This window comes from Solanum lycopersicum, chromosome 2, assembly GCF_036512215.1.
Source record: "Solanum lycopersicum chromosome 2, SLM_r2.1".
Taxonomy (NCBI): Eukaryota; Viridiplantae; Streptophyta; class Magnoliopsida; order Solanales; family Solanaceae; genus Solanum; species Solanum lycopersicum.
In genome coordinates, this window is record NC_090801.1 from 41381706 (window position 1) to 41525884 (window position 144179).

Sequence of the window (144179 nt, forward strand, 5' to 3'; positions counted from 1 at the left end):
CTAATCGAATGGGTATGTTCTTTCACACTTAAAAATATGTTCAAATTTACTATTTTTTTTAAAATTGTACATAAACAACTTCCACATATCTTGCAAAGATTTGTTTTGCAAGGTATTTTTCTCTTCTCTTCTCTTCTCCTCTCTTCCAATATGTAGTACACAAGTATTTCATGTCCTATTAAGTTGATAAGTTTTCCAATACCGTATGATATGTGAAAGTTGCATATTCTCATAAACTTAAATACGTTAGCTTGATTATTAGATTTTTATTGAATATATTTCCCCAGTTGTTTCATGGTGGGATTAGAGAAGAGGATATATGTCGTTTTACTTTAAAGAATAAATTAAAAATGTATAATTTTAAACTTTTATTAAATGAATTTAAAAAATTGTCATAAAATGATTATGATGTGACATAAATATATCTAACATGGATATGGCATGTCATTTATGTAAGGGAAAGTGAGCTACACACATTGTTGGAGCCTGAAGGGGTTTAAAAGTTTCATTTTAATTGAGTTTAAGAGTTCAATTGAATAAGTAAAATGATCTAGAATACAAACTCATACAAGTACAAGGGTCTATCAGACCATTTCACCTTTAAAATAACATGCATTGCATAATTTTAAAAAAAATATTTGTTTCAAAAAACGCCTCCAAATATGGTGAAAAGGATGTGGAAAATATTTTTATGGGCTTTTTAAATATACTAATACATACATCAACCCTTTGTATTGCTAATATCATGACATGTATTAGTTATATAGACATGAACATCAAATAGAATGTATAATTTGTTGTAAAATTTAAGAACAAAAGAATTATATAAAGATGAAGACAAGAAAAATATAGGACAAGAGGAATAATATGAGACAATTTTCTTTCTTTCAAGTATTCACCCAATCTTCAAGTATCTACAATATAAAATCTTATGTCTCTGTTTATAGTGTAACATAGAGGCATACAAAAGGTTAGTCATAAAAATGACATTAACATGAATATAATGGGGAGGTTATAAAAGTGAAAGGTTACAAGAGTAATGGTTATAAGTTGGAGGTTATGTTTATCTTCATAATAAAGGAGGTTATGTAGTAACTTCTTGGAGTAGTGGACATCCACATTATATTGTTTTATAACACCCCCTTTAGATGTCCATAGATATATGACTCACCAAAATCTTACTAGGAAAAAATCCAGTGGAAAAAAATCCAGTGAAGGAAAAAGAGTAAACATATCTCTTAATACGCTTTGAATGTTACCTCGTTAAAAATCTACCAGGAAAACCCAATTGGAATAAAACCTTGATTAAGAAAAAGAGTACAACACGTATTTTTATCCCCCTGATAAAAACTTTACTTGATATCTTGGAGATTGTACATTCCAATCTTATATCACAACTTCTGAAATATTGATGTTGTTGGCAATCCTTAGTGAATAAGTTTACAGGATTATCACTTGAATGAGTCTTTGAACATCTAACTCACCATTTTATTGAAATCATGTGCGAAAAATACTTTTGGTGAAATATGTTTTGTCCGACCGAGCTTCTTCGATTGTATCCTCCATTCAATTGAGCTATATAGTTTTTATGTATATGCTGGTTAGAATATCCTTTTCCAAAGGAAAATCACATTTTTCTGAATATGATTCCAACCATACACACTCCTGACTTGCTTCATAGATCAATATTATTTATGTATGATTAGAAGAAGTGGTTATCGGTGTTTGATTCTTTGAATGTTAAGATATTGTTGTGCGTCTATATGTAACCAAATAGCGCATTTGTGATCGAGATTTATGTAGATCAAATACATATTCTGCATCTACATAATCAAATCATTTCTAACTCGGAGATTGATCATTTCAATGTCATTGAAGCTCATTTTTTCTTCTGAAAGAAAATCACACATCTTCTATGTGTTGAGTCACTTGGTTTGCTAATTTCTTGTCATAATGATAATGTGACAAACATTTCACATAACTTTCGTTATGTATATCTAGCATTTGCATAACCAACAATTTGTAAGTGCACCAATTGCACTAATACATGAAATTTATAATCATTTTCACGTGGTTGTAAAGATTATTTATATGTGTTAAGCAATCTCAGAACCATTGAGTATTCAATGAAATTATTTTAAGACCTTTTAAATCTTTCAAAAAATTTCATACAATATTCATCGTCTAGTTAGACTTGATAATTAGTCCTTATACATATTCAAGAATTTCATTTATTGCCAGACTGAACTAAGTCTCATTGCATCCACCATTGGAGAACATATCTTCATTTAATAATGTCAGGATTTCTACCCCGAGGCATGAAGCATACCTTATATCTTACAGTTATATTTTCGCACAATGATTATTTGTACCCACATTGACATATATTTTGATCTATAAACTATATGTTCAAAATTATCACTATTCTAAGTGAAACAAAATATACTTGAATAGTGTCAATCATTTATTTGTCCACACTATATGACAGATACGAGTTTAAGATCCTCATAACCATTTATAGCTTTGAGTGCTACATCATATGAAATATACCGTCGGTGACCATTTTGATATTGATTCTAATACGACATAACTTATCGAGATCCCTTCATTTTTCATCATGTTCAGGTACCTGAACCTTTGCCAAGATTTTATTAAATGTTATGTCACAGTGCTCTTTCAAAGCACTTACCTCATTATCAATGACCATTTTGATAATTTTCTCCTCTCCTTCATCAAGGAGTTTTACATTTGAAATCGATTGGTCTATCACTTTTGGTGTATCATAGACTTTGTTCTTCAAGGACTATTAATTGGAGAATTTGCAGCTTCATTAAAATATTGGGTCAGCATATACATCTAGCAAATTACTTGTAACATTTTGCAAATTAATTATCTCCTGAACTTCAAGTTCACATTTTTTTTAATGAGGATCTAGATATTCACCTTAGACATAATTTTCAGCTGCTACACATATCTCCCCCTAATGTTAGGAAATCTAAAATTCGCCCTCAATCACAATTGGGGATCCATCTTTGTGCATGGTGGAGCAATAAAATTATATGTGCATATGTCAAATTTTTAGATAAAAATTATTTGGTTCCTGACCCTGAACCAATTGTGTTCGGAGAACCTTGTTCGCTTGATGCATACATGTTAAATAAACTCATCTCAAATCAAATTTTATTTGAGTGATTTGTTCTCATAATCAATGGTCTAGCAATAAATTGGAGGTGTACAATTTCTACTAAAACAACAAGCATAATCAACATGATTTTATAGTTTGAAAATTGTGCTCTTTATAATTTAATAATTCGAGCAAACAACCTTACAAAAACTAATTTGTAAGTTGATACAAATGTAGATGTGACCATACCATAGATGCATCTATTAAATCACAATAGTAGACGGTACACATGGCAGGTGAAAGGGCTCATATTCACCTTTTTATATGTTCCAAATAATTTTAGGGGATATAATCCCACCCTTAGTTGGTACAATGATTATTTTATCACGAGAACAAGCTACAAAAGAGAATTCTTGAAGAATCTTTTATTTTTGGTCATAAACCGATGGGACTTGAACCCAACTTCTTATTATCTTGGTGCACCGAGACTTTACTCGATATCTTACCCACTTGATGCGGTGAAACCTGAATTCACCGTCTTACCCTCAACCAATGTCTTATAAACCAAATAAATTATCAAAAATAAATAAATATTATGTTCCAAATAATTTTAGGGGATACAATCCCACTCTTAGCTTGTACGATGATTATTTTATCACGAGAACAAGCTACAAAAGAGAATTCTTGAAAAATCTTTTATTTTGTCAACTTAAAGCCACGTGATTTCTCAATTAATTTTGCATCACATTTGAATTAGAATGATCAACGATTATGCCAACTGATATTTATTCTAGTAAACTTCTAGTTCACTTTTGCATATGATTCCATCATCATGCCCATGTATGTATACAACAAACAAGAAAAATACTGGTAACCTTTTATCTAAATATTCATAACCCGCTTTGATTGTAGTAATATGAAGATATTTAATCTTTCATTAATTTACAGTCTCAATATAATAATTTTCAATTCCTTTGCAACCTAAAAAGTTTCTTTTGAGACTTACTATAATCCCAATATTATGAACAATTTCATTCCGGGTAGTAACAAATTCATTCTTTAGAAACTCTCAATTAATTTTGTGTACTACAATAAATTTCACAACACCATTTTTATGGTGACCATCTCCTTCAAGGAGAGTCATTATTATTGTCATGGTTATAACAAATGCAAGACTTATTTCTTGACAACCAATGACAAACTTGTTTGGTCATAGCCACAATCTTTATAGGAAAGAACTATTTTTTTCTTTTTGTCCTTCAATAGTTCACAATTTAACATATCACAATATTTGTGTAGTACTTAAAGTAAATGACTAAATGACCATTTATGTTAAAATAATTCTTTTCAATATCTCAAACCTCCCGTAAAGGTGAAATGTGACATTTATCCAACAATTCATGGACATGTTCTTATCCATAAGAACACAATTCACATTTTCTTTAAGATTTGGACCATAACCATTTAAACATGCTTCATAAATTTTTATTAGAAACTCATTGTCATATTTTCAGATTTATCAAATTTATGTAACTCACCTCAACATCATTTTAAGAGATATAAAATACCAAATGTACAATCACTTTGTATTCTATTATTTGATGGAGGATTTACAAAAAGTTTCAAGTTTGGGTTGCACCAACAACAATGTGCCCAATAACTTCTCATACCACTTTGATGGATAAAAATTACCTTCACATTTGAAGGACCATCTTAAGAATTCAGAATGTTCTTTTTTTTCATTACCACGATGATGTCCATAAACATTTTACCACTCATATTTACACATTCAACCACTTGTCATTTTTCAGACATAACATGCACTACTACCACATTCACATTCACATAAGAGAATGAGACAAATTAATTGGGTAAATTTCATGATTTTCATTCAAAAGTATACAACTTTGTGTTAGTCATCATTATAGTGCATCAGGACTTAAGCCCAATGTCTAACCCATATAAAGACACATTTGGTCATAAACCAATGGGACTTGAATCCAACTTCTTATTATCTTGGTGCAGCGAGACTTTACTAGATGTCTTACCCACTTGATGCGGTGAAACCTGAATTCACCGTCTTACCCTCAACCAATGTCTTATAAATCAATACATTACAAAAAATAAATAAATATTAAGTATCATAATATAATCTGAATTTAACTTAAAATTGAATAAAAATGAACAAAAATACTAATTAGAACAACATGTTGGAACCATATAGAAATCCCAAGTTAAAATAAATTAAAACATTTTAGCAGTCCCTCTCAATATTGTTATGAAGATTATAATAATTTACTTACCACTTTGAACTAACCACAAAACAAACTTTGATAGTACAAATAATATATAGAACATGAAGTATACCTTGCAGGAAGAATTACTAGGATTATTCATAAAAAATCAAAAAATACCTATCATTGACTCTTGACGGAGAATGAGCAACTCGTGATAACGGGTTGTAAAACTTAAGAACAAAAGAATTATATAAAGAAGAAGACAAGAAGAATATAAGAAAAGAGGAACAATATGAGATAACTTTCTTTCTTTGAAGTATTCACCCAATCTTCAAGTATCTACAATATGAAGTCTTATGTCTCTATTTATAGTGAAACATAGAGGCATACAAAATGTGAGTCATAAAAATGTCATTAACGTGAATATAATGGGGAAGTTATAAAAGTGAAAGGTTACAAGAATAATGGTTATAAAGTTGGAGGTTATGTTTATCTTCATAATAAAGGAGGTTATGTAGTAACTTATTGGAGTAGTGGACATCCACATTATATTGTTTTGTAACATAATTAATTATTGCATTAGTAAAAGAAAAAATTGTATATGATGACAAATTAATAAATCAAATTAAATGATATAACCACACTTTGATTTAATTGTGCCCTATAGAAATCCGTTTGTCAGTCGCCTCTCTCCCTCAACTCTCGCTCGCCACTATCCCTCTCTCGCTCGCTCCCACAAATGTATAAAATGCGTTTGTGGTTATATAAAACGAGAAAAAATGGTATATATACATATATTTTCGTTCCCCTCTCCCACCCCTCGCTCGCCACCCTCGCCTCTCTCGTTTATACAAACTGAAACAAAATGTATGAATTGCATTTCTATTGGTATGAAGCGAGAAAAACTGTATATACACATGAAAATACATATCTTCACCCTATACACTTATAATATTATATAATACAAATGTCTCTGCCCAATTATCTTATCTTTCTCTCTTTCTCGTTTTATACATACACAAATTATACAATTGATCTTTTGTATACAACTGTTTTCTTTTGTACATGTATTGCGAATTATACATCTGTTTTTTTTTTTGTTATACGTATAGTAAAACATATATATTTATGTTTGCTATGGAGCGTAATTATGCAAAGTATAGCTATAATATATAAATATGATTTTTATGTTTGCTATATGTGAAAGTTACTCATAATAATATACAAATCTAATGCATGCGCTATTTTTCCTATTAGACTATCAATCAGCCCCTCTAGTTTGAGTAATATTAATATTATGTTACAAAAGCATATTACATTATATAAAGGAGAGATTGTGATTGAGGAAATGGAAGTCATGGTTATTTATCATCAATTAATAAGATACCTGCATTAAAAAAAAAAAATTACAGAGCCTGATGCAAATAAAAAATTGGATACCTACCTAACAAAATTACAAGATCAGAAGTATCATCAGCTGTTAGTTGAGTGGTATGATATTTTTACTACGACTGATAAAGGAATGTTTACAACATGACCTTTGTTTCCTACAAGTCCTATTCTTCCAAAGCTTGGTGTTGTACTGTTCATGGTAGCATTGAGGAACACATTCAATATCTGCTGCTGTGCACTTGCAACGAAAAATCGCTTTGGGTTAACCTTAACGGAAACCCCATTAGGTGCACTCCAACCGACAATATATGTTTCATTTCCCGCTATGTTGGTCAACATTCTTTGAACTTTTCTTGATTGGTTCAGCTTTGATATTGTGATTGAAGGCATGTTCAGGTCAGCTCCATTCATAGTAGATACTCCACAGCTCTCACCAGTGTAGTTCAGAAGAACAGGAGCTGATCCATTTATGCCACAGAGGAACGCCATGTAATCGTTATAACCTACAAATCACAATATAAGGTCCACATCTAACGGAATGATGTGCCATAATGAATGTATTCTAGCGACCCCAAATCATTAGTCATTGTTTTCTGAACATTTTTAGTGATTAAATACGTTGAACTATTCTCAATTCTCATTTCAGTCAAATCACTCACGTAGTCCTAAAATAAATCAAAAGGTTTATGCTTAGAGAACATCAAATTTGAACTAATGTGGGGTGAGAATCACAGTATGATGAGGAACTATAAATAAAATAAGCAAATTATAGTATGAACTAGAGATGAAAAATTCTCCAAAGAAGGTTGGCCTAACCTAGCTCTCAACGTCACTCCTTCCCAATGTCTGGCCTAGTCTTTGTACCAAGAAACTTTAAACCATGGTAAACGCGTCTACGATTCTTAACACCATATACTTGTATAAAGATCAAAACATTTAATAGACACAGAATAGAAAAAGATATGCTTCCTAGCCTACCGGAAACTTGTTTGAAGCTAATTAGGTAGGTGATCCGGTCAATCGAGTGTTGACACCAGATTAGGTTTGATCTTCCTTCTCAATGTCAGAACATGCATTCTTTTCTCTGCAGTATGGTATGGTAGACTTACAACCAATCAACCAGAAAACATTCTTATAATTACAGTAATGTTATTGATGTGTTTGGGGTATGGAGGAAAACATGTTTTCTTATTTTCTCATGCTAGGTTGGACAAAATTTTGGAAAAATATTTTCTAGGAAAATGTTAGTTTTTAGATAAGGAAAAACATAACAATCTTATCTTCTTTTGTTATTGAACAAGTAGGAACATTAGTTTGATAAACGAATAAGAAAAATTTATGAAAGCAAAACTACTTACTTCATTATAACACAGATATTTATAAGAGTTTACAAGTAAACCAACTCCTAAGGATAAAATTAAAAACTAAGGATAATGATAAGGACAAGATAGAATTTAACCACTAAACAGTAAATAACTACCCTACAATAAACTCAACTTGCTTTAAGAGCTGCAAACTCCAAGTTTTTGCCTGAGAAGTTGAAATTTATTGCCTGATAATGGTCTGGTGAAGATATCAGCCAGTTGCTCTTCAATTTTGCAATAGAGTAGAATCACGTCACCATTATTTTGCACTTCCCTCAAGAAGAAAAGCTTGATGTTGAAGTGTTTTGTTTTTCCCATGAAATACAGGATTATGAGAAATTGCTATTGCAGATTAATTGTCCACAAATACATCAGTTCCCTTTGTCTGATTCATGTGCAGATCACCAAAAATTTTCCTCAACCACGATGCTGATTTACTGTTGTTGTTGCAGCCACGAATTCCGCCACTGCAGTGGATTGAGCCACAATGTCCTGCTTCTTTGAGCACCACAAAAACATTCCTGAGCCAAGACTGAAACAATATCCAGATGTGCTCTTCATGTCATCTGCAGATCCAGCCCAATCACTATCAGAATATCCAAGTAGTTTCAGATCTATTTTTTCTAAAACTTGACACCATAATTGATGGTTCCTTTGATGTATCTAACAACTCGTTTTGCTGCTTTTAGATGCACCTCACTAGCACAATGTTTGAACCTCGATAGAATGCTTACGACATACAAAATATAAGGTCTTGTAGCTGTGAGATACATCAAACAACCGACTAAGCCTCTGAAGTACGTTTCCTCCACTTTCTCTGCTCCGTCATTCTTGCTTAGTTTCTCTTTTTGGTTCATAGGAGTATTCATCTCCTTGTAATCTTCCATGTTGAATTTCTTGAGAATTTCCTTAGCATATTTCTTCTGGCAAATGAATACTTCATCTTGTCCCTGCTTGATTTCCATACCAAGAAAATAAGACATTAGACCAAGATCAGTCAAATCAAAGGCTTGCATCATTTCTTGCTTGAAATCCTCGATATGCCTTGTATTGCATCCTATAATTAGTACATCATCCACATATATAGACACAACAAGAATATCAATGTCATGATGTTTAACATAAAGAGTAGATTTTGATAGACTCTTTTCAAAGCCTAAGCCAAGTAAATGCCCATCTATTCGACTATACCAGGCCCTTAGTGCCTGTTTAAGTCCATAAAGTGCCTTTCTTAACCTATAAACTTTGTCCTCATGTCCTTTCTTCACAAAGCCATTAAGGAATGCTGATTTGACATCCATCCGACACACTTTCCAACCCAACTGTGCAGCAAGAGTAAGAAGTAACCTGATCGTGTCAAGCCTAGCTACTGGTGCAAATGTACCAAAATAATCTACACCAAAAATTTGAGCATACCCCTTAACTACATGTCTTGCTTTATGCTTATTCACTAAACCATCGACATTTAGCTTGGTTCTAAAGACCCATTTCAACCCAATTATCTTTCTGTGTTCAGGTTGATCAACAAGCTCCCAAGTCATGTTTTTCTCAATCATAAACAACTCTTCTTTCATTGTAGCAACCCATTTTTCATCATTTTTGGCTTCATTGTACCCAACAGGTTCACATACTGCTACATTGCATCTCTGATATATATGACTGAGTTGTCGAGTACCTTTGACTGGTAAATGATCCACCATTTCATCCTGTCGTGAGAGTGATAATTTCTTCTCAAAAAACTGGGTATGAGACTTTTTTGCTTTGTCAAAAGTGTTAACGACAAATTTCTTCGAGTCTTCCCTACACCACTCTTCATTTTCTATAAAATTCACATCTCTACTAAAGATTATATTTTCAGTTTGTGCTTGGAAGACTTTATATGCCTTTGAAACTAAACTATATCCAATAAAAATGTCTGGGACAGATTTTTTGTCTAGTTTATCTCGTTTAACCTTAGGAATGTAGGAAAAACAGAGACAACCAAACACTTAAAGAAAATTTAACGATGGTTTAAATCCATACCAAGCTTCAATGTAGTTAGGTCTTTCACTACCTTTGTGGGAAGCCTATTTTGAAGAAAAACTGATGTATTTGTTGTTGCCTCTACCCAAAATTTCTTTGGCAAGTTCTTCTCGTTCAACATGCATCTGGTCATCTCCATAATGTATCTGTTTCTTCTCTCGCTTACTCCATTTTGTTGTGGAGTATAGGGAGTAGTAAGCTGATGATGAATCCCTGCTTCCTCACATAAACATGTCGAACTGGTAAGAAGTGTATTCCTTTCCATTATCTGTTCTTACGAACTGAATTTTCCAGTTGGCTTCATTTTCTACTTTTGTTTTGAACTTCCGAAAAAACATTAGAAGCCTCTAACTTATGCTTGAGAAAGTAAATCCAGCACATGCGGGTTAGATCATCAACAAAAATGATATATTATACACTACCTTTTAATGAAGGAGTCCTTTGAGGTCCTGCTATATCAGTATGAATTAGTTGCAATTTTTTCGAGGCTCTCCAAGTTGTCTTTAGAAATGGAAGTCTGTTTTGTTTTCCATATTGACACACAAGACAATTTGAAGAATGTACTTCTAAAATAGGCAAATCCTTAACTATTTTCATTTTTTGTATTTTAACCAACCCTTCACAGTGATAGTGTCCAAGTCTCTTGTGCCATTGTGCCATACTTCTGCAACACTTTCTTTTGCTCAAAAAACAACATGCTCCTCCTCAAATGGATCTAATGAGAAACTTTTGCCTCTCATTCTTACTTTAAACATAGACTTGATATTAAATATCCTTGATCAAGCAATGATTATCTTCAAAATTTAACTTGAAGCCTTTTTCCATTCATTGACCAACACTAAGCAAGTTTTGATCTATATCAGGTACATAAAGCACATCAGAAATTGTTTTAGTACCTGAATTACTAAGAATAGCAATGGTTCCATTCCCTCTTACGGGAAGATGGTCGCCATTACCTATTCTGACTTTAATAATGGTTGTGGGCTTCAATTCCTTTCAAGAGAGACATGTCATTTGTCATATGATTAGTGCATCCACTATCAATCAACCAACACTCACTAGATGATCTACTTGAAAAACTTGTAGCAACAAAGAGTTGATCTTCCTCCTCACCCTCAACAATTTGAGCATCTGCTTCTTTTTGCTGACCATTGTTCTTGCAAATGACAGCTCCATGCCAAGTTTGATTTCATTTATTACATTTAGCGTCAGGCCTTCTCCAACATTTATATGGTGGATGACTTTTCTTGTTACAATGCTTACAAGGAGGATAACTTTTCTTTGAGTGTCCAGCTTTTCCTTTGGTAGTACTTGTTGAAATGCCTTCACCATTCTTTTTATTCTTCTTCTTTTTGTTTTTGCCTCCATCTTGAGGCTTGGCAAACAATGCTCCCTCTGTATTTCCTTCTTCTCTCATGACTCTTCATTGTTCTTGTGCCTGCAAAGCATTCAATAACTCCGCGAAGGTGATCTTGGACAGATCCTTCGTGTTTTCCGAAGTAGTTATGGTTGCTTCAAATCTTTCTAGCACACTTACCAAAATCTTTTCAACAATACGTGAATCATTAAACACGGAACCAAGCAATCTAACCCTGTTTGCTATGTTAAGGAGCCTTTCAGAGTAATCTTTGATGGTTTCAGTTTCATTCATCTTCTGCATCTCGAAATCTCTTATAAGATTTAGCACTTGCATACCTCTGATCCTTTCATCCCCTTCGTATTCTGCCTTGAGATAATCCCAGATGGCTTTTGCTGACTTTAGAGACATAACTCAAGTGATGATTGAAGAAGATACTGCTGAAAATAAACAGGTTTTTGCCTTTGATTTTTGGTTTTCCTATCTTTATGGTTTTTGATCTGGGCCATAGTAGGATTGTTAGGCAACAGAGGAACTTCATAATCCTCTTCGACTGCCTCCCACATATCCATGGCATCGAAATATGTTTCTATCCTTACCGCTCAAATCTGATAGTTATGACCATTAAAAATAGGTGGTGTCATTACAGAAAAACTTAATTCTGCTTCCATTGATTGATAAACTTGTCTTGTTGATTACAATCAAAACACCCACAGATCCCTCAAGAAAGATAACTCTGATACCAATTGTTAGTTTTTAGAGAAGGAAAAACATAACAATCTTATCTTCTTTTGTTATTGAACAAGTAGGAACATTAGTTTGATAAACGAACAAAGAAATTTTTATGAAAGCAAAACTACTTACTCCATTATAACACAGATACTATAGGAGTTTACAAGTAAACCAACTCCTAAGGATAAGATTAAAAAACTAAGGATAAAGATAATAAGGATAAGATAGAATTTAACTACTAAACAGTAAATAACTATCAGACAATTTGGACTGATGCAGTTCTTATGCATATTTTTAACAGAAAATAAGTTCTTTAAAAATGAGAAAAATGACTCCCTTAATAGAAGTAGGTAAAATAAGTTTTATAAGTGGCACTCTATATTTACTGATGCAGTTCTTATGCATATTTTTAACAGAAAATAAGTTCTTTAAAAATGAGAAAAATGACTCCCTTAATAGAAGTAGGTAAAATAAGTTTTATAAGTGGCACTCTATATTTATTGTATATCCTCCATACCCACTCAACATCACCTAGACCCATTGACCCTCCCACTCCTGAGGCCCTACTCCCCACACCTCTATCCACCCCTAAAGTGTTTTGCTAGATTACATATATTTTGAGATAACATTTTTTGCTTGCTTACTAAAAACTATAAAATTAGTAAGAAACCAGTTTGCTTTCCAAGAAAACATCTAGGAAACATTTTCCATGGAAAATATAATCTATACCAAAAACACATTCTAAACTTCATGGACTAAAAAGGATTCCTAAGTACAAAAAGGATGGAAGTAACTAAGTGATGGCATCCATGACAGCGAACCTTTATTATGAAGCTTTGGAAGCTAAGGAAATCAAAATAAAGTTGGTGAGGCTCAATGAGATATCAAGAATCTGTGTATCGTGGGAGAAGAGTCCAAGAATTATGGGAAGAAGTGGCCAAGCGCTATACATATTTCGTAGTCCAAGTCCAAGAGAAGGAAGATTGGGTCAATATAGAGCCCAAGAGGAGGGGCATACATGAAGCCTAAGACTGGAGCTAAAAATCCCAAGAAAGGGGCTAAAATTTATGCCCAGGAGCTGAGATAATGCCCACTCATGCCCCATAAGGGGCTTCTTAGGCTTGTTTTTGTTTGCCAATCTGTGTTATGAAAATCAGAAATTACTGGTTGTAATAAATCATTCAGAAACACGAAGTAACTGAGATTTTTAGAATCAGTAAGTAAGATGAACAGAAATTTATTTGTAAAAAAATAATTGAATCTGTTAAAACTTACCAGAATCAAGAATACTCTTTTTTTAATTTTTTGGAAGAAAATCAAGTCCACTGAATTCACAGTGTCCCCTTAAGGAAATTATTTCCCTCTATTATCCGAGGTTTGATTTGGAATATAACCTCCCAGGGTAAAATGATCTTAATCAGTAGAGTGTAGATACCAAAAACTCTACTGTCAGCGAATCAATCCACAGCAGGAAAGTACACGAAGAAATATGTGTTTAGAAGAAGAAGGAAGATCAGAAAATTCGTTGGGAAATATTCTGAAGACTGAATGGTATTTATAGACAAGAAGAATATATTCTCTAAGGTTGCAGTTCTTTCAGAATTGACACGACCATTAATGAAAGGTTGCAAACTTTCAAATGGAATAACGGAAATATTAAAATATATATATAACGGAAGTTAAAACGGGTCATGCGCGCGGATCCGAGTTGGGTCGGGTTAACTAAAAAGTTGAAAACATTTCGGTTAACTTTTGTTATCAACTAATTAATTGAAAATAATTTTTTGGCCATTTAATTAATTAATAAAATAATTAAAATAAATTTGTCCAAAAAATAATCTCTCGATCGATCATTTGCCAAAGCCAAAGCGAGCGAGCGACGACGACGGCGCGAGGGGGGTCCCTCTTTCCAACCCTTTTAACGATTAATAGGAGTGTTTATTTATTTAAACTCTCCTATTTTCATTTCCATTACCGATGAGGGACAATTACCTTTTTCATTAAAGCAATAGAGGATTTTTCAAGTTCCCAACCTTTCAAGTTCTAAACTTTTCAAATTCCTCTCCTTCCCTCTATTTCCCATCGATTCTTGCTACATACCCAACAGTTTTAACCCTTAGGTATACGATATGATATAACTTCTGTACACGAGATTGGAGGCACAACACACAGTATTTTAATAAGATGTCTTTTGTGCAACGATACAAATCATCTCCTGTTTAAATTCTCTTATTTCATTCTTCGAAGTATGAGATGTTGATCCTTAATATGAGTAATTTGCCAAGAATCACAGTAGACGTATTTACTTCAGATCAAAGTTGTGGGATAAAGACTAGGCAAACCTTGATTGGAGAACGTTTGCATTTATAATTCAAAGTTTCAAACATAATTCATCTACTTGATTCCTATCATTCCGCAATTCTAGGAACTACTCTCTCCTAAACATCCTAGGCAAAAATATTAAGCAAAGAGTTGCTTACTTGTATCCAATATAAGGCCCGGATCCAGCACTGCAGTAGCATTCACGAATCCGCTTCCCATGTCAAAAGATGTTGCAGGAGACTGGTTCAAATCTGGGTTGGCATATGCACGCTGGGCTAGTATTGGCCCCCCATATTTATTGTGTTGAGAGGCTGTTGTAGAAAGTGCAGATCCAATTGCAGCAGGACTAAAGGTAGGAAATTTTTGCTTGATCAAGGCTGCTAAACCAGCAATATGAGGGGCAGCCATGCTTGTACCGGACATCATTGCAAAGTTTTCACCTAAATAATTGGAAGTACTTGTTTCAGTAAATAATATTTAATGGCATTTATATGGATTTATGAGTACACACCCATACTTCCAGAGATAGTTTTTTTTTTCTTTGATGAAGTACTTCCAGAGATAGTTCTTGAGTAACCTATTAGCCTATTTTAGTACTTTACATGGAACCCTTTTTAAGTTCTTGAGACCATCTACCTTGAAATTCAATCGATTCAGCGCCGCGGGAACTCCAAGCAGCCCATATAGAATTTCCTGGAGCAACTAGGTTGGGTTTCAATATGTCTGCATTATCAACAGAATTGTCTTCTGGATCTGGTCCCCTTGCAGAATAATACATAACCTTCGGAGCAGATAAGCTGAAATTTGGTGTTACTCCCCCCAAAATGCAGGCAACACCCCCAAACTTGACGATTTTTCTTGTAGTTTCATCTTTCTCAAGAGAAGAATTGTAGTACTGAAGTAAAATCTGCCAAATTAATTAAGATCCCCAAATTAAAATCGAAGATGAGAACTGTTGTGCTTACATACCAACACCCACAGAATGAGTAAACGTCCATGTTGATCTGCACAGATACTAAAAGCATTTGTACATCCAAACTCACCTTTGAATCATCTGGAGAAGGAATTATAATTCCAGGCAATCTCATTGGAACCGGATTAAGTTGATAGCTGATAACAAAAGGATCCATGGCAAAGACAACTCCAGCTGCACTAAGGTTCATAGCTGTTTCTGAGGCCTGTTTGATGGTGGAAAGTCCAAGCACAAACCGGATGGAGTAGCTACAAATCAAGAGATTCCCTTGAACGAGCGTATGATTGAACTTACTGGCATCTTGGCATTCACTAACATACATATCTTTAGCAGCTGTGTCATTCAAAGCATGAATTGCAGAAACCAGCATGTACATGTCATCTGTTCCTGCTGTAAACAAAACAAATTTTTTTTTGAGAATGGTAACTTTTCTTCTATTTATCTACAGGTATACTACATCAAAGTAGTCCCCCTTCCAAAAGTATTACAAACTAATAGAACTCCGAATTACAGGGAACTCCAGAAAGGTAGTAAAGAAGTTTAATTGGTTAAGAGTGAAAGACGGCACCAACAACTAAAGTGCCACATCACTGCGCTCAAAGAGAAACTGGAAATAAAGTTGCAGCATTTCAGTGATTGTATCTACTGAATACTAACAGACTTTATGCTCAATAACCACCCAAACCAAACCAAAAAATGATTTTACAATACATAAAATCTAATGGCACTATTGCATAAATTTTCCACAAAGTACATGCCTGATTAGGTATGTGTTGTGAATTGAAATATATAAGTGCTTCTGTGGGGAATTGATCCGTGAAGAGTCTAGTGAAAAGGTCAGATATTGGTATATTGAAGGGCTGGGATTAAATGCAAGCTGATGAGAATCTGTGATTAGGATGATGCCACGTGGAGTTGGTTAGGAAGTTTTAGTTAGAGGAGAGATAAGGAACTAACTTTTGGAAATGCAATTTCTTCCCATTTCTGTTTCTGCTTCTCTTCTTCTTCTTCGATCTTCTGTTTCTCTTCTTCTTCGATCTCCTGTTTCTCTTCTTCTCGATCTCACTCTTTCTTCTTTACTGTAATTCAATAATGTCTGCTCAGTAGTTACTTAACTTTGGTTTATTGTAATCGAGAACTTCTAGAATCAATAAAGTTGCGATTCGATTTATAGATTTTCTTTGAATTGTTGAGACTGAAATTTGTGATCTCAGAGAGATCATAACACTTGGTATCAGAGCCTTCAAACCTGTGCAGTTGAAGGAGCAATGGCTGAAGGAACACGATGGAAGATCACTGAAGATAAGCTAGTTAGACATGATGAAATGCTAGCCGATTTGCTGAATTCTTAGGAAGAGTTACGCCATGCTCAAGCTTTAAATTCAAGGAGCATTGGATTTAATTTAGGAAAGGCTGGGGGAGTATTAGAAAGAGCACCGGCAGTTCCGAATGTGGGAGCAGGTTTGCTGCCCATTCCGAATCCGTACAATTGCAACCGAGCTCAGCCGAATGTTGTTGCGTTACCTAGGTGGGAGTTACCTAGCTTTGCTGGTTTGGCACCTAAGGTGTGGATCCGAAAGTGTGAGTGCTACTTTACACAGTATAGGGTGGGTAATGAACAGAGGATGGAATTGGTTGCGTTATACTTGAATGATGTTGCCGAAGTTTGGTATCAGTCAATGGTATTAAGTGGAGGAATTCCGAATTGGATTGAGTTTAAGGAGGAACTGATAAGTCGATTTGGGGAAATTGAAGTAGGTGATATGGTAGAGGAGTTTAATAAAATACAGCAGAGTGATACTGTGGATGAGTTTTTAGGAAGATTTGAAGATCTTAAGGCTCAAATGCTTATCCGTAATCCTGCTTTGAACGACACTCACTTTCTCTCTAGTTTCATCGGAGCCTTAAAGGAGATCAGATTTGAGGTTAAAATGTTCAAGCCAACTACGTTGAAGCAAGTTGTAGAGAAGGCGAGGATGAAGGAAATGGCTATTGAAGCTGCACACAAGAGAAGTAAAGGAGTTAACCGAATGGTTACTCCAGTTGTGTAGGGGATGGGTAACAAGGGCTCTTCTGCACGGGTAACAGAACTGGTCTTTACCGGCTTACTCCTGAGATTTACGAGTTTAGGAAGTCCAACCATTTGTGTTTTCGTTGTAGGGAGAAAATATAGTCCAGGGCATCTATGTAAAACGAGACAATTGAATTGTCTAACGGGAATCATTGAGAATGAAGATGACAATGAACCTGTGTTGGTAACTGAGGAAAATGAAGAGATAACTATCGAAGGAACAGTAGAACAAGAAGTACAGCAAGTTGTATGTCTAAATGCACTAACGGGACATAATAAAGGAGAGAACACTATCCTTGTTGGAGGGACTGTGAAGAAGCGAGACTTAGCGATATTAATTGATTCAGGAAGCACTCATAGCTTCATCGATAAGCACATTGTTACTGCATCAGGCTATCAACCTCGTCCTTGCTCGCCAGTACGAGTTACAGTAGCGAATGGCAACTACGTTATGTGTAATTCTCACTGTAAAGATTTTTCGTGAAAAATGCAGGAAAGAATTTTCACGGAAGTTTTGCTCATAATTCCTTTGGGTGGTTGTTTGGTGTTGCCGGGAATTGCAGAGGAGGGAAGTTTAAGCATGTTATCTAGTGAAGCCATGAGGAAAATGTTGAAGAAGGGTCAGGCTATGGTTGCTCATCTTTTTATGATGACTATGGTGACATCAAATGAGGAAGAGGAGGTAGATGGCAGGCTTCAAGAGGTGCTGGTTAAGTATTCGAATATTTTTGCAGAACTGAAATCATTACCACCAACCAGAGCCTTCGACCATGCGATACCTCTCAAACCAGGAGCGAAGCCAATTAATCTTAGACCCTATCGGTACAATTTCCATCAAAAGAACGAGTTGGAAAAGCAGGTAAAGGAGATGTTAAGGAGTGGAATAATACAAGCGAGTCAATCTCCTTATTCCTCACCTGCGTTATTAGTAAAGAAAAAAAGATGGGACGTGGAGATTTTGTGTTGACTATCGAGACTTGAACGACTTGACCATCAAAGGCAAATATCCAATTCCTATAGTGGATGATTTGTTGGATGAATTACATGGTGTTGCAATCTTTTCGAAGGTGGATTTGCGGGATGGATATCATCAAATTAGAATGAGAGTGGAGGATGTGCATAAGACAGTTTTTCGGACTCAGATGGGTTATTACGAGTTTCGAGTGATGCCCTTCGAACTCACTAATGCGACAGCAACGTGTCAAGTGTTAACGATCAGGTTTTTCAATCGTTTCTCCGAAAATTTGTTTGTCTTCTTTGATGATATATTGATATATAGCAGAAGCAGAGATGAGCATTTGAGGCATTTACAGATTGTATTTGAGACTTTGAGAGCTAATGTACTTTTCGCTAAAAAGTCAGTGTTCTTTTGGTCAAGCTCACGTGGAGTATTTAGGCCATATTATTACTGATGAAGGGGTGTCTACAGATCCTAACAAGATTAATGCTATGGTGGATTGGGATTAGACCTAAGTCATTACGAGCTTTAAGAGGATTTTTGGGATTAACTAGGTTACTATCGCAAGTATGTGCAGAATTATGGAACTATCAGCAGGCCACTCACAGATTTGTTATAGAAAGAGGTTTTTAAATGGAGTGTGGATGCCGAGACTGCTTTCGAAAACCTTAAAGTACCTATGACGACTACGCCTGTATTGGCTCTTCCTGATTATACACAGGAATTTGTGGTTGAAACTGATGCCAGTCATGGGGGTATTGGAGTTGTACTTATGCAGCAAGGAAGACCGATAGCTTTCTTCAGCAAAGTTTTGGCTACTAAACATCGGGGCAAGTCGATATACGAGAAGGAATATATGGCTTTATTCAATGCAGTAGATAAATGGAGACATTATTTGTAGTTCAAACACTGTGGTTAAGACTGATCACCACAGTTTGAAGTACTTGTTGGAACAACGGGTCACTTCGGCGATTCAACAAAAGGGGTTATAATGAGGATACATACATTCAAGAGTTGATTACACTGTTATCAGTAGATGCACATTGGCCTAATTTATGGCATAACGTTAATGGTGTGTTAAGGAAGTAAGGAAAGGTTTATGTGGGATCTACAGGACCTTTACGACAACTCATATCTACTTTTCATGATACTCCTTTAGGAGGACATTCGGGTCAATTGGGCACCTTCAAAAGGTTGGCTCATTATTTCTATTGGTCTAAGATGAGAGCTATGGTGAATGAATATGTAGCTCATTGTGAGGTTTGCCATCGTAACAAGGACGATAATGCAGCATATCCGGGTCTACTCCAACCATTGCCGATTCCTAATCAAGCTTGGAGTAATATAAGTATGGACTTTATTGAGGGGTTACCAAAGTCGAAAGCTAAGGATGTGATCTTAGTAGTGGTCGATCAGTTTACGAAGTATGCTCATTTTATAGCCTTGGCTCATCTATATACTGCAGTAACCGTGGCTGAATTGTATTGGAGACGGATCCACCGATTACATGGTACTCCTGACTGTATTGTTTCAGATCGAGATAAGGTCTTTTTAAGTCGATTTTGGCAGGAGATGTTCAAACTGTTGGGGACTAAATTGCACTATAGTTCGGCCTATCATCCTCAGAGTGATGATGGTCAAACTGAAAGAGTCAATAGGTGCCTTGAAAATTATCTTCGATGTATGACTGCAAGTCGGCCTACGGAATGAAAACAGTGGTTATCGGCTGCGGAATGGTGGTATAGTACGAATTTTCACACAGGTCTGCAGTGTACTCCATTCAAAGTATTGTATGGTTATACTCCCCCTCAACTTTCCATTGCTCCTTTTTTAGAAACAGTGTGGTACAAGCTGCAGAGGATATCGTGATGCACACACAGCAGTTCCTTCAATTGTTGAAGGACAATTTAACTACTGCCTAAGCTAGAATGAAGTTTTTTGCTGATAGGAACAGAACTGAGTGTGAGTTTTGGTAGGAGATTGGGTATACTTAAAACTGCAACCATATATCGTCAGTCGTCAGACGTCCGTTGCATTGAGAAAGAATTTGAAGCTTACTTCTAAGTATTATGGTCCTTACTTGATAACAGAAAGGATTGGGTTAGTGGCTTATAAATTAGGCCTTCCATCGACTTCAAAGATTCATGTGGTATTTCATGTTTCGTTGTTGAAGAAGAAAGTAGGCAATCATGTGGTAGTTCAATCTGAATTACCTTATACGAACGACGACGGACAATTTTTGGTTAAGCCGGTGACCATTTTGCAGCGCCAAATGGTAAAAAGGAACAATGCAGCTGTGGTGCGAGTTTTGGTTCAGTGGTCTAATTTTCCACTGGAGGATGCTACGTGGGAAAGATTACGATTTTTATCGCGCTAAGTTACCTGATTTCGATTCTCATCCTTGAGGTCAAGGATGTTTTGATGGGGAAGGGAATGTTATGAATCGAAATATAGAAGTGGTTCTGTGGGGAATCGATCCGTGAAGAGTCTAGTGAAAAGATCATAAATTGGTATATTGAAGGGCTGGGATTATATGCAAGTTGATGAGAATCTGTGAGCAGGATGATGCCACGTGAAGTTGGTTAGGAAGTTGTTATAAAATGGTAGTTAGAGGAGAGATAAGGAACTAACTTTTGGAAATGCAATTTCTTCCCATTTCTGTTTCTGCTTCTCTTTTTCTTCTTCGATCTTTTGTTTCTCTTCTTCTTCGATCTCCTGTTTCTCTTCTTCTCAATCTCACTCTTTCTTCTTTACTGTAATTCAATAATGTCTGCTCAGTAGTTACTTAACTTTGGTTTGTTGTAATCGAGAACTTCTAGAATCAATAAAGTTGAGATTCGATTTATAGATTTTCTTTGAATTGTTGAGACTGAAATTTGTGATCTCAGAGAGATCATAACAGTATGCATTATTTATGGGCATACCAGTGAACATCTCAGGCATCTAGCTTAGGTATGCATTTATGGATGTGTCAGGGAAAATCTCAGGCGTCTGTCTAGCTTAGGTATGCATGTATGGATATCTCAGGCATCTAGCTTAGACAAACATTTTTTTTGGAGATATTACAGGATGCTTCTCAGCATCCGTAATCTGAAAAAAATAAAAACAATAGAAAGAATAACAGCATGGAACTTATGTTGTTGAAATTATCAAGCAGACCATCTCCAAGAGTAAATTTCTATCGGCTTCACTTTCAATAACAACTTTCAAGGGCATCGGCTTCCTCAACTTTAAAGGCAACCCTGTAATATCATTTCGCATTCTCCGCTGATTTTGATAATTTTTTGGTACTATCAAAACATGACAAGGGATTAAACGTCATTTGTTTGGAAAAAATAGCTTATTAGCTCTCCTTTTCTTTTTAGGTAGTCCTAAAATGGCATCTGTTTCCCTCAAATGAAAGATTGTTCACCTTTTAATTTCTCTCTGCCTATAGATCTAAAATAAATAAACATGTTCCCTCTCTAACAATTTAAACTTTTAGATGAGACGGTTCACACCATTTAATGTGATATTGGAGCATTTTTGGGTCTATAATCAATATGTATCATCTTTAACAATTAAAATTGTCTTTGAGGTGGTACACTTAATATAACATGGCATTGGATCTTTGTTGAAAAAATAATTCTAGTTCCTGGCGGGGCAATCACTATTCACTATAGCAACGTCTGGGAGAAGATTCATATCAAATTATGTAAACTACCTTATCTAGCTTGAATTATTAGAAATTGCACTTTTCTGTAATTTTCATTTGATCACACTGATGTGTGGGTCTAATTATTTTTTCTTGGGCCAAGTACATGAAAATATTTTGTTGATAGGTGGCGACAAGGCTTGAATACAAAAGTTTTGCATGCTTTGATACAATGTGAGAGAAAGATTAGAAGAAAGCATGAAGAACTTACTGTCATGACCCGCCACTTTGCCATACAAGTTAGACATAAAATTGAAGGGGAAGGAATCTAGAATGTTGGAGAGTTTGGAGAAGGCTCTAGAATACCATAGAAGATTTCTTGGAAGGCTTGAGAATTCTCTAGCCTTGTAGAGAATTTTAGAAGAGGGACCAATTTGTAAATATGTACGGACTTGTATAGCAATTTCTATTTGCACTTTAACCCTAGGTTTGTAGTATTAATAGAGGGGCATTCATTTGTAACTCAACCAAGCTAGTGTAAGCAATCTTCCAAAGCAATACAAAAGCCTACTTTAAAAACTCTCGTCTTTCTTCATTCTCTTAGCGATCTAAGTTTGAGAAGGACATACTTGAGCTTACAAGATCGTGAAATAGTCGTGAGTAAGCTTACTTGAGCTTACAAGATCGTGAAATAGTCGCGAGTAAGCCGTCAAGTGTCACACGGAGCGTTAATTGAAGTCTAAGTCCGTGACATTACGCCTTAATGCTAGTGATACACTTTACCGTGGATATAGTAATTTATCTAATATGGCACATGACCTGAACATATTTTAGTAATGGATCATGTTTAATCCAAAAAGATATCAAGCTTAGTTAGAATCACCTTAATATTCACTTGATAAAAGCCCCAAAGGGTTGACGTTGAGGGACTAGTGACTTACGTCAAAAGTGTGACTCTATGCCAAGTGAACTAAGTCAAACTTACTTAGAAACACCTTAATATGCACTTGAGAAAGCCCCAAGGGGTTGAGGGACTAGGGACTTAGGTCAAAAGTTCAAGCTCTAGTGCACTAAGATATAGGGACAGGTACATCATCTTTGAGTTTCAATAGTTGCAATTTGCCCAAAGGGCTGATTTTTAAGTCACAAAAATATATGTATTCACTTGAAAAATTTGGTGACCTCATCCCTCAAATGCATTCTTTCCCTTATAAGATATCAAAACATATAGAACAACACCAAAAGTGAAAGGACTAGTTTGAATACTCGCAAGGGTCGACATCTACCTTCCTTGTAACACCTCTATCACCTAACTTCTCTGGATCGGTACCAACTTACTTATAACTGATCCTACCATATCCAAGAGTTGTGACACTCCATAGGATGATCTATTACTCATTCTTTTCTAACTCACAAGGAATGGCAATTTCTCTCAACAACTGACCTAGAAGTTTTATAAATTATCATTAGAAGTTCCAACAGAAAATTACTTACCTTAGTGCAGAGCGGAATAGTTAAGCAGTGAAATCTGATCATTGCCCACTTCTCTTCAAAGAATTACATAATTACAGTTCTACTCGTTAACTTCTTCTAACAGACAATTTAAGGCTAAGTGAGAGGGAAGGATTAAAATAATAGATATTTGTGGGAAGAATCACGCTCCATTAATATTCTCAAAAATAGAATTAAATGCAGCAATCACCAAGGAAGACTTACGTGCTAGTCCAACTCCAGATATGGTGATGTTGTTGCCCAGCAATATAGAGTTGCTGTATGCCCTGTCATGGGTTGAAGCACCAACACTGAAGATCCATGGGCTGAAGGAAGCAACACTCTTAGGTGATGGTCCAGTATTGCCAGCTGCTTGTACCACAAAAATGCCAGCTTTTACTGCTGATAACAAGGCCATGTCTATCGGATTAAAGAAAGTCGCCAAACCAGGAGGACGCCTGTTTGGCGTGATTGATAAATTGATTATATCCACGCCATCCTGGGCTGCCTATAATTGTAAACAGACAGGTATCAACACCCAGGAATCAATATTTATTCTTTTTTCTCTTTTGCCTCTGTCAATTAGCAGTAAATGATTCTTAAGCATGAAGGACAAATGAATATGCCCTTCATCTATACAAATTTGGCCTGCTTCGCATTCTATTCTGCACCAAAAAATTAGACCTATTTTGGTATTTAAACTTTCTCTTTTATGTCAAAAAAGATGAACCTTTTTCTTTTACAACTAGCAGATGAAACATTTTTCACCTTCTGACAAAATCAAATCTAAACTAGTATACTGCTATTTTGTGCTACAGAAACTTGATGTGAGATTTCCCTACATCTGCAGTATATCTTTCTCCATTTTCTCTCTTTTTCCAAAAGTCAAAACCAGGACATGCATCCCTTCTCTCTCTTTATTCTTTTCCTTTAAAAGTTCACTCTCTAGCCAAAAATTGAAAACTTACCTGGTCTATGGCAGCAACGACATCAGCAGCAAATCCACCAAAACTCTTGTATAATGCCTTGTAAACTGCAATGCTAGAAATATCGGCATGCAATCAGTATCTTCTCTAATACTACTTTTAGCGAGAAAGATACATGGTAAGGAAATTAATACTTATCTCAATCTCTATATTTTGATAAAAGGAAACACTGGAGGCTTGAGTTATAACCACTTGGGGAAGTTGAGAAGGTCGATCGTTAAAGTAGATTTCTAGTAATTTACCCAAGTGCTCAGAACTCAAGCACTTCTCAGTGCTCCAGGATCCCCCTCCCCTCAACAATGGATTCAGACTTTCATCACTTCACTTATCAGATAACAGGTGTGCTAATTGTAATGTTTGGTTAACTCCTGAAGAGTGATCACAATCATTTTGTTACAAAAGAACCTTTTTGTAAAGTTAAGTCGTCAAAATCTTTTGCATTGAGAAAGCACTTGGTAGAAGTCATTGCAAGATTCACAAGACAAAGGACTTTTATAGAAAAGATGAACAAGAACTAGCACATAAGTTGATTGCAATACACAAAACGACTAGTGATGAAATGATGATAGTTACATCGCTGAAATCTCTTCCTCATGTAGAGTATCACCTTGCAGGTTGATATCAGTAAACCAAATGTGAACAGTAAAATTCAATTTCTTACTGTGTATGAGGAGCCATTCCACTAGCATTTCCAAAGTAATGTCCAGCTACAATAACGGGGACTCCATGGTTTCCTGCCGCAATAGAAGCTGTATGCCTGTTTAATAAGAAATTCAAACCACATGGTTTTAGATGCTATTTTCAGTATCTTAAGTTTGCAGTAAAGATAACAAATTGATGATATCAAGAGGTTCAAATAAAACAAGGTTCATACTATTGTTTTTATTGTTTTTCTCTTTTCTGTGTGGTTTTGGAACCCTTACTTGAGAAGAATGAGAATAGAGTTTCATGTATGGGATTTAGTGTGAAGAGAAAAAAAAATATTGTTGTTAGCTAAGTGCTGAGTAATGAGCGGCCAAAGGAAAATTAGTCGCTCTTATCCAATATTACCATATTTATCCTCTAGTCTACATTACTATCAAATGAAAAAATTCTACCTGATCTTTACTTGAGAACTCCTACATTAGTGGATAGTGACAAAATAAGAAAGCTTTTGGTACTCTTCTATGTGGTGCAAGAATTTATTTAATCATTGTGAGTGCCACTGTTCTTGAACATGCCCATTTGTTCCTCCCTTGTTGGCTTGGTATCTTTTTGTTAGTTTGGGGTAGTCCGTTTGGAGAGGCATTTGGGGATTCAAGCTTGATGGCTTGGTATCTTTTTGTTAATCTGGGGTGGTCAGTTTGGTGAGTCATAATGGGATTCAAGGGACACAAGAATTTCATTTTGTCAACACACGAGTATGAGCAAAAAAAAGGTGTTCAATTTATTTGGTTGATCTAAGTCAATTTTACTGAAAGAGAAAGCTCTTAACTTATTTTATGTCCTTCTGTTACTGTTGTATGGCAGTCTTTTTTGCTTGAGGACAATGATTCAAGTGTATTTATGTCTTTTCTCATGTTTGAAGAGTTTTAAGTAGTATATGATGTAATCCCTCACATATTTGCATTGTTCTGATGAAAGATATGCAATAAAGGAGATAAGCAGGAAATACACAAAGGTCTCCTGTTTTGCATGAACAGCCCTTCATAAGGCATGTTTAACACAAGACAACCTTAGGAAAGGGCATCATTCTCATCAACAGATGTTTTTCGTGTAAAAAAAACAATGGAAGTGTCAACCATCTTTTTTTCCACTGCCCCATTACAATTGGCATATGACATTTCTTCTTCTCGTTGTTAGGCCTCCAATGGGTTATGCCCCTCTCCATCAAAGATACTTATGCTAGCTGGATATGTTGGACAGTTGACAACACTATCAAAAGACATGGAGGATGACCCCAAAAGTAATTTTTTTGAAGCATTTCAAAAGACTGTGACTGCAGCTGCTTTGATGGAATACCAACTCCCTATTGGCACCTTCTCTCCCATGTTAGTATGGATAATCTTTGGTATTATGTTAGCTCCCTAACTCTAGCACAGTAAGGCTTAAAGGGATCTTTTTGGCTGCTTTACAGGTTTTTCCATAGTTAGCTTCATGTTATTTTCATGTTTGAAGCAACTTTATTTAGTTGTAACCAGTGCATCTCCTTCATGATTTTCTAATACAATTTAATTACTTCACCGGAAAAAAAAAGGAAGGAGGAAATACTTAAGACTCAAGCAAAAGAGATGCACAAAATAGCCCGACTGTCACAGTGGTGGAGTTTTTGTCACTGTCACTGCACGACCCTGAGTTCAAATTTCTTTTTAGTCACTAGGGTTGAGATGGAAATAAATAGGGACCTTGAAGAGTACCAAAAAAAGGGCCTTGACACCAAAAGACAGACGCAGTTGTTGGGAGAGAAAAAAAAAGAGAACTTAAGATTTTCAAGGAGGATTCAAGAGATTTAGAGTTTCTTCTAAACCACCTTCTTCTCCTAATCTTTTGTTATGAGCATGATGACTATTAATATTTCAATGATAGTTTTTACTCCATTATGGAGTGACATTCTCATGGTTGAGTTTTGATGAAACCTGTGGTTTATTAATGATTAATTTACCTTTAATTTCATTTGTTCAATTGATTCCTTGAGGAGTTTATTGATATAATAATCACAAGAGATATATCAATTTCTCCATTGCCTTGATTGGGTTTGAAATAGTCTTGTTGAATATCGATTCTATTCGCAAGAAGGGATTAGTATTTTAACCTTACAATTGCAGCATAGATATTTGAAAGAAGACTATATATTTCTATCTATGCAGAGCCTTTCAACACAACTTTCACCATCTTTAGAAAAGATAAAAGGGATTGAATGTATTCGCGAAAAACATGAATACAACAAGGGTTGATGAAAGGTATTATAATTGCTAGTTATTCCATAGGTGGATTCTTGACTCAACTCAATCGAGTTGTGGTTATTTCTCCCATCATTATTAATTTCACAAATCGGATTTCTCAAAAAGTAATCAAGCAATACAGCATATTAGAAACACAATCCTCATGGGATTGACATTATCGATACTATCTTTGACAAGCATGAGCTTTAGGTTTTATACACAGATTTTGCACTCTTCAGATTTTGGGGCCGTTTCCAGGGATTGGGCAACATCTATTTGCTAATTGTTGTTGTTGCAACTTTAAGAGTTGTAAATTATTATTTTTTTTCATGTTTTTGAGATTTCATCCTTAGTACCTGACAAATGGTAGAGATGGAGACTTGAAGAAAATACCCCTGAATTTGAACTCACCCAAGTGCTTTAAAGATTTACAGGAAAATCCAGAAAAAGAACTAAGAGCTGATAGCAGAGCATTTTCAAAGGATCCAATCACCGCATTCATGAAAACCAAGAAGGTAACTTGTGTTTCTATAGTTCATAATCTGAACAATCTTACTATGCTTCTCGTACATACAAGTAGGATGACTCATATGGTTACCATTATGATTCAGAATGGGAATGGATACTCGAATTATGGTTGGAATCTAAGTGAAATGAGGCAACCACCTCAAGAGGAAAACGAAACTTCAGAGATTTAATACTTGGATTAACAAGAAAAACAGAACAAAACTATAAAAGTATAGATGAATCACTGGGTAACATGAATACTCACTTGGAGACGATGATAACCGTTTTGTCAAGTGAAAAATACGATTTTGCTATAGCATCTTCCCTATTGTGCAACTGCACCACATCTATAGAGTTCCATGGAGATGCTCAACTCTTGATAAATCCATGAATGATCCATTACGACCAACAAAATCAGAATCTTACATATTTTAAATGAGGCATCCGAGAGGTCTTGATCAAAAAGTGTTAGTCTGGGGTAGGCCTATGAAGTTTCCTTCTTTTTAAACTGATAAAGTAGGGCAGAGATGAATTTAAATGGAGAAGAGACAACCCGCAACTTGTTTGGAACTCCTTCACTATTTTCAAGTCTTACTCTTACAAAGAATGTTCAATGACCAAAATTCATATATAAAGGAGGTGGATCGCCAAATATTTAACTTCAGAAGAAATAAAAGAAATATATTCATTGTGACCAAGAGTGCTCACATTCAGTGTGCACATTGTGAATACCAAATAAGCATACAAAAGAGATGCAGTGCAAATGTACATGTGATAGAGAACACTTACGTTCCATGACCATCACCATCAAAAGGAGAAGCGAAGTCCTTAGTTGCATTAAATATCCCCCTGGTTATAGCAGATGCTGCAAAATGACGGGCACCAACAAGTTTCCTGTTGCAAGATCCGGATGGAAAATCCAGAGTGACCTCACAAATGCCAGAGAAGTGCTCAGGAACAGGATATGTTTGCTCAGGTGACTTATCATTGAAGCTGGGGTGTGTAGGATCAATTCCAGTGTCAATAAAACCAATTACAATGCCTACCCCAGCAGTTTCATATCCACCTTCTTGAGCCCATGCCCCACGAGGTAGACCTAGAAATTGTGGTGTATGTGTGGTTGCAGTCTTAACTGAGAAATCCAAAACAATATTTGACACCTCTCTCCTCCTTGCAAGCTTGAATGCCTTCAAATTGATCAAATACATGTTCACATAAGATATGACCATGATCAAAAGTCACGAAAGACTATGTAATGACTTAACTATGTATGGCATGTTAAGGAAAATTCTAATTTCTACATACCTGCTGGGGTGTTACAAGCACAGCAAATCCATTGATCAAATAGTGGTAGCTGTATACTTTTAGATACTTTTCTCCTCTTAATACCCTCCTCAATAAGGAATCGTGCATTTGAGAAACATAGGAACCATTCATGTGATCTATATGTGAAAAGTTGCTGATTCAGAAAACAGTTATCAGTAATATGACAGAAGTTAACTTCTCACTTTCAAACAGATACACTTAAAACAAGACAGGGAGTAACAAAAACTCTAATTATCTAATGCAAGAATCTGTTATGACAATGTAATACGAATAGCCCAGAGTGTGCAAAATATAAAACTTTCTTATTGAAGTGAAGTGACTTCTGGATAGTGGTATACACAGCTCTAAGAATCTAGCCACTAAAAGAGTAAAGTCCTCATGTAATTATTTAAGCTTCATTTCATGAGAGTCCTTACATAATAAGGCATTGCTTCTCATTCTCAATCAGTCAAAACACTAAAATACATAAACACAATCAGAAAAATTTCCCTCCTTCTAATATACTACAATCTACAAGTCCAAACACTTAAAAAATTAGAAATGCTAGAAGACAAGTGGAACTTCAAAATCATTAAAAGACTTCAACTTTACACATGCCCAAGTTACAACTAAAATAATACTATAGCAGAAATTAAACAAACAAAAGTGGGCTAACCACAAAAAGAAAAACCATTTACCTAGAGCAACATTAAACTATAGAGGAGGATTATGAATGTATGAATTCTTAACATGACAATATATATCCAGTTAAAAAATAATACCTTGGTTTGTCAAATCTATTAACTCTCTGTGACCCACCATTTCTGGAGTGGTATTGATTCTTCAAGTTGAGTTCTTCATTAAAATGTGCTTTTTTCAGGGTCACAATATACACTGCAGTAGCTGAATCAGCAGCATTCTCTATAGAGCAGCCACAACCCACAAAAATCCCCAAAAAAATTGCCCCCACCAAGAATCTGAAGCTGACAGACCCCTCCATTTTCAGCAGGTGAAAAGTCCACCCATTTGCTTCTTCAAGTACCCCCTAATAAGAAATAAACAAGAATTGTGTAAATCTAAGATAAGGGTACAAAGCAAATGAGAGTTTGTTGGCTTCTTTATGCTGAAGAGAGAGAGAAGTGCATTTAATTATAGCTGAAGAAGCAACTTTCTTGGGTTCTGTGCATATGAAAAAAATAAAATTTTGTTTGTTTTTTCGTTTATATGCTGTTGGATTTATTCACATGTCTTTATTTGTTATAACGGTTATATTTATCAATCAATTATTTCCTGTCTCCTTTCTTATGCTCAACACTATCTTATGAAAGAAGCTTTTGGGGATTTCTTAAAATTAAATGAATAAATTAATTTTAACCACGCGTTTCGATACGTAATTTAAATTACTTAAGTTATGTTTTTTTATATAAATGTAAAACTCTATAAATAATAAAAATTATCATCAAATTAGTAAAATTATATGCGTCTTATGTAGAAAAAAATTAATATCACAAAATTTATAAATTACTTACAAGATTACGTACTAATGGACATTAATGATGTAAAGTAAATGAAAATTATAACATCTTTTCATTTATTCTTCAATCAATAATTTTTAATTTGATTTTATAATTTATCCTTTAACCTACGTCAATGTTTTATTAATTTTTGTCTTCTTTTCCTGATTTACTTCTCACATCAAGGTGCAATAAATTTTTTAAGGTCTTTATGTCCTTACAATGGCATACCAAATTTGAATTTTGTTTTCAAGAGATGGTAGTATAGATCTTTAAGAATTTTTTTTATTATACCTTCAATAATTTCAGTAGAGAAAATTTGTGTGAGTACTCAATTAAAGTGTGTTATTTATCTGTACTGACAAATACTTATAACAATTACTTTGTAAAAACATGAACAACAAAATTTAAAATATGTACTCAAAAATAATAATTAATAACATAAGTATAGATTAATGACCGTAAAAAAACATATATGGATATGTGACAATAGAATAAAACAGAAAGGAAATAATCGAGTTCACTACGTGCACAGTTTTCCCTTAAGGAAACTATTGCTCTCTAGTACCCAAGTTTTCAAGGAATAGACTCTCTCAGGTTAGAACGATTCTATTCACCAGTGTATAAATACAAATAATGGTGTTAGTGAGCTACTCAATATGAGAAAAGTATAAGAATATTAAATTGTGCAGAAGAAGAAGAAGAAGTTCAGAATTTTTAGTTTTTTAAAATGAGAGGAAATTTCTCTATTTATAAACAGCAGAGGGTAGTGTGGAAAAATATTTATTGTTCCTTATCGAAAAGACTACAACTCTTTGAAAAGTTGCAACCCTTCAAAAAGGTCACGACCTTTCATAAAATTCATAATTTTTCATAGAAATTGTAACTTTGCATAAAAGTCACAAGTCTTCATAAAAGTCACAATTTTTCATGAAAGGAAAAGACTAATTTTGAAAATAAATAAATTAAAAGGAAATCTTGATTTGTGATGGCACCACGTAGGCTGACCTAGGGTTCTTTTATATATATACACATGATATATTGATTTTTTCTTGGGAAAATACCCAAGTACCCCCTCACCCTATGCCCGAAATCCCAGAGACACACTTATACTATACTAAGGTCCTATTACCCCCCCTGAACTTATTTTATAAGTAATTTTCTACCCCTTTTTAGCCTACGTGACACTAGTTTGAAAAAAAATTCAATCATCGTTGGACCCACAAAATAGTGCCACGTAAGCTAAAAAGTAGTAAAAAATTATTAATAAAATAAGTTCAGGGGGGTAATAGGACCTTAGTATAGTATAAGTGTGTCTCTGAGATTTCGGGCATAGGTTGAGGGGGTACTTGGACATTATCCCATTTTTTCTTAATACAATCTTACCAAATAGGAAAATTATAGATCCTATGGAATTTCACCTAGAAACTTTTGAACATAAAGAATAATTTTTGGATCTTGAATCTTCATCTTCCTTTCCAACTTTTGAGGGAAAGGTTGAGAAATTTTTAATGTAGACCGAAATAGGTGGAATCTCATCATTCTTTCCACTTTCACCCCTTCAACATTCAAAAGCACCTCTCTATCAATATGATATTAACCAATGTCGATCCATAAATTTTCACTCCATCAAAATCAAAATCCTCAAGTCATCTTTTTTTTTTGTACTTATCTCCTAACCATTTTACCACTCTTTGTATCAATAGTCATGCAATGAAACATTTTTATTTTTCATATTCATCATGTTATCACTCAGAAGAACACTTTTTGTCTTAAATTTAAATAGGCAAAAATATGTTTCATTTTAGACTAAAGTTGTTTAATGAAAATAGAATGGGAAATGGTCATTTGGTTAAAGTGTAACGACCTATTTAGTCGTTTTGAGTAGCAGATTTTATTTCTGGAAAAACAGGCTGAGACGACGGAACCCACGACGGACCGTCATGGGCATGACGGACCGTCGCAGGGTATCGTTTCAAAACACTCAGAAAATCTGAAATTGAGTACTGAAAATCGACTCTCTGAACTTCGTAATGAAATGGCAAGACGGACCGTCACATGTGTGACGGACCGTCACAAACTCTTTGGTGGAAATTGAGTCTCTGAACCTTGCGACGACCTGTAGGACGGACCGTCGCAGGCACGACGGGCCGTCTCAGGTTGCGTAATCCCAGTCTGGGTCGGATTTCTTTATACGTTTTAAGGGACGTTTTTGACTATTCCTGCTTTAATTATAAAGTTAGTGGGTTAATGTTAATAAGTCTAACTACTTGGGGGTTAAAAGAGGTAACCTTAAGTTAATTAGTGAGTTATTATTGCCATCTTTTATTCTTAATTATATGCTAATTAGGGTAAAAGAAAGAGGGTTTGAATAAAGAAAATAGAAAGAACAAGAAGAGAGAGAGAGGGTCGATCAAGAAGGGGAAAACACAAAGCTTTGGAGAAAATTTGCTTGCTTGATCACTAATCTTCGGTGGAGGTAGGTTATGGTTTTTATGTTATTCGTAGTAAACTCTTAATAGCGAATGATATGTATTGGTAATATTGTAAACCCTTCTATATGCTTAATTGTATGCTTGTATGAATGTGATTATGTAATTGTGATATAATAAGCATGATGAAGCTATTGAATCCTAAATCTTGAAAAGAAACCCTAATCTACTTTGTTAATGATGATGCCTTGGTATAAAGGCTTGATGAACGAAGGTAGTGAGATTAGGGGATCGGGTGCCACGTTCCGGTACCAGGATAGTATATGAGGATCGGAGTGTCACGTTCCGACACCAGGATAGTATATGGATCGGGTGCCACGTTCTGGTACCAGGATAGAATATGGATCGGGTGTCACGTTCCGACACCAGGATAGAATGAGGATCGGAGTGTCACGTTCCGACACCAGGATAGAATATGAGGAGCGGAGTGTCACGTACCGACACGAGAGGAATAAAGATAATGAAATCTTGAAAGATGTTAATATACTCAACCTAATGAATCTAATTCCCAAATGAGTATGATGAGGAGACGTGAGTCCTCATTGATGCGCTTGGTGTTATGACCAAGGGTTATGAAATTTGTAAATGCTGCATGCTAAGGATATTAGTTGATTTTATGATGTTATCTGATATATACTGTTTTCTATTTTGAGTTGGCCGATGATATCTACTCAGTACCCGTGTTTTGTACTGACCCCTACTTTTATGTTTTCTTCTTGTTATTTGTGGAGTGCAGCAAACGTGCCGTCGTCTTCAACTCAACCGCAATTCTAGCCAGTCTTCGTCACATCGGATCTTCAGGGTGAGCTAACGCTTCTAGCTTGGACTGGACTTTCTTCCTCCTATCTTGATGCCTTGAACTTCCGGCATGGACTAGCTTTTACTTATTTTAGCTTCTTCGAATACTCTTAGTTTAGTAATTTGATCATAGATGTTCTTGTGGTGATGACTTCCAGATTTTGGGGAATAATAGATGTTGGATTTTAGAAGTTATTGAATTGGTTTTTATTAATGAGTTAAGTCTTCCGCATTACTTTCTGTTGATATTATATTGAAATGTTAAGGTTTAGATTGGTTGGTTCGCTCACATAGGAGGGTAAGTGTGGGTGCCAGTCGTGGCCCGATTTGGGTCGTGACATAAAGAAGAGGACTCACTCTTCATTTCTTTAAGATTTTTGTTTGAACCTTCAACCTTATCAATATTTAAGAAAATATATCTTTTGTTCGATAACTCTTTGGGTCAGCATTGGAATCTTTAGTCTTAGATCAATCACGGAGAGGCACATAATGATTCAGCTGATTCTCTCTATCGATCTAACCATTGTTGCGATCACACCCTTCTTTATCAGGGTCTCTCCAAGTTCCATCTCTTTCTTTGTTTCTCCATTAACTATTTCTATCCTTATTTCAACACTGATTCTCGTCTTGCCTTTGGAGAACTCCATGTATGATTTTCTAAAAACTTCACCTCTTCATTATACTTATTGTCAAAATCATCATTTTCATAGACTCAACTCCCCTTTGTAATTATATCATTAGCACTTTTAGAGGTCGCACCCATGACGTAATAGTCAGGAGTTTCATTTGAGACATTATTTTTGTCATTTTTATATCTCGTTCTTCATCTTTGAACTTTTTTCCTTGGTACTTGGGAGAAGTAGGTAATACCCTTTTTCACCTCAGCCTTCTGAATATGCCAAGCTCGATTTGTTTTGGTCATTTTATAAAGCAAAGCTGTGAAAATCATCAAATTTTGCCTTATGAGAGAATCACTATTATCTATAACTACTTTATTCAATTAGTCAAGAGAACAGTTAACACCAATTCTTTTTTTAATCAAAGCTATGATTTACGAAAAGATTCAGCACACTTTTTGTAGAAGTTAGTGATCTAGTCTTGAAGTTGAAGCATCTGAGAGGGTGGAAGAAACTATCTAAGAAAGCTTTTGTGAACTCGATCCAAGAAGTGATAGATCCTTTTGTTATTTCTCACAACAAAATAGTAGCTTCTCCAAATAAGGGGAAATAAAGGAAACGACCTCATTCAAATAGACTTTTGAGGTATGTCGGTAATACTGAATGGACTACACACATCAATAAAGTTTTTAAGGTGATTGTGTGCATCCTTGTGAGTTTGCCCACGGACAAGGCCCTTCTTTTAAATAAAGTGCAACATGATGCTTGTCAAATAGCACTAGCACTTCCATCCTCACCCACATAATCTCTCTCCATGAACTACCTTTCATATAAGAAGATTTAAAATTTAAAGTTTATAATGAGTTTCTACATAAATTTTAAGATAATTTACACTAATATTATTGAATTAATTTGAATCCACATATATTATGCTAGCTCAGTCGAAAATAGAAAAAACAATAAACATTGTTAGCTTCAATTAGGTTGAATGGCCAAAAGAGCACAATTCATCTAATTGGTTTAAAATTGAAATAAATTAAAAACTCAAGAATTAAGATTAGAATTTTGCCTTTAATATATCAAATATATGATCAAACTCAAAGTCATTAAATTTTATTTAAAGAAAACAAAATATTATGACACTCACAATGAAAATAAAATATTGCACTTGTTATAACATTTTCAAGCACGAAAATAGGAAAAAAAATTATTATGTGTGAGGAACACTAAATCATGCCTGTGTGATGCATTGTTTGATTGACAACATGGATATGAATAAAGCCCATTTGCTAAGTTGATAAATGTAACACCCTAAAATGAACTAAGGTTAACTAGAGCTTCGTGGATGTTTCTTGAGTTAATTTTGTGTTAAATTGAGTTACAATGATGTTCTTGGGCAGTGTGTGAATTTTGGTTAAGTTTGGAGGTCAAACGTCCAAGCACGTCCATGACGTTCGGAAGGTGTGTCTTAGAAGGTACTTGTGTGTCTTGATGTGTTTGGTTGAGTTTTGCTTGTTCATTTTAATCGAAATTGATGTGGGATGTTCCAAAGACCTATACTAATATGTTTAGGAGTTTAACTTCCGGGTACGACCCCACCTAGGACCCACGAGGGGTCCTAGAAGAGGAGCCAAGACTTAGCACCCAAGCTGCCAAAATTGGGCAATCGACGCCCACAGTCTACTGGCCGTAGACTCAATGACGCCCCGTCGGTTGGGGGGCGTAGTCCCACACTTAGTGGGATACTATTCCCAATGAAATAGCCTATGAATCCATCGCCACCCCAGAAGGAAAGGTCGTCGATCAAATGACGCCCAGTAGCTTGGGGTCGTCGATTGGCACCTGCAAAACCTGTTGGACGTTTGCTGCCATGGTTTGGGGTGTTTTGTAAATTCACTCCAAGTCTTTTATTACCCTAAAATGATATTTTTAGGTTCTTTTAAGTTATATTAGATTATTTTTAATTCCTAGACCTAGACAAGACCCCTCACTTCAAAATATGCAAACTCTCTCCCTAAAAACAAACTCTCTCAAGTCACCATTGGAACTAAGACTCAAGGAGAGCTAGGAGGGATATTTTGGACGTGTTTCTTCATAAAAATTAGTGGGTTTCCTTCTCATTGAGATATGATAGTCATCCTTGAACCCTCTTCCATTCAAGGAGTCATTTCTAAAAGATTTTCAAAAAGAATTTTTGAACTCTATCTTCTTTTAGTTTTGATTCTAAGCATGGGTCTTCATGGAAAAGTGTTTTAATGATTCAAATATGTTTCATATAATATTAATTGAAGATTTTAATGTCAAAATCCTAATGAACTCATGTTTATACATATTTCCAACTTTTGCTTAAGAAAAGGGTTAAATGAACATGACTGTGTAGTGTTTGAGCTTTGTTTTCCTTATGATGTTATTATGGTTTATCTACTGCCCTAAGTGTCATATTATGATGAATTATTGAAGAATTGATTATAGGTGGTGAAAGCTTGGTTAATTGGTGAGTTGGTTTCATTGTATAACTCTTATTATGAAATGCTCTTGAGTGGTATGGTCCACCTTCTTGGTGGCAGTGTTTACTTGATATATTTGGATTATTTAATATGTATTTTAAGTGTGTCTTTGAAGGCATAATGTGTGAAATGAAGTGATAATGAATATGGTTATTGTAATGTGTATTATGAAGCTTAAATTGCATGTTTTCTTTGGATTATGCCTAAATGAAGTAATTATATATGTTGAGCATGTTAAAGTGTGTAATGTGATGGATGAAGGGCTATGCATGTATAGAATTTAATGTAAATGAAATGATGTTTATATGCAAGGTGTTTTCACATATACACACACAGACACTTGAATGAATGAATGAAGCTAAGTTAAGTCAAAAGGGGAGTTTTGAGGTGAACACTCTTCGTGAGTTGAGATGAAGTATTTAGTAGCGACCTCACTACATCTTAAGAACTTCCTAAGATAGGTCGGAGGATGAATTCCCTTCGTAAGTTGAGATGTGGTGTTCACTAGTTATCCTTAACCCATAGTTTATAATGTTGAGAATCTGTGGGGGAGTTATGCCTAGCACTGAGAGGATATGAAGAATGAGTGGTTACACTTCGTGAGTTAAGATGTTGTATTCCGATGTACCTCTTGAGATGAGTAATCCTTATTAGTAGAGAATGAGTTACTTAGTCCTAATCTCCTTGTCCCTTAACTATGTGCCCGAATAAGTGTAACTATTGGGAAAACCATGTAAAAGCTGAAAGAAAGACCTCACTCTAGGCAAGCGGGGGGACCCGTATTGAGATTCCATGTCTAGATCTCATGGTATATGTCGTTAAGCTAACCCCCATAAAAGTAATGAAAGTACTAAGTCTTCTAAAAGAGTGTACTACTTAGGGTAGGTAGTTGAATGGAACGTTATCTATCCATTTCACTAGGTAGGCATTCCAAAAGGGGACTCTTGGTAAGTCTTATATGAATTGAAAGTACTAAGTCTTCTAAAAGAGTGTACTACTTAGGGTATGTGGGGCGTCATCTATTCATTGCACTGGGTAGACATTTTGAAAGGGGAGTCTTGGTATGTCTTATATGAATTGAATGAGCTAAGTCTTCTAAAAGAATGTACTACTTAAGGTAGGTGGTGGAATGGGACGCGATCTACTCCTTTCACTAAGTAGGCATTCCGAAAGGGAAATCTTGGTGTGTTATTAGTGTTCTTCTAATGTCTTGTAATTGAGTGGGGACTCGTTCTACAGAGGCGAGTAAGACTAGACGGGGTAGTCGTGGGGATCACCTAGGTGTGTATTGAAGGAGATGTATGGGCATTTCCTTCATGTCTTACATTGGTGAGTCTTAGGTTAACCTTAGCTAGGGAAACTCCTAAAGAAATGAGTTTACTTCCTCTTGGCTTGACTTTGGGAGTTCACTATTTTTGGGTAAAATGATTCACTGTAATATTGAAAAGGGTTCACTGTAACTTTTGGTAGTTCACTGTAAAATGGTCCTTTTTGGTTAAAATTAGGAAAATCTTTCTCTAAGTATTAAATGATGATTCTTATGTTATTTTACTTCTATATTCATGAATGTTTTACTTAATTGGCATGAAAATGTGTTTTTACTAAAATGTCCCTTTTTGCATTGACATACTTAGTACATTATTTTGTTCTAACCTTATACTTTTCTATACTCTATAAGTATAGGTTCGGAAGAAAGGTTGAAGTTAGAAAGCAAGCTTGGGAAAGCCTCTCTCAAGACTAAGTATGTCCTCATATATTCGAGGGCATAGTTCTATTTCCTTAGTTTCTTTATTTAAAGACTTATTATGCATTTCTTTCAATGTAAAGGGCCATGTCCCTAAGATATTATGTCGTGTCTCTACGTTTGGCTTGTGACGATGAGACTCCTGTAGTATTTTATGAAAATGTTTCCTTTATTAAATTATTTGTGAAAAGTTTTAATTTCGCATTACTTTTCATGTCTTATGTAATGAACAATAGATAAAAGGCTTGTAGAAGACCCCAAAAGGTCAAGTACGCCTTATGACGATCGAAGGGTTCTCCCTAACTTCTAGGGGTACTTGCGGGTCGTGACAACAAAGGGACATCTTAATTCACCATTTGTCATTTTTATGTTTCTTTCAATATATTTTGTGTTTCTATTTTTTATAATGTTTTTTCTTCTCTAAGATTTATTAATGTTGATTTAATTAGTTTGTGTTTTTTACGATAAAGGGCAAAATATACTCCTTTACTATATAGGAAATAGTTTAAATATACTCTTGGTTACACTTTCGGGTTGAATATACCCCTCTCGTAATATTTTTGGGCTAAATATACCCCTCCCGTTATACTTTGGGCTAAATATATCTTTATGACTAATAGAGGAAACGTGGAAAATGGAGATTCATTGAACTATTCAATTTAAAATAAATCAAATTAAGATATAACCTACCAGCCCTGCCCCAATAACTGAACCCGACCTAATATATAACACTGACTCATTTGATTTGTCTTTCAAACAAGAAAACCCAATGGACGATTGAGTTCTAGCTCTCCAGCAAGCAACAACCAAAGAAGTCTGCAAACTTGGAATCGTTCCTTTGCAAAGGTTACGTAGATAAGCAAACATACACTAGCAAATTAGCTTAACATACCTATTGTTTAAATTAATTATGGCTCACAACTTAATTTTGCTGTAATTACGATTTACGTTTTCTCTCTCATGTTTTATACACATACAAATACAAATTATATATATAAATATATACATATACAATTTCGAACGATCTGAAATAATTAATTTTATAAAATTCAAAATATCTTTTAAGTTAATTTTAAAGTAATTTTGTCATATTTTTATAAAAACAAAATTTAAGTCATATATAGGTTTTATATAATTTTGCGTATATTAGTATATTTTATAAACATTTTGAAAATTTTAGTTTAGTTTAAATTAAGGTTATATTTTTGAATCACTAGTTTACAATGAAGTTAATTATTTTATTTCATTCAGATTAAAAAGATCATTAATTAATTAATATTAAATTATCTTATTTGAAGGTTTAGAGAATTTGTTAATTTAACCCAATTTGACTATTTCTTAACTTTAATTCATCTTTGATCTCACCTTCAACCCTTCAAAAAACCAATTTTGGGCACATTTGCACAAGCCAAACCCATCAGCCCAATTTTTCCTCTATTCCAAACCCACTCCCAATTCAAAACCCATTCCACCAACATACATGCGACGCCCAAATCAAAACTGACCCACTGATACTATTTTTTTTAGGAAAAATAACTTGTGTGTCTACTTTTTAAAAAATAATTACCATATTTGTCAATATTATTTTTTTAACCATAAATGTCAATTTAATTGAATATTCAACTTCATATTTTTTCTCTCGCCTCAAAATTTTCCCACGCCCGCAATTGCAATTTTTTCTTCTCTCTCGCGACTGCAATTTTTTCTCTCTCTCGTGATTGCAATTTTTTTCCGGCGACTTCAATTTTCTCTCGCCATTGCAATTTAAAGGTTAGTGTTGAGTAAGATCTGTTAGTTTAGGTTACTTGCACTGCATTCTGCGATTTTTGTTGGCCTCCTTTGCACTTAACTGATCCTTTAATGTGAGCTTGCAATTGTGGTCTTGACAGTGCCCAGATCGTTACGCCTTTCTTCTTTTTGTGTGGATTTATGTTGAGATTTCGTTTGATTTATGTTTACGTTACTTGTGTGCCTTTTTGTTTGATGATTTATGTTGAGATTTTGTTTGATTCAAGTTCCTGTGAGTGTCTGATATTCAGTTCTCTTCTCTAATAAGTATCTGTATATTCATGTTTAATTCACTTTTTAGCATTTGTGTAATACAACTTCAATTCAGTTTTATTTTACTTGTTAGCATCTGTGTAATACAACTTTAATTCAGGTTTAATTCACTTTTTAGCATTTGTGTAATACTTCAATTCAGTTTTAATTCACTTGTTAGCATCTGTGTAATACAATTTTAATTCAAGTTTAATTCACTTGTTAACATCTGTGTAATACAGCTTTAATTCATGTTTAATTCACTTGTTAGCATCCGTGTAACTCAACTTTAATTTCGGTTTAATTCACTTGTTAACATCTGTGTAATACAACTTTAATTCAAGTTTAATTCACTTGTTAGCATCTGTGTAATACAACTTCAATTCAGTTTTAGTTCACTTGTTAGCATCTGTGTAATACAACTTTAATTCAGGTTTAATTCACTTGTTAGCATATGTGTAATTCAACTTCAATTCAGTTTTAGTTCACTTGTTAGCATCTGTTTAATACAATTTTAATTCAAGTTTAATTCACTTGTTAGCATTTGTAATACAGCTTTAATTCATGTTTAATTCACTTGTTAGCATTTGTGTAATACAACTTCAATTCAATTTTATTTCACTTGTTAGCATTCGTGTAATACAACTTTAATTCAGGTTTAGTTCACTTGTTAGCATCTGCGTAATACAACTTCAATTCAGTTTTAGTTCACTTGTTAGCATTGTGTAATACAATTTTAGTTCATGTTTAATTCACTTGTTAGCATTTGTGTAATACACATTTAATTCATGTTTAATTCACTTGTTAGCATTTGTATAATACAACTTCAATTCAGTTTTAGTTCACTTGTTAGCATCCGTGTAATACAACTTTAATTCTGATTTAATTCACTTGTTAACATCTGTGTAATACAACTTTAATTCAAGTTTAATTCACTTGTTAGCATATGTGTAATTCAACTTCAATTCAGTTTTAATTCACTTGTTAGCATCTGTGTAATACAACTTTAATTCACGTTTAATTCACTTGTTAGCATATGTGTAATTCAACTTTAATTCAGTTTTAATTCACTTGTTAGCATCTGTGTAATACAACTTCTTTTCATGTTTGATTCACTTGTTAGCATTTGTGTGATAAATTTTTAATTTAGATTTTATTAAGATTTAATTCAGTTGTTAGCAAAGTGATGCTCTTCTAGCAGATTAATCTATATGTCTCTCTCTAGTCTTTTAATAATAGTAATACACTCTTTAATGATGTGCAGAAAAAATATGACTAATATAGCGGTGATGCTTTACTTCAATAGACGATGGGATCCTAGCAACAAATATATTAACTACTTGGCAGATGGTGTGTTGATACACACAGAGTCAACATTTGCCACCCTCGTTTCTGTAATTGCTACTCAATTGTCAATAGACACATCAACAAGTAAAGTTGAAATCAGATATAAATTTGATGAAAGGTCTCCTCCAATTCAAATTCATAATGATATGGGGGTAAAGGTATATCTTGAAACTAAAAAGGAACATCGAGATATGACAAGATACCCTTTATGTGTTACAACAACTGAACCAGTCAACTTGGAGACTAATGCTGCACTCATTCCACTTTTGTGTTCAGACACTTCAGGAGATATGAGGGTTATACACAATTCATACTTCTCTAATACATTTAATGGTATTGATGAAGCAATAGGGTTAATTGGATTCGGATCATGTGAGGAAGTTGATGAGCTAGAAGAATTAGCACCAGGCATCATTATTAATCCCAATCACTCTTTATTTGAAAAAGATCAGGTGTATAAGAATAAATATGTCCTCACTAGTGCACTAAAAAGACATTCCATTCTTAATCATTTTCAATTCAAGACAACAAGATCAAGCGCAATAAGGTAAGACCTAAATTCAAGTCACTTTAAATTATTAATTGTGTATTAATATTTTTTCTACAGCTATTCGATACAGTGCCTAGGAGAAAGCTGCAGTTGGAGTTTACGAGCTTCAAGCTTGAACAAATCTGAAATGTTCAAGATTAGAGAATTTGAAAGCGAACACACTTGTTTGTTGCTACATAATTCATTATCGGAAAGGCTAGCAACTAAGAGTATTGTTGGGAGTATTATTGTGGGTAAATATGCTGAACCAGATGCTAATTACACACCAAAAGACATACAACATGACATGTTAGCTGAATATGGTGTGCGACTCACATATATGCAAGCTTGGAGAGCTAAAGAAGCAGCTCTTGAATTAATCCGGGGTGATCCAATTCAATCATATGCAAAGTTGCCAAGCTACTTTCACATACTAGAGGCGACTTACCCTGGTTCTCATATAAGATTTCACAAATCAGAGGATGACCATTTTTTATATGCATTTTTAGCTTTGTTCACCTCGATAAAAGGATGGGAATATTGTAGACCAATTGTAGTTGTTGATGGAACTTTCTTAAAAGGAGCATACAAAGGGACACTGTTAACCGCTAATACCTTAGATGCAGCAGGTCAGACTTTCGAATATGATACTGTTTTTTATTTGAATTTTTGAACTATGTATTAAAATTGAATTATGATTGCAGTAAAAATGTATTAAACTTGTATTAAAAAAAGTGTACATGGTGCAGGGAGTATATTGCCACTTGCTTATGCTATTGTCGATTCAGAGAATGATTCATTTTGGAGGTGGTTTTTTGAGCAATTCAGAGATGCATTTGGTCAAAGACCAGAGATGTGTATCGTTTTCGATAGGCATGCAAGCATTATTAAGGCAGTTTCAACAGTTTATGATGAAGTACCTCATTTTGCATGTATGTGGCACTTACTGCAAAACATAATGAAAAATTTCAGAAGAAGTCAACAAAGGGTCACTGAGTTGTTCTACTCTATGGCAAAAACATACACCATGACAGAATTTAATCAATGTATGACAATGGTTGAGAAGATATATAAGAGGATCAAAGATTACTTGTTGAACATTGGATACAACAAATGGTCGTGTGTGCATGCTGAAGTAAACAGAACTTGGATGATGACATCAAATATAGCAGAATCAGTCAATTCACGAACAAGACATGCCAAAGTTCTTACAGTCTTGCAACTCTTGGAATTCATGAGACAACTTGTACAGAAATGGAATAACAATAACAGATCAAAAGCGACATTTTTAGGTTGTCACCTTGGAAAAAAGTATGAAAATATATTGCGGCGCAATAAAACTGCATCAGAGAAATTAAAGGTATGCCTAATCTGTTTGCTAGTATTTTTCTTCGGATTCATATCTAACATCTCTCTTGAATATATTTTTTTTTCATAGGTTGTAGAGACAAATAAATATGTGTATACCGTACTTGATGGTATTACACAATTCACAGTATGTCTTCACCAACGTACATGCACATGTGGGAGATTTCAATTGGATGAGTTACCATGTCCACATGCTTTGGCTGTTTTAACAATAAAACACACTGGTTATGAGAAATATTGTTCGGCTTACTATACAAGAAAAAATTTATTGTTGACATATCAATTTCAAATGGATCCCCTGCCAAATGAAAGTACATGGAACACACCAACACATGTTCTTGAAGATATTGTACTTCCACCTCATGGAAAGAGACCTCCGGGAAGGCCAAAAAATAAAAGACATACTCAACTGAGAGAAGATGGATTCAAGAAGGCGAAAATTACATGCAGCAATTGTGGACAACATGATCACAACAGGAAGACTTGCAAAAATGTCAGGCCTTATGATCAAGAATAAAAAAATAATTTGTTTAGTAGTTTGTTTTAGAAGCTCATTGACTCTACGAATTTGGATCATGTTCGGTTATATGGTTTATATATTTAGTTCCGCAATCTCGTGTTATTCAGTTTAATAGAATGCTTTCTTAGTTGTGCAATCTCATGTTATTCAGTTTACTGGAATGTTTCTATGTGTATAGTTACATTTTATATGATATATAGATGAAATGATATAGTTTACTGGAATAACTCAGTTGAGCTTGAGGCTTGGAAATGTCTTGCTGAGTATATTTGTCAGGTTGGGGAATTTGGGTGATGCTTGGTATGTTTTTGGTTTGTTAGTATTTTTGTAATATAGCTTTAATTCAAAGTTTAATTCACTTGTTAGTATTTGTGTAATACAACTTTAGCTTAGGTTTAATTCAGGTTTAATTCAATTGTTACATAGATTTAATTCAAGTTTAATTCAGGTTTAATTCAATTGTTACCATTTGTGTAATATAGATTTAATTCAAGTTTAATTCAGGTTTAATTCACTTGTGGAAATTTTAAGATTAATGTCTTGTTCTAATTCTATAAAGAAAAATAGGATTTCAAAAAAATAAATAGTATCGATTCGTAACACAGAAGTTCATATATTTGCAACCAAAAAAAATACATGATATTTTTTTATAGTTTTCACAACTTATTGAGGTTTCATGTTTACCTCGAAAATTACAAATTTTTACTACTTAAATTACATATTCAAATAAAACTATAACTTTAAATCAACCTAATTACAATTTTTTACTACCATTTCCTGCCAGTTTTACATGAGCATTCATAGTGTCATTCAAACAGAAGTATGAGGAGCATTGACTTCTTTAATCTCAATCATGCATACTTCCAGCAAGCTGGATAGACATGGGCAGCAGCTTGTTGCTCCCAAACAAACTAACATATGTAGCATTCCAACTGCAAAGACAAAATTCCTTAGAGGAAGTACAAACAGAAAGGATCAATAAGGACACAAAGAAGGAACAACTTCAAATAGAAGACTTACATATAAACAACACAGTTAGGTATATAATATCAAGACTTACAAAATAGACCAATACAATTTTTCATAGCCATAGTAACTACAAATTGTTTTACATTATATAGTTTTCATAGTCATACTAACTAATATAACTATATTCCTTTATCTAACTGGTCTTTCGTCTTCACTTTGAAGGTCACTCGCTTGCTTCCTTCTTGCATATTCCCATAATATAGCTCCAAATCTCTTTCGGACAATGTCTGCCTTTACTTGTTGATTTTGAATATGTTGGCCATTACTTATAAACTCCGCAAATGCAGCAACGAAAACTCCACAATCCCTACAAAATTCAATATAAAATTATTATCAAAAAATTAATTTAATAATTAAAAAAAACACATATTTGATAATACTTACAGTGAATCCTCATTTTGTCTGGGAACATCTTTAGTTATGAAATGAAACTCAATTTTCTCGAACTCATTTATCTCACTGTATTTTGGTGTTGACTTCAATTCAGGACGCTTATCATAGAACTTAACCACACTTAGATAATATGGTAAAACAACCGAAAGCATCTCAACAATATTTTTTACCTCTAAATTCACCCCACCCCTAGCCGGAAATGAATCATACACCTCCAATGACCTTTGCCCAATATCAAACACCACAAAAATCCAATGACGATTCTCTTTAATGTTTAGTGGAATAAGAACAAAATCCACTTTATCCCACGAGGTACTTGCCAACAAACGACGTCCACTGATATACCGGGCAATATCATCAGAATCTTAAACTTTAAAATTTTTCTTATCCTCATGAGCATCACAAAGTTTAAAGAAAGAATTGGTAATCTTTGTCTTGAAAACACAATCAGTCGTCGTAAAACGAACATTACTGTTGGTTTCATATTTTCCTTTCTTTCTTAGGTAATTGAAAATGACATCAATATGCTGCAAAAAAAAAAAAACTTATGAAACAGAATAGTGACAGAACAGTGCATAAATTTCAACTCAAAGTTAAGGGAAAACTCTGTTTTCGCCCCAAGTGTGGCTCATTCATCACATATTGGTGAAACACAACAGTGATAGAACTTATGAAGATGTTCAATTTCTACCAGAAAAAAACTTAGAGACAACAGTAACTTACTGAAGCTGACATATTTTATATAATATTCTAGCTCATGTATATGCATATATGTGGATTCTTAATGATATAATGAACCTCAAAAGAAAAGAATTGAAGCTAAAATGACAAGAACATGATTACAAGTTTCATTCTTTTCGCAATATCCTGAGCTTTTGTCCCTCTTGAAAGACAGAGACAAAGGGAACAAGAACAGAAAGAAAAATGACTTGCAAGCTATAGAATTACAATGTCACACAACTAAAGAGCTTCAATAGATGAAAAATACAATCTATCTACACAACTAAACAGAAAGAATTTTAGTTGAGACAAAGGCAAACTCAAGATTAAGAAACAAAACGAATCAAAGAAATATTAACGTCCAACTAAAATTTATATAACAAACCTCATCACACCATTGTTGTCCAGAATGTGCCAATTTGAAAAACCAGAGTCTTTCATCTACCGTATAGACACCCAATTCAAATGTTGGATTGATAACATTAAGAGCATCTGTATAAGGTTTCTTTCCCCTATCAAAACAGAACAAAAATAAAAAAAATACTCAAAACCGAGACAGGAACAACTAAAAAAGAGGCAAATACGAAACTAAAAAAGAGGTACAGAGCGTTCCACAAGTTGAATTAAGCTTGTATATATTATGAATTAGGAAAATTATCCCAAAAACATCAAAATAAATTACCTCTTTTTTGTACCCATATAAAGCCACTTAGTGAATGAATCGATCAAATCAGATTCATCATCTCCTCCGCTTGCATATAAAAAAGGATGTTTTGTCTCAAAAACCTGACGTGTAACACATAAAGTTCCTCCAGATTCAAAATGTTGTGTGAAGGGAGATGTTATTAACTTTCCTGGATTTTTCTTTCTGCCACGTTTCTTCGGTGACACTTTCTTTTTGTTTTGATCAACTTGGGCTCTTTTTTTTAGATAAGATTCTTCAGTCCTATTGATCTGAGAAAGATCTTTATCAAGTAAAATAAAGTCATCTAAAGTATGCAAAGGTTTTTGACAATCCTCTGTTGCATCTGCATATAATAGATATATTGATTAATTTACAATCAACAGATGCAACACTTATTTATGTTGGTTTTTTTTACTACATTACCATCAGGTTTCGCCCCAACTGTATTCACATCAGCAGCCTCTTGGACTGTAAGCAAAATAAATATTTTAATAATGTTATCAAAATAAATCGAAAGAAGTTTAGTTGAAGTTAAGAAAATGAATACCATTTATATCAGCAACAACCTCTGACAGAACTTTTTCAATAGCAATTCCTGCAACATCTTCATCTATACATAACAAGAACATTTAAAAAAACAGAATTGAATTAAAATATATGAAATATGTAATATATTTGTATAAAATCCTTCATTACCTATTTTACTTGATACTCTTTCAAGATTTTCAACATCAGCAAATCTAACTGTAGCTTTAAGCACTTGAGATTCTTCATTTTGATTTGATCCCATAACATGAGCATCGTTCCCTCTCGATTCATTTACAGATGCATTAACACGGGGAGAAAATGCTGTATATGTAATTAACATATTATAAAAAAAACATATCAAAGTTAACTGAAAAATGAAATATCGAATTCGTGTCATTTATAGATTAACTGGAAGAAAATACTAAACTATATATTAAAATTATATTATGAATATAACAGAAATTTACTGAAAATATAAACGAACCTCCATTAAAATCTAATCCACCTGAAAATGTCTCGCCAGCATGCTTCTTAGATGGTTCCTTAACTTCTCGAATAACAGAGTTGCTACCACCACTCTTAGCAAACAGCAAAGAAATATCCTCCAATAATTGTTTGTTTGAGTTCACCACAAATTCTTTGATTTGATTGAATCCTAAATCAATCTTCTCTTCAAGCGCTTTGTTATTTTCATTCACCTAATAGATATTAAATCATAACGAAAATATTAAAAAAATAACAGTTTTAAAATAAAAAGCCTAAAGTTTAGTTTGTGTATACTTTTACAAGCTCTTTTCTCAATTCTATGACTTCATTGGTCAAAATGTCTAGACCATGATTTGATTCTTTAGGCTCCAATTTCAAAATTTCAGCATGGTAATCACGAGTTTCAGGAAGCCTGAATTTGGATACTTCATCTTCACTGGCCACTATGTTCTCAAACTGAAAAACCAAATACACAAAATAACATTAGATATAGTAACTTGAGTTCAAATAAACAATGTAATAAAATGTATTAACTTTGTACAAATACCTTGTTTTTTGTAGGCATGAAGAGACATTTCTCAATATATTTTAACCATGGACTTTCTGCAATTGTCTTCCAATTCAAGATTCTTGGAATAGAATCAGCAACACGAATAGCTATATCTTCATCAACCTTTGAACAACACTCAAATATCCAAATTTGAAGAGCAAGAGGCAAGCCACCAATTCTATAGTACTTATGTGTTGACTTAAGCTCATGCCTCATAGAATCAGACAACTTTTTGTAGACATCTAAACCCCACGGATATGAATTGAATTTTCCACTTTCCACAAGGTAAAAATCTCTATTGCTAATTTGGTATTCGTTGTCCTCATATGAAAATAAAAAATTATTAATGATGTATAGAACAGCCAATGAAACAGCCGAGTCATCATCTATGAATTTTTTAGCTAAAAACAGTGCACGTAGATGACTCTTTGGAACTGTGATTTTTTCCGAAAAATAACTACTCATCAAACTACATCTAGAATTGGGAACATTGATAGATGTGCCATCACCAACACAATTTAAGCCTGTAACTATCCCAAATTCTCTAAGACCAAAAAATAACTTTTTGTTATTTATTTCAATAGCAAACACATCATCCGGTGTGTGTTTTAACTCTCTATTTATAAGACAATGAATAAGTTGTAGTTGTGTGCTTGATTTTGGAAGGTCAAGAAAGTACCCAAAACATGTATTCCTAAACATCTCAAGTTGTTTATCAGATAAAGATAGTTTGATTTGTTCAATGACACTATGATTAGTGTAACATGACCACCTACTCGAAATATACACAACATCAGGATGTTTCCAGAATTTACGATCCTGCATATGCATTAAACATGAATTAAAAATGTGTTACTACATACTAAAGATGAATAAAAAATGAATTAAAGTTGAAATAAAGTTGAATTAAAGTTGAATTAAAGTTCAACTAAAGTTGAATTAAAAATGAATTAAAGTTGAATGAAAGTTGAATTAAAGATAATTTCACATATTACATCTAAAAAACAAGCAGCAATCAACATACAACCCATTGCTAAACAACAAATAACTAAGAAGTACTAGCACATACCGGATATCTACTCTCTGGTAGAATGACACTTTTGGGTAAACGATTTCGTGTTTTTCCATCATTCACCGGCCTTTTCTTCTCCAATCCATCTTTATTTTTCAAACTTTTTGACTGAAATTGAGGAGGTAAATCCTCAAAATCATCATCACTGTCAACGATTTTCTTCGATGTAGATGCCAAAGTAACACATATTTTTTTTGATTTCTTCATTGTTTTAACCTCTTTAACTCGTTTTTTACCTTTCTTTTGCTTCTTGTTTTCTTCCTCATTGTTCTTCTCCTCATTGTTCTTCTCTCCCGAAATTTGTGATATACCCAAACTAAAACTTGGAATTTCATCCATAGAATTAGAAGACGAAACTTGAAGCTTCTTTCGATTTCTTCGATAAACTTTTGGATTCGAAGCCGTCACTAGACGCGGACTTTTTCTAAGACCTTCTTCCATTAAGATTCGTACAGAAAAATGGAGAAAAAAAACAAACAGAAACCCTAATTTTTGACGAGGAGAAGGAGAAAGAAAAAAAAAAGAGCGAGAAAGGATATGAACGATAATATGTTTTACTTTGTTTAAAATTTGTATAAAAAAGGAATAAATGGGTTTTAAATTGTTTTAAGTTAATATAGCTAAAAGTTGACAAAAATGGTAATAAATAAAAAGTGTACTTAAAATTGGTAATTATAAAATAAAAGGTCTTTGTTTATGTAATTTAATTTTTTTTTTATCGAAGGGAAAAACGAAAACTCGATCTGACCAGACTCAGAGCCTACACGTTCTTCTTCTCCACCAACAGTTCAATGCGAAGAAACCTGGAAAATCGCGACCAAGACACGAGACCTATACGAGCCAGCCCAAAAGCAACCCGACATGCGTCTGTCTCCCTCTCTCCCTTATCCTCTACGTACCGGAATAGTCCAGGCGCTCGTTCTTTCTTTACCCAAAATCCGACGTATCTCCATTTCAATTGGTAGATGAATCCGTTGTCACCCTTATCTCATGGAGATTTCGAATTTCAAATTCAAATCTGTTTGTTGCCCTCCGTTGCATACAGCTTAAAATAGATTAATCTAGTTTTAGAGACCACAAATTTTCAGCTATATTGTTATATATTATAAGTATTTTAGATAATTTTTTGAAACCGTAGAGATTGGGAGTCCAGATTCCAACTTAGCGTTTGTTCTTGTTTGCACTGTTTTGCTCGTCGGAGTTCTCGGACTCATATTCCAAAGTTGGTGGTAAAGTCGCGGTTATTCTAAGCTTGTATATGTCCCGTTTGCTGCCTGAAAAAAGGTAACATCTCATCTTTCATACCATTCTTTCCGTCTATTCTTGTATTTTGATGCGATGTTTCTTTCATAATATTCTCTTTATCTTCTTCTTTTTTGATATGCCTGATTACTGTGTTATCATGCCATTGTTATTTGTTGCTGAAATAGGTAGTTTAATGTGCTAGGCATCGTGTTCTTGAATGATTTGATCTTAAGATGGATTCAAGATTTTGTCATTTTTTTATCTAATGTTGTGATTTCTCTACTTCTTCTTTGAGTTGCTTGGTTATTTTCCTTCTCGTTTGTTTGCTTGGACATGTAGTTTCAAAAGATCTTTTGTTTTTTTTTTCTCTACTGTTAGTGTTGTTGTCTTTTTTTTAAAAAGATATATAAAACAAGTTTATATGGAGGTTGTATGTTATGCTATTTATGTTTGTAGGCCAGTATTCGGCTAAACTTGGGATTCAATTGTTTCGTGCTCATTTTCACCCTGGTTTCTTTCCATTTTCAATTGCTCCCTGCCTTATTCCTTGTTAGTTTTCTCCTCGATTTTTGGGCTTTTTTTTCTAAAGATGAGTATGTGGCCTTTAGTGTGAATGGGTTTCTTCTATTACGTGGAGTGCAACACCGTTTATTTCTTCTACTTTAGCTAAGATACTATCGAAGTTTGTTTTGGTGTTTTAATTTGAATGAATAATCTTTTCAATACTCGTGGTTGTTCATCGCTTGAAACCAATTCGAGTTTACTTGGGACTCATTCCTTGCGTTTCTTTGAGTTGAAGTCCGTTTTGTCAGTCTCATTTTTGTACGAAGAAACGAAGCTGAAAATTTCTTGGGAAGTCCAAAAAGGAGTTGTATACAGTAGTGTACTGATATACATTGTAGTATACATTGATATACATTTCGGAATACAAAAATACAGGATTGAGGTAGAATGCAAGTTGTTGAAAGACAAGATGAGGCTGTATACATGGAAAATACATGAAAATATACAGAGTGGGCCAAAAAATTTGTCTTGTATACAGCAGTATACATAAAACATATATGCTGATTTTTGAAGGCATTATAGGCCCAAAGCCTTAAATAATTTTCAGCAGGTCCCAGTGGTGAAAAATAGGCACAATAAAAATAAGTACCAGTAGTCTTTGGATTTAAATAGGCTAAAAATCATTTTAGCAACTTTAAATTTGTAAAAATTAGGCAAATCACATAGTCACATAGTTTAAGGGATAAATTACTTTCTATCTCTACTCTTTCACTATTTACCAAAAATTCCTTTTTATATTAATCTGGATACTTAATATTGCAGAACGATACTTAAATTAGAGCGGATAAATATTTTAATATTTAATTTGTTGTTATCAATTACAGCGTAAAAAATGGAATTACATTTATGTCACATTTCATGCGGACGTTTAACAAATTTAGCGTTCAATCTGCATAAACTTCTAACTGATTTAGGGTATTAGTGAATTTCAAATTATGAAACCTTCACATTGTTCTTCGAAAAAATCACGCAAAGCTTGTTTAAAAAATTCTGAAACACAATTTGTGAAGAATCAAAAAATAAATATTTCTATCTTGTTAAGACATTCTGAAACATGGGAAAGTGATGATATATATGCGCGATATAAAAGTGCTGGAATAGTGGTTGGGAAAAATATTTCGTTTATGAATCTTATTTCAGCAATTGCGGCTGGGTTGGGTATTGATGAATCAAAAAAAAAATATCGAGATTAGATATGTTATTGAAGTTGATTCCTCTCCATTGTGTATCCGGACTGATATGCGGTTGAAATTGTACATAGAAATTAAGAAACATGAGGTGACATTCGAAATGTATCCTCTATGCATTGATACATCAAATAAATGTGTTGAAGAGATACTAAATTTTGATACAACAACAAGTGCAATCGTGTGTGTTGAGGGTGGAAAAAATGACGCAAAGGCTCTAAGCATTGTTGAATAAAAAATTGGTGATACATATTACATACTAGAAACGAAGATAGTTTAACTTACCTCTAGTAGTGTAAAATTCTAACATACATTCTATCCCTACTCTTTTCTATTTTACAAAAATCCCTTAAAATTTCAGTCATTCGGATACATATATGTCATACTGATACATTATATATGATACATTATAAACTTATTTGTTGCGCTTAATATGGAATATTAATGTAAAATTGATTTTCTTTCCCATTAATCACGCAAAACTGATTTTCTTTTCCCACAAATCACGCAAAATTAATTGATATCAGTCCATTCCAAATATGTAGCAACTTTACAACATTCAAAATATAATTTTTATCTTCTCCATGAATTCAAAATCTTGAATCTGGTCAAATCCGTCATTGTAGATAATTGAACAAACGATCTCGAATCGTCAATCCGAGATCGTCGAGTATAAGAAAACGTTGAGAAATATGGATCCAATATATCGCGAAATTGATTGGACAAATAATTTTTTTGGTGAATTTCAAATCCTCCATTGTGGATAAGCTAGATCAATTTCTTCCTCAATTTTTTCCTTCCCAGTTCTTAAGTTGTCTTTTATTTAAATTTTTTTTCTATCTAATCTTATTTGATATATATGACTCATTTTTTTAGTATATTACATTATATATTTGATTCTGATAAGTTTCATGAAAATAGATCTAATCAATGAAACGATCTATTAATCATGAAGAATTTGAGATGAAAAAAGTCAACAAAAAAGGATACATACTCGAATTTGAAGTCAACTATTAAAAAATATTGCTCAAAAAAGAAGAAAAGGTTGGATCTGTTGTAACAAAATCTTCACTATTAAAAGATGCAGATTTACAATGTAACTCATTTATTTTGATTCTTAAATTAGACTTTGTTAGTGTTATTACTAATGGGATACATTACTTCTATAATGCCTTTGTTTTATGCACTGTGTCATCTCCTAATCTTTCGACCTAATCCACCCACGATAAATGAGTTTCGATTTATTTTTGTGTTTTTTCAATTGTTCAAGCTTCAATTAGTTGTTGATTCAGATGCATGATACACTAAGAGAAAATTAGTGTTATCATATGGCAATGTATCATAATTAAATTTAATTTTTTGATACATAAAATTCTAAGATTGTTTATTCAGTGGTTACTACTAATGTACCTCATGATACATAAGTAATAAACGACGGACTTGTATTGTAATTTTGTATCTATGAATTATGATATAGTCATTTTTCTATATCTGAATGTGAATTGTATAAAAATGTTTAGTCTTAATAAATTGTTTATGAAAAAGTATATTGCATATGATACAAAATTATGAATATAACAACTCATTCAACAATATGAACTTTATACTTAATACATTCATAAGAACTATTCAAAAATTATTAAAATAAAATTAAAATCGAGTTGTAATCATTAAATTTATGTATATAATACATAATTTAGACTACGAAGTATCTTAACTGTTTGATAAATAGTTATAAAGAAATGTATTTTCATTTAAGGTATATAAGTTAGGTATTATGTTTAACTATTTTAAAATATGATACAATGTTCTACTTATTACAGTCCAATATATAATTTGGACTTTATATGGAATATTAATATACTCATATACCATTATGTTTGTAAAAATGGTACCACTTAATATGTTTCAGATACATTTTTTTATATAATGTATCATTTTAATTTGTAGTTGATAATAATGTATCTAATACAACAAGGTTGTGGAAAAAAGGTGTAATAAGCTTAGATAAAGTGTATTTATAAATGTATCACAATAAATAAGAATTAAGTTATCCATCAAAATACATGAATGAATCAACAACTAACTACAACTAAGTTATAAATTACATGAATGAATCAACAACTAACTACAACTAAGTTATAAATTAAATGAATAAACAAACAATCAAATTATCAAGTACATTGCATTGTTAGGTGTCAAATGTATCAACAACTAGCTACAATTACTGAAAAAAAGAATTTTGTATGTATGCGTGAATTAATCTGGTACTTAATTTTATGACATTTTTGTATCAGATTATATAAGACAATTCAAACTGTAAATAACAACTAAATATATTGAAAGTTAAAGTCAAAATAAACAAAAAATTTTTAGAGAAACACTCTAAAAATTGAGTAGAAAAAAATATTTCAAAACAGTAGAAAGGAACACTCTAAAATTAGAGTAAATGTATCTTAACAACCATAACACTCTAAAAAGGTGTCCAACAAGTTATAGATAATCTATAGTCAACATTAATCATATCCTCTTGAGATGGTGTTGTGAATTGACTCTTAAGCGTTTGTGGATCTTCATTTTCACTAACATATTCTGCCTTGATCTTTTCAGTATCAAACTTTCATAATTGGGTTGCATATCGTGTACGAAGGCAATCTGATCAGAAATCAGTGGATGGATTAAAGAATATGCATTCCCTTCAAAATGCAGAAGATACATTATAAAAGTAAAGAAGATACATTATAATTCAAACAAAATCACACTAATATTTACATACCTCATCACTTGTTTATGCTTATCAGTTAGTCAATTTTTTCTATCTGATAATTACTAAAACTATATATAATGTATCTTAAACATTGACTAGTACAAATTTTATCTGATACATCATTTAACATGATACTAATGCATTCTATACACGTTGAATAATACAAGTTTTGACTGGTACACCATTGAACGTTATTTTTGTATTAATGACATGACATCTTGTGACTGACAACCAACTAAGCATATTACAATATTTGATAATTTCATATAATCACAACAACTACTCAAATGATGAATAAAATAAAGATTTATTGTATCAATTAAATAAACTTAAATATTGATAAATTACTATATGAAACATGGATTTTATCATTAATATACCTTTTTTATTAACTAACATAAACAAGTTTAAAAATTAATAAAAGAAGATGGAAAACCAACCTTCTGTAAAGGTCAAGAAATTGCAGGAGCCAATTTTCGATCCCCTTTTCTGAATTTTTATCAACCTGCACTTTAGAAGATGAAGAACAATATTGATTCACTATTGCTAATGGATGATGAAAACGCTCGTGCTTTAGAATATCAAGAACAACAATGATTTACTATTGCCAGTTGCTTATGAAAATCTTAGATCTGATTTCAACCCATTTAGGATCGTTGAAAAATTGACAAAATCAAAGAACAACAATGATTTACTATTGTCAATTGTTGATGAAAACCTTAGATCTATTTTCAACCCATTTAGGATCGTCGAAAAATTTACGAAATCAAAGAACAGTAGAATAAAGATGAAAACTACATATTCAATGATTTGATATTGATTAGCTGGAGAGAAAAAAAATAACTTGAAATTCAAATTGGGATGAAGGGTGTAACTAATTAGATTGTGGGAGTGAAATAAGGAGATGTTAAAGGAGTGAAATTAAGAGAAGAGAAACGTTGGTTTGTAAGGTTGAAGTAATGTATCTTGGCGATTTGGAGTAATGGGGAAAAGAAGAGTTTTTTGTAATATTTTTAAATGGTAGGGATGATAAAAAATATGGTAAATAAAGATGTGTATATAGGTAATTTTTTCAAAATTATATATCAGATACCAATATTTCTGTTGTGGAAGAGAAGCAAATGTACAAGGATAAGACGACTCTAAAGGCTGTAATGAAAAATTACAAAATAAAGAATGGCTTCAATTTTAAAATTAAAAGATGTGATAACAAAAGGTATGTTATACAATTATATGATAATTTTCCTAATAATATATATTTTGTTTGTAATATGTTTACCCTTATACACTAATATTATCTGTTACATGTAGTCATGTGTAGAATGTATCTTGTTCGTTTTGATGTTTCTTTGGTTATGAATGTATAAATTAATAAAGATATGAAAAATTTTAAGAGTAAATTTGTGATTACTTTACAAAATAAAGTATCATAATGTGAAAGTATCAGTTCTATCTTGTAATTAAAATAATGTATCGTAATGTACTTTTATTTTAATTTATGTATTAGTACAGTCAACCTAATCAAATAAAAAATATAAGTTATGTAATTGCAGCTATGTATTAGTTTGTTATTCAGATGATTGTTGTTGGAAATTGAATGGCTCTATTAGAAAGAATTCAAACACATTCATAGTGAGATACTTTAATAGTGAACATACATGTCTATTGAGGAATAATGTATTAAGTAAGGTACAAGCTACTGTCAGATTCGTTGGTGGTGTGACAACTCTAAAGTTGGAGAATCATAAAAGGAAACATACTCCGAACGATATAATAGAGGATATTAGGGATATGTATGGCGTTGAGATTTCTTATCAGCAAGCATGGCGGGCTAATGAGCGTGCATTGAAAAAGGGGTAAACCTACTGATGGATATAGAAATATGTCAAGATACATATATATGTTGGAAATTGTGTATCCAAATGCATATATAAAGATGCACAAGTCTGAATACAACGAATTTATATATCTTTTCATATCATTAAGACCAATGATGAGAGAATTTGAGTTCTGTAGGACAATTATTATTGTTGATGCTTCACATCTTAGTGGAGCTTATCGAGGGACATTTGTATATGCCAGTACACTCGACGGAGTATGTATGACATGCTGTTTATGAATTTATTTATTTATTAACTTAAAAGTAAGACGTTATTCTTTATTGTTTTGTGTTTCTATGTTAAGGTTGCATATTGCCTTTGGCGTACGGAATTGTTGACACGGAAAATGATTGTTCATGGACATATTTTTTTCAACAGTTTAAGAATGCATTTGGTGAGAAGGAAATATGTGTGTTGTATCTGACATAAATGAAAGCATAAAGAAAGGTGTAAGTATTGTTTATCCAACTGTTCTTCATTATGGCACCTCTGTTCAAAATTTAGGAGAAGTAGGACCATTCTAAGTGATATGTTTTACTCAATGGCAAAGACTTATAGAAAAGAGGATTTTGAAAAATTGATGGCTAAATTGGATAAAATAGATGAAAGTGTAAAAAAGTATCTTCAAGATGTTGGGTATGAAAGGTGGTCTAGGTTTCATGCAACAGTGAACCGGGGAAGAATGATGACTTCAAATATAGCTGAATGTATCAATAGTTGTGTTGTTGATGCACAACAATTACCTATTATAGAATTTTTAAAAGGAGTTAGAATTCTATTTTATTCTTGGAATTGCAAAAATAGAGAAATAGCTTCCTATACAAAGGAAACATTGGGGAGAAGATTTGAAGAAATATCGATTTTAAACGCGTCAAAAAGTGTGAATATGAAGGTACATATTTGTATTATCTTTATTATATTGTTGTTTAACAAAAATTAAAAAAACGTGTTAATTATCTCTAATTTATAAAAATTGTATGAAGGTGTGATAAGATACATTGTTTGTCTTGGGAGTAAAACTTGTTTATGTGGTAGATTTAAACATGACGAGATACCTTGTCCACATGCAATAGCCGTTTTGAAGAGGAAAAATATAACAGATTTACACCCCTACTGCTCTGATTATTATAAACATGATGCATTAACAAATACTTATGCAGTACCAATGGAACAAATGCCCAACAAAAGTGATTGGACAGCTCCGGACTGTGTTTTGGAAGAACTCGTCATGCCACCTAGATACAGAAATGTCTGGTAGACCAAGAAAAAAGAGAAAGAAAAATCCAAATGAAAAGGTAATAACAAAAACTAATTATTGTGGACGTTGTGGACAAGAAGGTCACAACAAAAGAACATGTACCTTCTTTCCAAAAGATTCTTGATGATTCTTTTTTTCTGTTTTATGCTTAATGTGTAATAATATTTCTGGATATTTTTAATTTTCTAATAAGATTTGAACTTTTTCATTTGATGTGATTATAACTTCACATGAATGTTACAAGATACAAAATTTATAGTTATACTAAATATATCGATTTTGATTGTATTATATCAAGTATAATGATATTGATAACTTGTTTAGTCTCACTTACATAAAACACTAAATATATTATGTATCTGATAACAAATATTTTGTTGTCAGATACAGAATGATATTCGATACTAAATATATTAAATAAGTTATTTTATATCAATTGTTAAAATACACAAATTCAATTTTGATAATAAAATGTGTATCATATACTTAATAATTCTATGGATATTGTGTATCTGATGATAATATAGTATCAGACGTTGTGATTTACTAAAAGACTACGACATGTTTAGTAAATTTTTTTGTATCAGTTTGTGTAACAATTGTGTAAATATAGTATCAGGTATAGTGTGTACAATGTTTATAGTGTATCAGCAGTAATTGTGTAGATCTTACTTTTACAAAGATAATTTATAGCGAGTTACTGTTAATTAAATTATATATTTGGAGACAAAAATTAAAATTTAAATAAATTGTTTAACAAAAATAATTCTTCAAATTAATAACTACTTAGTAAGATTGTGCTGGAAGGAGAAGTTATAATACAAAATACTAACTAACGTAACTACAACATAATAGAAACCTAACTATTCTATGTAAACCAATCCACCTTCTGCCTGTGTAATGTAGCCACACTTTTGCCTTGTAGGATCATCGGTATCGCTAACATATCTAGCCTTGACTTTGTCCATACCATACTTCCATAAAAGTGTATTATATTTGTTCTGAAGATAGTCACTCTGAAAACTAACAAATGGAATTTTGATTTCGTCACTCAGGTATTATGCATAAGCATACATACATTCCACAATCACTGCAAAAACTGAAGATACATTAAAAAAAGTGAATGTAAGTAAATAAATTGATTTACAATACTAACAAGCCATCACTTTGTTGTTGCATAATGTCTTGAGCATATTCCACCGCAAAGGACTATTGTGGACCCCACAGTACACCAGTTTCCTTGTCTTTGTACGCCTCTAATGATAACCAATTAATTCTCTCCGTCTTATCAAAGAAACCACCATCATGTAAGTAGTTTGGAAGCATTACAGACAACTGAGTTATCTCTTCGGGATGCACTCTTTTCCTTGATCCCATAGATGAGTCATATACTCGTATTAACCTTTTCTTTATAACAACCACATTCAACACCCAATGAAAATCTTTGCCACAATTAACAGGAATATAAACCTCATCAACTAGATGCCATGGTAAAGCAGCAGGTATCGAAAATCCATCTATGATGTCTTTTATAGACCTTTTATAACCAGATATAGCAAGACCACTGCAATATGTTGTTGTGTGACCACAATAATACCTCTTGTATACAATGTTGATATATGACTTAAACAAGCAATTGACCGTAGTGTATCTGTATTGATCCAAGCCTCTTGATTTTGACTTCTTGCATAGATAGTAAAATATTACATCTATGTGATGTTAAAAAGATAAAAAAACAACATAATATATAATTTTCACACTTTGAAATAAAGCCACTAGATTGAAGAAAAGTAAGAATCAATTTGTAAGTTTATGTTTATATTATATGACAGATTTTAAAATCGTATCATATACATAATTTGAATGCATAATCTACCTGATCAGTCCAACATCTCATTGGACGTGACATGGTATAAAATCAATTCTTGTCAACAGGAAATGCGACAACAAAATTCATACAGTCAAAACCAAACTTAGCATATTTGCCTCTATATTTATCCTCATCAGGTTTTCTATAAGAATTATTAAAGTCAAAATGAAAGTATTTTAATAAAAAACTTATTTTATAAAGATACTTTAATAATAAAAATTTACTTATTCGCATTTGTTTTGAGGAGTCCCTTTTGAATCCACTCTAAGAACTTTTGCATTAAACCTGACGATAGTTGAGATGTGATGCGATAATCATCAAATGGAGTGTATGTACGTATATGATCATCTATTTTGTCCTTTCCCTTATCAGTTGATCCAAAAGAATTCACATAGGGAGACTGCAATACCTTAGAAGGTATCTTGTTACGTTGAGCCGGAGTTTTAGTATCAATATCATTGACAACCAGCTAGGTGGGTAGCTGACTGTCCAATAAAAAATCATCACTCCAGGTAAGTTGGAGCGGAATGACTGCACTTAACGGGTTGACATTAATTTTCTGGTTTGAAAGTACATGTGCAAGTGCATCTATCACTGCTTCGATTTTGGATGAGATGGAAATCGTGTGATGTCAAATAAATAACAAAAATATTACAATTTATATAAATAACTTATGCAACATCAAAACTTAATTTATTTGGAATTAAATGGAGGCAAATGCTGTCAAAATGCAGTAAATAATTTATAACCCTACCAATGTCTCAAAAACTACTGAATTAGAGGGATATTTTTTGACTTCTTTTTGAATTTTATCGGCACCATGATCCTAATATAGAGAATTTCAGATGCTAAATAAATTTTTACTAAAATTAATAATGTATAACAAATTAAAAACTTAATACTTACTACCTTAATATCAGGAATATTCACATTCACCGAAGGATTGTTTTGGTGTGTTGTAGATAGAAGCACAGTGGACATTTCCATTGCATGTTCCTTACTGAATGTATCATCCTTCATTATTTGTAGAAAAATTGAAGTATTTATTAGTATATTAATAGATACCGTGCAACCAGTGATACTTAAAATATCATAATCTATTTCATAAATTAAAGTATATAAAACAGTCAAGATTAGAAGTATCATATATAGTTTTAATGTAGAAAATGCAGTCAGTGAAACACAAAAGGCGAAAGTAAATTCATAGATTAAAGTATCAACCATCCAAAAAGATACATTATTAAATTTTTTAACATATATTTACGTACCTTTGTGATATCTTCAGCAGAACCCTTTTGTTTCTCAACCTCCACAGCAGGTTCATCAACATCATCAACAGTTGCAAAATCCATTCGCATGGGTGAAATGGTTTGTTGATAAAAGTTAGCAGAATTGAATTGTGGACCAACGTTGTGTTTCTCCACAGAATCATCCATCACGTGTGGCGATGAAACTCCTCCTACATTCTTTGTATTTTGAAAATAGTCAATATCACATAAAAATCATAAACATTTCAATATATCAAAATAGGACCTTCTTAGATTTGTTATCTCTCGCACCAACAACTTTCAACAATTCAGAATGATTTATCTCTATTAGGGCCTCAAGAGCTCCAAATTTTTTCTCAACCTATAATCAAATTAAACATATAAAAAATTAACAATGAACATATAAATGTTTGAATGAATTGTTTACTTATATAAGACTTCATGAACGTCTTCAAATCTTCAATTTCTGCACTACCCAAATTTGTTTTTCCAGTGAATGTAGTGGAAGAAACACCAACGCCAGTTACATTATCATTTTTTTGGATATGACTCTAGAGTTTGAAATGACTAATCTGGTTGCTTCTGTGGTTGTGAGAGTCTTGACAAATTGTACTTATGTGGATGTACAACCTTTACTCGCTTTCGAGGTGGTGGGGTAGTTCCTGCAATAGAATCTCGTGATAATCTCCTTAATAGATTCTCTGGAGGTTTTATTGAGAAGTCTTCAAAACCAGGAACCTCCCCCGAATGCACATACTCACCATCTGGAATTGTTGAATCTGTTTGAGTTGGAAGTACATAATTGTGATCTGGTAAATCAAGTGATGCTATTTCCTTGGGAGTTGGATGAATGTTAGAACAGTCAATCTAAACAAATGAAAAATGAATTAATGAGAATAACCAAATCAATAATGTATCGCATACTCAAACAAATGAAGTAAAAATGTTGTATTATAGTAATTACCTCAGTAAAAGTGGTTTCCATAAATATCTCAAATTTGGATTTTAAACCTATAACTTGCCAGTTGCACATCCTCGATATACCTTTTCCTTCTTTGACAACAATATCGTTATTATCATAGATGCATGTTGATAATTCCAGACATTAAGTGCGTATGGGAATCCATTCAAATGATACATTTTTTTGGTGGTTTGTACTTTTTTCTATAAGATTTCATTAACTTTTCAAAAGCAACTTGTCCCCAAGGGTGTTATTCATAACTACCATCTTCCACCATGAAGAAGTCTTCAATAGGAATTGGTGCTTCACCAAGTTGGGAATACACAAATGTATGAATAAAAAATAAGATATCCGTCTGAAGGGCATCCTTGTTGTTATCCCTATCACCTAGCATTAGTGCTGCATATTGTTCAGTTTGGTTCGATTTTGAAAATTATCGATTTTGCTTATCGGTTATCAATTTGTAGACTATCTAAACGATTAAAGAACCATTAAGTTATCGATTAATTGTTTATCGATTAATCGGTTATCGACCCTTATCGATTCGGTTATCACGTTACCATTAACATATCACGATATCTTTTTTTAAATAAATATCACATGAAGAACTGATCAAGGCCATTACCAAACAGGCAAACAATGCTCGATCTATTTCTGTCAAAAATTCCTGCAATCCCTACCTTCCATTTTTTTCTTTTACTTGCTAACAGTGTTGAAGGGAAAAGCATGTATACTATATAGCACAAATCCACAAGGCACAAAAAGTACATGATGGGGAAAATGAAGGAAGAAAATGATTCATCACAAAGCCACCAACTGTAACGACCTGTTTAGTCATTTTGAGCAACAAACTTCAATTCTGGAAAAACAGGCTGAGGCGACGGACCAAACGACGATCCGTCATGGACACGACGGACCGTCGCAGGGTCTCGTTTCAAAACACTTAGAAAATCTGAAATTGGGTACTGAAAATTGACTCTCTGAACTTCGTGACGGAACGGCAGGACGGACCGTCACAGGCGTGACGGACCGTCATGAATTGTTCAATGGAAATTTACCCTTTGACCCTTGCGACGACCTGCAGGACGGACCGTCGCAGGCACGATGGCCCATCACAGGTTGCGCAATTCCAGGCAGAGTCGGATTTCTGGTGAAGTTTTAAGGGACGTTTTTGGACTATTCTTTCCTTAATTATAGATTTCGTGGGGTTATATTAATAACTAAAATTCTTGAGGGGTTAAAAGAGGTAACCCTAAGTTAACTAGTGGGGTATTATTGCCATCTTTTATTCTTAATTATATACTAATTAGGGTAAAAGAAAGAGGGTTTGAATAAAGAAAATAGAAAGAACAAGAGAGAGAGAGAGAATCGAACAAGAAGGGAGAAACAAAGCTTTGGGAAAATTCTTGCTTGATTCAATTCTTCGGTGGAGGTAGGTTATGGTTTTCATGCTATTCGTAGTAAACTCTTAATAGTGAATGATATGTGTTAGTAGTATTGTAAACCCTTCTATATGCTTAATTGTATGCTTGCATGAATAATGTGATTATGTAATTCTGAATAAATAAGCATGATGAAGCTATTGAATCCCAAATCTTGAAAAGAAACCCTAATCTACTTTGATAATGATGATGCCTTGGTATGAAAGAAGGCTTGATGAATGAAAGTAGTGAGATTAAGGGATCGGGTGCCACGTTCCGGTACCAGGATAGAATATGGATCGGGTGCCACGTTCTGGTACCAGGATAGAATATGGATCGGGTGTCACGTTCCGACACCAGGATAGAATATGGATCGGGTGCCACGTTCCGGTACCAGGATAGTATATGAGGATCGGAGTGTCACGTTCCGACACCAGGATAGAATATGGATCGGGTGCCACGTTCCGGTACCAGGATAGAATGAGGATCGGAGTGTCACGTTCCGACACCAGGATAGTATATTGAGGAGCGGAGTGTCACGTACCGACACGAGGGGAATAAAGATAATGAATCTTGAAATATGTTAATATATCTAATCTAATGAATTAAATTCCCAAATGAGTATGATGAGGAGGTGTGTGTCCTCATTGATGTGCTTGGTGTTGTAACCAAGGGTTATGGTAACTGTAAATGCTGCATGCTAAGGATATTAGTTGATTTTATGATATTGCTTAATACATACTGTTTTCTATTTTGAGTTGGCCGATGATATCTACTCAGTACCCGTGTTTTGTACTGACCCCTACTTTTATTGTTTTCTTCTTGTTTATCTGTGGAGTGCAGCAAACGTGCCGTCATCTTCGACTCAACAGTAACTCAAGCCAGTCTTACTACATCAGAAATTCAGGGTGAGCTAATGCTTCTAGCTTGGACTGGATCTTCTTCTCCAAGTCTTGATGCCTTGAACTTCCGGCATGAACTAGCTTCTTATGTATTTTTAGCTTCTTAGAATACTCTTAGTTTAGTAATTTGATTATAGATGTTCTTGTGATGATGACTTCCAGATTTTGGGAATAATAATAGTTATTGATCTTATTAATTAATTTAAGTCTTCCGCATTACTTTATGTTGATATTACCTTGAAATGTTAAGATTTAGATTGGTTGGTTCGCTCACATAGGAGGGTAAGTGTGGGTGCCAGTCGCGGCTCCGATTTGGGTCGTGACACCAACTATAATACTAACAGATAGTATATGATTCATCACAACTTTTTTTTTTTACATGAGACAAGTATCTAAAAGATCACATAATGAATTCTCACACTCACAGTTCCTTAGAGTTCACACTAAGGCTTATCAATATGCATTTATGCGCACCCAACTCTCAACACAACACAAACTTTCTACTAGAAAACACTCGACACAGCACAACAACAACACCTTTAAGGCCTGGCAACTGGAGACTTACTTGTGAGGCATGAGAACTTGAGCAGTGAGCGACTCAGAACCTGAGACTGGAGAGCCGACTGTCGAGTAGTTCTGTGCCGAAGTCGTGAGAAGAATGAGACTCGTAACAACGATGCCTCAGGCAAAAACTTTTCTCTTACAAAAAACAATAATTTTTACTTTGCATTAAATTGGTGGCATCATATTTGAATTTCATTTGCATAATATAATTGTAAGGGCATTTCATACACTTGATATTTTCTAAAAAATAAAGACAATATTCACAACTAATTAATTAACAAGTACATTACAATGCCATTTTCATCAAAGAAACAAACAGAACATGCTCATTATATTATCCATCCAAAAACATAATAATACTATTTGTTACTATAATCAAGGGAGAAATAGATGGTACATGAGGCTATGAATCTTCTTCAATAACCTTTAGCCCCATCTTCCGTTGAGCACGCTAAAACTACACGAGGGGCTTGAGCAAAAAATTGCGGAGAAAAATATCAAGATATACTTTATTAGTACTCGAATTTTGGGTATTTTCCCTCTTCAACTTGAAGGTGATGTTGTGCATAACAATTTTTCAGAGTAATTGAAGTTTAACAGTCGACTTACAAACCAATATTTTGTTCCTTCGTTTGAAACTTTGAATCATGAAAATAGACACACATGAATCATGATGATAAATGGAATAAATAAAAATATTGCAGGCTTGAGGACTGAGGTGTCATCGTTAGTCGTTACCTTGCGAGTTTCGTCCTCGCCTTAGTGACTAGAGAGAAATCGTCGCCTTGCCGGACACCTGAGTGTCTGGATTCAAATCGTAACTCGTTGGTTAGTCGTCATCTCACCTGATTTTTTAAGTTGGAGAAACTTTAGAGTTTAAAATTTGGAGAAAGGAGAGGAGTTGAGAAGTTTAGATGAAGACAAAGAGTTTTCAAACCTAAATCCCTAATTGAGAAATTAGAAATTAAAGGAAAAAAAGTAGCGGGTCTTATCGGGCTATCGGGTACCCGAGATTTTTTCTTCCCAACCCGACCCTCGAACAATTAAACCAATAAAAAAAATAATAAACCGAACTCTGAACCAATTACCCAATATCCCAACCCGTTAGCCCAATAAATCGAAAATCGGCTCGGGTTAATGGTTTGATCCGATTTTTGCATAGGCCTACCTAGCATAAAATGGTCTACCAGTGTTTATTTACATTATAGGTGGTATCAGGAAAATATGTTTGCAATAACCTACTGATTTTTTGAAACTGGATAAGTAAAATTCTTGACATTACATTTACGTTTCAAACCAATAATAACAGCAAACTCACGGATACTACAATTCAACACATTTCCTTTGGCATGACTAATGTGAATTTCATTATCTAAATTTCTTTGCTCAATTTCTAACAAATATAAACATTTTGTAATCTAATCTTGGTAGTTGCATATGGGGATATTTAGGTATGGGGCAAGTATGGTCTCTTTGAATAATTTTATACCTTGATCCTTTATTGACGATACTAAATGTTTAGTATAATTGGTGTTGTAGGTTGGACCAAACTTTAGAGCGTTCTTTGGAATTTGTTTAGTTACATAAATCATATTATGCAATTAAATAAATAATTTTTATCAATCTCTAACAGATATAAACAATTTATATACTATTACCGACATATAATAATGTTTTGCTTTAGTTGTTCACTTTTAGATACATTAATATTGATGAATAGTGATACTAAATAAAACCTACATGCCAGTATGATACTTAAACAATACTATTAGATACATTAATGTTTATCCAATTTGATACTAAATAACAAAAAAAACTTAAACATCTATATTAGATACATTAATTAGCATGTGCAACACATAAAAGGTACAGAAATACACAAATTTAATTAGTCGTTATATAAACAAATCAAACTGATACTTAAAAAGGTATTTAAGATAGATTAAAATTCATGTGCAACACATAAAAGTATCACAAAAATCAACGTTCCTTACGTGAAGTCAAAATAGTTAATACTTTCTGAGTTCTGTTCACTTATCAATACATTAATGTTCATGAAAATTGATATTAAATAACACCTGCATGCCAATATGATACTTAAACAATAATATTAGATACATTAATATTCGTGAAATTTTATACTAAATAACAACAAAACAACAAACTTAATACTTAAAAAAAATCTATTATACCTTAATATTTATGTGCAAAATCATAAAAGTATCACAAAAATCAGTGTTCCATGAGTGCAATTAAATGTTCAAATAACGATACTTGAATAAAAAAATGAATCATCAAACTAAAGAAAAAGATACGAAAATCAGGATGGATAGGGATACAAATGTGCATATTGTTGTCAGTGTTGGTTAAACGATACATAAATGAAAAAAAGGAATCATCAAACTAAATAAAAAGATACGACAATCCGGATGGATAGGATACAAATGTACATACCGTTGATAGTGTTGGTCGAATAGTCGGAGGTGCCACCTTTCTACCCCTTTTCTTTGGGGTTTTCGGATTTTCCAAAGTTGATGCATGTTTGTTCTTTGCAAAAGTTCTCTTGAAAGAACTTCAATTTTTCATGACTATAGGGTCATGCGACGATTAAGAACTCAATTCTTCGTAGATTTTGATTCTGGAAAAAAATTTACAAATTTGTTAGAAAGAAAAAACAGTAGATACACAAAAAAAGGAAGAAATCATAATGAGAAGATGATAAACCTATTTTGGACCTAATCTGGATGAATAGGGATAAAGTTCTTTTGAAATCCAAATTTTCTTTTAATTGTTAACCGAAAATTTTAGGGGAAAAAAATTTGGGCGGAAGTTTGGAGAATCGGAAAGGTGTAGTTTGAGTTCCAACGCAAAAATTCAAGTAAGTATCATTGGGTGTGTAAAAATGGATTTTTGAATTTTAATAAGAGAGTAGGAAAATATTGGGAATAGATAAAGTAAAGTTATGTAGTTTAGTAATTTCCTTTAAACTTAGAACATGTTCAAAATTTGGGAATTTGTCCAAAATTTGATCTCTTCTTTCACTTTATATGTTATTGTATTGACTATATATTTTATTTTATTTTGGTTTGATTTAATTAATTTCACATAGATAGTCACTTCTCTTTTTATATTAAAAAAATTGAAATATTTATTTTCATATGTATCTATTACTTAGCCCTATTTTTATCGACACTTGAACTATTCCTTTCCCCAAAATGAAGTAATAATAAAATAATTAAATAAATAAAAATGAATTTTCTTTACTTTGTTTAAAATTTGAAAAGTCATTTTAGTCACATTGCCGATCAACCGTGGGTTAGCGGGCATTCTGAGAGCCTAACACCTTCTCAGAATGTATATTGAACTTCGAACCCTTATATTATCAAATTGATTTATATTTGTTTAAATATTTTGAAAACCTTAAGTTTTTTCTTAATTTTTATTCAAAAAACTTAAGTGGCGACTCTGTTATTTTGGAAATTCGATTTCTCTTCAATAATAGGTTTAATCGATTTTTCAGAAACTAGTCATTTTTCTTTTATTTATTTTTTCGAAGTATACTTGTCACTTAATTAAGTTCTAACCAAAAGATTTTATTATTTGACTAATTACTATAATTGCATTATTTATGTGTGATTAATGTGTTTAAATTTTACAATTGTCATCGCATTTCATAGCATCTTTCAATATGTATGTATAGTATATTAAAGGAAGGTTTGTGAAATCACAGTCGGACTTTTTTATACTCAATCATTTATCCGGAATGATCAATATTTTATTGGTTCGTCATGCGTCCAATGGTTGTCGTGAATTTCAGCCTAAGTTATCCACTTTGATTTCCGGTCTTTCAAAAGTGACTCTTAGTCAACTAGGGTAGAGCTAAACTAAATTCTGAATTTAGAACATTTTGAACTAAGTTGATCCAACATCCAAGACGTGTTGGTCCCATTAGAAAGATCATCTTGAGTCCAAAATGGCTCACGGCTAAACGGATGTTTATATTTATGTGTTCTAATTTGAATGATGTATACGTTATTTGAAAAATAATTATCCGATAGAGTAAGGATTAGATTATAGTTTATACTAGTTGAAGAACGAGATTCACAAGCTACTAGTCCATCCAAATACGTTGATACCCGGAGATGACAACAAAATAAAAAACAAGAAGGACCTTTCGTGGAATGGTGGAAGCATAGTTTAAAATTGTTCCCCTGCGCAATACTGAATATGTTGTACCCCATTCCCCCTATTATGTATCCTCATTCAGTTTATTCGTAAAACTTGTATAAATTTGAGTTTTTGGGGCAGTGAAATGTTTGAAATGACGTTATACATTATTTAAATAGCCTACCAATGACACAAAAGAGTCACATATCTGTTTAGATCGTGTAATAAATGCTTATGTGATATAACTGCTAATGTGAATATGTTGCTTTATTTGGAGATATTCTAGCTCACTCATTTTCAAATCGTTTAAAAATCCATCAGTACAAATATCAAATCACTATCAAAAGTGCGTCCAAATACTCTTTGAGTCTTTAGTTTCTCAACGAAATTCAAACTTCATTTTTTAATCTTATTTTCTCATATCAAAAGATATTCACCATCTCACATCAAACAAGATTCAAGTGAGTCGAAATATGTAGGACCTGAATTCTCCCTCGTGAGAAACGTAGACAACCTTTCAAGGCTCGGTCCCCATTTTGAGAAATTTTATCTTTTCCAACTCTTACAAGAAGAATAGAGTTTCATATCTATCGGAGATATGACAATGAAACATACAATCGACTTGTCTTGACTCAAGTTGATGGTTTTGATTTACTAAGATCAAAATCAAATAGACAAATTCCTGTTTGTTTAGTCATTTTTCTAAACATGTGGGCTAGTTTATCTTAGAGTGAAGCAACTTTTATATGTTTGTGGTCATATGTGTGATATCTTGTATTATTTATTATCTACATATACTAACATGTTTATCTTAAAGTTATTTTTTCTTTGTCAGATACGTAAAATTGATCTGTGTTGATGAGACTAGATGGTCATACTTATTTCACACGATCTAAGGCCCCCAAAGATTCCTTCTCCAATCAAAGTTTGCAAAAAGAAAAGACAGTAATGGGTGAAAACAATTACGAGATTGGACTGGCTGAAGTTGTCATGGCTCAGCTCGCCGCCACTGATCAAAATGAATTAGTTATGTAGTTAATGAAACAATTTGTCGATATGAGGGTCAAATGCGAAGAATGCGAGATTTGTCTAATCTAATTTTCGATTTCAACCCTCAAGAGATGGAGGACATCCACTCCACTTTCCTCCTTCAAGCGCAGAACTGGTTCAAAACCCACCCTCTAACCTATCTCAAAATTCTTCAATTATTAACCTAACCGCCCAAAATCCCCATCATACCTCCGTCTCTTACCAAGTGCCACCTCCTACTCAAGATAACAATCCCCAAACTTTCCCCCCCATCAAACTGCCAATCCGCAAGATTGCCCTTCCCCTAAAAATGAAAGTTTTAACAATTCGCAAACCTTTTATTACCACAAAAATCAGCATACCAACCTTCGGACTTCCCCACAGAATTACCAAGCCACTAAAAATGCCTAGAATCCGTCCATTGCTCCGCCATTGACTCAAAATGCAACTTTTCAAATTCTAATTCCAAATGAACCTTATGCCAATAGTTCCGAGCTTGATCATTATAAGGAGAAAGGAAGAGAGTGGAGGTCAAAAATAGAGACAACCAAGTTGAATATGAAAGAACAGATCAGGAAAGCAATGAAGAACTTGCACTATGTTCCTGAAGTTGATGGGTTGATTTACGAGAGTTTGCGAATACATTGGAATTTAGACCTCCCAAAAGGCTTTAAAGTGACAAAATTTGACACTTTCGTAGAAACAGGGAATCCATTGGCGCACCTAAGGGCCTACTGTGACCATCTTGTAGGTGTTGGAAGGAATGAATCTATATTAGTGAGACTTTTTAGCCGAAGTTTGAATGCAGAAGCGTTGAAATAGTTTACCTCCTATGAGATAAAGCAGTAGTATAGCAAGAATGCACTAGCTAAAGATTTTATTGAACGGTTAGCCTACAATGTGAAGATTGTTCTTGGTCGCTATTTTTTTGGAGAGAATCAAGAATAAATCCACTGAAAGTTATCGTGAATATGCGTATAGGTGGAGAAAAGAGGTTGCTCGAGTTCGACCTCCTATGTCTGAGAAGGAGATCGTTGAAGTTTTCATATGCAATCAAGAACCAGAGTATTATGATAGGATAATATTACTCATTAGAGCAAAATTTGCAGAGATAGTAGAGGTAGGTGAGGCTATCGAAAATGGGCTTAAAACCGAAAAGATTTCTCTCGTTGCCGCTCCAACCAAATCTTCGAGATTGTTGAAAAAGAAGAGAAATGATGTGTCTTCCGTTTCCTACGCATATGATGGACAAGGACACTTCAGAAAATCTTCACCTTACAAAGGCTATCCTCGAGCCCCAAAAAATTCATATCCAGCTTGCTATATCGAACCAAGTTACCAAATTCCACTTCCCAATTACGGAACTCCACCACCGAGTTACCAAATTCCATCTAATATTTATCAAACTCCACCTTCTAATTACCAAAATACCCATCCATATTACCAAACCCCATCAGTTAACTGTTCAAATATCCAATCAAGTTAGCAAACTCCACTCCTATACTACCAAAGTACCCTTCCTAGCTACCGAGCTCCATAATACGCCAATTTTCAAAAGCAAGCACGAACTCACTAAATCCTTAAAACTATTGTCAAGTAACTTCACATTCAGAAAATAAGTACAATCCTCCTCACCCATATCTTGAGAAGAAACCTGCTAGAGTGTAAACTTCTTTGATTGAGAGCCGAACACACTTTTTGAGAGATTGAAATCAGCTGGCCTGATATAGACAATTGATCCAAAGTATCAATGTCAACTCTAAGCTTTATAGACTCAATCTTTACTTTGCTTACCATTCAGGAGGTGTTGGGCATATTACTAAGTATTGTATCAACTTGAAGCATAAAATTCAAGACTTGATAGATCAAAAGGTCGTCACTCTCCAGACTGCCTCTCTAATGTCAATAGCAACCCCATGTCGAATCATGGAGGGTTGACTATTAATATGGTTGAACTCAAAGAAGATTTGAATGTGGAGAAAGTTATAATCTCAGCCACCTTGAAAAGTTTAAAAATTATGTAGTCTCGCCAACCAAAAGAGAAAAATCTAAATTTGTGATAATGTCACCTCAAAAAGCTTTTACTTTAAGGCTAAAAGAGGGCCAGAACAAGCAAAAGATCGATCAAGTTTTTCCAAATAATTGCTTCACTTAGATCAGTCTTTTATAATGCAAAATGGTATAGGGGTTGAAATTTAAAATTGGTCCAAAGAAGGTAAAATTGTGCTTGAAGTGACGATTGAGACACCAGTCATGCATACTAGGCAGCGAGTCAAAAGAGCATATTCCAAATTGGACATCCACTTCGCTCTTGGTTTCTCGCTCGTCTTGGTAGACATAAAAAATTTTCTATATTATTTCTAAAATTGGTAGTGTTCCGAATGAGGCTCGAGGCCCATAATTTTTTTTATTTATTACCACACTATATATTAATCTCCCTCCTAATATTTGAGAAAAAAAAAGAGGCGAAAAAGGGCCAACGTTCTTATTATCTTATTTCAAATGAAAACCTCCTTTATTGCGAAAATTTGTTTTACTTTCTTTATATTTGCTATCTAACAGTATCTGTCTACGATTTCAGTGAAAAAATTATCAAAACTTTCAATGTCATGTCATGTCACAAGCTGAATGAACAAAATGGGGTAGATGCAGGCGAACTTGAGGACTACAATGAGAAGATCATGGTATCGAAACACCTAGTTAAGGAGTTCAGGTAGTTCGAATGTCACGATAAGTCGCATTCAGAAAAGATTAGAATAGTGAATAAGAAAAATGATGAACGTATCAAAGAAATCAAAATTAGTGTCAATATGACAAAAAAGAGGAAAGAGAACTCATCAGTTTGCTTGGAGATTGGATCTCATAAGTTATTAATCTACTTAAATGTTGTCTAAAGATACAATGTTTGAAGACTCAATTTCTAGTTTTTCTTGTAAATCGACTTTATTATTTGCTTGTAATCGTCTTTGTTAAGAATTTTAATTATAATGAACTAAGCCTAACCTGAATTCTCAAGAATGAGATATATATGCAACTTATGTCGACCTCGGTCACCCCTCTTTAACCCTCTTAATTTATTTTCTTTTGTATTTAAACTACGTTCAAACCTAAATTTCAAGAATGAGATATTTAGGCGGCCTATGTTGGCCTCGATCGTTTTCCTTAGTTAATTTTTTTGTTTCTGTAGATTCTCAAGATGGGAACTACGTTTGACCTAATTCCTTCCTCAACGGGGTACGTAGGCTCCACAATGGCTTGTTCATATCTCCCACTCAAAAAATCTCAAGAAAATGATCTTTTCAACAAGTCAAGACTGAAGTTACATTGACAATTGTAAATGGGACAAAATTTTAGAGAAGATCTAAAAGAATTCCATGATTCGTTCATCGATGGCTCAAAATACATGAAGACAGTTAATTGGGACAAAAACTTTTTGAGGTTGACCTCAAAAATTTCAGTAAGGTTCATCGAAAGTCTAGAAAACCTTTGAGTACCTCCAACATGATCAGAAGTTTAGAAGTGACTTCAAATGATTCTCATGTACATTATGAGATCAGAAGTCAACTTCAACAATCATATACATTTTAAGAGAGATCACCCAAACTTCAAGAATCTTCAGAATCTTTTCAATAAGTAATCCAATAGACCTCGACACATTAACCTCAAAGACGTTTATTAAGCTTGATGTAACATGACACTTGCAAGTGACCTTTTTCAAATATTATTTTTTGAAAATATATCTTCTTTTAGAACTTTCCTTCATGTTTCAATTATTTTGCATAAAAATAATTTGTCTTATCTATCAAGAGGCGGGAGATCAGAAAAATCAACCGGAGATAGCAAGACAAGGAGAAGACAAGCAAAGAGATCGACACATGTCGGTTCATTTTTAAACTAACAATATTTTTGTGGATGCAGGTCTATAAGTTTACTTCAAAATTAGCATATTCCTCCATTAAATGAATAGGTAGAAGTCGAAAGAGCAAAAAGCTCTCCAAAATTGACAATTTTTCTGTGGATGCAGGAAATATTTTATGTTATGTATATCAAAGATTTGAGGATATGAATAATATTATTTCATTAAATTCCTAACAAGGCAAGGTCCATAATGAACGTGCAACTATGTTCAGAGATGGAACAAATGAAAAATCCAGATGAAAGACATTTTTCCATTAACTAAAGATACCTGGAGGATGTTATTTGCACCATATTATCAGACATGATAATGTTACTACCCAGAGAGTCAATTATATCTTATTATCGAATGAAATGATACCACTAATTTTTTGGTCATTTTTATTTGTATTGTCGATTGAGATGATATTGCCACTCAGAAGATACCCATAAGATTACCTATGTTGCTTAGTGAAGCATCATCTTCGCTCGGTATAGATACACATCATCCTATCAATGGATAAACATCATCCTACCGACGAATCTTTATCTGCATCATCCTACCGGTGGATCTTCATTATCTTCATCCTACCAATGGATCATCATTGCCATTATTAATGGATCATCCACGTTATCCTAACAATGGATCGTCATCAATATTTTATCAATGGATCATCAACATTACTGTACCAACGAATCTTCATCTTCATCAGCATTATCCTACCAATAGATTATTATTATCCTACCAATGGATATATCATTATCCTATCAATGGATCATTATCATCATCCTACCAATGGATCATTATCATTAAACTTCCAATGGATCTACGACATCCTATCGATGGAGCTTCCTCATCATTATCATATTAATGGATCAACATTATCTTACCAATGATCATCAACATTATCCTACCAATGGATCAGCATCATCATATCAATGGAGTAGCATCATCCTATCGATATGGTAGCATCATCATTCTTCATCATCATTATCCTATAAATGGATCATCATTATCCTACCAATGGAGCATTAACATCATTAATTCATCGGCAACATCCTAAATTTGTCATCATGTTTCACTTAGACACCTTAAGTAGACAATACTCATTTCAGACACTTAATATAGGGTCTTGTTGTGTCATTTTGACAATTTTTTTCATAACAGTTGTGTGTGTATTACACTCGAGAATGACCTGTAAAGTAACAAATTAAATGACGACATTTGTCATTTGTATCAGAAGTGATTTTTAAATAATTAATTTAGAGTAAAAATACAAATTGACTAATGAATTAATGACATATTAACCAAATAATTACAAAATAAAATAAAACTTAAATCAATAAAAGAAACCCCCACCCCAAACAGTTGTCTTCTCCAAATACCCTACCCCAAAGCACTAATTATCCTCACTGATGCCCCCCCACTACACACACACACACACAAACACACCAAATACCCGTCTTCTACATACCTTTTGCAGAAAATCACCCCTCGAGTTGTCTTCTCTAATTCCTCTTATTACTTACAAGAAGATCCGCATTTCACTCGAGCACCATTGAAAAGTTTTACGGTCATTTTTGGTCTAATGAATAGCTTGAAGTGAATGAAAGATTTTGCTAGTTTAAGAAAAATGCACTTCATCAGTTATTGAAACCTCTATTCACAATGTATGCAAAATGGTTGGTAGTTAAAAATGGAGAATAAAAAGAAAAATATATTGAAGTTAACTAAAAAAATCATTTCATATGCTAGTCAATGAGTGTATCACACTCATTACGCCACGTAAGCAAAAAGTGTCAAAATAACATAATGGATCCCTATATTAAGTGTCTAAAATGAACATCGTCTACTTAAAGTGTCTAAGTGAAATATGATGTCAAATTTAGGGGGCTACCGATGGGTTAGGCTATTAAGAATCATCATCATCCTATCGATGGAAAAATATCATCACCCTGTCATTATCGTTGTCATATCAATGGAGAATCATTATCTTATCAATGAAGTATGAACATCATCATCCTATAGATAGAGTGTCATCATCATCCTATCATGAAGCAACATTATCCTATAAATGGATTAACATTATCCTATCAATAGACTACAATCATCTTATCAATGAAGAATCACCATAATTATTTTCATTTGCAAGAATGACATTAAGAGAACCATCAACATATTACATCATTCTATATTTTATTTCTTCGACATAACACGAAGAGTACATTAAAGATTATATTTAAAATATGAGTCAGGAGCCTTATTTGCTTTACGTCAAACCCAAAGAAGTTGAGTCAAATGTTTAAGGAGAAAATCAAGTGTCAACACGATAAAAGACACCAGCTCCCCATTTGAATTACATTTTTATGCTAATGTTTTATTTCAGTCTTTGTCGAGAGCACCGAAATGATGAATTCTCCAAAACAGACCACATGTGCAGACAACATCAAAGAGGATACAACACAATATGAAATTTTTTCTTAGCGGTGAGCTGGGACATAGTCCAAAGAGAGGTATCAAACTCTTAGGACACGAGCTAAGGAACAACTTCAACTGCAATCAAACAACATCCCTTTCAGAAGGCATGTGGGTTTTTTCTTAGGGTTCTCGGTTTCAGTTTTGCATATAGAAATTTTGGTCTCCACCTGAAGCAGTTTTTCAATCTGAGTGACAACGCGCCAAGAGCTTTGTAAATTATGTTTGTGCAAGTTCTTATTTATGGGTGTGAAGCATGCTACATTCATGTCTTAGAGGTAGAAAGCTTCCTTTTCATATTCGATTCATTTGTCACTTTTCCAGAACCGAAGGTCATTTAGCATAAGAGTTTTCCTTTTCAACCGATCGAGTTGAACTAGAAACAGCCTGATTCCCTAATTCAAGGTATGTAGGCGCAATTAATGTTGAAACTCGGTTGTATTTCAATATTTTCTCTTAAATCTTAATCTCGGGCATCCTGGTTTCCTCATAATTTGATACAGGATGACTTATGAATTCTTTCAAAATCAGGCACCAAATTAAGCGTATCGAAATATAAATGGCTTGAATTATCATATAGCCTGAGATATATAGGAAACTCATTTTTGGGGTTCAACTATAATTTCTAAAGTATGTATCAATCCCTTTTTCCGAAAGATGATATGGTTGGCTAAAATTGGATTAGTCACTTTGTTTGCCTCATTTCTTTCATCAATCCAAGTCAAAATGTAATCAATAAAAATAGAAAAAAATATCATGTGCAATTACCTATATATCACTGTATTTTACATTCTCTCCTAATTAGTAGGTTATTGGCTGATTAAGATTGATTTTTAAAAATGATAAAATCAAAGATTGAAAATAACTTTAGATTCAAGTAAAAATCGATAAAATAATATATTTTTTTGTAAGTCTCGAAAAGCTTGAAAAAGGGTTGTATACAATAGTGTACACTGGTATACATAGCAGTACACGTTGATATACAGGTTGGAATAAAAAAAGTAAAAATTTAAGGAATCTCATAGTGTAATTCAATAATTACATTCTGTCCCGACAAATTTAGTATTTACAAAAAAAATCCTTAAATTTATTGTTCTTTGATACTTTAGACTCTAGTGATACATGGTAAATGATATATGGTAAGTTTAAACTGTTGAGAAAAAAATAGGGAAAAAACGGTACAATTAATGTTGTTACTAAAACAACTTAATTTAAGGTAACAGATCGTTAATCACCATAAAATCAGCACGTAATTGGATATTAATTTCAAATTTTGAAAATCAAAGATTATATCATCTATTTTGAAAACATTTTTTATGAACAATCTGTTAAATTTCGAACTGCATTAATTTTATTGTTGTTACAGTGGATTTTTCAAGATGAATACTTCGATTTTGATGAGACATTTCAGAATTTGGGTAAACGAATTACAGTATGAAAGTTACAAAATCGATGAAATCGTTGTTGGAGATTCAATTTCGTTTTCTAATCTCAAAGCAGCAATTGCAGCCGAGTTGGATATTGATGTATCAAGTCGAGTTGGATATTGATATATCAAGGAAAGAGTTCTGTAAGAGGGTAGAGATATAGGCAGTAAAAGTTAAAGTTTTGGGAGGATTGTCATGTGGCTAATCTCTCTTTGCTGTGAGGTGTTGGGGTAGATCAATAAACCGTCGCCAAGATTATCAGTAGATGAGCTTATACTAGTAGGTTATGGAATCGTCTGTTCAGACAATATGAATTCCAACTCATAATAAATGAATAGCATGGGTAATTCATCGACATCGAGCTCAAATTCTGTGTTAATTTGTACTATTTCAGTTTTAGGATTCATTCTTCTGGAAGCACACTTGGGTTATAAGAAAGAAATTTGTACTTTGAAGACTTCTGTTTTTCTCCTTTTTTTAATTAGCCTTTTTTTTCCTTCCATTGTGTTGTGTTAAAATGACTTGGACTTTTTTCTAGTGTTTTAGTATTAAGACTTGAGTTAAACCATGATTGGGATGAGTGCAGGTGAAATTCTACTCATATTGAGGACTCAAGAATTTTTTGGGTGAGTGGCATAGAATTAGTTAATCGTGTAGGAGATCAAGATGATTCAGTGTTGGGAGTGCTTTGTTCTATTATCGTGCAACCTCTAAAAAATAATTGAACAAGGGGAAGTCTATTTATCTTTTCAATCTGGCTTCTTTAAATAATTGTTGATCATTTCTAAGAATCCTTTGAAATCCTTAAAGTACACTACGGTCAATCTGACAATAAGAATATATAATGTTTCTCTTTAGTTATAATTCAATATTGAGATTTCTAGCTTTTATTTTATGTATGTTATGCTTGGTTGAATATCTGTCTTTTTTTGGTGAACGATGCACTCTATTCATCCAATAGTGTTCAATACAAAACAAATAGATGATAACTATCTACACTCCTATCAATTACAAAAAGTCTATACAAGCTACAACTACAAAACACGAGAAACAATCTTACATAGTGAATAAAAAGACAATACAACAACTTCTCTAATTACAAGACCTAAGGGTATGAATTTGAAGCAAGTAAAGGTCTTTGGAAGCTGGAGATGCTTCTTCCTCTGGTGTTTATATGCAGTACAGTTTCCTTGCATAATCAGTCTGCTGAAGATACTCCCCCCCCTGGAATTTGATCACAATCCTGTCCTTTAGGAAATTGTTGTTAAAATTGACAGCACACCTTATGGGATGTGTTGGTATTTTTTTAATCTTGTACTTCAGTGGCTGCAATTTGAAAATAAAACAGCAAATTATAACGATATTGAAATATAAATACTAAATAAAACAACTAATAACTTACTAATACATGGTTTCAGTTTTCAGAAATTCATACTACATGAAAAACATGTGTTACATGTCTACTACATGTATCAGTGAATTAACTAAAACATTATAATATGTGATACATATCTAATACATGTATCAGAAACATCGACTAAACAATATACACACTGATTTTATATGTATCATCAAGTACAGTTGATGACGCATTTATTAAACTTAGTGAATGATACATTATAACAATTTTCAAAACATGTATCAGTACATCAACTAAACAACTAATACCTTACTGATACATGATATCAGTTTTCAGAAATTCATACTACATGCAAAACATGTGATACATATCTACTACATGTATCAGTGCATTGACTAAACACTATACACACTGATTCTATATGTATCATCAAGCACAGTTGATGACGCATTTACTAAACTTATTGAATGATACATTATAACAATTTTCAAAACTTCATGATACATATAAAATATCATGATACACAACAAATTCATGTATCAATTCACCATCTAAAACACTATATACACTTATTCAAATGTATCAGCAAGCACACTTGATTCCTTAAAATTTTTACCAATTTAAACAACAGTTTTAAGTACCAAAATACTAACCCGAGACAATGTAGGCCTAACAACAATGTTTGCTGCTTCTTTTTTCTTTTTTTGTTGTATTTTCACAACCTTTGATTTTGATATTTCGCCAGAGTCTTTGTTTGAATCCTTCTGAAGATTCATAGGATCATGCAAAGACTTTTTCCTATTTTCTTTCTAATTTTCATCGTTGGCCATAAGCTGACATCAGGCTATTGTCCTTTTATCTGCATCTTCCCTCGTAAAGTGGCGTCTTTTATAAGAAAAGACTTTCTCAGTGACACTGAGTGCTTCTAGGTTAAAGGGAAGCACTAGACTCACTCCACAAGAACTCGCTTTTCGGTTTGCTTCAGATTTGGCATTCATTCCCCCTCCCTTTCCTGGATTTCGCGTTATTGTCTGCTATGCTAGACTATGATAGATGAAGGCCTTTCATTTTGGCTCTGTAGGGCTACCCTATGGTATGTGCTGTTATCTCAAGGGCCTGGTTAGGCTCTTCTTGTTGGAGTATCCTCGCTCAGAGGCTAAAATTCTCTCTTTTAATCATATATCCTTCTATTAATTAACGGATCCATTACTATGATGTAATAGAGCAATTAACAAAAACCAAAAAGAGAATAAAAGACGAAGTGATGATGGATTAATAATAAAAAGATGCTGGGTTAATACGATTACAGATTAAGAAGAAAAAAACGATGATGGATTAAGAATAAAAAGAAGAAAAGAATAAAATATGCTGGGTTAAGAAGAAGGAAGATGATTATGGAAAAAAAGAACTGAAACTTGATGGAGTAAAACCAAAACGGGAGAAGTTAAGAGAAGTTGTCCTGATTCCTGAAATTTTCACTTTTTTAAATTTCAAATTTTTTGAATTTTGAAATTCAAATTTTCAAAATTGGGTCTTTTATTTAAAATTAATTAAAATTCATAATTCAAAATCAAAAAAACTGATTTAAAAGGTTGAGTGTTTAAATGGATAAAATTCAAAATTCAAAAACTGATTTAAGAGGTTGAGTGTTTTAATGGAGAAAAAATAGGCATTAAATGGGTAATTGTGTATTATAGGAGAGAGAATGTAATGTATCTACAAACTTACACTAAAATAAAAAAAAATAGGGAATTATGTAATATTTAAAAAAAAGAAGGGAAAATTAGAGAATATAAAAATTATAGTTATGTATTTAATTTATTTTTCCATAAAAAAATACAGGGTTGAGGTAAAATGCAGGTGCCTGGAAGACAAGATGAGGTTGTATACATGCAAAATACAGGCCAATATACAGGGAAAAGGGCCACAATTTGGCTTGTATACAGCAGTATATATAAAACATATATGCTGATTTTTGAAAGCAAATAGGCCCAAGGACTTAAATAATTTCTAGCAGGTCCAGGTGGTGAAAAATGGGCACATAGTTGATACAATGACACTGTATAACACCTTATAGATTATATTAGCAATAAATAACCCTCTTTTAATTTTTTTAGCAAACAAACTACTTTGTTTTATTAATTTGGCATTGAATAGTTAAAAATTTGGCTCACTTATGTAATTACTTTAAAGAAAGGACTTATTCATGTCATTATTTTTTAATGGTTATTTTGCAAAACCGTTTTTGACACGTGATAAATTAAAAACATTGATGACGTGGTCGAATTATAATTAGCACGTGTCAAAAATGATTTTGTAAAACCACCGTTAAAAAATAATGGCATGAGTGAGCCTTTTCTTTAACAGTAATGGCATAAATGAGACAAACTTTTAATTGATGACATAAATAAGTCTTTTTTAAAAAAATTTTATGGCATATTTGAGCTTTTTCCCTTGAAAAAAAACTAAAAAAAAACTTATTAAACTTAATTGTGGGTCCCAAGTGGTAGACCTTTTCTTCCTCGGTCATCCTTTTTCGCCATTTCTTCTCCTTCTTCTTCTTTCTATTGCCATTTCTTACACAATTTCCACCGCCAAAATCTTCTCATACTCACAAAAGTTTCTTCAAATTTCAAAAGAATATTTGGAAGGTTTTTATTTCCTATCTCTATTTGTTCAATTTTTCATTTTACTTTAAAATTAGAATGAAAAAACAATGCTTGAAAAACTTAGTAATTTTAAAAAGGTTAAAACTAAAAAATAGCTATATCTCCCATAAATCACTTTAATAAGAGAGAATAACTTACAACTTAAAAAGAGTTTATTTATGTCGATTTCCTTTTAGGAAAATTGGAGACTTTAATCCAATTTATTTAGTTCACATTAATTTTAGTAATCTTGATTTTCTTTCTTATTATTATGTATGAAAATAGAAGTTTTAGAGGAAAATGAGAAATGGGTGTAGTGTGTATGGAGCATGACCTCAAATGGTGAAAGAAAACAATTAAGTTAACAATTTTCTGTTGCCGAAGCCGAATATATAGAGTGATGGAATCACGACTACTATATTTAAAGATAGCTAATAAATAGTAAATGAAACAAAAATAAAAGGAACACGGGAAATTAATGAGGTTCGGTAAACTTTTGTTTTTTTTGTTTTGGCTAGTTCTCGGACACAACCAACTAATATTTATTTCACTTTAAAAAAGTACAAGTGAAATACTACAAGAGAGAAAGAAGAACAAATGTCTTATGAGATGATAAGGCAAGTGAGAGGTGAGTTACAAATGAATTAGGAGCTACCTATTTATAGGAGTGAATTCTTCCTATTGATGGCATCCACGACATCATAATATGTCAAAATGTCAAGATTTACCTTGTGAAACCAATTTATTGTTTACTTAAATTTCACCTACAAAATGTGCTATCTTTGACTTTTCTCATTAATCCATTTCTGAATCTTGTCAAATTTAACAAATCTCCACCTTGGCAAGATTCTCCATTTTCAACTTTCTCTCAACAACAATTTTGACTGTGTCTTCAACCTCAATCTTTAATGTTTAACAATGTTGATCAAGCTCAAACAATGTTGAAACTTGACCGCAGACACCACTTTTGTCAACATATCGGCAGGATTATTCGTAGCATGAATTTTCTGCATTATGATTTCATCATCTTCTATGATGTCTCGTATGAATTGATATCGGACGTCAATATGATTCATACTTGCATGATAAACTTGGTTCTTTGCTAATTGAATAGCATTATGACTATCACAAAATATTGTGATTCCTTCTTGTCCAATGCCAAGCTCTCTAAGCAATCCTTGAAGCCAAATTGTTTCCTTCGCAGCCTCTGTAAATGACATGTACTCTGTCTCAGTGGTAGACAAAGCAATTGTTGACTGCAAAATAGACTTCCAACTAACTGGTGCATTTGCAATAGTGAAAACATAACCACCAGTTGATCTTTGTTTGTCCAAATCACTTGCATAATCTGAGTCACAATATCCAACAAGATATTGACATCTTTCTGCTCGAAAACCAAACCAACATCTACAATATGAATATACCGTAAAATCCATTTTATAGTCTGCCAATGATCCTTTCCAGGATTGTGCATGTACCTGCTTACAACTCCAACAACATATGAAATATCTGGCCTTGTGCAAACCATTGCATACATCAAGCTACCAATAGCATTTGCGTATGGTACTCTTGACATATATTCTTGTTCAGCTTCATTCTTAGGTGACATAGCATCACTAAGCATAAAATGAGGAGCAAACAGAGTGCTAATCGACTTCATTTTTTCATTCATACCAATTCGGTTTAGTACTCTCTTCAAATATTCTTTTTGAGATAAATAGAGTTTCTTTGAATGTCTATCTCTTTTTATCTACATGCCAATAATCTTCTTTGCCTCACCCAAATCCTTCATCTCAAACTCCTTTCTTAGTTGAATCTTTAGCTTCTCAATTTTCTCTTGACTTTTAGAAGCTATAAACACATTATCAATACATAGGAGAAGATATATAAAGGAATTATCTTCAAGCTTACGTAAATACACGCAATGATCGTATTTGCTTCTTATTTAACTTTGTTGCAACAGAAACTTGTCAAATCGTTTGTACCATTGTCTAGAAGATTGTTTCAATCCATACAACAATTTTCAAGTTTTCACACTATATTTTCTTTTCCATCAACTTTGAATCCTTCTGGCTAATCATGTAGATTTCCTCTTCTAAGTCTCCATGTAAAATGCAGTTTTTACATCCAACTAAACTAGTTCCAAATTCAACTGTGCTACCAAAGCCAACAAAACTCTAATGGATGAGTGTTTCACAACTAGAGAAAACACCTTATTATGATCAATTCCCTCCTTTTGAGCATATCCTTTGGCCACCAATCTTGCTTTGTAGCTAATTTCTTTTTGGTTAGGAAATTCTTCTTTCTTTGCAAATACCCATTTGCACCCAATTGCTTTCTTGTCATCCGAGAAAGTGGTCAATATCCATGTATGATTCTGATGAAGGGACTGCATTTCTTCATTCATGGCATTCCTCCACTTATCTTCTTGGGAACTTTGGACTGCGTCTTTATAAGTGGTAGGAATGTCATCAGCTCAATTGAGTTAGCACAAGCCACCATATTTATGAGTCGAGCAGGTTTTCTTATTGTCCTTTTTGGCTTGCTCTTTGCTATTGATTCAAGTTGTGGTTGAGGTTCTTGAGATAGAACCTCCGCTTCGACTGGATCTCCTTCAAGAGGAATAGCTTCTGTTGTTTCCTCGTCTGATACCTGAGTTGGGAAAATTATCTTTCCCTCAAACTCCACCTGGTTTGAAGCACCATCAATTTGTTTGACTTCTTCAACTATTACCTTATTTTTCAAGGTAGATTCATCAAAGGTAGCATCCCTGCTGAAAAACTTTTCTTGTCTCTGGACACCATAAACGGTATTCTTTGACTCCAGAAGTAATTCCCATAAATAAAGTTTTGTTTGCTCTTGGGTACAACTTTGATTCTCTTATATGATAATATGCAATTGAGTCAAATACATATAAAGAACCATAATCTTCAGCAGGTTTTACATACCATTTTTCAAATGGTGTCTTCCCACCAATAGCAGCAGATGGTAGACGACTAATGAGGTGACATGCATATGTTATTGCCTCAGCCCAAAATTCTTTGCCCAAGCCAGCATTGAACAACATACACCGAACCTTCTCCAGCAGAGTTCGGTTCATGTGTTCTGTCACTCCATTCTGTTGTGGTGTATTTCTGACGGTGAAATGTCTGATGATGTCATTTTTCTCACAAATTTTCTGAAAAAATATCATTCTTGTATTCTCCACCATGGTTTGTGCGAAGACACTTGATCTTTGTCACTTTGACTTTCTATCATCGCCTTCCATTTGAAAAAAAATTCTCAATACTTAATCTTTTTTTTCATCGTATACACCCATAATCTTCGAGAAAAGTCATCAACAAAGGTTACAAAATAGTGTTTCCAAACCTAATGAAGGTGTTTTGGAAGCACCCCAAACATCTGAACGAACATAATCCAAAATACCTTTAGTATTATGGATAGCTGTTCCAAATTTAACCCTTGTTACTCCTTTTAGCAATCTTTGATCTCATAAAGTTTTCAAGGATTTTCCTCGATCATGTCCCTACCACATATGCCACAACTTGGTCATTTATGCCCCCTTCTCGTCATTGGATGTTGTTGTCGCTGTCCCAATAACTATACTACCTTGATAGTGGTACATGTTATTATTTCTTCGAATTGCCTTCATTACCACTAGTGCACCAGAACATATTCTCATCACGCCATTATTTTCAATGACTTTGATCCTCTTTGACTCTAGGGCTCCAACAGAATTGAGATTTTTCTTCAAATCTAGTACATATCGAACATCTGTTAATGTTCTACTTAATCCATCATGGTTTCTTAATCGGATTGAACCAACACCATATACGGTAAGAGAATTATTGTTTTGAGGTGTAAATAACTCCACATTCTCCTTCTTGTAAATCAACAAACCAGTACAGATTTGGACACATATGATAGCTACAAGCTGAGTCCATCAACCATACATTATATGATTTGGATGGATCTGTCGTAACTAGTGAGTAATCAGAGTCATCACAATCAGCCACATTTGAATCCATGGCAGCCTTTCCATTATTGGGTTTGGCTTTGCTAACTTTAGGCTGTCTTTCTTCCAGTGCCCTTTGTCTCGGCAAAAGGCACATTAATCTTTGTTGAGTCTAGATCTTGACTTGGATCTCCCTTTCTTCGTTCTCATATAATTTTGTGAACGACCTCTCGCAATCAATGCTTCTGCTTCACCGCCTTTATGTTTCTCTCTTTCTTTGTTCATAACTATATAAGGCAGAACAAACTTCTTTGAGAGATACTTCATCATTTCCATGCAGTAGAGTCGTTTCAAGATACTCGAACTCATTGGTAAGTGAACTTAACAACATTAAAGCCATTTCTCCTTCCGTAAAAGTCACGTCCATATTCCGCCAAATCTGTTGCCGACTTATTAAAACTGGTGATATGATCATTCATTGTGCTACCAGGAATATAAATGAAGCGTAACAGTCTTCTTTTCATGTAAAGTTTATTTTGACTGTTTTTCTTCAAGAATTTTTCCTCCAATAAATTCCATAATTTATTTGCGGATGTTTTCTTCGTGTATGGATACTTTTGTTCTCTTGCAAGGTAAGATCGAATCGTACGGCAAGCAACACGGTTGATAATCTTTCAATCTTCTTCTCCTATATCGTCTGGTTTCTTTTCTTTAATGGAAATATTTAACCCTTGTTGAAAACGAACATCAAGGACCTCGCCTTGCCACATTCTGAAATGTCCTGACCCGTCAAAAATTTTAACTGCAAATTTTGCATTTGACACAATTCTCGTCTAAGCGAAGATGCCAATGATGACGTATTATTGACACTCGATGTGGACTCATCATTTTTCTTGTCTCCCATTTTACTACAAATACTATTTACTAGCTAACAATGCAATGACCAAAGTAAATCTTTTTCTGATGTGAAAGTTCAGATTATGCTGTGACCACAGAGCATACTTAGATAATATCTTGACTCTGATACCAATTGTTGCGGAAGCCAAATATATAGAGAGTGATGAAATCACAACTACTATATCTAAAGGTAGCTAATAAATAGTAAATGAGACAACAATAAAAAGAACAATAGGAATTTAACGAGGTTTGGCAAATTTTTTTTTTTTTGCCTAGTCCTCGGACACAACCAACCAATATTTATTTCACTTTAAAGAGTACAAGTGAAATACTACAAGAGAGAAAGAAGAACAAATGTCTTATGAGATGATAAGGTAAGTGAGAGGTGTGTTACAAATGAATTAGGAGCTACCTATTTATAGGAGAGAATTCTTCCTATTGATGTCATCCATGACATCATAATATGTCAAAATGTCAAGATTTACCTTGTGAAACCAATTTATTGTTCACCTAAATTTCACCTACAAAAAGTGTTATAAAGGTGTTATCTTTGACTTTTTTACCAATGAAGAATTATCCTCCTAACTATCATATCTTCTTATTAATCCATTTTTGAATCTTGTCAAATTTAACATTTCCTTTAATTAATTTTAGGGCTAAGGACTAAAATGATATTATTTTATATACATTAAAAAATACTTAAATAAGATTTTATATAGAGAGAGAGATCAAATGTGAACCAAAATAAGCCACAAAAATATAAAAGTAACCAAAATAAGCCACTATTTTAGTAAGTAACTAAAATAAGCTTAGTGGAAGAAAAAGTTCCACTATATCCAATAATTTAAACGTTTTCCGTTAGTTTCATAACGTTTATTTTTAATATATAACAGAACTTTTTCTTACATTTTAAAAAGTGGAGTTTTTTCTTCCACTTTATAAAGTGGAACTTTTTATTCCATTTTATAAAGTGGAACTTTTTATTACACTTTATAAAAAGAATATTTTTCACGTCTTGAAGAAGCTTTTTCAGTGTTGTCATATAAATTATATTGATTTGATATGTCATTAAAACGGAAAAAAATATTTCATTATGTATTTTTATTATTTTATTCTGAAAAATCTATTTAAGGACGTTTATGCATAGTTGATAGCACCTACAACATAAAGTCTTCTATATTTGTTCATTTCAATCTAAAAAACATATCTTCTACACGTAAAGTTAAAGTTTCAATTTATTGGGATGGCGAAATTATACATGACGGAAATATCATTTATTATAATTGTCCTCCCAAACACAATGCTAAATATCCAATAAATGTCCGATATCACAAATTTATTTCATCAATTTATAAAAGAATTGGTATAAACAGTACGATTATAATTTGATTATAGCCGGAAAATACCCTACTTCATTTTTATCACAAGGACAAGTAAATTTTAGAGAGTGAATTATATATAATGACGAATCGCTGACCGACTTTTTAAGGGTTCCAAATGACTATATAGATCAAATCAAGTCAACAATACTTGGAATATATGTTAGGAAGGAGCCTAAGATAAGTCAACAACGTTCTCCTTTATCGGTCGATGTTCATCCCTAATTAGAAAATCCTAATAGCATTGATGGATTTTCGATAACTCAATCTACTGATTTTCCTAAAATGACTCATTAGCAAAATACTCTTACCGGCCGATATGATTTTGATTTAAACAAAACTACCAATGATAGTGATCGATAATGCTCAATTAATATATTTCAATTATTGTTTGTTGATTTTGTCAATTATTTATTAATTTATATTATTTATTATTCTTATTATTATATATTTTGTAGCGGTTTACCTCAGCAAGATAGGAATATTGCTCCAAGTTATGAACTAAATAATTATTTTGGTCAGTCCTCACACTTTGAAATGACGAAAAATGTTGGGACATCCTCAAATTTTCATGTCTCGCCTACTTTTGATGCAGATGATTATCGCTATGTCTAACACTTATTTCTTTAAGTGAATTTTTGATGCAGATGACCATCTTCAAAGTGATTTTTTTTTGGAAGCCATGAAAATAAAAAGGAGAGAAGGTGAATGTGAAAATGAAAAGGTAACTTTTTATAAAGTTGAAGATTTTCTTCCATTTTATAAAGTGGAATAAGAAGTTCCACTTTATAAAGTGGAAGAAAAAGTTCCTTTATATATTAAAAATAAATGTTATCATAGTAACGAAAAACGTTTAGAAAATTGAATATAGTGAAACTTTTTCTTCCACTAAGCTTATTTTAGTTACTTACTAAAATAGTGACTTATTTTAGTTACTTTTATATTTTTGTGGCTTATTTTTGTTCCCAACTCAATAATTCAACTCTTATTCATTAAGGATCATTTTGATAATTTTCTCCCAAATTGTTCATTTGATTAAGAATGAAATAGAGCCTCGTACAATTTTTATTTGTCATATCATATTTATGACTAACACATACTAAATAAAAAAGAATAAAAATTTGTTATCACATCACGGATATACAAGCTGGTGCCAGAAGGTGGATTTGATGTTGAACAAATAGTTAATTTAATATTAAAAAATCTTCTCTGAAAATTGAATTGCCTTAAAAGGCCATTCATTGTGACAAAATATTACAATTGCCTAAACATTTCTTTGACTTTTTAAAATAGAATCATCTTTTGCTTGCAATCATCCAACGGTCAAATTCAATTTTGATACAATTATTTTTACTTGTTATATTTACTTCATATATTATTTCTTTTAATTGGAACGTTGGTGAACATCACTTTTCGACCGATAAATATGTCATCTTATGCTCTTATTCAACCTTATTTTCTTTAGTTAGATTTATATTACTTAACCTTGTTGGAAATCTAACTCTTGATGTTATACTAAAAGAGTTCGTTGAATCTTATAGATACATCCATACCGTATAAAATTTCCTCAAGGGACAGTATCTTTTGACGAGCCTCAAGTCTAGCAGGCTGACATTTGATATGATTTTGGAAAGGAGGTGGGTGAAGCAAAAAAAAAACACATTGAACTAAGCCAGTCCAGTCCAGCTGGTTAAAAGGAAATAAACAAGCTCAAGGCTAGAAAATGTTCAAAGATGCAATGACAAACAGACCAAGGAAACTAAGAGCATCCACACAATCACAACTAAATAAATGAGAAAAGGCAGAAAAGCCTGAGAACACGATCAATCTTCAGGCTCATCAACTTCTGGGGTCTCAACTTCAGCAGTCTCTTGCTCAGCTTCCTGCACCTCCTTCTCTGTCTTCTTTCCTTTCTTAGACTTATAGTACACACTCATGAAGGTTCCGATGGCTCTATACTTTTTCCTGCAGTTCTCATATAGGCTTCCATCAAACATTCTCCAGAAGTTCTTCTCCGTCAGCTCAGAGACAGCATACTGTGGCTGGAATCCATGGTTTTCAATCAACCAACTCTCCAACTTGCGGACTGCCTCTATACCATCAAAGACCTCACCCCTCAAAATAGGTCCAGGAGCATAGTAGACACCAACATCAGTGTACATTTGAGCATATTTTGTGTCACCCTGCCTCTTCTGCAGCTCAAAACCTGGTTCAGGATACACCATTGTTTTAAGAGGCAGCCTGTAGAGTCTGTGGGGGCAGAGCCAGAGGGGATACACCTAAACAAAAATAAAATTGTTAATGATGCACTTGTATAATCAGAAGTACTGAAAGATGGAAAACAATGGGAACTTTTACCTCCATCTCACGGTGGACCCACTCAAGAGCATCACCAACCTTGTAGAGAGGAACAAGCATATCCTGAATGACATGGTTTTCATGGTAATAGTTCCTAATGTATTCACCTTGAGTGGCTTTAAGTAGAGAAACCTTGGGAGGCATGGCCCATCCAAAGAGAAACCTAAACCACCATTGATCACCAAATGGAAGGATAAGTTTCCCTTCCCAATACAAGCATCTTGTGTGCCTGTGGTAGTATTCCCTAGTTGGGATGTACTCTACGAATTCTCCCTTCTTGAGTGCAGTTTGAGCGTGCTGGTAAAACCAGGTTTTGAACCACCAACCAACATTGTTGATCACATTGCCCTTCTTCTTGGCCTCTTCTTTTGAAGCATATCTACCAGTCATGCAAACAGCTTCTGTGGGAGTATACACCATGGTTTCAACAAAGTCTGGAACTTTCTCATGGTTATCCTGATCCCTGTCTCTAGGTGAAAAAGAATCCATATAAGCCTGAGCAATCTCTTTCAAATTACCAACTACAGGTTTGTAGGTAAGTTTCATGTATTCCTTGATCGGAATGAGCTTGATCTCAGCTGAAACCAGAAGCCCTAGAGTCCCTTGAGACCATGGAATAGCATAGAAAAGATCAGAATATTCATTGTCCTTTGTAGCTCTAACTACCTGCCCATCTGCTAGAACAACTTCATAAGACACAACAGTGTCTGAGAACAGTCCATAAATGTGAGAACTTCCTTCAATCCCATAGCCGTTGATCAGACCACCAACAGTTAGATCATCAAGCTCAGCAACAACTGCAAGGGAAACATTCAGAGGGACAGTAACTCTAGAGATTTGTCCCATATTGACTAGAGGCTCGACTTTAGCAATCATTCGTTCCGTGTCAATGTTAAGAACATTTCTAAATGGAGAAAGATCAACTTCAAAATGACGAGCACGCTTGTAGTCCACATTTCTCATTCCAACAGCAACCCAGGGCTTCCTAGCTGTGCAGACAAGACCATCCTTAGATGCATTCCTCTCCTTAAGACGCTTCACAACCTTTTTAACATTTTCATCATGCTCCTTCTGGCGCTGCTTGTATGATTTGCACTCAGACCTAACATCCCCAAGATATATGGAGAAATAATACAAGAACGAGAGAGGAAGGACGACGAAGATAACAACAATCCATCTGAACTGGACAAGAAGGTCCATAATGTTTTTCTTCCTCTTAGGACGAGGGGGGGGAGCCTGAACATCTGTCATTTTGAAACAAGAGAGGCCAAACAGAACTGCCACAAGGATGAAAACATGTTATGGACTACATACAAGAATGCAAATCCACTCATAAAGCTTACATCATTTAATCATGAAACTTGAAAAACTAAAGCAAAGCAAATCATTAACCACAACCACCACTATTCCATATTCAATAATCATGAAAAATAAATCAACTTTAGCATTAACACTTGTCCATAAACAAGTAATTATGATAAGCAACTTTTATGAGGGACCAAGCATGAGGTAATCATTAAAAATACCTTCTAAATTATTCATCATAATTAGATCTAACCCACCCTTTTCAACTAAACACAAGTAAATTATCTCAATCATTAGAAATTGTGGCCAAAATTCAACTAATAGATTCCCATCTCCACGTGCTTCAGGAAGTAGGTAAACTGTCATCTTCAACAATCAAGCATTACTCACTCACTAGTAAAACACAAAACTAGCTTATTTACAACATTTTAAGCCGAATCATCACATAACTAAAAAACATAAAAGAAAACCCCCAAAACAAACAGAACTAAGTAGAATTTTACACAATTTAGCTTAAAATTAACTTTTAACACCATAAAGCATGTATTAAAAAGTACATTAAACAGATCTATATCATACTACAGTGAAATGCGAAAAAATCAACTCATTCAGTAATAAATTTTTTGTAGATCTACATACACAACAAAAGAAGACAAAAAAAAAAACTAGCTATAGAAACACTAAAATTTTCAAATAAAAACAAAAACCGACATGCATGTCGCACAAACTCAAATTTACAAAAAAAAAAAAAAAAAAAAAAAAGTAGTGTGCTTCTGTTGAAGAATCATTGCAATATTTCAACTCAGAAAACAAGTAAAAAAAATGGATGATTTTCATAATTTGATCAAAAGAAGAGAAAAAAAATAATAAGTTGAAGAGATAGAGAAAAACCTGACAAGTGGAATTTGGCGTCACCCTGAGATGCAAGGATAATTGTAATATCAGTGACAGTGTGCTTTATATAAAAACAGCCTGCCTAATATCTAGGGGTATTTTAGGGAAAAGAACTTCTCCTCTATCACATCCAAAATATTTGCGTTTTGTTATGTTTCGCTCCATCACATTTACCTCTCTCGTGGTTTAATATATCTCCTCTTTAGACTTTACAAAGTTTTTTTTAATTATTATACAGTCAATTTACATATTGAATTCATGTATTTGAAAAATATGGTGAGTAAATATTTGGAATTTAATGAAGAGTAATTATATCAATTATTGTTTTTTCTTAATAAGTATGTCAATTATTCAAAACTTGACGAGTAAATTTAGATAAAAATAAAATGTTTAATTGTGAATGTATTTGGACTGACTTAAAAGTTGAATAAACATAATTTTATATAGTTTTGACTTTTGAAAATATTTAATAAATATAAAAAAATAACTTAAAATAAGTTAAGCATATTTGACAAGATATTTATAATAAGTTAAATATAAAAAATAGATCTCTTCCCATTTTATAATTAATTTTTTCACTTAAAAATCATTTCAATTTATTTTTTTTATTTTTAATTTAAAAACTATTTTTATTAAGTTAATTCAAACAAAATTTATGTCTTTCTTATTTAGAATTTTCGTGACAATTATTTCTAACTATTTTTCATTAATTTTCAGTAATGTTAAATCCTTTTCTAAATATTAAATTCTTTCAACTACCTACCATATTTAACAAAAGGAAAAGATAATTCTAAAACACTAACTTTTTCATTGCTGGAAAGTATTTTTCTCTACAAAAAGGATCCATGATAACTAATTGCACAAATTATTGATATCAAAATCACTTTCTAATAGTGTTATTTCAAATCTGTCGAATTATGGATTTTATGGCGGAGTTAGGTGAGGTTTGGTGAATTTAGATGAATATAATAATTTTTCATATATTTTATATTTATATTTAAAAATTAAGTAATAATCTGTAAACATAAAAATTAATTGACAACTCAGTAATAATAACAAAAAAAATTTAAAAATTTCAAACTCCTAATATTGACTCTTGCTATATAAAACAGAAAATAAAAATAGCCAATTACTTCTCGTTGAAAAGAAGGAAGAGGAACCCATATTTGCAAAGAACAATCTTTTAGCAAAGGGATTGCCTTTTTTAGAAGAAAGACTTAATCTAATGTGTTAGTCTCTTCGTTTCATATTATTTGTCATACTATTTATTTTCTATTTTAAAAAGTTTATGTATAAATTATCATATTTTTTTTCTAAATTTTTTATAGAGTAATTAATTAATTTTAAAAATATATTTATTATTTATTATAAAATTAATCTAACATTACATAAAAATAAAAAAAATAAATTATATTATTTTTTAATGTAAGTATAAAATAAAAATTAACATACAAAATAAAATGGAGGGATTATCTGATAAAATAAATTCAAGGAGTGCTTATAATGATATTTGGAAAAAGGTAAAGTTGTCATGTTATTTTTGTTTACATTAATGAAAAATAGATTAAAAAATTGTTACAAAAATTTCAAAATAAAAAAAGCATGTGTAATTATAAATCACAAGGAAATCAATTTGATTGAGCGTAGTGTGAGGAAAGGTCTATAAAAATCTTTTTATTATATTTGCACCATTGGTCACCGTTTAATAGAGGGTCTTTGTCATCCGGACAATTATTAAATACTTTTTCTGTTTTAAAAAAAATGTTGAGTTTATTTTTTTGAAAAATAATCATTTTTTTTTGCAACCGTTCAACTTTAACTTTTCACATGACATATTTAAAAGCATAAGATTAAAAGACATTTTGATACATTTGATATAACTTTAATTTAGAATCACAAGACTAAAAAGTCTTTTTTCTTTTCTTAAACTCCGTTCTAAGTTAAAATAGATTATTTTTTAAAACGGAGGGAGTACTATATTTATTTTTGTATATTTTTTATTATTTACTCCCTCCGCATAAAAAATATTCGTATTTCCTTTTTAATTTGTTTCAAAAAGAATGATTCATTTATTTTTTTGGCAACAATTTAATTTTAACTTTCCACGTGACATGTTTAAGACCATAAGATTAAAGGACAATTTGGTACATTTGACATAACTTTAATTTAGAACCATAAGATTAATAAATCTTCTTTCTTTTCTTAAATTCCATTCCAATCAAATTAAGTCATTCTTTTTTGAAACGAACGGATTACGATTTTTGCTTCATTGGCCATCGAATGACGAAGGATGGAACAACTATAATTGTCAGTTTGTCATTATATTTATGTTTTACTACTATTTTATTACTCACAATATTATATTGTGGGTTTACTATCCGATGTATTATTATTGTCACGCCTGAAATATTTTGCTTTTTCTCCTTTTATTATTTTTTGCTCCATTTGTCACAACCTCATAATTATAAGTGGAGGGTGTTACCATTTAAAAAAAGGGAAAAGGAAAATATCTTTAAATTATCAATAATAGTTTATGTATATCTTTAAAGTATATTTCGAATCAAATATATCTTTATCGTTAAATTATAGGGTAAAAAATACATTTCTCATTGATAGAATCGGTTAAACGCCACTTAGATGCCATGTGAATATCACATGGCATGCCAAATAAGTCAATAGAGTTCCACTCATGCCACGTACACTAATAAACTTATCCCTAATTTCTTTCAATTTTCTTCATCTTCCATAGAATTTAAAAATGATTTCACTGAAAAACATAGAATTTCTTTTCCTCATTTTTCCATTTCCTTAGAACAATTTCACAAAATACATAAGTTCTAAGAGAAAGGGGTTCTATGTTCTTCAATGAATCGTTTCTAAATTCTAAAAAAATAAGAGAAAATTGGGGGAAATTAGGGGTAAGTTTATTTTCTACGTGGCATGGGTGGAACTCTATTGGCTTATGTGGCATGCCATGTGGTATCCACATTGCATCCAAGTGGCGTTTAACATATACTGTTAATGAGAAGGGTATATTTGACCCTATAGTTTGAGGAAAAACGTATATTTGAGCCAAAATATAGTTCAAGGGTATATTTGAATTATTTTGAATAGTTCAAGGGTATTTTTGACCCTTCTCCGTTTAAATTATTATTCTTATCACGCCAAATATATTCAAAATGGTCCTTTTCTTTCTCCTTAAGCGGTTTGACCCCAAGTTTTCAAATATTTTTGGTAAATAATATTTGAGCCATGTTTTTGGTAAAATAATACGGATTGGGCTCCCCTCCATTACTTTTTCCCTTCATTTCGTCAAGTATATACATCTAGATTAGAAATATCTATACTGTTTCAATGTTAATTGTCAAGATTATGTTACATTAGCTAGCATCGTAACCATAGTTAAAGAAATAAGGTTTGAACAATTAGTTTCTTAACTTTGGTAAGAAAAATACTCCTGCAAATCTTAAAACCGTTTGATTTCACTTTTTAATTCTATATTCAAATATTGATATTGTACATTATTTAATTGCTTCTTATGTAGCAAATTTATTCTTGAAATATTAGGTTGAGAACTCATATGGTTATGAAAATGGGAAGTAAAATGTGCATTATTAAAATTACAAATGTGAAAAAAGTATCAAAAAATTCTTTTTAAAAAATAAAAGAAAAGCAAACATCAATTAAATGTTGTTAAGTTCATGTTCCATAATTTTAATATTTAAATGTAAAAATATAAAATTATACATATATGTATACCAAAATTGAGAAGAAAATTAATTGTTCTTACTAAATTTGGAGAGAACTTTTTCCAAAACTTATTCACTTAATTTTGGTTATAATAGTAATTAATGCAATGAAAATTTGATTTTGGGATAATGCATAAGTATCCCCTCAATCTATATTCGAAATTTCAGAGACACACTTATATTATACAAAGTTCCTAGTACCCCCCCTAAACTTATTTTATTAATAATTTTCTATCCCTTTTTGGCCTATGTGACACTATCTTGTGGGTCTAATATTGATTGACTTTTTTTTATCAAGCTAGTGTCACATAAGCCAAAAAGGGATAAAAAATTACTTATAAAATAAGTTCAGGGGGGTAATAGGACCTTAGTATAGTATAAGTGTCTATGAGATTTCGGGCATAGGTTGAGGGGGTAATTGTGCATTTTCCTTTTTGATCTTTAACAATTAAATAGTACATATGTCTCTCATTTAGATATGCATTCAGATATGCATGTACTTGACGAAATGGAGGGAAGCCAAATCCATGTGTCTGGCCCCAAATTTTTCTAAAAATATTTTCTTACTTAAAAAAATATGATTTATATCCATAAGTTCTAAAAACTATTAAAAATATTCGTAAATTTGTATTATCTTTTATAGTGAATGTGTTTCGTTAAAAATAACCTTACAACATATAATCGATAACAAGTAAGAACAACAAAATAACAATATATGTAAGATCAATACATTAATACATATTTAAATTTGTCATTGATTTAATTATAATTATAACTCATTAAAACAAATTGGTCTTTTTACTCAATTTTGTCCTTCAAATTAGAATTGGAACTTTTTTGGAGGAGGTAGTAACAAACTACTTCTTTATATAATCTTTCCACATTCTACGAACAATCTCTTTCCTACAATCTTTCATTTCTAGATCAAGTGACAAAGAAGACAGAACAATATTATTACTCTGAGTCAATTGTTCATCATCTTCATCAGAATTATACCATCACGTTGATGTTCATTGAGTATTTCATTGCTGCTTTGATATTCACGCCAAAAATTATGTAATACGACACAGACCACTATTATTTCACCTGCATGTTCAACTCATAATTGTTCATGTTTTTGTAGGCAGTGAAGTTTTATTGATAAATCCGTATTAAATTTGGGTTAAATCTTAAATCATCATACGTTGACCGAGTCAAATTACTGGTTAAAAATCGGATTAATATTTAATTCAAAATTGTATGACTTAAATCAAATCCAAATCACTTGGGCCAGTCCTTTAAGTTGACAAGATGAGCCCAACTCATGTTCTTCTTGCCCAGGAGTAAAAAATTGCTCAGACCAAAATACCCCTAAAACCCTAAATTAAGCATATATAAAGAGGTCTTCTTCTGACCAAAAGACACACAAATACATACATACAAAAATACATAGTTGCTGTTCAGTGGTGATCTGCAAATCTTCCGCATACAAAGAAGTCTTCGCTCCAAGTGTTGAGCGCAAATATTCCATCAAATCAAGATCATTCGTGAAGAGAAAAATCAGAGGATTACACCTTTTATTAAATATTTCATAAAGGTTGTAACCTTCACATAAATCCAAATTCAAATGTTTATTGTTTGCTTGCTATTTTTCTTTTTCTGTTTGCTGTTTTTCAAGAACGAAACTTCAGACGCATATAGTCTTGTCGTAGTATTCTAAATCTATTTTTCCACGCACCAAATATTCTTTCAATCACATTACACAAAGAGACATATCTATAGTTAAATACTTCTTTGACATACTTAGGTTCTCTTTAATGTTTTTTGTAGTCATGCAAATGATATCACATTCCTTTGTATTTAATAGATAGAGATGTTTAATGTGGTTGGTAAACATGTTGTTTAATAGATAGATGAGTCATCTAACTATTTATTAGTAGTAATAGATAGATATGATGAATACATATTATGAGTATTTTTTATAAAATATAAAAGTTAGGGGTAAATTTTAAATTTTTAAAAATTCTCAAATATTAAAATTTGGCTCAAAAACTATTTTTTAGTATTTGAAAACTTGAGATTCTTGACAAATATATTTGCCAAATTATATAGTCAAACACCATTAACCCATATTTTTTTCCAAAATATTCCCAAGTTTTCTCAAATTTTCCCAAATTTTATTTCGAGCCAAATGGGTCTTAATAATTTCAATTAAATTCTACGCCCTCCAAAAAAAGGAGTCTGGATTGCCAAAATTTTAAAAGGGCAACAAAATTGATTTTAGAACCAAAAGGAAAACTTCGTACGAATAAATTAACGTCGTCGTCGTCGTCCAAATTAGGGTAGCAGTTGCAAGGTGCAAATTTTCTGACAGAACGCAAGGCGGTTGTGCATTGTAAGGCGCTGAAAATTCGCGACTTGGCTGTAAATTAAAAACTAATTATTTCATTGCCTTGTAAGGCTGAAAATAAAGTAAAAAAAAACATTTCATTAAAAAATTCTTATGAGGGATTTTGGTGCAAGATGGTGTAGATTGAAGTTCACTACTAAAAAAACAGTGAATATCAACCTAAAAATTACCGATCTCAAATGATGTCGGTAATTTTCGATCTTCGGAGATCAATATTATTAAAAATAATAAAACTAGTTGGTTTTTAGGCAAAATAAGGAGGGAGAAAAAATTCTGACCTCAACCGGTCAATATTTTTTTGCGAAAAAAATTAATTACAATAAAAATCGACTTCTTGACGTCGGTATTACATAAAATAAATGAATAAACATATTTTATTTTTGGTATTTTTATTTCATCACTATCTAAATACCAACATCATGAGGTCGGTATTTTTATTTCATCCAAATACTGACATCATGAAGTCGGTATTTCATCCAAATACTGACATCATGAAGTCGGTATTTTTATTTCATCCAAATACCGACCTCATGAAGTCGATATTTTTTCTTCATCCAAATATCGACCTAATGAAGTCGTTATTTTTATTTCATCTAGATACCGACCTCACTAATTCGGTATTTATCTTTCATCTAAATATCGACCTAATAAGGTCGGTATTTTTATTTCATCCATTTCTAAATACCGGCATATGAAGTCGGTATTTTTATTTCATCAAATACTGACATCATGAAGTCGGTATTTTTATTTCATTCAAATACCGACCTCACGAAGTCGATATTTTTTCTTCATCCAAATATTGACCTCATGAGGTCCGTATTTTTACTTCATCTAAATACCAACCTCATGAGATCAGTATTTATCTTTCATCTAAATACCAACCTAATGAGGTCGGTATAAATACCGACATTATGAGGTCGGTATAAATACCAACATCATAAGGTCGATATTTTTATTTCATCCAAATACTGACATCATGAAGTCGGTATTTTTATTTCATCCAAATACCGACCTCGTGAAGTCGGTATTTTTTCTTCATCCAAATATCGACCACATGAGGTCGGTATTTTTACTTCATCTAAATTCTGACTTCATGAGATCAGTATTTATCTTTCATCTGAATACTGACCTAATGAGGTCAGTATTTTTATTTCATCCATATCCAAATACAGACATCATAGGGTCGTTATTTTTATTTCATCCAAATACTGACTTCATGAAGTCAGTATTTTTATTTTATCCAAATACCGACCTCATGAAGTTGGTATTTTTTTCTTCATCCAAATACCGACCTCACGTGGTCATATTTTTACTTCATCTAAATACCGACTTCATGAGATCGATATTTATCTTTCATCTAAATACTGACCTAATGAGGTCAGTATTTTTATTTCATCCATATCCAAAGAGGTCGGTATTTTTATTTCATCGAAATACTGACATCATGAAGTTGGTATTTTTATTTCATCTAAACACCGACCTCATGAAGTAGGTATCTTTTCTTCTTCTAAATATCGACCTCATGAGGTCGGTGATGTTATTTCAGTTAAATACTGACCTCATGAGGATGGTTTTGCGTAAATTAAAAAACAAAAAATATTATAATATCGACTTTCAAAAATCAGTAAAATTAAATATCATGCAATTTAATTAGTTTTAATTTAAATATTTATATGGTGCAATTAACTGTAAATAAATCGTACTCTGGATGACGGTTTTATATAAGTTTTAAAAAATAAACTAATATAATATACCGACCTCTCAATGTCAATATTATTTATTTAATATGATTCCTTTTATTTTTCTTAAAATTTAATGTGATACCGACCTCATGAGATCGATATTTTTTTGTTATCTAATTCATTTTAATAAAAACAACATCCGAAGGTTGGTTTGTTTAAAATATTTCTAATAATCATAATTTTTGTTATTTAACATAATACTAAAATTTCATTTGAAACTTACAATTAATTATTCAAAAAAGAGTAATAATTTTGTATACTTTATCAATAAAAAGTTAGACTTCGTGAAAAAATTAACAAATATATATAATTCATGTTTAGAGTATGAAATACGTTGATATGAATTAGGATACAATTATACTTATATTTCTAGAGTAATGTAGAAAAATCTATTAGTCCATCATCTAATCGTGAACTTAATATCTCATGTTATGATGTAGAGGTGAAGAGCATATAATCTATTCGAGTATGAAATGTGAGATAGTATTATTATATACTTTCGATCTTGAATGTATGTCAAGTATATCACTTCCTAATTATGATGACATGTAAAGGATACTTCATCTGAGTATGAAAGACGTTAATTAATTATATATGAAATATATTATCAATTAAACATAAATATCGATAATCAATTTAAAGAGATGTATATATTAGAATTGATATTGATAAACTTTCGTTGATCGATAAAATTAAATTTATATAATTAGGAGGTGTATAATTTAGATTTATAAAATTAACTTGATGGATAAATTAAAATTAAAAATAAACGGCTCTCACGCACACACGCACGCACGCACGCACGGACGCACGCACGCACGCACGCACGGACGCACGCACGCACGCACGAACGCACGCACGCACGCACGCACACACACACACACACACACACAGCGAACTCCGACAAGGATCAACAGCCAGCCATCGACGAGCATCCCGCAGTACCAGCAGCAGCCACAACTCCGATAGAACCCCAGGCGGCCAGTAGCTCCTACCAACGACAGCAAGCCAGCAGCTCGGCTAGAGGGCGATAGCAACAACACCAACTGCTTAAGCTGAGGCTCAAATTTACCAAACGGATCTGTCCAGGTTTGTTTTTCCTTTTTATTATTGCCTCATAATTTTCTTAATGATGTTCGTAAGTTATCAACAGTTTGTTACCCCTTTTTTATTATTACCTTAAATTTTTTGTCTTGATGTTCATCAGTCTTTAGGACCACCTAAAGGAACTAGTTTTCTGACTTTTGGAGTTGCTACTTTCTGCTTGCATTTTTGTATGCACATCTCCCTTAAAAGATTTTTCTTGGTGCTTGAAGTGTTATTAGAATCTCTAGTTGAAAATATATTTTCAATTTTGTTTATTGAAGTGCTTGAAGTACTATTATTATGGTAGAGTTATAATATTTTTGTTGTTAATAAATGGTTCTATCATAAAGAAAAAATCGCACATCCTCATGCTTGGGATAAATTAGTAGGTTGGTGGAAATCCACACTTGAGTTGAGCTATTGATATTAGTGAATCAAATCGAACTATTTTGAAATAAAAATACAAATGACTTAAGAGTATGACTTAATGCCCTACTAGATCTTCTTGTATGTAATGTGCATGTAAGTAAGTTCAAATCTATTTTTCTAGTGCTAACTTTTTTACCTCTTTTCGTGCCAGCCAACTCAGGAAGCTCAACATATAAAAAAGTTGATACAACATTATATTGCTTCTTCCATCAAAGTTGGAGATAAGGTTTGGTGATTATAAATCTCTAAAGTTTAAGTACAATTATTTTATATAATGTGTTTGTATCCACCTACTTGATTTGTGTCCATCTTGTGTAGTCACTTAGCTTTAATTTTAGAAATAATATATTTGTTAAGGATAAGTATCAATACTAGTTGATCCTATTGATGACTAAATCAATTTTCTTGCAAGATCGGTTTGTGTCCATTTAGTGTTGACAGTTAGCTTTAAATTTAGATTTAATATATTTGTTAAGCATAAGTACCAACACTAGTTGATCTTATTGATGATTAAATCGATTTTCTTGCAAGATCGATTTGTGTCCATCTAGTGTTGGCACTTAGCTTTAAATTTAGATATAATATATTTGTTAAGCATAAGTACCAACACTAGTTGATCCTGTTGATGACAAAATTGATTTTCTTGCAAGATTGATTTGTGTCCATCTAGTGTTGACACTTAGTTTTAAACTTAGAAATAATATATTTGTGATAAGTATCAACAATAGTTGATCCTATTGATCACTAAATCAATTTTCTTGCAAGATTGATTTGTGTCAATCTAGTGTTGACACTTAGCATTAAATTTAGATATATATATTTGTTAAGCATAAGTACCAACACTAGTTGATCCTATTGATGACAAAATTGATTTTCTTGCAAGATCGATTTGTCTCCATCTAGTGTTGGTTAAGACTGGTCAACGGACCGAAACGAACCGGTACCGGACCGGAATCCGTTGACCGGTACCGAGATGAACCGAACCGAAATTACCGGGATGGTTCATCGGCTCCGTCCCGTTCCACTATGTACCGGGATGGATGAACCGGAACGGACGGGATGGAACAGGAAGGGATTAACGGGACGATATTTTTTGAAATTACGAAAATATAATTATTTTTTTTATTTTTTAAGTATAAATTAATAGTTTTTAAATTTATACTATAATTTTTTACTTATGTTTATTTTAAAGATATTTTATTAATTTTTTTGTTATTGTTAAGTTTGCAAGTAATCTAATAAAGTTTTCAAAATTTAAATCTTTTGAAGTTTATACTTTATAAGTTATTACTTATATTCATTAATATTTATTTTATAAGTTATATTTATAACTTGTATCTTGTAAATATTAAATAAATAAAATTTGTAATTTTAAAAAAATTAAATTAAAATAAGGATAAAACGATTACAACAATTAAAAAATATCAATTTAATTTATTTAAATTTGTAACAAATTACAATTTCAATTTACAACTATTAGTAGAGTACATAGCTTACGCAGCCACCTCCTAGGAAGGGTTCTGTTTCAACTATGTCTCGAATTGTAATGACCTGTTTAGTCGTTTTGAGCAGCAAATGTTATTTCTGGAAAACTAGCTGAGACGACGGATCCCACGACGGACCGTCATGGGCACGACGGACCGTCGAGGGGGTCTCGTTTCAAAACACTTAAAAATTCTGAAAAATGGGTCCTGAAATCGACTCTCTGAACATCGTGACGGAATTGCAGGACAGACGGTCACAGGCATGACGGGCCGTCACAGATTCTTCAGTAAATTTCAGTCTCTGAACTCTGTGACGACCCAGCAGGACGGACCGTCGCAGGCACGACGGCCCGTCACAGGCTGTGTAATCCCAGGCTGGGTCGGATTTCTGTTAAGTAATTTAAGGGGCGTTTTGGACTATTCCTGCTTTAATTATAAACTTAGTGGGTTAATATTAATAAGTCTAATTACTTGGGGGCTAAAAGAGATAACCTTAAGTTAATTAGTGAGTTAATTCACCATTCTTTTATACTTAATTATATACTAATTAGGGTAAAAGAAAGAGGGTTTGAATAAGAAAAAGAAAAGAACAGAAAGAGAGAGAGGGTATCGAACGAGAAAGAGGGGAAACGAGAAAACGAAAAAAGGCTTGGGAAATTGCTTGCTTGATCAAAATTCTTCGGTGGAGGTAGGTTATGGTTTTTATACTATTCGTAGTTAACTCTTAATAGCGAATGATATGTGTTGGGTTGTACTGTAAAGTCTTCTATATGCTTAATTGTATGCTTGCATGAATGTGATTATATAATTGTGATGAAATAAGCATGATGAAGCTATTGAATCCCAAATCTTGAAAACCCCTTGTTAATGATGATGCCTTGGTATAAAAGAAGGCTTGATGAACTAAAGTAATGAGATTGATGATGCCTTGGTATAAAAGAAGGCTTGATGAAGTAAAGTAATGAGATTGATGATGCCTTGGTATAAAAGAAGGCTTGATGAATTAGTAGAATGAGATTAGTGGAGCGGGTGTCACGAACCGACACGTAGAATTAGGGGATCGGGTGTCACGAACCGACACGTAGAATTAGGGGATCGGGTGTCACGAACCGACACGTTGAATTATGGGATCGGGTGTCACGAACCGACACGTAGAATTAGGGGATCGGGTGTCACGAACCGACACGTAGAACTAGGGGATCAGAGTGTCACGTTCCGACACATAGTAGTAGGGGAGCGGAGTGTCACGTACCGACACAAGAATAAAGGTGATGAATCTTGAAAGATGTTAATATACTCAATCTAATGAACCTAATTCCCAAATGAGTATTGTATTGAGGCTTGAGTCCTCATGTGTGAACTTGGCGGTACTTGGTAATGATTATAGTGCTTGTTGTTGCTACATGTAGAGTATTGTAGTTCATTTATGATATTACATGATATATATTGTTTTATATTTGGAGTTGGCCGATGATACCTACTCAGTACTTGTGTTTGTACTGACCCCCTACTTTTATGTTTTCTTCTTTGTTATTTGTGGAGTGCAGCAAACGTGCCGTCGTCTTCAACTCAACCGTAATTCTAGCCAGTCTTCAATCACACCGGATTTCAGGGTGAGCTAATGCTTCTAGCTTGGACTGGGTCTTTCTCTTCATGTCTTGATGCCTTGAAGTTCCGGCATGGACTAACTTTTACTTGTTTTAGCTTTTTAGAATACTCTTAGTTTAGTAATTTGATCATAGATGTTCTTGTGGTGATGACTTCCAGATTTTGGGGATAATAATAATAGTTGTTGAGTTTTTAGAAGTTATTGAATTGATTTTTATTAATGAGTTTAAGTCTTCCGCATTACTTCTGTTGATATTATATTGAAATGTTAAGGTTTAGATTGGTTGGTTCGCTCAAATAGGAGGGTAAGTGTGGGTGCCAGTCGCGACCCGATTTGGGTCGTGACAAACTTGGTATCAGAGCATTAGGTTCGTTGGTCTCATCACACAAGAACGAGTCTAGTAGAGTCTTAAGGAACGGTAGGGGGACGCCTTTACTTTTCTTTGAGAGGCTATAAGACTTTAGGAAAATTCCGTTCTTTCTTTCTATCGTGCTATTACTTGGGTCCAATTAGTATCTAGGTGATACAAATTGGTATCTGACCATCTTCACTCTATTTCGCAGATGGTTAGAACTAGAGCAACGACTGCGCCAACATCAACATCGGCAAGACAAGAAGCGTCTGAGCCAGCCACTGGGGCTGTAGCTCGAGGAAGAGTAGTGGCAAGAGGCCGTGGTAGAGGTCATGGGAGGACGTCCTCTAGAGGAAGAGGACGAGCACCTAGCCCATCTGATACTAGGGCAGTGACTCCTCCACCGACTGAAGAAGTAGTAAGAGAGGGTGAGGAAGGGGAAACTGAACAAGTACAGAATGAGGGATTGCCTCCCCAACCTACCCCAGAGATGATCAATCAGGTTCTTGCTTATCTTAGTGGGTTATCTGATCAAGGTCAAACACCTCCAGTGTTTTCTGCACCAGCACCTCAGGGTCCGGAGGTACAACATGCGGCTACTGCGGCTCCCCGCATGGATGTTCCATTGGAAATAGGCACGTTTCCTCGTCTTACTACAGGGACTATAATGACAAATGATCAACATGAACTTTTCAGTAAGTTCTTGAAATTGAAACCTCCAGTCTTCAAGGGTGCTGAATCTGAGGATGCCTATGATTTTCTGGTTAACTGTCATGAGCTACTACACAAGATGGGTATAGTAGAACGGTTTGGTGTTGAGTTTGTGACTTATCAGTTTCAAGGGAACGCCAAAATGTGGTGGCGGTCACATGTGGAGTGTCAACCAACAGAGGCACCACCTATGACTTGGGCATCATTCTCTAGCTTGTTTATGGAGAAGTATATTCCCCGGACTTTGAGGGATAGGAAGAGATGAATTCTTGAGCCTAGAGCAAGGTAGGATGTCGGTTACTGCATATGAGGCTAAGTTTCGTGCACTTTCCAGATATGCCACTCAGCTTTGTTACAGTCCACAAGAGCGGATTCGCCGTTTTGTGAAGGGGTTGAGGTCAGAATTGCGGATTTCAGCCTTACAGGTAGCGGCTACGGCAAAATCCTTTCAAGAAGTGGTAGACTTCGTGATAGAGGTGGAAGGAGTGAAGCCAGATGACTTCACCATGGCATCGACATCAAAAAGGTTTCAAAAGGGAGGTGAGTTTAATGGTTCTTACTCTAGAGGACAGGGTTCAGGAGGTTACTCAGTTTGACCAATTCAGTCTTCACTACAGACTGTAGTTGGGGGTCCACCTCAAACCGGTCAACACTTCTCTGAGAGACCTATGCTTGACTCCAGAGAGTGTTATGGATGTGGGGAGACTGGACATATTAGGAGGAATTGTCCAAAACAGAGTTATAGACCCCCAATAGCTAGAGGTAGAGGTGGTCATGGTAGAGGCCGTTATTCTGGAGGACGTGGTGGCCGAGGTAATGGTGATCACCAAAAACCAGGGTGATGGGCAAACTGGAGCCACTACAACACAACATGGTAGGGGCAACGGACAGACAAGTAATGGGGCCCATTGTTACGCTTTCCCTGGGCGATCTGAGGCGGAGACATCTGATGCTGTCATCACAGGTAATCTTTCGGTTTGTGATTGCATGGCTTCTGTATTTTTTGATCCTGGATCCACATTTTCTTATGTATCTTCCTCATTTGCTAATGGTCTTAATTTACCTTGTGAATTGCTTGACATGCCTATTCGTGTTTCTACCCCGGTGGGTGAGTCTGTGATAGTTGAAAAAGTATATAGGTCTTGTTTGGTGACTTTTGTGGGGAGTAATACTTATGTAGACTTGGTTATCTTAGAAATGGTTGATTTTGATGTAATTCTGCGTATGACTTGGCTTTCTCCGAATTTTGCCATCTTGGATTGTAACGCTAAAACTGTGACGTTAGCCAAGCCCGGGATAGATCCGTTAGTGTGAGAGGGTGACTACACTTCCAATCTGGTTCGTATCATCTCCTTCCTTCGTGCTAAGAAAATGGTTAGTAAGGGTTGTTTGGCGTTCTTGGCACATCTCAGGGATGATACTACCCAAGTACCTCCAATTGAGTCGGTTTCGATAGTCCGCGAGTTTTTAGATGTGTTTCCTGCAGACCTTCCTGGTATGCCACCGGATAGAGATATTGACTTCTGCATCGATCTTGAACCGGGTACTCGCCCCATTTCTATACCCCCTTATAGAATGGCCCCCGCGGAGTTACGAGAGTTAAAGGCCCAACTTCAAGAGTTGTTGAGCAAAGGCTTCATCAGACCAAGTGTATCTCCTTGGGGTGCTCTGGTGTTATCTGTGAAGAAGAAGGATGGGAGTTTTCGGATGTGCATAGACTACCGGCAGTTGAACAAGGTAACTATTAAGAACAAGTATCCCATTCCTCGCATTGATGACTTGTTCGATCAGTTACAAGGTGCTTGTGTCTTCTCTAAGATTGACTTGAGATCCGATTATCATCAATTGAAGATACGGGCAACGGATGTGCCAAAGACTGCTTTTCGAACTAGGTATGGGCATTACAAATTTGTAGTAATGTCTTTCGGTCTTATGAATGCCCCTGCTGCTTTCATGAGCTTGATGAACGGGATTTTTAAGCCATATCTGGATCTCTTTGTGATCGTATTCATTGACGATATATTGATATACTCAAAGAGCAAGAAGGAACATGAAGAGCATTTGAGAATGGTAGTGGAAATGTTAAGGGAGAAGAAGCTCTATGCCAAATTCTCCAAGTGTGAGTTTTGGGTAGATTCAGTGTCCTTCTTGGGGCATGTGGTTTCGAAGGATGGGGTGATGGTGGATCCTTCTAAGATTGAGACAGTGAAGAATTGGGTAAGACCTACTAATGTGTCAGAAATAAGGAGCTTTGTTGGTTTAGCTAGCTATTACCGTCAATTTGTCAAGGGATTCTCTTCCATTGCTTCCCAATTGACGAACTTGACTAAGCAGAATGTTCCATTTGTATGGTCGGATGAATGTGAAGAAAGCTTCTAGAAGCTCAAGACTTTGTTGACTACCGCACCAATCCTTACCTTGCCAGTGGAAGGTAAGAATTTCATTATCTATTGTGATGCATCCTATTCTGGCTTGGGTGTGGTGCTAATGCAAGAGAATAATGTAATTGCTTATGCTTCAAGGCAATTAAAGGAGCACAAACATAATTATCCGACCCATGATTTAGAGTTGGTTGTGGTAGTGTTTGCATTAAAGCAATGGAGGCACTATCTATACGGAGTTAAGTGTGAAGTATACACGGATCATCACAGCCTACAGTATGTCTTTACTCAAAAAGATTTGAATTTGAGACAGAGGAGGTGGATGGAACTACTTAAGGACTACGATATCACTATCTTGTATCATTCGGGAAAGGCTAATGTTGTGGAAGACGCTTTAAGTTGAAAGGCAGGGAGCATGGGAAGTCTAGCTCACTTGCAAGTTTCCAGACGTCCATTGGCTAGAGAGGTTCAGACTCTAGCTAACGACTTGATGAGATTAGAAATAAACGAGAAGGGAGGATTGTTGGCTTGTGTGGAGGCAGGATCTTCTTTTCTTGACAAGATCAAGGGAAAAAAGTTTGATGATGAGAAACTAAGCAGAATCCAGGATAAGGTATTGCGAGGAGAGGCTAAGGAAGCACAAATCGATGAGGAAGGTGTTTTGAGAATCAAGGGAAGGGTATGTGTACCCCGAGTTGACGATTTGATCAACACTATTCTGACAGAGGCTCATAGTTCAAGGTATTCTATACATCCTGGTGCAACCAAGATGTATCGTGACCTAAAGCAACACTTCTAGTGGAGTAGAATGAAGCGTGACATTGTTGATTTTATTGCCAAATGTCCAAACTGTCAACAAGTAAAGTATGAACACCAGAGGCCCGGAGGAACACTTCAGAGAATGCCCATTCCTGAATGGAAGTGGGAAAGGATTGCAATGGACTTCGTGGTTGGTCTTCCCAAGACAATGGGTAAGTATGACTCTATTTGGGTGATTGTTGATAGGTTAACTAAGTCTGCTCATTTCATTCCGGTCAGGTGACTTACAATGCAGAGAAGTTAGCCAAAATCTATATCTCAGAAATTGTTCGGTTGCATGGGGTTCCACTCTCCATCATATCAGATAGAGGTACGCAGTTTACTTCTAAGTTTTGGAAAACATTGCATGCGGAATTGGGTACTAGGTTGGACCTTAGTAATGCGTTCCATCCTCAGACCGATGGTCAGTCTGAGCGAACGATTCAAGTGTTGGAGGATATGCTTCGCGCATGTGTGATAGAATTTGGTGGTCATTGGGATAGCTTCTTACCCTTAGTGGAGTTCTCTTACAACAATAGCTATCACTCAAGCATTGATATGGCCCCATTTGAGGCACTATATGGGAGAAGATGTAGGTCTCCCATTGGGTGGTTTGATGCATTTGAGGTTAGACCTTGGGGTACTGACCTTCTGAGAGTATCGTTAGATAAAGTGAAATCTATTCAAGAAAAGTTGTTAGCGGCTCAAAGTAGACAGAAAGAGTATGCAGATCGAAAGGTTAGAGACTTGGAGTTCATGGAGGGTGAACAAGTCTTGTTGAAGGTTTCACCCATGAAAGGTGTGATGCGTTTTGGAAAAAGGGGTAAATTAAGCCCAAGGTATATTGGTCCCTTCGAAGTACTTAAGCGAGTAGGGGAGGTGGCTTATGAGTTAGCGTTGCCTCCAGGGCTGTCCTGAATGCATCCGGTATTTCATGTGTCTATGTTGAAAAGATACCATGGGGATGGAAACTACATCATTCGTTGGGATTCAGTTTTGCTTGATGAAAATTTGTCTTATGAGGAGGAGCCTGTTGCCATTTTAGATAGAGAAGTTCGCAAGCTGAGATCAAGGAAGATTGCATCCATCAAAGTTCAATGGAAGAATCGACCTGTTGAAGAAGCCACTTGGGAGAAAGAGGCGGACATGCAAGAAAGATACCCACACCTGTTTACAGATTCAGGTACTCCTTTTCGCCCTTGTTTTTTTTCTTACAATCGTTCGGGGACGAACGATGGGTAAATTGGTATCTATTGTAACGACCTGTTTAGTCGTTTTGAGCAGCAAATGTTATTTCTGGAAAACTGGCTGAGACGACGGATCCCACGACAGACCGTCATGGGCACGACGGACCGTCGAGGGGGTCTCGTTTCAAAACACTTAGTAATTCTGAAAAATGGGTCCTGAAATCGACTCTCTAAACTTCGTGACGGAATAGCAGGACGGACCGTCACAGGTGTGACGGACCGTCACAGATTCTTCAGTAAATTTCAGTCTCTGAACTCTGTGACGACCCAGCAGGACGGACCGTCGCAGGCACGACGGCCCGTCACAGGCTGCGTAATCCCAGGCTGGGTCGGATTTCTGTTAAGTAATTTAAGGGGCGTTTTGGACTATTCCTGCTTTAATTATAAACTTAGTGGGTTAATATTAATAAGTCTAATTACTTGGGGGCTAAAAAAGATAACCTTAAGTTAATTAGTGGGTTAATTCACCATTCTTTTATACTTAATTATATACTAATTAGGGTAAAAGAAAGAGGGTTTGAATAAGAAAAAGAAAAGAACAGAAAGAGAGAGGGGGGATCGAACGAGAAAGAGGGGAAACGAGAAAACGAAAAAAGGCTTGGAAATTGCTTGCTTGATCAAAATTCTTCGGTGGAGGTAGGTTATGGTTTTTATACTATTCGTAGTTAACTCTTAATAGCGAATGATATGTGTTGGGTTATATTGTAAAGTCTTCTATATGCTTAATTGTATGCTTGCATGAATGTGATTATATAATTGTGATGAAATAAGCATGATGAAGCTATTGAATCCCAAATCTTGAAAACCCCTTGTTAATGATGATGCCTTGGTATAAAAGAAGGCTTGATGAACTAAAGTAATGAGATTGATGATGCCTTGGTATAAAAGAAGGCTTGATGAACTAAAGTAATGAGATTGATGATGCCTTGGTATAAAAGAAGGCTTGATGAATTAATAGAATGAGATTAGTGGAGCGGGTGTCACGAACCGATACGTAGAATTAGGGCATCGGGTGTCACGAACCGACACGTAGAATTAGGGGATCGGTTGTCACGAACCGACACGTAGAATTAGGGGATCGGGTGTCACGAACCGACACGTAGAACTAGGGGATCAGAGTGTCACGTTTCGACACATAGTAGTAGGGGAGCGGAGTTTCACGTACCGACACAAGAATAAAGGTGATGAATCTTGAAAAATGTTAATATACTCAATCTAATGAACCTAATTCCTAAATGAGTATGGTATTGAGGCTTGAGTCCTCATGTGTGAACTTGGCGGTACTTGGTAATGATTATAGTGCTTGTTGTTGCTACATGTAGAGTATTGTAGTTTATTTATGATATTACTTGATATATATTGTTTTCTATTTGGAGTTGGCCGATGATACCTACTCAGTACTTGTGTTTGTACTGACCCCCTACTTTTATGTTTTCTTCTTTGTTATTTGTGGAGTGCAGCAAACGTGCCGTCGTCTTCAACTCAACCGTAATTCTAGCCAGTCTTCAATCACACCGGATTTCAGGGTGAGCTAATGCTTCTAGCTTGGACTGGGTCTTCCTCTTCATGTCTTGATGCCTTGAAGTTCCGGCATGGACTAGCTTTTACTTGTTTTAGGTTTTTAGAATACTCTTAGTTTAGTAATTTGATCATAGATGTTCTTGTAGTGATGACTTCCAGATTTTGGGGATAATAATAATAGTTGTTGAGTTTTTAGAAGTTATTGAATTGGTTTTTATTAATGAGTTTAAGTCTTCCGCATTACTTCTGTTGATATTATATTGAAATGTTAAGGTTTAGATTGGTTGGTTCGCTCACATAGGAGGGTAAGTGTGGGTGGCAGTCGCGACCCGATTTGGGTCGTGACACGAATGTAATACTAATAATTTTATAGTCCTGTAAATCCTCTTTCTAACTCGGCTATGGATTGATTGTGATCAACTTCTGGTCTTGGTAAAGCTCATTGACGATCTTGAATTTCGATGTCATCATCACTACCACATCCAATAGGTGAATCTATGAAAAGTTCAAATTGACTATCTAACTTTGGAAGTCCTTGATTTCTACGCTCAGCATTTATCCAGTCTCTAAATAACACTGATATCTCCAGGCTGTCTTCTGCTAACGATATTTGTGGTCTCCAATTTGAAATCTTGCCGCGCTGAAAGCTGCCTCCGAACCTACTGATGATCCTTGAATTGCAAGCACATCCTTCACCATCCTACTAAGTTTTGGAAATTGAGCTCCACGATTCCTCCACCAGTTCAATACCGGTATATCATTATCGTTTGTAATATCATCTGTACCCTGTTCAAGATATTTAACAAACTCACATTTATTTGAGGATTTTCAACATTTTCTAAGAATGAATATTTATCATACATTTCTTTTGCAAAGTATTTTATACTATTTTGACATGTTACCAAATCAGGTTCTTCTTCAGGTTGAATATCTAAATTCTGATAAATGCATTCAACTAAAGCTTTTGTACCATATTCTTTATATTTGGGGTTGAAAAGAAGTGCAGTTAAGTAAATTTGAGGAATAGGAAAAAAATATTTTTTAAATTTTGTAATCATAACTTCAATAGGAGAGGTGAATAAAGTATTTGTTTTATATTCAGAAAAAATAGATGAAATCTCACATATGTGTATTAAAATTTCAGAAATAGTAGGATAATATATTCCAGAAAAATTTTTAGTAGCATCATAAAATGATTTCAAAAATATTCTAAGTTCATTTACTTCATCCCAATCACTATCATTAATTTTTAATTCAGGATAAGCATTATGATTATTAAATAGCGTAGTAATAGGTTGCCTATATGCATAAGCAACTTCAAGCATATCATAAAAGGAATTCCATCTAGTTTTTACATGCTTCGGAACTTTTCTAAACGGAAGTTTAAATGCATTACAAAGTTCTTTAAATTTATTAATTCTACTACTGCTATTCATACGAAAAATGTAAAAACAAGCATTATCAATTTTATCACAACTATTTTCAAATAATTTCACACCGTCACTAACAACCAAATTTAATATATGCGCGGCACATCTAACATGAAAAGCATATTTACTAATAGGACAAAGTCTAGGTTCTAGCATATTAATAGCATTTAAATTAGCAGAGGCATTATCTAAAGTAATACTAACGACTTTATCACAAAGACCAAAAAAATCTAAAATTTCCAACACAGTAGTAGCAATATAAATTCCGGTTTTTTTCTTTTGAAAAATTTTATAACCAATAATTCTTTTTTGTAAATTCCAACTATAATCGATCCAATGCGCAGTAACAGTTAAATAATCAAAACCATTAGGACTACGACCCATATCAGTTGTAATAGCAACTCTACAATCCATTAGTTAAAACAGACACGTAAATATTGACAATGTTTTTCTTGAAATTCGAAAATATCTCTTTTTACCATGCTTCTTGATAAACCTTTAAAACTAGGATTATATGTTTCACGAATATAAGCAATAAAACCCGGATGTTCTCCAAAACTAAAAGGTAAACCACAAACAACAACCATTTTAGCAAAGTTTTCACGATCACGATCCTTGTTATAGGTTCGATGTGTAAGAGGACCACTTGGGTTCGAATTATTTAATTCACTTTGAACCATATTTGATCCTCTAACCGATTCTTCAACATTACAATTTTCAACAACTTCAAGAGAAGACATATATGCAAACCACTCTTTACTATGCTTGTTAATCAAATATTTTTTTAATCCCCCCGTTGAACCTCCCGTCCCACCAGATGTATATTTAAAATGTTGTTTACAAAGATTACATATACTAAAAGTTTTTTCTTCATTCAAATAACAAAATTTCCACACATGTGATTTTAAAGAACGTTGTACCTTGGTCTTATCTCTAGTTGGAATAATAGGGGGACGAGTAGTTCCAACCGGAGGTGGAGCTTCAATACCTATACTATTGACTGTATTGAGGTCGACGGCGGGGCTAGTCGGTGTATCATCTAAATCTACTTCTTCATCTAAATTTAATTGTTCATCTATTTCCACTTCTTCATTTTCTTGATTAATACCATAATGTCTTTCATAGAGTTCATGGGGAATCATAGGAGTATCTGAATTAATATTTATAGGACCGGGACGGGAAAACTAGTTTCATTCACATGCGTAAATTCATCTGTATTTATTCCAACAAGAGGAATTTTAGGTTTAGAAGAACTGACACCTTTATTAGTTTTTTTAACTAATTTTTTTACTGATTCTACTAGACCTTTTTTACTTTCACTTTTTTTAGAAGACTTCATGATATAAAATTATAAATTACAAAATACGAAACTTAACAAGAACAATAATATAACAAGAACAACTTACAAGTTAAATAATATAACAAAAAATAAATATAAGATTAGAGAGTGGAACGAAGTTACCAAACGTTTGTGTAAGAACAAACGATTATAACGAAAATTAAAATATTGATGTCGAAACTTGAAATTTGAAGAAGATTCCTCCTCCGAAATACACCAAATGACCAAATGATATAAAGAATTTAGAACTGAATTGAATATTGAAATTTGAAATTTTAGAATTTATAATCCGTAATTGCTAAATCTTATAAGTTATAAATATGAATGTAATTTGGAAATATATATTCTCTCAAATACTCAGACTTATATTTGTAAGTTGTAATTTGTATATAAAATTTTTACTAATCAACTTAATTTATAAAACAAAAAAACTAGCCATTTTAAATTTTTTCGTTTAAAGCCGTTGGTCCAGGTCTCGGGAAAAGGGTAGGGGGCGGGGGAGGGGGGCTAGCTGCAGGCTGCAGCTGCAGTGCACTGCAGCTTTATGCAGAGTGCAGACTGCAGACTACAGGGGCGGGCAGGGCGGGGCAAGGGCAGGCAGGGCGGGGCAGAGCCGGGCAAGGGCGGTTAATTTAAAATTTGTATTATAAAATATAATTTATAAAAAATATAAATATAAAATATAAAAAAATTAATATTAATATTAAATAAACCGGACCGGAACCGGACCGAACCGAACCTGAACCGGAATGAACCGGGATGAACCGGTACCGGTACACCGGTATGAAATGACGGTTCTGTCCCGTTCCGTGTACCGGTTTAGACTATCCCGTCCCGTCCCGTAGGCAACCGAACCGGGACGAACCGGAACGAACCGGAACGGTACTGGTACGTCCCGTTCCGTTGCCCAGTCTTAGTGTTGGTGAATATAGTGTTAGAAGTAAGTTAAAACTAAACTAATTAGACTTAGAAAGTTGTTAAGTATTTCAAATAAGTTAATGTTATTTAGTTGGTGAATATAGTGTTTTAGTTAAGTTAAAACTTAACTAATTAGACGTAGAAAATCTTTAATTTCTCCAAATACTTAATGTGATTTAGTTGGCCAATATAGTGTTAGAAGTAAGTTAAACCTAAACTAATTAGCCTTAGAAAGTCTTTAAGTTCTGCAAATACTTAATGTGATTTAGTTGGTGAATATAGTGTTAGAAGTAAGTTAAAACTTAACTCATTAGACTTAGAAAGTTGTTAAGTTTTTCAAACAAGTAATGTGATTTCGTTGGTGAATAGTGTTAGAAGTAAGTTAAAACTTAACTAATTAGACTTAGAAAGTCTTTAAGTTCTCCAAATACTTAATGTGATTTAGTTGGTGAATATAGTGTTAGAAGTAAGTTAAAACTTAACTAATTAGACTTAGAAAGTTGTTAAGTTTTAGGATTTCGTTGGTGAATAGTGTAAGAAGTAAGTTAAAACTTAACTAATTAGACTTAGAAATATTGAGGAGAATGAGGATGAAACTTTTGAAGAAGATGAATGGATAGATGCAGATGAAACATCCGAAGATGATTCAAATGAATGGATAGATGATGAAGAAACATCCGAAGATGATGAATAACAATTTTTATGTTTACTTGGTGGATTTTTAGCTATTCATATTTGAGTATACTTAATATTTTAATAGTTTTATTAATTGTTTGAGATTGTGAAAGACTATTTGGATTAAGCCTTACGTTATGATAACTTTGTTTGATATATTTGTTTGACATTGTGACATTATTTTGTACTATTCTTTTTTAATTTTTGTGTTTAATTGATATAGATGGTAGATAAAGACAAGGGTAAATAAAAAATGTCAGCTAATCCAAAAAAGAAATTCAAGGCCAATGCTTTGAGAAGGTTCACTAGGTGGTGATATCTGATGAGCCCTCTAGAGTGAATATTTCAAAACGACCCTCAGTTTTACCTACTCACTTTGCAAACCAGACACATAATGCCTCTACTCATGTGGCTCCACAATCTGGTTATACTATATCTACACCCACTGTGGTATGTAGATCAGGTTACCAAACATTGCAGGGTTATTCACATATTGGTCGTGAGTCTACCATACCATCAGCTAGTGCTAGTCAGTGCAATAATTTGAATACTAATAGTGGATCAATTGAATTGTCAAATCTTCATCTTGAATCCAATGGCTCGGAGTCTAATACTCCCGTCACCCAGCACTCAGATGCACGTGGTCCTCAGCTAGGTGATAGAAATAATTTTCGGAGACTTGTCATTGAGCCGTTAGGATACAAGTATGATTTAATTATGTTTCATTTTTTATTTGTCTTTTTATACTTTTATTAATTGATTGATTATTTTTTGTTTACCATTCTTTGTCAATAAATCACATTTCAGCTTCTGTCCGGATGTGGGTATGTCAAAGATTATTTTAAAGTTCATCGATACTCACTATAATGGTGTGTACCCAACTTGGGGTCGATTCCAATTAGCAATAGGGGACAGATGTTCAATGAATTTAAGGTAAGAATGTGTATCAATTAAATTCACGTCATATACATTTAAATTCGCTATTTATTTGAGAAATAAATATTTAGTCATTTTTTATTTCAGAAATATTATGTCTGGGCTCCCGAACATGAGGAAGAAGTTCAAGCAAACTTTAATGTTAAAGCTTCAAAGTTGCTTTCTCACACATTTAGTGAATTTCGGAAAAATAATAGAATTCCTAAATTTATGGTACCAACTCGATGGGATCTATTAATGGAACATTGGAGTATTAATGGAACATTGGAGTATTAATGAAAAGTTTAAAAAGAGGAGTGTGATTGGGAATATGGCTCGCGCATCAGAAAAGGGAGGCTCTTTGCACACCGGTGGAGCTAGCCTAATTATTAAGAAGGAAAGAATGGTATACTTTATTAATTTTGTAAAATATTTGTTTTTATTTTGTGATAAGTAATTTTTGGAGATGAAATTGTACTTGTGTTATTTGTAGGAAAAAGAGTTGGGTAGGCCGGTAGATGTAGAGAAGATGTTCAAGGTTACTCATGTTAAGAAGAGTACGAACCCAGAAGAAGAAGAAAGATGGATTGAGCCACGTGCAAAATAGACATATTTAAGAACTCTATTCAAGTAAATCTTTTTTCTCTTTCTTGTATATATTACATTCTTATTTGTAGAGTTCTTTGTTTAAATTACAGGATATGTTTATACGAATGTCTCAGAAATACCATATTACTCTACCTCTTGAAAGCGGGGACAAATCATTTATACAAAAAGAAAGTGAGAATCTTTGGAAACAAAGTGTTGGTGAACCGATTAGAGGTTCAGTCTACGGCTATCCAGAAAAGACATATCAAAATAAGAAGGGTTGGTATTGTGGTTCATCATCCTCTAGCCTCGATGGCGGGGATAAAGAGACAATATCTGCAATGAGGGGTAAGATAGCTTTTCTCATTGCCGAGCTTGCTGTTGTAGCCGACAGAAAGAGGAAGAGAGAGGTGGAGATTGCAGCATCAAAGGAGGCAAAGAACAAGAGGTATGCAACGCTTCATGCCCAACTAACTTTTCTTTTTGAATCAGGAAATATTCTTCCTCCATGTCGGGCAAATAGTGATGATGGAGTTGATCAGGAGGGTGATGAGAATGATAAGGGTGATAAGGAGAGTGACGGTGATAACGAGTAGTTGTATTGGTTTGACATCTTAGACTTCTATATTTTTGGAATTGTTTGATCGTATTTTAGTTTAATTTGAAGTTGGATGAAGTTTATTTTCAAATAGTTTAATGTATATTTTGAAAATATTATGTTGTTTAGATGGATGAAGTTTATTTTAAAATAGCTCATTTGAAATTCTTTAAGTTGGATGAAGTTTATTTTGAAATAGCTTATTTGAAATTCTTTGGGTTGTTTTGATATAAATATACAGGTGGGATACTCAAATTGCAGCTCAATGCTGCCAGATTTGTAGCAGAAATACCGACCTCCGGAGGTCGGAATCTAAAAATTAAGAAATGGAAATAACGACCTCCGGAGATCAGAATCTAAAAAAAAAGAAATAAAAATACCGACTTTCGGAGGTCAAAATCTAAATAATAAGAAATAGAAATACCGACCTCCGGAGGTCGGAATCTCAAAAATAAGAAATACAAATACCGACCTCCGGAGGTCGAATCTCAAAAATAAGAAATAAAAATATCGACCTGTGAAGGTCAGAATCTAAAAAATAGAAAATATAAATACCGACCTCCGGAAGTCGAAATCTAAAGAATAAGAAATAGAAATACCGACTTCCGGAGGTCGAAATCTAAAACATAAGAAATAGAAATACCGACCTCCAGAGGTCGGAATAAAAAAAATAAGAAATAAAAATACCGACCTTCAGAGGTCAGAATCTAAAAAATAGGAAAGAAAAATACCGTCTTTCGGAGGTCGGTATTCTAAAATTTGATAAGTAAAAATTCTGACCTCCGGAAGACGAAAATAATAAAAACAAAAAATAAACAAATATATTAAACTGACTCCGGAAGTCAAAAAATAAGGCGCTAGGGTCATGGCGCATAACATGCGCTACATCATTTTATGATGTTGGTTCAAGTACTCAGCATCTAGATCACGCATAGACCGTTTCTTGATCCGCATTCAATAATTTTAGTAGTGAGTTCTCAAATTTTAAGGACAATAGACATGCTTTCGTTTTTATCTTTACTTTTAGTTTTTAGTTTGTTAGAGTTAGTTGATAGAATTTCCCATCAACTCAACTCAATAGAGATTTTTCCAAACATAGTAGTAAATTCAGCTGGATTTATTAAGTGTGTTTTAGTCTGCATTAGAACACTCATATCATGTTATATTTATATTCAGAGTTCTTCTTGAGATATATATCTATTGATTTAGCTTCCTCATATTTCATGTCTTACATAGTTATTTATACTATGATTAATATATGCCAGACTCAAGGTTAACTTAGGGTAACTCGTGATTCTAGGTCCCATATTACATCTATGGGGTAGCCTCGAGGCGTGACATATACCTTATCGGTATCTAGAATATCTCAATTAAGTGGATATACTAAAGCTTTAATCGAAATCAATAAGGAGTCGTCCAAAAAATACGATTATTTACCCTTGTTGGCTACATGATTTGTGAAGAATGTGAGTTGTCTGAACTTATCCCCGTATTGATGCTCAATATATTCCTAATAAATATATAATCATAGTTAACTGTATAAAACATATTGTTTATCAATTTGAGGCATTTGCTCAAAATATCCTCGTAAAATAGGTAACTTCTCTGAAATATCTCTGAACTCACTGACTCATTTAGAAATCAAAATTTCTCTTTTCTCAATATTAAAAGTGTTACATTTAGGAATACTTAGTTCTCTTTTACTCTTACTCAAATCATGTTTTAAATCATTTGGCAATACTTAGTTCTCTTATACTTTTACTCAAATCATGTTTAAAACTCTTTCTTAAAACTCATCTTTACTTTCTTAGAAAATCAGTTTAGGACAAAAATGTTTGCTTTAAAAGATTCTCAATATTTTTAACTCAAAAAGGGATTTATGATGGAATATAGACATGAACAAATCAACTAAAGGATCTCAATAACAATATAGAAACTCAATACTCAGAAATCAAGAACTCGAAACTAAACGATACTACTAATCTCAAGAATACTTTAAATCAAGGATAAAACTCTAGATTACTTTTTTATCGAATTTATAAAGATGTAGGCCGTGAGGACAAACATATTTCATCACTATGATATCCTTATATACATGGAAGAACAAAGTTCTGGAAGAAGTTTGAAGGAGAACTTGATTAAAAGATTTGAAATTCTAGATTTTGTATTCCTTGCGGGTTTTTTTTGTAATGACCTGTTTAGTCGTTTTGAGTAGAGTTTATTTCTGGTAATAACTGTCTGGGTCGACGGATCCCACGACGGACCGTCGAGGGGGTCTCGTTCCAAAACACTTAGACTCTGGAAATTTAGGTACTGAGAACAACTCTCTAAACTTCGCGACGACATGGCAGGATGGACAGTCATAGGCACGACGGACCGTCACAGAGTCTTTAATGAATTTGAGTCTCTGAACTCTGTGACGACTCAGCAGGACGGACCGTCGCAGGTACGACGGACCGTCACAAACTGCATAACCCTGACTGGGTCGGATTTCTGTTAAAAGTTTTAAGGGGTGTTTTGGACTATTCCTTCTTATGATTATAAAGTTAGTGGTTTAATGTTAATAATTGGGATAATGCCCAAGTACCCCCTCAACCTATGCCCGAAATCTCATAGACACACTTATACTATACTAAGGTCCTATTACCCCCTGAACTTATTTTATTAATAATTTTTTACCCCTTTTTAGCTTACGTGGCACTATCTTGTGGGCCCAACGATGGTTGACATTTTTTTTCCGAACTAGTGCCACGTAGGCTAAAAAGGGATAGAAAATTACATATAAAATAAGTTCAGGGGGGGTAATAGGAACTTAGTATAGTATAAGTGTGTCTCTGGGATTTCGGGCATAGGTTGAGAGGGTACTTGGGTATTTTCCCTTAATAATTCAATTACTTGGGGGTTAAAGGAGACAACCTTGGAATAAATAGTGGGTTACTTTTACCATCTTTTATACTTAATTATATGGTAATTAGGGTAAAAGAAAAAGAGTTTGAATAAGGAAAAATATAAAGAACAGAGAGAAGAGGGGAGAACGAACGAGAGAGGGAGAAACGAAGAGGAAAGCAAAGCATTGGAGAAGTAGATTGCTTGATCACGATTCTTTGGTGGAGGTAGGTTATGGTTTATGCTATTCCGTAGTAAACTCTAAATAGCGATTGATATGTATTGGGTAATTTTGTAAAGTCTTCTATATGCTTAATTGTGTGCTTGCATGATGTGATTATGTAATTGTGATGAATTAGCATGATGAGGCTGTTGAATCTTAAACCTTAAAACCTCCTTGTTAATGATGATGCCTTGGTATAAAAGAAGGCTTGATGAACTGAAAGAATGAGATTTCAGGGTGAGCTATTGTTCCTAGCTCGGACTAGATTCTTTCTTTCACGTCTTGATGTCTTGAAGTTTGGATATGGACCATCTGTTTACTTATTTAGCTTCCTAGACACTCTTAGATTTAGTAATTTGAGGATAGAATGTTCTTGTGGTGATGACTTCCAGATTTTGGGAATGATAAGTATGGAGTTTTAGAAGTTAGTTAATCGATTTTTGTTAATGAGTTTTAAGTCTTCCGCATTATATTATGTTTCTTATGGTTGAAATGTTGGGGTTTAGATTGGTTGGTTCGCTCACATAGGAGGGTAAGTGTGGGTGCCACTCGCGGCCCGTTTTGGGTCGTGACAAACTTGGTATCAGAGCATTAGGTTCGTTGGTCTCATCACACAAGAACGAGTCTAGTAGAGTCTTGAGGAACGATAGGGGGACGCCTTTACTTTTCTTTGAGAGGCTACAAGACTTTAGGAAAATTCCATTCCTTCTTTCTTTCGTGCTAGTACTTGGATCCAATTGATATCTAGGTGATACAAATTGGTATCTGACCATCTTCACTCTATTTCGCAGGTGGTTAGAACTAGAGCAACAACTGCGCCAACACCAACACCGGCAAGACAAGATGCGTCTGAACCAGCCACTGAGGTTGTAGCTCGAAGAGGAGCAGTGGCAAGAGGCCGTGGTAGAGGTCGCGGAAGGACGTCTTCTAGAGGAAGAGGACAAGCACCTGGCCCAGCTAGTACTAGGGCGGTGACTCCTCCACCGACTGAGGAAGTATTAAGAGAGGGTGAGGAAGGGGAGAATGAACAAGTGCAGAGTGAGGAATTACCCCCCCAACCTACCCCGGAGATGATTAATCATGTTCTTGCTTATCTTAGCGGGTTATCTGATCAAGGCCAGACACCTCCAGTGTTTTCTGCACCAGCACCTCAGGTTCCGGGAGTACAACATGCAGCTGCTGGAAATAGGCACGTTTCCTCGCTTGACTACAGGGCCTATAATGACAAGTGATCAACACAAACTTTTCAGTAAGTTCTTGAAATTGAAACCTCCAGTCTTCAAGGGTGCTGAATCTGAGGATGCCTATGATTTTCTGGTTGATTTTCATGAGTTGCTACATAAGATGGGCATAGTGGAACGATTCGGTGTTGAGTTCGTAACCTATCAGTTTCAGGGAAATGCCAAAATATGGTGGCGATCGTATGTTGAGTGTCAACCAGCACAGGCACCAAGATCGTATGGAGAAGTATATACCCCGGACTTTGAGGGATAGGAGGAGAGAGGAGTTCCTGAGCCTAGAGCAAGGCAGGATGTCGGTTACTGCATATGAGGCTAAGTTTCGTGTATTATCCAGGTATGCCACCCATCTTTGCTTCAGTCCACAAGAGCGGATTCGCCGTTTTGTGAAGGGATTGAGGTCAGATTTGCAGATTCTAGCCTTACAGGTAGCTACTGCAGCAAAATCCTTTCAGGAGGTGGTAGATTTTGTGATAGAAGTGAAGGGAGAGAAGCCAGACGACTTCACCATAGCATCGACACCTAAGAAGTTTTGTAAGGGAGGTGAATTTGGTGGGTCTTACTCCAGAGGGCAGAGTTTAGGAGGTTACCCAACCCGACCTATTCAATCTTCACTGCAGGCTGTAGCTGGGGGTCCATCGCAGACCAGCTAACATTCCTCTGAGTTTTGAGGTTACCCCCAGACTTAATCATTCTCACAAAGACCTATGTTTGAACCCAGAGAGTGTTATGGATGTGGGAAGACTTGACATATTAAGAGGTATTGTCCAAAACAGAGTTACAGACCCCCAAAAGTCAGAGGTAGAGGTGGTCATGGAAGAGGCCGTTATTCTGGAGGACGGGGTGGCCAAGGTAATGGAGGTCACCAAATCAACCGGGGTGGCGGGCAAACTGGAACTTCTTCAGCGCAACATGGTAGAGGCAACGGGCAGACAGGTGATAGGGCCCATTGTTATGCTTTCCCTGGGAGATCTGAAGCGGAGACATCTGATGTTGTCATCACAGGTAATCTTTTGGTTTGTGATTGCATGGCTTCTGTATTGTTTGATCCTGGATCCACATTTCCATATGTATCTTCCTCATTTGCTACTGGTCTTAATTTACATTGTGAATTGCATGACATACCTATTCGTGTCTCTACTCCGGTGGGTGAGTCTGTGATAGTTGAAAAGGTGTATAGGTCTTGTCTTGTGATTCTTGTGGGGAGCAATACTCATGCAGACTTGGTTATCCTAGAAATGGTTGACTTCGATGTAATTCTGGGTATGACTTAGCTGTCTCCAAATTTTGCAATCTTAGATTGTAATGCTAAAACTCTAATGTTGGCCAAGCCTGGGACAGATCCGTAGTGTGGGAGGGTGACTACACTTCCACTCCAGTTCGTATCATCTCCTTTCTTCGTGCTAAGAGAATGGTTAGTAAGGGGTGTTTAGCTTTGTTGTCACACCTCAGGGATGATACTACCCAAGTACCTTCAATTGAGTCGGTTTTAATAGTCCGTGAGTTTCTGGATGTGTTTCCTGCAGACCTTCCTGGTATGCCACCGGATAGAGATATTGATTTCTGTATTGATCTGGAGCCGGGTACTTGCCCCATTTCCATACCCCCTTATAAGATGGCTCCCGCTGAGTTAAGAGAGTTAAAGGCTCAACTTCAAGAGTTGTTAAGCAAGGGCTTTATTAGACCAAGCGCTTCCCCTTGGGGTGCTCCTGTTTTGTTTGTGAAGAAGAAGGATGGAAGTTTTCGGATGTGCATAGACTACAGACAACTGAATAAGGTAACTATTAAGAACAACTATCCTCTTCCTCGCATCGATGATTTGTTCGATCAGTTACAAGGTGCTTGTACCTTCTCAAAAATCGATTTGAGATCTGGTTATCATCAATTGAAAATACGGGCAATGGATGTGCCAAAGACTGCTTTTCGGACCAGGTATGGACATTACGAGTTCTTAGTAATGTCTTTTGGGCTTACGAATGCCCCTGCTGCGTTCATGAGCTTGATGAAGGGATTTTTAAGCCATATCTAGATCTCTTTGTCATTGTATTCATCGATAATATACTGGTATACTCAAAGAGCAGGAAAGAACATGAGGAGCACTTGAGAATTGTATTGGAAATGTTGAGGGAGAAAAAGCTTTATGCCAAATTCTCCAAGTGTGAGTTTTGGCTAAATTCAGTGTCCTTCTTGGGGCATGTGGTTTCTAAGGATGGAGTGATGGTGGATCCTACCAAGATTGAAGCAGTGAAGAATTGGGTAAGACCTACTAATGTTACAGAGGTAAGGAGCTTTGTTGGTCTAGCTAGCTACTACCGTCGATTTGTCAAGGGATTTTCTTCTGTTGCTTCCCAATTGACAAATTTGACTAAGTAGAGTGTTCCATTTGTATGGTCGGACGAGTGTGAAGAAAACTTTTAGAAGCTCAAGACCTTGTTGACTACTGCACCAATTCTTACCCTGCCAGTGGAAGGTAAGAATTTCATTGTTTATTGTGATGCATCCTATTCTGGTTTGGGTGAAGTGCTAATGCAAGAGAAGAATGTAATTGCTTATGCTTCGAGGCAATTAAAGGTGCATGAACGTAATTATCCGACCCATGATTTGGAGTTGGCTGCAGTAGTGTTTGCATTAAAGCAATGGAGACATTATCTATATGGGGTTAAGTGTGAAGTCTATACGGATCATCGTAGTTTACAATATGTCCTTACTCAGAAAGATTTGAATTTGAGACAGAGGAGGTGGATGGAACTACTGAAGGACTATGATCTCACTATCTTGTATCATTCGGGAAAAACTAATGTTGTGGCAGATGCGTTAAGTAGAAAAGTAGGGAGCATGGGAAGCCTAGCTCACTTACAGGTTTCAAGACGCCCATTGTCTAGAGAGGTTCAGACTCTGGCTAATGACTTTATGAGGCTAGAAGTAAATGAGAAGGGAGGATTTTTGGCATGTGTGGAGGCAAGATCTTCCTTTCTTGACAAGATTAAGGAAAATCAGTTTACGGATGAGAAACTGATCCGGATTCGAGATAAGGTATTGCGAGGAGAGGCTAAAGAAGCAAAAATCGATGAGGAAGGTGTTTTGAGGATTAAGGGAAGGGTATGTGTACCCCGCGTCGATGATTTTATTCACACTATTCTTACAGAGGCTCATAGTTCAATGTATTCTATACATCCTGGTGCAACCAAGATGTATCGTGACTTAAAGCAACATTTTTGGTGGAGTAGGATGAAGCGTGACGTTGTTGATTTTGTTGCTCAATGCCCGAATTGTCAGCAGGTAAAGTATGAACACCAGAGGCCCGGGGGGACACTTCAGAGAATGCCCATTCCTGAATGGGAGTGGGAGAGAATTGCAATGGACTTCGTGGTTGGTCTTCCAAAGACCATGGGTAAGTATGACTCCATTTGGGTATTTGTTGACAGATTGACTAAGTCTGCTTACTTCATTCCGGTTAAGGTGACTTACAATGCAGAGAAGTTAGCCAGGCTCTATATCTCAGAAGTCGTTCAGTTACTTCTAAGTTTTGGAGAACATTGCATGCCGAGTTAGGTACTAGGTTGGATCTTAGTACTGCATTTCACCCTCAGACCGATGGTCAGTCTGAGCGAACGATTCAGGTTTTGGAGGATATGCTTCGTGCATGTGTGATAGAGTTTGGTGGTCATTGGGATAACTTCTTACCCTTAGCAGAGTTCGCATACCACAATAGCTATCATTCAAGTGTTGATATGGCCCCATTTGAAGCACTGTATGGGAGAAGATGTAGGTCTCCCATTCAGTGGTTTGATGCATTTGAGGTTAGACCTTGGGGTACTGACCTTCTGAGGGAATCGTTAGATAAAGTGAAATGCATTCAAGAAAAGCTTTTAGCATCTCAAAGTAGACAAAAAGAATATGCAGATCGAAAGGTTAGAGACTTGGAGTTTATGGAGGGTGAGAAAGTTTTGCTGAAGGTTTCACCCATGAAAGGGGTGATGCGGTTCGGTAAGCGAGGTAAACTTAGTCCGAGGTACATTGGTCCATTTGAAGTTCTGAAGCATGTGGGGGAGGTAGCTTATAAATTATCCTTGCCTGCAGGACTGTCAGGAGTGCACCCGGTATTTCATGTGTCTATGCTGAAAAGATACCATGGGGATGGAAACTACATCATTCGTTGGGATTCAGTTCTTCTTGATGAAAATTTGTCTTATGAGGAGGAGCCTGTTGCCATTTTAGATAGAGAAGTCCACAAGTTGAGATCAAGGGAGATTGCATCCATCAAGGTTCAATGGAAGAATCGGCCAGTTGAAGAGTCCCTTTGGGAGAAGGAGGATGATATGCAACAAAAATATCCACACCTTTTCACAGATTCAGGTACTCTTTCCCGCCCTTGCTTTCTTCTTGTGATCGTTCGAGGATGAACGATGGGTAAATTGGTATCTATTGTAACGACATATTTAGTCGTTTTGGGCAGTAGAGTTTATTTCTGGTAATAACTGTCTGGGTCGACGGATCCTACGACGGACCGTCATGGGTACGACGGACCATCGAGGGGGTCTCGTTCCAAAACACTTGGACTCTGGAAATTTGGGTACTAAGAAAAACTCTCTGAACTTCGCGACGACATGGCAGGACAATCCGTCGTAGGCACGACGGACCGTCACAGAGTCTTTAATGAATTTGAGTCTCTGAACTCTGTGACGACTCAACAGAACGGACCGTCGCAGGCACGACGGACCGTCACAGGCTGCGTAACCCTGACTGGGTCGGATTTCTGTTAAAAGTTTTAAGGGGTGTTTTGGACTATTCCTGCTTATGATTATAAAGTTAGTGGTTTAATGTTAATAATTCAATTACTTGGGGGTTAAGGGAGACAACCTTGGAATAAATAGTGGGTTACTTTTACCATCTTTTATACTTAATTATATGGTAATTAGGGTAAAAGAAAAAGAGTTTGAATAAGGAAAAATAGAAAGAACAGAGAGAAGAGGGGAGAACAAACGAGAGAGGGAGAAACGAAGAGGAAAGCAAAGCATTGGAGAAGTAGATTGCTTGATCACGATTCTTTGGTGGAGGTAGGTTATGGTTTATGCTATTCCGTAGTAAACTCTAAATAGCGATTGATATGTATTGGGTAATTTTGTAAAGTCTTCTATATGCTTAATTGTGTGATTGCATGATGTGATTATGTAATTGTGATGAATTAGCACGATGAGGCTGTTGAATCTTAAACCTTAAAACCTCTTTGTTAATGATAATGCCTTGGTATAAAAGAAGGCTTGATGAACTAAAAGAATGAGATTAGGGGATCGGGTGTCACGAACCGACATGTAGAATTAGGGGATCGGAGTGTCACGTTCCGACACCAGGATAGTAGAGGATCGGGTGTCACGTTCCGACACCAGGATAGTAGAGGATCGGGTGTCACGTTCTGACACCAGGATAGTAGAGGATCGGAGTGTCACGTTCCGACACCAGGATAGTAGAGGATCGGGTGTCACTCCGACACCAGGATAGTAGAGGATCGGAGTGTCACGTTCCGACACCAGGATAGTAGAAGATCGGAGTGTCACGTTCCGACACCAGGATAGTAGGGATCGGAGTGTCACGTTCCGACACCAGGATAGTAGGGGATCGGAGTGTCACGTTCCGACCCTAGGATAGTAAGATGAATGAATATTGAGGGTATCGGAGTGTCACGTTCCGACACCAGGATAGTAAAGAGAATGAATCTTGAATTATGCTAATATACTCAGGTTTGAAGAACCTATTTTCCAAATGAGTATGGTGTGGAGGCTTGAGTCCTCATAGGTGTGCTTGGTGTTGCCAAAGGTTCTTGTACTTGTTGTTGCCACCTGTTGAGTATTGTAGTTGATTTTATGTTATTATCTGATATATATTGCTTTCTATTTTGAGTTGGCCGATGATACCTACTCAGTACTTGTGCCTTGTACTGACCCCTACTTGTAATTTTCTTCTTTGTTATTTGTGGAGTGCGGCAAACGTGCCATCGACTTCGACTCAACCGCAACTCTAGCTAGACTTCAGCATAATCAGATTTCAGGGTGAGTTATTGTTCCTAGCTCGGACTAGATTCTTTCTTTCACGTCTTGATGTCTTGAAGTTCGGACATGGACCATCTGTTTACTTATTTAGCTTCCTAGACACTCTTAGATTTAGTAATTTGAGGATAGAATGTTCTTGTGGTGATGACTTCCAAATTTTGGGAATGATAAGTATGGAGTTTTAGAAGTTAGTTAATCGATTTTCGTTAATGAGTTTTAAGTCTTCCGCATTATATTCTGTTTCTTATGGTAGAAATGTTGGGGTTAAGATTGATTGGTTTGCTCACATAGGAGGGTAAGTGTGGGTGCCACTCGCGGCCCGTTATGGGTCGTGACATTTTTTTGGGAGATGAAGTCTGGAGACTAATCTTAGATTGAAAACCTTAGGATTTTTTAAGAGAATCTTAAACTTGAAGCCTTTAGATCTTGAGAAAATGAAGATATTCTTTCTTGGAGTTCTTGAATTTTTTTATAGAATGAAAATTAAGGATCTTTAAAGTGTTTATCCATATAATGATGTTCTTAGGTTGTAATATGGACATATGAAAGTTGATTTAGGGTTAAACGATAAAGATATCCTTCTAGGAATGTAAGAGAACCTTTTAATCAATCTCGTAGGACAAATAGGCGATCTTGGAGGTCTCCTTGCAAAAACTGCTCAGTGAATCGCCTATTGAGACTTAGATCATCCAAATGGACATAAACTCAAGATTTTTTGGGAAAATTCAGCTATCTAATTTGGTGATTACCAACCCATTTGGCGGATCGCTGATTGAGTAAGTGAGTTCGTCCAATTTCTCAGCCTAATATGTTCTAGGAAAACGATCATAATTTTTTACTCTAAACTCGAAATAAGACAAACTCAGTGACATTGGAAAGAAGACTCATAGAAATTTAATTTGATAGGCTATAGGTCACATAATTCTTTATATGTTGAGAGATATGAGTGCTGGAAATTGACCTTTACATAAAACTTATAGGAGAACCTAGCCAAAAGGAATCCTTCGAACTTGGCTTGGTGTTTGAGGTCCCTTATGACCGTAGATCACTTTAGATACTCTCTGTACACTTGCTAAAATACCCTAAAACACATGAGCAAGTCGAACATCACCTAGTTCAAGTTCATACTTGCAACAAACAATCCAAACTTTAAAAGTAGAATTACAAGTAATAACAGATAGTAATAAATAAATAGTATTAAATAATATTAGTATTTACTGTGTACTAATCCTAGTCCTATTAGGATTAATACTCCTTAATCCTAGTCCTATTAGGATTATTACTCCTTCCTATATCTCCTATATATATCTCCCATGTATTCCCTTATTACGTTAACACTTCAATACAATCAATATTCCTTCATGGTATCAAGAGCCAGAAAACCTAGATCTTCTTTTCTCTAGGTTTTTTTTTCTCTCTTTAGGGCACCGATCTTTCCCTCTCTTCTCTTGGGCGGCGGCAGCCATGACAACCGAGGTGGATCCTCTCGATTCACTTCCTTCTGGCGTTAAACTCCTTCTCAGACATCTTCATGCCCTGATTCCCGAAAAATTATCAGATATAAATTACCTCACATGGAAAATCACCGTTCTTACAGCCCTTGAGGCCAATTACCTTCTCAAATACATCGATGGAAGCACAGAACCGCCGTCGGCAGTCAGTACCACCACGGACAAATTAGAAAAAACCAATCCGGCCCATGCCGCCTGGAAAGCCGTGGATAACAGATCTGATCATGTTTGATTGCGGTCATCTCTCCCACGGTTAAGAAACACGTCCGATCCTACACAACTGCTTCAGCCCTATAGACGGCCCTCACAACACGCTATGCATCAATTTTCCACTCTCATATTTTTCAATTGCGTGATCGTCTCCATACAATTACCAAAGGCACGAAAACTATGGTGGAGTATTTAGACGAGGTCTCCACCATCATCACAGCCCTCAACACCGTGAACGAAATCATTCCCGAAAAAGATCTCATCATGTGCGTCGTTCGAGGGCTCCCATCAGCTTACTCCTCCATTAAACAGGCGGTTCGCATCAGTCCAACGCCCGTTGACCTGGCTACTCTCTCCTCGTGGCTAAAAAGTGAAGAAATCAACGTGGATCTGGAGAGCAAACTTCTTCTCCGAGAAGCCGCTGTTATGGAGTCGGCCACCGCCCTCACCGCAAGCCAGAACTATCGAGGGGGGCGTGGTGGTGGCCGGCAGGGGAGCCGCCGCGGCTACGGCAGAAACAGCGGAGGCCGCGGGCGCGGCAGTCGGCAGGGCAGTCGTTCGCCGTACGACAGTCAGCAGCACGGCAGCAACAACAGCCTGCACTCCTTCGGCAGCAGCGGGCAGTCATCTTCTAGCGGCGGGCAGGGAACTTACGAGCGGGATCGTCCAACTTGTCAAATCTGTCAGATAACAGGACACACCGTTGTTCGTTGCTGGTTTTGGTATGAGGAGAGCCGAAATAGTGATAACCGTGCCAATTATGCATCTCAAGTCGGCCCTTCCTCTGAATGGCTGTTGGATACTAGGGCCAACATGCACGTTACTTCTGATCTATCCAAGCTTAACGCTCCAAATCCATATCATGGCTCCAATGGTATTACTGTTGGCAACGGTGAGTCCCTTAATATTTCTCACACTGGCACGGGTACCATTAAAACCCCCACCGCTATCTTTCACCTAGGTAACCTTACCCACGTCCCTTCTTTTAAAACCAATCTCCTTTCAGTTCACCAATTCACAAAAGACAATAATTGCTCACTCTTGTTAACCTCTAATGATTTTCAGATCCTAGACAATACTACCAAGAGGGTGATTTTTCAGGGCCCCTGTGAGCATGGTCTGTACGTTCTTCCTGGCACAAGTTCGTCTGCCCACCCAGTTTCAGAAAGTGTTCCTGTGGGTCCGGTGTCTCTTTCGGCTGATGGTCACAGTCTGTTGTGGCACAGTCGTCTGGGTCACCCGTCTACTCAAATAATAAATTCTTTAATGTCTCAATTAGGTTTTTCTTCCATTCATGTAAACAATTGTGACTCCTGTTCAATTGCTAAATCTCATAAATTACCTTTTACTTTATATGAGAAGCGTACAACTGCACCTTTTCAACTTATTCATTCTGACCTATGGGGTCCTACTGTTGTTCCTTCATTTACTGGTTTTCGCTATTATATTTGTTTTGTGGATGATTTTACTAAATACACTTGGTTGTACCCACTAAAACACAAATCACAGGCATACACCACCTTTGTCGCTTTTGAAAAAATGGTCAAAACACAATTCAATTCTCATGTTAAACTTTTTCGAAGTGACAATGGAAAGGAATATGTAAATAACATCTTTGGCCAGTTTCTGCAATCCCTGGGAATTATACATCAAACCTCCTGTCCATACACTCCCGAATAGAATGGGGTGGTTGAGCGTAAGCATCGCCATCTCATTGAAACGGTGGTTACTCTTCTATATCAATCTCATCTCCATGTCTCCTTTTGGGTAGAAGCTCTAGCCACCCCAAACTACCTCATTAACAGAATGCCCAGTGACACCCTCTCCAACAAATCACCCTATCAACTCCTTTACCAAGAACTTCCCAATTATACCAACCTTCGCGTCTTTGGGTGTCTTGCCTACCCTTGGCTACGCCCTCATATTACTCACAAATTACAACCCCGATCCCGTCCTTGTATTTTTTTGGGCTATCATCCTACCTCCAAGGGTTATCGCTGTCTTGACCCACAAACTCATAAAGTCTACATATCTCGTCATGTCAAATTTGTCGAAAATGAGTTTCCCTACGAGTCTATTTTCTCCTCCACAAATACATCATTCATTGGCGTCCTTCCCCTTTTTCCAACATACTCACAGGGTCCCTCACCACCTTCCCCAACACCTCCACCGACTACCCAACCACCCCTCATCACCCCTTCGACCGTCACCCACAATACACCCGCAACCACCACCCACACTCACAACCAACCCGAACCACCCCATACCCACAACATCTCCAGCCCGATCCGTTTTGGGTCCTTCCCGGCCACCACTGAGTCACCACCGCCCGTGCCACCCCCCAATACTCATCCCATGTTAACCCGTGGCAAAGCCGGTATCTTTAAACCCAAAACCTTTCAGGCTACCATACTACCAAATACACCCTTTCCCTATAGTGAACCAACAACCTACTCTGTTGTCTCAAAAAATGCTTATTGGCGTCATGCTATGGATGACGAGTTTAAGCTTTGACTGATCAGAAAACATGGGTTCTTGTACCTAAGCCCCATGGGCGGCACCCAGTGGGCTGTAAATGGGTGTACAAAATTAAACACAATGCAGATGGCAGTATTTCCAGGTACAAGGCTCGTTTGGTTGCTAAAGGCTACAATCAGGAGTATGGGCTTGATTACTCCGAGACATTCAGTCCTGTTATTCGGCAGGAAACCATTCGCCTGGTACTGTCACTCGCCGTGCGCAACAATTGGCTCATCAATCAGTTGGATGTTTCCAATGCTTTTCTTCATGGCATGCTTGATGAAACTATCTACATGACGCAACCACCGGGCTATGTTGATCCCCGCTTCCCTCAACATGTTTGCAAACTCCAGAAGTCTCTGTATGGTCTCAAGCAAGCCCCCCGTTCTTGGTACACACGTCTAAAAACGTTTCTCCAGGGACTCGGCTTCACGTGTTGCATACACGACACGAGTCGGTTTACTCGACATTCAGCACATGGTACAGTCATTCTTCTTGTCTATGTAGATGATATCATTATTACAGGCTCTACTGCAGCTCTCATTCAGGATGTCACTCGAGCTATGCATACTACCTTGAAAATGAAGGACCTTGGCCCGTTACATTATTTTCTGGGAATGGAGATTTCTCGGACAGGAAGCGGCTTGTTTCTTCATCAGTCAAAATATGCTCGATATCTGTTGCAGAAAGCTGGACTGGAAAAATGCACCAGTCAACCAACACCGATGGCAGTCTCTTCGTCTACGAATGGAGACGACACCCCTTTTGCCGATATCACCCACTTCCGCATCCTCATTGGGGCTCTACAGTATCTGGCCATTACCCGTCCTGACATCCAGTTTGCTGTCAACCGAGTTGCTCAGCGCATGCATCAACCAAGTGAACATGATTACCATTGTCTAAAACGCATTCTCAGGTACATTTTTGGCACTCTTGGTCGTGGTTTACTCATTCGACCTGGGGACTTGGAGCTTCGGGGTTTCTCAGATTCAGATTGGGCGAATGATAAAAATGACAGAAAATCTACATCGGGGTTTCTCATTTTTTTGGGGCCGAACCTGATCTCCTGGTATACAAAAAAACAACCCAAGGTCTCTCGGTCCTCGACTGAAGCTGAATATCGCGCCCTTGCTCTTCTTGCTGCTGAGACCATGTGGGCCACATATATTCTTCGCGAACTCCGCGCCACTCACACTGTTCCTGCTCTCTATTGTGACAACAAATCAACCATCTGTGTGGCCAAGAATTCCGTCCTACACACCAGAATGAAGCATGTTGATACCGATTGTCTCTTTGTTCGCGATGAAGTTCAGGCCGGCACCATGACTGTGCAATATGTACCCACTGAAGAACAACCCGCTGATATTCTCACCAAGCCTCTCCCGAGCCGACAGCACGATTACCTCTGTTCCAAGCTTCCGTTCGCTTCCGCTCAGCTCAGCTTGAGGGAGGATAATAACAGATAGTATTAAATAAATAGTATTAAATAATATTAGTATTTACTGTGTACTAATCCTAGTCCTATTAGGATTAATACTCCTTAATCCTAGTCCTATTAGGATTAGTACTCCTTCCTACATCTCCTATATATATCTCCCATGTATTCCCTTATTACGTTAACACTTCAATACAATCAATATTCCTTCAACAAGACATTACAAAATGATTCGAGTCTTAACTTAAAATTTTATCTGAGTGAACACCTAGGTACCCTTTCATACATTAGATTTATGGTTTCTGGACCATCCTCTACCGTAGCAATAATGTTGGACCATATTTTCATATGATCTATCTGGTCCAGACAACATTAAGAAGTAGCCCTTTTATCACATTATCATCATTTTCATTCACGATTGTCATATGTTATTTTCTGGAAAAAAATAAATGGGGAAAAAGATAAAAATATATCTCGAAACTATCGTATATGGTATTATAGATACCTTTCATCATACTTTTGGAACATTCGTGTCGATGCCGTTCAAAAACTAGAGCATACATATTCTTCATTCTAACAGAAGACTAAATAGGGACACGTGATGTGATCTTATCCGTTAAGTCGGTGGATAAGATTATGACACGTGTACGTTCATTAGTATAAAGGATATAAATGCTTTAATTTTTGGACGGTAGGAGCACGAATATTCCAAAAAGTATGACGGATGGTATTTGCATACCATTTACGATAGTTTAAGGATATATTTATATTTTTCCTAAAGTAAAATAAATCTACGTTGGTGAGTAAGTAGTGTAGTGAGCTAAATCATACCATAAAATCCACACAGTGGGCGCGATCAAGAACACAGATCAATTTAACTTATTAATTCATGTTTGAAGCAAATATTAGTAAATAAGTTTATAAAGAACAGTAATATAATAAAATAAGTAAGGAAAAGATAATTCTCAGATTATTTTTGTTGCTTCAACCTAGTCTTTATGTGCCATTGAAAATATTCTTTAGAGACAAGACTTGAGCGATAGAAAACTTCAGAGCACAAAAATATTAGTTTTTTATTGCACACTATTGTTTAAAACCTTTATAAGGGAATGAACCCTACGTGACATTCTACACATACGACATCGTATAAATTACAAATTAGCCTTCAACTTTCAAATTAACAAAAAAGAGGGGTCAATTTCATAATATATTCAAATGACAAGTATATACTCTTTTTTTTAACATAAAGTAAGATGCTCCAATTAGTTTCAATATCACAGCCAAAATGAGAACATAGTTTTTTCTTCACCCGATATACTAAATATATATTGAAACTTCGACTAAATTCAGACTACGCTCTGCAGGGCTTATTTGGAGATGACACTCTCAACATGATTTTCTTCATACCAAAGTTCAAACTTGAGACTATTGATTAAGGATAAAGCACCGAGAAGGAGTTGGTGGGTTGGCACTACCATTGTTGGTGTTTAATATTTTTAATTAAATTAAAATATTCTCTCAATTAAAAGAAAAAGAAAGATCCATAATATATGTAACTTAAACATATTATGAAAATTTTTGTGTTCGCAAAACATAAAATTGATAGGAAAGTATATAACTAACAACAAGTTCTGCAAGATAAAATTGATGGATAAAAATTTCATTATCTCTATTTACTTATTTTTGAATTTTGAAATTCACTATTTTGATCCGTTCCATTTATCTAGCAACGTTTGATTTGACAATATTTTAACAAATAATTTTTAAAATTTATGATTTAAAATAACTGATATATATAATATGGTTATATATAAATCATTATATTAAGAACAAAAGAAAAATTTTAGAGTTAAATTATTTCTAATTATAATAAAATAATATTCTTTTTGAAATTGGCTAAAAACAAAGGAGTGCTACACAAAATGAGAAGGACAGAGCATATTACTCCATGTGTCCATTTTTATTTGTCATGTTACACTTTTCAAAAGTCAATTTAACTAATTTTCATATTTAGATTAAATTACATTTAATTTAATATTTTAAACAAAAAATTTAGATATTTAAAAAATATATAAAAAAATATAATAAATTATAAATTTTTGCATATTAATATGATAAAAAAATATATTTTAAAATATTACTCAAAGCTCATATAATTTAACTTTAAAAATAAAAATTATAACAAATAATAATAAACGGAGGGATTACTAACAAAGAGTTAAAACAAACATAATGGAAGAAGATATAATATTGATCCATTTCCATTTGTTTATTCTACTTTTCTTTTAACTTTATTTTAAAGAAATATCTTTTTTACTTTTTTGAACAAATCGTTTATTTAATTATTCTACACATATTTAGTTAAAACATTTAAACACATATTTTAAATTTAAAATTTCAAAATTCAAACAGTTAATTCTCTTAAAAAGTAAAAATATAATATACAATTTGAAGGAATAAGTAATAATATAGAACGTACGACAAAGCCGTGCAATAATGTGATCGAATGAGATATTTGGTGCGCTGGGGCTAACGTGCACGGACAGTGTAGGGTAGCGTGCTTATGGTCTATTGTGCTTGTAATTATTTAAAGAAGTAATTTAATAATTCCTATTAATGATTAAATAATTATTTTATTTGGCACAGAATTTAAAATTTATAGGGTAATAAGTTATAAATATTATCATAATTTAATTATTTTATTAATAATTTTCTCGGCCAATTTTTAAAATTAATATATTTTGAAAAAAATAGTGAGAAAAATATTGATAAGTGTCAAAAAATACAGTTTAACTATACTTTTTTTTTTAGTTTCATATCTAAACTATTGAGAGAGTGAATTTTGTATCTAAATTATCACTTTCTAATTTAAGAAACACACATTTCTCTTTTATATCACTCTCATCCTGATGTATATATAAGAAATTGCTACATCATATCTACAAGGACAAAATTCAACCTTTATTAGTATTAGTTAAATTAAAAGATTACTAAAAATAATATTTCTTTTATAAAATAAAATAAAATTTTTTTTTTATCCCATTTCATTACTTTCTCTCACCGCTCCCCCACCCTGGCATTTTATTTCAGTTTTTTTTTTGTTTAAATTTTTTTTTATAAAAGTATTTAATTTTTTTACTTTATCTCCTTCCCTCTCCGCTCTTCAAATATTAATTTAAATATTATTTTATTTTTAAAAAATATTTTTACCCACCCCACTTAGCCCTTTGCTTTTAATTTGTTTCATTTAGTCTTAGATATATATACATATCAAAAATATTTTTTATTTGTCGCTGTAAGACTTTTTAAATTTTTTTATTTATTTATGTTATATTCGTACACTAGTATAATATTTCTACAAAATATATGTACGTATCACAAAATGAGAAAAATGCAAAAAAAAAAAAAACAAATTAGGAGCGGAAAATTAACTAGAATAGGATAAAGAAAATATATATCATTTTTTCTTTGTGGGGTAGGGGTAGGGGGGATGAGCGGATGGTTTTATATTTTTTATATATAGTAATAATTTAATTTTTAATTTTTAATTAATATTAAATAGTTTATTATTTAATTTTTGTTAGTGAAATATTCATCTACGTGGGATACTATGTATTACAAGAAAATTTTAAATAAAAGAGAGAATGTAATAAAAAAAGATATTTTAAATATGAAATTGCTACATTAAATTATTTATGTGCAAAATTTAAAAGGAGAATAATTTAAGTGTATTTTACCTTTTATCTCAAAATTATTTTGATCAACAATTGGAATTTGACTGATATTTTAGAAGTGTTTTCAAAAACATGAATTTTTCTTTTGGAAAACAGCTTCATGTTTTAAAAACAAGAACTTTTGAAAAAAATATACTTTTACCCTCTCAAAAGCTTGATCAAATAAATTATAGAGTAAAATAGGAACTTTTACTTTATATTCAAATAATTAGGTATAATATTCTTTCTTTGAACACCTTAAAATAAAATATGTCAAATATAGTAAGGACAAGGGGAATACTAATTAATATATTGAATAGGTAAGCAACTGCATATTCGAGTGTTATAAAAAGAAAAAATTATTGATTGGATCAAATATCTCTTCAAAATCATCTAGAAAGGCCTATGCAAGACTTTGTGTAAAGCAACTTCATGTTAATTATTGAATCCATATTTTTATAACAATAATGTTGATTAGTTGTGGACAATTATTTATTAATATGATTGCTATCTTTTATATCCATTTCTATTAAATAAATAAATAACTTCACTAATTAAAATTTGGATAGATTACCAGAAATTATTTTTTTTTCTTTATTGTATTTTGAGCAACTTGATATAATATAATATTGGTAGAAAATTAATATTTGAACGGATAAAGCATCCCTTTCAAAATTATTTTCGTAGTGGGTGTTTGATTCCTTCGTGTTGCACGAACTCTAGATATAATATTTTACTACAATGTTTTTATAATAACAAATAAATAAGCAGAATAAAAGTATATGCTTTTAAAATAATTGTTGATTATCATGATGTAAGATCAATTAGAAGGAAGGATAAGATTTCATTCTAGTTATATTAATTCATGATTAAAAATATGAAATGCTTAGGCTATTATAATCCATGAGTCAATTTCCTAAATGGTCACTCAAGTTTAGGGAATTATCTTAAAATATCATTTATGTTTTATTTAGAATCAAAATATCATTCAACTATCATTATTTTCCTGCAAATATACTTGACACTCTAAAAGTTTCACTCTCTCCTTGTTGGCATGATATGTCATTACAATTTTTTTTTATAATAGATTAATTTAATTCATTAAAATCATTTAATTAAAATAATAATCATATTTTTTTAAAAAAAGATATGTTAGTTTATTAAGAATAAATTTTCATATTTAAGAATCTTTTATCATAATTAAACGTAGTTTTATGTTATGAAGAATAGATTTTTAAAACGTACTATAATATCATCAATTTTGAATAATTATAAACGCATATATTAAAAAAAAATTGGCATACAAATCACTCATGAATGTTAACTTAAATTAATTAATCATAAATTATTTAATGAATTAATAATATTAAGTAAATTAACTATTACAATAATGTTAATTGTGTATTTTCAAATTCATGCTTACAATATTATTTTTTGAAAAAATATTATATTTTTTTATCCAAAAAACAATACTAAATACCTCAAAAGTCTCCTTCTATTCTAGTTGATACATCATGTCGATAAATCATCATTTAAAAAAATAATAAACCTATTTAATTCATCAAACTTATGTCTCTAAAAAATAAATATACAAATTTCATGAAAATTGATGAAGATTATAAACAAAATGAAAAAAAATCTAATTCCTTTACATATTTTAACCAAACAAAAAATTCAATTAAAAAATCTATGCGTGCAATTATTACCTGATAATTTTTAAAATTCCTAAGTAAATTATTTGAAAATTTTAAGCAATTTTTTTATAAAAGTGTTCATATAATTTGTAAGATTGACAAAAGGTTGGTACGAAAGAAAATTATTATTTAACTTTTTTAAAAATTTTAATTTTAATTTTTATTCTTTTATTCTATATTGTATTGTATTATATTATATTTTAACTTCTTATACAATTAAACACTAATATATATATATATTCTTATCCATCCCAAATTTATGAAATACTAGTAATAATTAATTGAATTGCCTATTTTAATTCAATAATATGCATATTGTATGTTATTAATATATTAATAAATAAAGATCAAAATTTTACTTTAATATAAATATTATTTACTTTCTATTTTATTATTTTAAAAAAAAATATTATAAGTATATATGGATTTCAAAACACTCAATTAATTACTTTTTAATAGTTAATTGACTTTTAATGTTATTGATCTATTATATAATATCTGATTATGTAAGTTGACATTCATAAGTGATTTATATAGCACTATTTTTTTTAATATATTTGTTTATAACTATTTAAATTTGTTGACATTATGGCATAAGTTTTAAAAAATATTCTTGATCGTAAAAAATAAAAAAATAATAATGATAAAAGATTCTTAAATATGAATTATTTTTTTAATAAACTAGTATATCTTTTTTTTAAATAATAAGATCACTATTTCAGTTAAATGGTTTAAAGAATTAAATTAGTCTATTATTTTAGAAAATATTTTAATGACATGTCATGTCAATTAGGAGAAAGTTAGGCTTTTAAAGTGTCAAATATATTTGGAGGATAGTTAAATAATTTTTTAGTTCTAAATAAAATATAAAAAATATTTTAAAATAATTCTCTAAATTTGAATGACCACTTAGAAAATTCACTTTAATCCACAGGTATACTTACATAAAATTTATGGAGAAGGTACAAAATATTCTTTCAATTTTTGTTTAATTGCTAGCTTTATCCTTCGTAATATTATTCAATTACCTATACTCTCGTTGCCATAAAACTTACCATATGTACACCTCAAATGAATGAAAACCCTTAAATCAACATAAGTTATCTGATAATGATTTTAAAAAATAATTTAAAAAAAAGTAAAATTAACATCTCACACACATTTAAGAGGATAAATATTAAGTTATAATTATACTCTTTAAAAATAAATTACTTATAGCATATTATTATCATCTTATAGCACATCATTTAATAATATATTAATTTAAAAAAAATTTAAAAATAAATTATTTATAGCATATTATTATCAAGTTATATCATATTAACTAATAATATATTAATAAAAAAATTATTATATTATTTAACTAATAATTATTATGTTTAAATAATTTCTTTCATTTATTCACTTACCTTTTATCAACAAAACCTTTTAAATTATTACTGATTAATCAATTACCTTTTAAAGTTTTTTAATATAAATAATAAATTATTAAATATTAATCAATTATCTTTTAATGTTTTTAATATAAATAACAGATTATTATTTATTAAATATTAATTAAACTTCATATTATATAGTTACCTTTTAAAAAAACAAAATATAAAAATTAGGGATTTGATTTTAATTAATTTCATATTATATGGTTACCCAATAACTATCCACCCCCATATCAACCAATACTCTTTTATCTTCCCCCAATACACTCAACATTTCCCTATTTACACTCTTCTCTTTCTACCATATTAATTCTACACGTCTTTTTTCACGTTTCTCTCTCTATTAATCAATTAAAGGCAGCACACATTTCTCTCTCTATTGATTAATTAAAGACAGCACGACTAATTTCTTTGTCATATTAAATCTGAGAATACATATACGCACGCTTAATGTCATCTTCAAGTACAAACATTTTCAAGCTTTAAACTTATTTCTCAAAATCATATTAAGCTTAAAATTCTTATTCAACTACATCTCTATCAATCTTTCACAAAATTAAGTTTTTATTTTTCGACCATCAAATTCGCAACATTACATGATTTTTTAAAAAAATCGTGTTGTATAGATCATCAAACAGGTTTATTTTCTTTAAGTTTTTATTTTTTCTCTGATTATTTTGTCAAATTATTTAATTTTTATATGTTGTTGCTTGATTTTAGGAGAAATTTACGTTGTATAGATAATGCAGGTTTCTTCAAGTTTTATATTTGTTTATGTCAAATTCTTTAATATTTATTTGTCTATAATTTTTTAGGATCTGGGTTGTTGAATACAATGTCTAAACCAAATATCCTAAGGAGATTCACAAGAGGTACAAACTATACCGGTAACTTCATGGTTGAAATACCATTTTTTGATCTATGTATAACTCAAATTCAATCGCAAATCTCAGGCTATACAACTGCGATGGAATTAGAGAAGAAGTCGAATGATGAACTAGTAAGATCTAGTCCTTCTAAAAGGAAAGTAGTGTCAACGGTGAAAGCAATCAGAAAAAAAATGTTATAAGAGGAGGAAAGTAAAAAATTATGTCCCGGACATGATTAGAGAACTGATTGTTAATGAAGAACATGACGAAGTGAGTGAAGAATCACATAGTTCATCAATTTCTTTTTCTTCTTCGTCATCTTGGTGTGTGAAACCAAGAGATGATTTTGACTTGTCGCAAAAATTCAGCACTAGAGATCTTGTAACACTCATGTCTACATGTTGTATAAAATATATTTGACTATA

General features: G+C 33.9%; 4 protein-coding genes, 1 long non-coding RNA gene and 2 pseudogenes across 8 annotated transcripts in view; 3 read left to right on the plus strand and 4 right to left on the minus strand.

Annotated features, from left to right (window-relative positions):
• Positions 1-6701: 6701 nt before the first annotated feature.
• LOC101244240 (subtilisin-like protease SBT2.2) lies at positions 6702-30688 on the minus strand. Of its 4 annotated transcripts, none has more exons than XM_004231524.5 (10): positions 30179-30688; positions 29397-29550; positions 28881-29278; positions 25325-25420; positions 24646-24718; positions 23903-24185; positions 15594-15913; positions 15187-15457; positions 14709-14990; positions 6702-7256 (listed from the first exon to the last, which is right to left on the minus strand). In XM_004231524.5, the coding sequence occupies exons 1-10, from the start codon at positions 30394-30396 to the stop codon at positions 6835-6837; spliced, it is 2517 nt and encodes an 838-aa protein (XP_004231572.2). In that variant the 5' UTR covers positions 30397-30688; the 3' UTR covers positions 6702-6834. The 4 variants fall into 4 exon arrangements, with proteins under 4 accessions (XP_004231572.2, XP_010315640.2, XP_025884972.2 ...); XM_010317338.4 differs by having other exon boundaries at positions 29397-29533; positions 30179-30597; XM_026029187.2 differs by lacking the exon at positions 6702-7256 and adding an exon at positions 8089-9070.
• Positions 30689-42379: 11691 nt separating this feature from the next.
• Positions 42380-44869, plus strand: LOC112940974 (uncharacterized). The gene is made up of 4 exons (XM_069294213.1): positions 42380-43002; positions 43063-43613; positions 43734-44344; positions 44423-44869. Exons 1-4 carry the CDS (start codon positions 42380-42382, stop codon positions 44867-44869), a joined length of 2232 nt encoding a protein of 743 aa, XP_069150314.1.
• Positions 44870-47156: 2287 nt separating this feature from the next.
• Positions 47157-48567, minus strand: LOC112940975 (uncharacterized). The gene is made up of 5 exons (XM_069294214.1): positions 48396-48567; positions 48247-48309; positions 48123-48167; positions 47697-48042; positions 47157-47526 (listed from the first exon to the last, which is right to left on the minus strand). The coding sequence occupies exons 1-5, from the start codon at positions 48565-48567 to the stop codon at positions 47358-47360; spliced, it is 795 nt and encodes a 264-aa protein (XP_069150315.1). The 3' UTR covers positions 47157-47357.
• A 9952-nt stretch (positions 48568-58519) lies between these two features.
• LOC138342289 (uncharacterized) lies at positions 58520-59392 on the plus strand (annotated as a pseudogene).
• Positions 59393-60099: 707 nt separating this feature from the next.
• Positions 60100-70463, minus strand: LOC112940976 (uncharacterized; annotated as a pseudogene).
• A 20634-nt stretch (positions 70464-91097) lies between these two features.
• Positions 91098-94031, minus strand: LOC543937 (sterol side chain reductase). The gene is given in 3 exon segments (NM_001247621.3): positions 91098-91733; positions 91813-93089; positions 94009-94031. Coding segments are annotated over 2 exon segments (1707 nt in total). The 5' UTR covers positions 93064-93089; positions 94009-94031; the 3' UTR covers positions 91098-91277.
• Positions 94032-143233: 49202 nt separating this feature from the next.
• The window catches only part of LOC109119518 (uncharacterized), a 1015-nt gene continuing 69 nt past the window's right edge, over positions 143234-144179 (plus strand). Inside the window, exons 1-3 of the long non-coding RNA XR_002026723.3 lie at positions 143234-143523; positions 143701-143757; positions 143839-144179. The exon at positions 143839-144179 is cut by the window's right edge and continues 69 nt beyond it. This is a non-coding gene — a long non-coding RNA (uncharacterized lncRNA). The remainder of the gene's footprint in view (positions 143524-143700; positions 143758-143838) is intronic.

Bases quoted from the DNA above. Each gene is read 5' to 3' on its own strand.
- LOC112940975 (XM_069294214.1), bottom strand. From the start codon at position 48,567: ATGTTAATTACATATACAGCATTTTCTCCCCGTGTTAATGCATCTGTA. The intron at 48,168-48,246 runs GTATTCATTTTC...TTTTGCTTACAG, and splicing joins GGTTGTTGCTGATATAAATG to TCCAAGAGGCTGCTGATGTG. The intron at 47,527-47,696 runs GTAATTTATTTT...CTGTTTTGATAG, and splicing joins TATATGGGTACAAAAAAGAG to GGGAAAGAAACCTTATACAG.
- LOC101244240 (XM_004231524.5), bottom strand. From the start codon at position 30,396: ATGGAGGGGTCTGTCAGCTTCAGATTCTTGGTGGGGGCAATTTTTTTG. The intron at 29,551-30,178 runs GTATTATTTTTT...TTTCTGAATCAG, and splicing joins AATAGATTTGACAAACCAAG to CAACTTTTCACATATAGATC. The intron at 29,279-29,396 runs GTATGTAGAAAT...ATCAATTTGAAG, and splicing joins TGCTTGTAACACCCCAGCAG to GCATTCAAGCTTGCAAGGAG.
- LOC112940974 (XM_069294213.1), top strand. From the start codon at position 42,380: ATGACTAATATAGCGGTGATGCTTTACTTCAATAGACGATGGGATCCT. The intron at 43,614-43,733 runs GTCAGACTTTCG...TACATGGTGCAG, and splicing joins TAATACCTTAGATGCAGCAG to GGAGTATATTGCCACTTGCT. The intron at 44,345-44,422 runs GTATGCCTAATC...TTTTTTTCATAG, and splicing joins CTGCATCAGAGAAATTAAAG to GTTGTAGAGACAAATAAATA.